The sequence below is a fragment of the Diorhabda sublineata genome, chromosome 3 (assembly GCF_026230105.1).
Source record: "Diorhabda sublineata isolate icDioSubl1.1 chromosome 3, icDioSubl1.1, whole genome shotgun sequence".
Lineage (NCBI taxonomy): Eukaryota > Metazoa > Arthropoda > Insecta > Coleoptera > Chrysomelidae > Diorhabda > Diorhabda sublineata.
In genome coordinates, this window is record NC_079476.1 from 8,627,573 (window position 1) to 8,768,860 (window position 141,288).

Genomic DNA, 141,288 nt, shown 5'->3' on the forward strand with positions numbered 1-141,288 from the left:
TGTCAAGAAGCTGTATGAATTATATCTAGAAAAATATGAAAAAGATATGTTTGATATATATGGCCTAAAAGATAAAAAACATCTTTTCCGTCCGAAAGTGACTTACGACTTCTACTTTAGATCTTTCAAGGCTAATTTTAATATTTCGTTTGGCAGCCCACGGTCCGACACTTGCAAGACTTGCGACGAATATGAAAATAAACTTAAGCTACCCTTATCCGATGAAGAATTAAACCAAATTAAAACTTCTAAACAGCTCCATGTAAGCAGAGCTCAAGTATTCTTTGATGCACTCAAAGAAAAAACAGAAAAAGCTAAAAATAATCCCGAGGTAGAATTACTTAATTGTATAACTTAATCTCGTGAAATAAAAAACTTGAACATAATTAATCTAAATAAATACTTTTTTCTAATTCTACTCCAAAATAAAAATTTTAAATTTACAGCTGTACAAGACAGGTGTCCAACAGCCTCTTTCTATTATAAATAAGATTTATTTTGATGTTTGCCGACAATTAAACCCCGGAAAAAGTGTCTGGCTTTTTGTAGATAATTTTTTTTATATTTAATTATGACGCTATCAAAATTGCAGTGTGAATCAAACACTTCAAATGGTTTTTTAAAAAATCAACTTTGGGGTGGATTTATTAAATATAAACCCCCTCAAAAGTGTCTGCCTAAATAGTTGTAAACTTTCAATTAATGGTTGTTGGCTGTTGAATCAAGCACTTTTTTTGGGTCATATTTTTTTACACCTTTTTAGGATGCGCACTACCTGGTGTCCCAAGGTGGGTCAAGCCAACGTAAGTATATCTGCTTTTCAATCCAATAGATTTTAAATGAAAAAATTTTAAGGTGCATCAAACACTTCATGAAACGTGTGTTACTAGCTCTCCGACTATTATATAAAGTACATCAATTATTGATTTCAGATAGCACTATAAGTTTTTATCTTCAGGATAATAAATATTTCATATATTTTTTATAGTAATATTGAATAAATCTGTTTATTAAAAACATCTTTTTCTCCTAATTTCGCTAGCCTGTATCACAAAGATTTTTTCCTACAGCCACATACGAACGAGAAGGATTTCATACGATGCATCATTAAAACAAAAAATTTGTAGAAATATTTCCACAACTGTGTAAACTGATAATCATTTCAAAATTAATTCGATTAAACTGAGATTTTTGATTTTGTTGAGTAGAGATGACGTTGGCTGTCATCTTACTTTTTCTCACATGTGTTACAAGTTCTCTAAAAAGTTTTCGACCTCAACTTAAAGATGTTACTAACAAGAAAAAAAGTCGTCGCACTCTCAGCGTGAGAGACTATAGCCCATTTTTTACCGTTAGCAATCAGTAAATATCATCAAAAATCTTAATTTGTACAAAGAAGTTTCCATGAAAATAAAAAATGAAAGAAGAGAAAAGAATTGTGTACTAGAAAAAAAATTTGGTTAGTTTCATTAATTTTTTCCTAATAATGCCCTAAATTTATCTCGTTTTGGCACATATGCAGCTATATAGGAATTAAATGCCAAAAACCGACAAAATGCTAATAATAGCGCATTTTTTGTAAAAAATGTGTTAATAATATAAATTGAGAAATGTATTTCCACAAACGTTGAGAGTATGGAGGGTAGAGGTAAGGAGTACCATCTCATATGGCAGTTTAGCTTAAAAACTGTTCGCTTGTAGACGGTAAATTATAATTCAAAATTTGACCAGAATGGCGCTCCCATCATATAATCGTTCAGTTCAATCTTCCGTCCGTCTTATTTGAATATGTAGTGTTAAAAAATTTTAAATAACTAGAGTCGTCGCTTTATTTAAAATTTACTCTCATGTGATAGTAGCGGCTCCCTAACGTAAAGAATTTGATGGGCACTTTCTGTAGCACAGAGATGGTTCTCCTTACCTCTACTCTCCATAGTTGAGAGATTCTCAATATTAATGTCCCGAGTGCATGTCAAATTGTCGATAATTTAATTTTCTCGAGTGCGCGAATGCGCACGAGAGGAAATTATGAGACAATTTTACATGCACGAGAGGGCATTTTGGCAGACTATTTCCTGAGAAAAATTTAATTTAAAATAAACAATAATTGTTCCTTTTCTTAAAATATAAAATTAAAACCAAATGATGTTTATTAATCCTAGACGAAAATTTGGCACTAGTGCAAATTATCGATAATTTGTACTAGTGCAGTATTATCGCTGAAATTTGATCGTTGCTAGGTAAACATAAAATATTACAGCTTTTTGGTTGGCTTAAATTTTTCTCAGGAAATAGTCACTGAAATTTCCGCCATTTTTGACGTTCACTATCTGAAAATAAAATTGTTATTTATTTGTTTTTAACAGACAATACGCCTACGCAAATAAATGAAGAGTTGAACAGTGCACAAAATACACCCCAAATTTAAAACTGCACAGAATGAACGCGAACATGACACTGGTTCGCTAGTAAAAATCTAGTAATTTATGTAAAGAAATTTTAACAGTGATAAACGATTTCGAATTATTTATAATGTATTATATATTAACTTTACTGTATGAAATGTGTAGAGAACTATATACAGAGCGACATTTGAGACGGCGTTGGTGGGTGAGACCCCTCAATTTGAATAAAAATATCGACAGTTGCCTTAATACGACATATTGTAAAATGAACGAAATTGATCCAGATGAATGTTTTAAACATAGATGAAGAATCGGGTCTTAACAATACATTCAATAAAAAAACCTGATTAACTATTAGATCAGTTAGATTAGATAAGTTAATCACCAGTTCTTGTCAAGATATTTTCAAATGGGAAAATGATTCCCTATAGTCTACCAAATTTTGGTTTTCTTGTACCAGCCAACTGTTTGTTATATAAACACTCATTAGAACCTACAAATTCTATCAGCTTTTCACTAAGAGAAGTCATTTTTCAAGGTATTTACAACTACAAACTACATTAGGAAAGTGAGGTTATGTTTTTGTGACGCTCAGCGCTTAAAAAGTAGAAAGTAGGTTAACTTGACGTCAAGATCGCGTACAAGCTATTAAAGTAATTTGATATTTTAGTGGAATAAAACGCGACGTGGTTTCCTTTCAGGTAATCAGAAAAGACTGCATCGTGGTTTAGGACCTTCAAACTTGGACATATCAACTTGATTGTCTACAAGCATTCGGGACGGTAAAAAACTGCGACCACCAGCGATATTAAAAAGTTTACCAAATGAAAAGGTTATAGGCATATCAAAATAACACATTTGCCATATACTGCTTGAAGAATTATGCATAAGTAAATTATCTGCGCATCACCAAATTCGCTCACTTTAGATCAAAAGCGCATTCGAATGAACATTTGCCAGGCCCTATAGATGAAACCTAGATCCACCATTTTACTCCTTTAACGAAAAAACAATCAAGACCATGGATTACAAAGGCTGAACTTGCATCGACTGGAAAAGTAATGGCGACCGTTTAATGGAATAGTCATAGAAGTGTGTTCATCTTAAGGGTTGAAAAGAGAAATTGCAAACAAGCGACAGCATTCAAAGAAAAAAAGAGCTTTTCCATTTGGATAACACACCTTCTCACAATTTTTTTTAGGTCTCATGTCCCAAATTTGACGACGGGAGAGGGGGGATTTGCGGCTTGATGAAAATGTTCGGCAAAAGATTTTAAATTTTGCCAAACTTCATTAACAGTTCTAGCTGGCTGGCTAGTTAACTAGCTATCCACCTTATTCCTAAAACACATCCTATTTTTTTAATTTCTTCTCCCAAATTTTCCGCGCATGATTTTAGTTCGCGTTGATTTTTAGGAGATTGATGATAAATGGTATATAATTTATCTATAAATATGTGAAAGTGGTTAATACCATTTACTTCGGCGACAGCATCGTTAACAGAGAGCTCCAGACGATGATTTAAACAGTGCCACGTGATTATTTTTGGAAATTTTATCATAAATTTTGTAGCCACTCCTGACCGTTTTCCTAACATTACACTTGCTCCATCACTGGTAAATGCAATTAAATTTTGTTTCACATAATTCTCGTCGAAACCATGTTTTTCCAAATTATTTAAAAGGTATTCTGTAATGGTGGATGCTGTTTGATCGGACAATTCTATTAAATCAAAAAAAAGGGATCGTGGTTCGCTGATTTTATTTATTTCGAATTTTGAAAATATAATTGGAGTAGATTTTTTACTTAATGATGTAGATTCATCAATAAGAATCGAAATCTTTCCATCTGTTTCTGAACAAATTCTTAATTTCATATTTTTGGATATGTGATTAATTATATTTGTGCAGGTATATCTGGCTGGACCGTAAACCAGGTGCCAAAATTGTTCCATTTAAACCTTGCTATTGCAATAAATTATAATAATCCGAATATGGTCGGTCGTGTTTGTCTAAATAAGAATCAGTTCTAAATACTAAAGACGTGCTCTTAATAGACGCCTTATTTAAATTGTCTATTACATTTTCTATTGGCTGATGCTGTTCGCTTTTTAAATTTTTTTCTGAATTAATAAGCACTGTTGTTTTCGCGTGCTCAAAAAATTTTTCTTAATGACGTTAACTGCGATTTTTTATTTTTACCGTAGTAAGAAACGGATGTGGAACTCCATTCCTTTGAAATATTTACACCACGGGTTTTAGATACCCCTAAGTGCTGTATTTTGTTACAAAAAGAGCAACCTAATTTCCCGGATTCGGAAAGTAACCAATAAAACTGTCTTTTCTTTTCTAACCACATTTCCGCACTCCAAATATCAGGCCGCGAGACTTCGTCAGAATCGTTATCATTATAAGTACTTGTTGACGTTGACTTTGATGCTATGTCTGCAAGTTCAACAGATCTCTGTTGATCAGCGTTTAAGTTGGTGTTGGATACTTGGCTCAATGTTACATTTTCCTGGGTCATTGACTCATCTTCGTTGCTAGTTTTTAATTTCCTTTTAAAAAAATCGGTGATGCTACTGTTTTTTCTTTTTTCACTCATCTTGAAATGAAACGAAAAAAAAAACGGAGATTTTTTTATTAATAATGAAAATGAAATATACTTACACTTTAAGTTTATTAGATTAAAGATTATAGAAAAATGCAACTACTGCATAAGTACATATATGTAGCGCGAACGTATTGACACTTTTTAATCGACACTTTGACTTAGGTAGTGTGCATAGAATATTTTGCTAACAGTAGTATTTATCAATCTTATTATTACATTGTATGTAATAAAGGTTTTAATGTATACAATAGTTTTGTGTGGCACTTATTCACTAATTAAAACTTCCACTTTCTATAAATGTGCTGTCGTAAAGATGGTTTGACACTGATTAAAAAAATTTTTTTAAATACTCAAATTCTTACACTAATGGTGGGAAATGTAAGAACTACAAAGATGGGAATTTCCCAGCAATTGGAACAACAACAACAGCAAAACATCTACCAATACTGGAAACCAGCATCTGGAAATTCTATTTCACAACAAATGTGTAATAAAAATTCTTAGCATTAGCCCGTTTGGGTATGGCAATAAACTATACCAGTGATGAGTAACGCACGGTCCCTGGGCCGCTTGCATTAAAATTTATGTATGAAATCTTTACTTTTTTAAAATTTTATATTTTTCCCGTTGAATCGGTTCACGTATTTGTTTCGGTTCGGTTCGAGTTCCTGTTCAGCAGAAAAAAACGTTCACGGTTCGGTAAAAGAAAGCCGGTTTGTTCCTGTTTTTGTTCCGGTTCGGGTTCGGTTCAAACCCTTGTTTATAATAATACATATAAAAATTCGTCAAAAATTAGAAAAAAAAATCAGCAATTCTTTTTAATTTTTTTTTTTCAATACGTCAGCTAATTCTCGTTATCAGAAATCATCTTTAGTTCCGTAACGCGTTCCTGTCCAAAAAAGAAGTACCGAAACCACGTTTTTTGAGCCAAGCTTCCAGATTTTCTGAAACTTCAATTGGATTTTTATTTGATGAAATCACTGCTGTATTATCAGTAAATGTTGCTCTGAGTATCCTAGGATTGGATGGTATATCTGTTGTAAAAGGTAGATACTAGAACGCCCCCAGAATCCTTGCTCTTGATTTTATTCGATGATAGTCCTAATTCGCAATTAGCTCTAAAGTGTCTATCTTCTAGGTATGATTTGAGGACAGGACCTGGTTAAAGTTACTCTAGTGAAAACCTCTATGTAAAAAATTGTAATAAGATTATTTGTTAATAGCCAACAACCAGGATGCAATTTTATCAAAATTTGTGGAATTTACTTGTTTTTGGGCTTAAAAAATGCTAGAAACACTTTTAGCAATTTTATGTATCAAATAAATAGTGAGATCACGTTCGTGAGTCTGAAACAAACCAATTCAACCCTTAACAATCTCAAACTCAACCGTGTGATAACTTTCGGGGAGTATTTGAGGTTCTTCAACATCAATATATACAATTTTTGGCCCGTAGACGGAACGTGAATCCACCACAACATATCATAGACCAAATAGCAGTTAAAACATTTGAGTTTCTTGGAATTAAACAGCACCAAAGTATATTTTTTAGGCATTAAAACATACATCCAAGGTATTTAAATTTATTGACTCTCTGTATGTTATTTGTTGTCGGCTAATATCGCAGTATCGTCGGTATATCTAATATTATTTATGAGAGTTCCATTTACTAAACACCCCACAAAAATTATCGCATCACTCATTATTTTTTAAATATTTTAAATGTGTGGCCTGTTTTTCGACTTTTATTATTATTACAAATTAAAACACCAATAGATACGCCTTTTGCAACATTTATTTTATATCAGTTTAATCTACAAAGGACAAAAAGTTTCATTTACCAAAACATAGAAAATATCAAAAAAATTGTACAAAACATCTATACAAAAAAATGAACTGCTTAAACTAAAACCAGCCAATGAATTTCTAATAGCGTGTGTTGCCGCCCCTCGCTTTAATTACAGCTTCCATTCGTCTTGAAAGGCTTCTAAACAGGTTCTGGACGTATCCTTTCCCAGAAGTTAAAAAGAACATTTTGAAGATCATCTAGTGTTCTTATTGGTGCCGGATGTTGCTGAATTTGTCATCCTAAATGGTCCCAGACATGCTCTATTGAGTTAAGGTGCGGGCTACATGCAGGCCAATTCAGGGTAGGTATCTCGACCTCTTCTAAGTACTGCCGAACCTCTCTAGCAGCGTGTGGACGAGCATTAGCATATAGTTGTCACCGATATGAGGCATATAGGGCATAACATGGGGTTCTAGGATATTGGTTATGTACCTGTCAGCATTTAGTCTTCTATCATTCACTGGTACTAACACCGTGCGACCCTCGAAAGAAATTCCTCCCCAAACCATGATAGAGCCACCACCAAAGCTTTCAGTTTGACAAAAATTAACCTAATCGTGCCATTCACCACGTCGTCTATATACTGGTACACGCCTATCTGATGAATACAGACAAAATCTTGAATATTCCAATTTGCATATTCTCGAGCAAACTTCAATCTTGCTACTCGATGTTCTCTGGTAAGAGGTGGACCTCTAGCAGACACTCTGGCTCGCATACCTGCTCCTCTCAGCCTATTTTGAACTGTTTGTAGGCTTATTCGGACACTACGAGCAGCCAACAGATCTATTTGCAGCCTTCGAGCGGTGGTATGCCTAATTCTTAACGCCGTTAACCTCAAATAACGATCATCTACTACCGAAGTTACCCTTCCGCGGCCTTGTCCGGGTCTTCTTATTGGCTGCCCTGTTTCTTGGTAGCGAATAACAACTCTGGGCATGGTGCTTTGTTGAACTCCAATTACCCCAGCGAGGTATCTTTGACTGCGGCCATCTTTTATGAGCGCGATGATTCTAGCGGCTTCTTCATTCGTCACATGTCTTGTTAAACGTTGAGGCATATCCATTATTAGCAAACTAAATTTTCACTATTCAATAACACAATTTGCTTAGAAGGTTCTCGATCTCAATGCATTCTCCTAGACAGAAATGATTTACTCGAGCATTTTTGCTTCCAAAAAAATTTGTAAGAAATTGTGATATTTTTTGTCCATGATAAGAAACCAGAAATATCTATTAAGTTGATACATATACAGATTATCCCAAAAAACTAAAATTAAATATTAAAAATATCCTAAAATACCAGTGAAGCGATAATTTTTGTGGGGTGTATATAATGCCTTTTTGATGGTCTTTTAATGCCAACTGAAAAATCTACGTATATGTTAAATAGCATGGGTGAGAGTATGTATCCCTGACAATCTCACCTAAGTATCTGAAGGTATTCCGTAGATAGAGAACCGCTAGTTCTCAGTTCCACTGTTTGATCTGCATACCGCTTTTGTATGATCCTGATGTCTTTACTATCAATATCAACATCCTTTAGAATGTCAAACAGTAAGTCATGCCGAATGGAGTCAAACGCTTTTTGGTAGTCTATAAAGCAAACGAAGACGTCTTTTCTTTGATTATAGCATTTTTGAATTAGTAACTGCATACAGAATAGTGCTTCCCTGGTACCTATCCCGTTTTTAAACACAAACTGCGTTTCACCACTAACCTCTTCGCACTTTTTAAATATTCGTTTGTGTATAATCTTCAAAAAAGCCTTAAGTGCGTGGTTTATCAAGCTTATCAGTTTGTAGTCTTCACAAGTTTTGACACTGAGCTTCTTCTGGATAGTTACAAATGTGGATTTTAGCCAGTCTAGGGGAATATTGCCACTATCATACTCGTATATTATGTTTGCATAGATGTTTAGTATCTATTAATTTTAGTGTTTCTGAGTAGATGTTATCATGTCCAGGACCATTTCCGTTCTTTAGATTTTTAATATTCTATTATTCTTGGGCCCGTTGGCCTCACGTTACTATTTACATCTATCCTTCTATTATCGTAAAATATATTCTGAATATATTCCTTCCAGATATTGCACAGCTCCTCTGGCTCAGTTATAATTCTGTTATTTACCCCAATCGAGTCGATGGTGTGTTTTCTAAAAGTTTCTGTTACCTCCTTTAGTTTTTTATGAAATTTGACAGAATCATCTTTCTTATGTAGATCTTCCACTTCCTCACACATGTCAGCTATCCAATTGTTTTTCGTCTCCTTTATTTTACTACGTATGGCCTAATGCATATTGTTATATTTTTGTTGGTCATGTTGTAGTTTAGCTATTCTTCGATCTTCCATTAAGGTGAGTATTTCTTATGTCATCCATTGCTTTTTAGCTTCCGTTTCCGTTTTATTGAATGCTAAAAACAAATTGCGAAATCATTAAAACAAACTGGAAACCGTGTGAAAAACATGGTGTGCTCAAATCTAAGTCACAGACATCGTTTGGCGTTGGTACTTGATAGTCATTGCAATGCCAATCTAATCGGAAACTGAATACGTTTAAATTGAATTGGCACATCTGTAGGTATAATAGGGATTCCTGGTATTAATATATTTTCACATCGGAACTTGCAATTTGAAATTCTGGCTTCGATAACGTTTTTCATTAATTTTTGAATGACTAATCGCGTACCGTTGCACAGCCGTGGCGGGTTCGAATTACGACACAAAATAATCAGAGATCCAACCTTCAATTGTAAATTATGCGGTGGCATGCGTGGCAAATCCAATGAGTTCAAAAACTCTGTTGGAAAATTTACAGCTTCGCTGGCATCGCAAACTATATCAACAGATTTGTATGATACCAAGTTCCCTGGCAACAACTGTTGTATCTTCAGATTTAAATCGTCAACGTCCACATTTTTTGCCGCTAAAATTGCTCTCTCTGCATGCAAAAGTGACCTCGAGAAAAACCTGGAAATTATTTACATAGTGTAGGTCCACCGCCAGAGGGCGTAATTAAATACCAAAAATTATAAAATGAATTATTTACAAATTTTGCCTAATTAAGATGCATTTAAACTATGATTATAGTATTCTTCAAGAAATTAAGCGTATATTTGGTTTTATAAGTTTTAGTCTATCTCTTCAAATAAGAGCTGGGGGGAAGCGGGAACTTTATTATGAGAAACGCCTGTAAGTCTAGTTCTACTTAACCTATCTATGCAAACTTAGTTTTTTTGAAGAAAACTCTTTTCTACCAATGTAAGAATTATAATTTCGAAGCAACCTAATGAGTAACGTATACGCTAGAGGGCGCTATTTATTTATTTTTTTAAATCTAGCTATCCTTGAAAAATGTTAAATAGAAACATGCCGTTTTAATTAAGGGATATAAAAGTAGATCAAATTAGCAACAGAATAGCGAAAACCGCATGTCGATATCTTTTTCGTATTACGAGATATCTAATTTTCTTTAAACATAAATTACTCCGATTTGACTGAACGGATTTTAACATTTCTCCTCAAAATTGTTTTTCCTTGTTCTATTAATAAGAATTCCAATTATTATGTCGATATTACTTACGCTGTCACCGAGAAACTGCGTTATGTAAGTTAAAATGGAAATATATAAAAACAAATAGTGGGCCATGAAAAAAACAAAACGAAAAGTTATAACTTTTGTCAAATTAATAAACCTAGTAAGCCAGGTCACCAGACTTAACTGCCTTATATTTTTATCTCTGGGGCCGGATTAAAGACCTTGTTTGTGCAATTAGAACCACTACTAGAGATAACATGATCGATAGAATACGAAACTCCATTCAGAGTATTTCAAGAGCAGCAATTGAGACTGCTGTTCAATCTACTCTTCAAAGAATAAACGCTTGTATCGAAAATGCTTAAAATTTACACATTTATTAGGATATCTCGTAATGCGAAAAATATATTTTATAATTTTTGGTATTTAATTACGCTCTCTAGCGGTGGACCTACAACTTTGTAAATAATTTCCAGGTTTTTCTCGAGGTCACTTTTGTTATAATTTTTTTTTCCCGAAGCTGTACTATAAACGGTTCCCGAGATATGGCCGAGAGCCATTCTAATTGGGACACCCGGTACATCGGGAAATATTTGTTCAATGAGGGCATCTTGTGAATCAGTGATTGTGCAAAAATGATGAAAAACATAGTAATAATGTATTTAATCTTTGATTGTACACACATACATATACATGTAAAAATTAGACTATTTTACGAAAGCGAGAAATTTTATTTTTCTTAATTATATCGATAATTTTATAATATATATAATAAGTTAGAGGATCTCATAAACGATAAGAAAGTAAAGTTCTCCAAGTTTGTATGCACGAAAAATGATAATGATAAAAGAAATTTTAAAGAAGCACAGACAAAAGTAAGAAAAGCTATAACAAAAAAGAAAAACGAGACATGGGAAAAGACCTGCACTCAAATAAACACCTACCTAGGAGGCAGCAGAAACACAGTTGGAAAACCTTAAAATCTCTTCGAGAAGATAGATCAAATAATCTTATATCGCCAATAACATTAGAAAAATGGGATGAGTACTTCTCTAAATTGTTTACAGAAACCAGACCAGAGTTCAAAAACCAAAAACAGGACAATGTAAACATCATCACATCTCCGCTTAGAATTACAATTAAAGAAGTAAAAGACGTTTGTCAGTCACTAAAGAATCGAAAATCTCCAGGCCCGGGTCAAATAGCACCAGAGTTAATTAAAAATGGCACTGAAAAACTTTTTTCTCATCTGCAAATGCTTTTCCAGAAGTGTATAAATGGTGAAGCGCTACCCCAAGAGTGGAAAACATCTTATATGACTACCGTATATAAAAAAGGGGACAGAGAAAATTGCGACAACTACCGGGGACTTACAGTGTGTACAATATCCAGATTTATGGAAAAATCATAAAAAATAAAATCGAACAGGAATATTGCAACATGGAGGCAGAAGAACAGGCAGGCTTTAGAGCGGGGATGTCGACTATTGATCATTTATTTACGATTTCGCAAATAATTGATAAGAAAACCGCCAAAAATCAAGAACTCCACCTTTTGTATGTTGACCTTAAAAAAGCATATGACAGCGTACCTCAAACAAAACTATGGGATGCCTTGGAAAGAACAAATATAAATGCGGCCCTAATAAAAGCAGTACAAAAGCTTTATGAAAACAGTAAATCACAAGTAAAAATAGGAAACAAGGTCTCAAAAGGATTCTCCATCAATAAGGGGTTAAAACAAGGATGCTGTCTGTCGCCCACACTCTTCAAGATATACCTGGAACACGCACTAGCACACTGGAAAAGGAAATGTAATCACATGGGCATTCCACTAATCGATTCCACACTATATACCCTGTGTTTTGCAGATGACCAAATCATCTTGGCACAGGACTACGAAGACTTAGAATATATGACAAGAAAGCTAGTAGAGGAATACAGGAAATGGGGTCTAGAAGTAAATTTTAGTAAAACGGAATATATGTGTATTGGAGGAGAATAACAAAATTTAATACTTGAAGAAACACAACAAAAAATAAGTCATTGTACAAAATACAAATACCTAGGCATGATCATCACTAATGATGGAAGATTAGATGAAGCAATAGCACAAAGAAATAACCAAGGAAGACAAGCAATAAGACAACTAAATATTGTATTGTGGGACAAACAAATATCCAAGGAAAACAAACATCGAATATACAATAACATAATAAAAAGTATAACAACATATAGTAGCGAAGTCTGGCCTCTAAAAGAAAAAACAGTCAAAATGCTTGAAGCCACAGAAATGGATTATTGGAGACGCGCGGCAGGAATATCAAGACTGGAAAAAATAAGAAACGACAGAATCAGGGAGATCATGAAGGTGCAACACACGATTACGGAAGACATTAGGGTGAATCAGTTAAGATGGTACGGACATGTCCAAAGAATGCCTGAAGACCGCATACCCAAACAAATTTTAAATTGGGCACCACAAGGAAGAAGAAAGAGAGGAAGACCAAGATTAAGTTGGAGAGAAGGTATCGAGAAGGATATTCGAGAGAGAGGATTGGAAGAAGATCTTTGGGAAGATCGAGAAAAATGGAAACTGGGAATCGGAAGACGGCGAAGAACGTTTTAACCCGATTAATAAAAAAAAAATAAGTTAGAGCTCTTACAAGTGAACACAAAAAAATTGCCCAATTGTAATAAAAATCTTTCACCGAATTTTGTTTTGACCATTTCCAACATTTTCGATATAAATAAAATAAAAAAAATATGGATAAATGAAAATAAAAAAAATTATGGATTTTATAATAAATGTATAAGAATAATTTATACTTACAACACAATAGCCGTTGTTGGCGGGAGCTCGTGACACGTGTTGAGTACTTTTGAGGTTATGTTAATCACTTATTAACTAATCGTGCGAACTACACTCAACATTAATAATTATTGATAAAATAGGAATAAATAATTATAGTCCAGAAAATTAATAACAAATTTACTTGAGAATATAGTTAATATGAGAGTTACATTGAGATAGCAAAATGATAATTTTAAATGTTACTACTACGCTTGATTAGGGGTGGGCAAAATAATCGATTAATCGGGTGATCGATTAATCGATATATATTTTTAAAAATTATCGGTAATCGATTAATCGGAAAATATAAAAATATCGATAAGATAATCTTGCGGTCGTTAAAAAATTTCGCCGCTATGGCATACACACTATTTTTCGTACAATCGTTAAAATAATCAAATAATATAATAATCAATTCAACGATTAAAAAATTTTCTGAATAATTATTTCAACATAATTCAATATCAGAATCTTACTTCCCAATACCAAATATCTTCTGTAGGTTCATTATTTGGTTTTTTTTTATTAGGAATCAAACCATAATGTCTTCTGTATGTTCCTAGTGGTATACTCGCTCTTTATCTTGTTTCTTATAGGAATCAAACCACAATCGTTCTTTTGAAGCTTTATTTCCGATTTTCGAATAATCGAAAATTGATTATTTTCGTTTAATCGAATATTTCCGATTTATCGATTATTTTGGATTGACCGATTATTTTTGATTAATAATCGAAAATAATCGATTATTTTATACAATCGATAATCGATTATATTTTTTGATAATAGCCCCCCCTCGCTTGATGCATGAATAATGGCCGAAAACTGTGGAGGGAGTGAGTTAGCAGGAATAAACTGTCTTGATACTAATACATATTACCATATAAAAGTTCCAATTAAATGTTAGGCTGTTGAGCGTCACATTTAATTGAGAGTAAGTTATCCACGCCAGTGATAATTGATCAGTTATCGAGCGGGATGAAAAATGATTAAATTAGTAAAATGACTATTAAAAAATAGAGGTTGGTGATAGAAGAGTGAAAATTTAGGGTTGTATGTATTTTTTAATGGCACATTATAAAATAATTTAAAATCAAAATTTTGTATGAAAAATAAAAATAAAATGCTAGGGGTGGACAACCCTTATCACTTAGGGGTATGAAAAATAGACAGTAGACGATTCTCAGACCTACTGAATATGCATATAAAATTTGATAAAAATCGGTCAAGCCTTTTGGGAGGAGTATGGTAACTAACATTGTGACACGAGAATTTTATATTCAGTTGATTAATTTCAGTAATGGAACGAAAAGTAAAGAACATCATTCGATAAAGACTTCAATTGATATTTTAAAAAATAAACATTTTATTCATATACTGTAAAATAAATAAAAAATTGAACCATTATATACTTTAGAAAAAATTCTTCACAAAAATTAAACTACATTCATTTTCAAAAAAGACTGTTTTTATTTTATTATATCTCTAAAATATTGTCATTTCATAAATTTTACCGCGTCTCAAATCATGCCGCCCTAGGCCGTGATTTGTCGTAAATCCATCACTGGGATTAGATATACTTGATCGTGTAAGTGTTTTAATATTTTGTTCCTTCATCCCATACTCTACCGAAGGCTAGTTTTATATTGAAGAAAACTGCAGGGTACAATTCCTTCTCTTCCAGGCTCTGCTTTATTGTGCTAACAATTCTGTGACACTGATGAGAATTTGAGGGTTTCTTTCCGAAACCAAATTGATAATCTGGAACAAGTTTTGTCAATAGGAGTCACTCCATTTATTCTGTTCATTAGTAACCGTTCGATATGGGTTTACCTGGTTTGTAAGAGCTCGCTTCCATTGGAAATTTTCCGGATTTAATTATCATTAATAAGCTTAACACGTTATTGAATATAATAGTTGATAACTCTATTATTTTTTTTTTTTGGAAGTGCAATCACTTATTTCGTTGCGGTTGGTATAAAAGCAATTAGTGGTGGTGATAACTGACATGAGTTTTCCAAGAATGCCCTTTTGGTATTATCTGCATGACTCATAATACTTACCAAATGGGTTTAGAAGAATTTTTCGTGTAAAAATGAAATAGAGAATCGTTAAGTCTTCCAGCTTACATTGGAAACACTCTCCTTTATTGATCACATGAATCTTAGGCTTCAAGTTAATGTTCTGCGCATTTATACTATTCCAAAAAAATCAATTATAAAGTAATAGTTTATTTCTTTTATTGTTAGTACATTTGAAGAAAAATTATGAAAGTCGTGTACTTTCTCTCTTTTTTGCTAGTTCTCCCACAACATTTTCTGGTACATCCGGAATAGCGTAAGCCAATATCCCTTTTACAAAAATCACTAAATGCTGAAAGTAGAAATAAAATTTCATTTACAATTCAATTTACAAAGCAATTAGGTAATTCGTTACCTAGTAAGTTAATCTGCAAATAGTGAAATAGTTTATAAATTTTTGAATAAATCCATATTGAGTATCTACATACTTTTTATAAATATAATACGAAAGATAAGGTATGAAGGAGGTATAGAGATGATGACTCAATTTCTTAGCATCCCTATTGATACGCAATAATCTAATCTAGTTCCAAGCTTTATAAGGTAACTGCACATTCAACGAAATTTTGAATATTTTAGTTTCTTTAAAATCTGTTAGAAATTCTACGTCCGAAAACAATCGAAATGTAATCTCAATAAATATGTATTAAATATACACCAACAGATTCTGAGTAGACTAATTGTTGATGAATGACATTGTTTTTTAAAATTCTAGCGAAGAATCAAAATTACATAGTTGCATATCGGGTGTAATGAATTTACTTCAAAATAATGAGAAATAACTAGAAACATTGTTTTATGAAATGATAATTACAAGCATTAAGTAGAAAAAAAAACAAGGCAACAGCATGCGGTGTTCCCAAGCGGTCACCCATCCAAGTACTAACCGCACCCGACACTGCTTGACTGCGGTGATCGGACGAGAACCGGTATATTCAGTGTGGTATGGCCGTTGCCGACAATGAATCTAGTTTAAAGCTTTATAAGGTAAGTGCACATTCAACGAAATTTTGAATATTTTAGTTTCTTTAAATATGTTAGAAATTCTACGTCCGAAAACAATCGAAATGTAATCTCAATAAGTATGTATAAATATACACCAAACAGATTTTAAGTACACTAATTATTGATGAATGACATAGTTTCTTAAAATTCTAGGGAAGAATCAAAATTACATAGTTGTATATCGGGTGTAATGAATTTGCTTCAAAATAATTTGAAATAACTAAAAACATTGTTTTACGAAACGATAATTACAAGCATTAAGTAGAAAAAAAAATAAGGCAACAGCATGCGGTGTTCCCAAGCGGTCACCCATCCAAGTACTAACCGCACCCGACACTGCTTGACTGCGGTGATCGGACGAGAACCGGTATATTCAGTGTGGTATGGCCGTTGCCAACAATCAATCTAGTTTCAAGCTTTATAAGGTAAGTGCACATTCAACGAAATTTTGAATATTTTAGTTTCTTTAAATCTGTTAGAAATTCTACGTCCGAAAACAATCGAAATGTAATCTCAATAAGTATGTATAAATATACACCAACAGATTCTGAGTAGACTAATTGTTGATGAATGACATTGTTTTTTAAAATTCTAGCGAAGAATCAAAATTACATAGTTGTATATCGGGTGTAATGAATTTACTTCAAAATAATGAGAAATAACTAGAAACATTGTTTTATGAAATGATAATTACAAGCATTAAGTAGAAAAAAAACAAGGCAACAGCATGCGGTGTTCCCAAGCGGTCACCCATCCAAGTACTAACCGCACCCGACACTGCTTGACTGCGGTGATCGGACGAGAACCGGTATATTCAGTGTGGTATGGCCGTTGCCGACAAAAAATCTAGTTTCAAGCTTTATAAGGTAAGTGCACATTCAACGAAATTTTGAATATTTTAGTTTCTTTAAATCTGTTAGAAATTCTACGTCCGAAAACAATCGAAATGTAATCTCAATAAGTATGTATAAATATACAACAAACAGATTTTAAGTACACTAATTATTGATGAATGACATAGTTTCTTAAAATTCTAGCGAAGAATCAAAATTACATAGTTGCATATCGGGTGTAATGAATTTACTTCAAAATAATGAGAAATAACTAGAAACATTGTTTTATGAAATGATAATTACAAGCATTAAGTAGAAAAAAAAACAAGGCAACAGCATGCGGTGTTCCCAAGCGGTCACCCATCCAAGTACTAACCGCACCCGACACTGCTTGACTGCGGTGATCGGACGAGAACCGGTATATTCAGTGTGGTATGGCCGTTGCCGACAATGAATCTAGTTTAAAGCTTTATAAGGTAAGTGCACATTCAACGAAATTTTGAATATTTTAGTTTCTTTAAATATGTTAGAAATTCTACGTCCGAAAACAATCGAAATGTAATCTCAATAAGTATGTATAAATATACACCAAACAGATTTTAAGTACACTAATTATTGATGAATGACATAGTTTCTTAAAATTCTAGGGAAGAATCAAAATTACATAGTTGTATATCGGGTGTAATGAATTTGCTTCAAAATAATTTGAAATAACTAAAAACATTGTTTTACGAAACGATAATTACAAGCATTAAGTAGAAAAAAAAATAAGGCAACAGCATGCGGTGTTCCCAAGCGGTCACCCATCCAAGTACTAACCGCACCCGACACTGCTTGACTGCGGTGATCGGACGAGAACCGGTATATTCAGTGTGGTATGGCCGTTGCCAACAATCAATCTAGTTTCAAGCTTTATAAGGTAAGTGCACATTCAACGAAATTTTGAATATTTTAGTTTCTTTAAATCTGTTAGAAATTCTACGTCCGAAAACAATCGAAATGTAATCTCAATAAGTATGTATAAATATACACCAACAGATTCTGAGTAGACTAATTGTTGATGAATGACATTGTTTTTTAAAATTCTAGCGAAGAATCAAAATTACATAGTTGTATATCGGGTGTAATGAATTTACTTCAAAATAATGAGAAATAACTAGAAACATTGTTTTATGAAATGATAATTACAAGCATTAAGTAGAAAAAAAACAAGGCAACAGCATGCGGTGTTCCCAAGCGGTCACCCATCCAAGTACTAACCGCACCCGACACTGCTTGACTGCGGTGATCGGACGAGAACCGGTATATTCAGTGTGGTATGGCCGTTGCCGACAAAAAATCTAGTTTCAAGCTTTATAAGGTAAGTGCACATTCAACGAAATTTTGAATATTTTAGTTTCTTTAAATCTGTTAGAAATTCTACGTCCGAAAACAATCGAAATGTAATCTCAATAAGTATGTATAAATATACAACAAACAGATTTTAAGTACACTAATTATTGATGAATGACATAGTTTCTTAAAATTCTAGGGAAGAATCAAAATTACATAGTTGTATATCGGGTGTAATGAATTTACTTCAAAATAATTTGAAATAACTAAAAACATTGTTTTACGAAACGATAATTACAAGCATTAAGTAGAAAAAAAATAAGGCAACAGCATGCGGTGTTCCCAAGCGGTCACCCATCCAAGTACTAACCGCACCCGACACTGCTTGACTGCGGTGATCGGACGAGAACCGGTATATTCAGTGTGGTATGGCCGTTGCCGACAATGAATCTAGTTTCAAGCTTTATAAGGTAACTGCACATTCAACGAAATTTTGAATATTTTAGTTTCTTTAAAATCTGTTAGAAATTCTACGTCCGAAAACAATCGAAATGTAATCTCCATAAATATGTATTAAATATACACCAAACAGATTTTGGGTACACTAATTATTGATGAATGACATAGTTTCTTAAAATTCTAGGGAAGAATCAAAATTACATAGTTGCATATCGGGTGTAATGAATTTACTTCAAAATAATGAGAAATAACTAGAAACATTGTTTTATGAAATGAAAATTACAAGCATTAAGTAGAAAAAAAAACAAGGCAACAGCATGCGGTGTTCCCAAGCGGTCACCCATCCAAGTACTAACCGCACCCGACACTGCTTGACTGCGGTGATCGGACGAGAACCGGTATATTCAGTGTGGTATGGCCGTTGCCGACAATGAATCTAGTTTCAAGCTTTATAAGGTAACTGCACATTCAACGAAATTTTGAATATTTTAGTTTCTTTAAAATCTGTTAGAAATTCTACGTCCGAAAACAATCGAAATGTAATCTCCATAAATATGTATAAATATACACCAACAGATTCTGAGTAGACTAATTGTTGATGAATGACATTGTTTTTTAAAATTCTAGCGAAGAATCAAAATTACATAGTTGCATATCGGGTGTAATGAATTTACTTCAAAATAATGAGAAATAACTAGAAACATTGTTTTATGAAATGAAAATTACAAGCATTAAGTAGAAAAAAAAACAAGGCAACAGCATGCGGTGTTCCCAAGCGGTCACCCATCCAAGTACTAACCGCACCCGACACTGCTTGACTGCGGTGATCGGACGAGAACCGGTATATTCAGTGTGGTATGGCCGTTGCCGACAATGAATCTAGTTTCAAGCTTTATAAGGTAACTGCACATTCAACGAAATTTTGAATATTTTAGTTTCTTTAAAATCTGTTAGAAATTCTACGTCCGAAAACAATCGAAATGTAATCTCCATAAATATGTATTAAATATACACCAAACAGATTTTGGGTACACTAATTATTGATGAATGACATAGTTTCTTAAAATTCTAGGGAAGAATCAAAATTACATAGTTGCATATCGGGTGTAATGAATTTACTTCAAAATAATGAGAAATAACTAGAAACATTGTTTTATGAAATGAAAATTACAAGCATTAAGTAGAAAAAAAAACAAGGCAACAGCATGCGGTGTTCCCAAGCGGTCACCCATCCAAGTACTAACCGCACCCGACACTGCTTGACTGCGGTGATCGGACGAGAACCGGTATATTCAGTGTGGTATGGCCGTTGCCGACAAAAAATCTAGTTTCAAGCTTTATAAGGTAAGTGCACATTCAACGAAATTTTGAATATTTTAGTTTCTTTAAATCTGTTAGAAATTCTACGTCCGAAAACAATCGAAATGTAATCTCAATAAGTATGTATAAATATACAACAAACAGATTTTAAGTACACTAATTATTGATGAATGACATAGTTTCTTAAAATTCTAGGGAAGAATCAAAATTACATAGTTGTATATCGGGTGTAATGAATTTACTTCAAAATAATTTGAAATAACTAAAAACATTGTTTTACGAAACGATAATTACAAGCATTAAGTAGAAAAAAAATAAGGCAACAGCATGCGGTGTTCCCAAGCGGTCACCCATCCAAGTACTAACCGCACCCGACACTGCTTGACTGCGGTGATCGGACGAGAACCGGTATATTCAGTGTGGTATGGCCGTTGCCGACAAAAAATCTAGTTTCAAGCTTTATAAGGTAAGTGCACATTCAACGAAATTTTGAATATTTTAGTTTCTTTAAATCTGTTAGAAATTCTACGTCCGAAAACAATCGAAATGTAATCTCAATAAGTATGTATAAATATACAACAAACAGATTTTAAGTACACTAATTATTGATGAATGACATAGTTTCTTAAAATTCTAGGGAAGAATCAAAATTACATAGTTGTATATCGGGTGTAATGAATTTACTTCAAAATAATTTGAAATAACTAAAAACATTGTTTTACGAAACGATAATTACAAGCATTAAGTAGAAAAAAAATAAGGCAACAGCATGCGGTGTTCCCAAGCGGTCACCCATCCAAGTACTAACCGCACCCGACACTGCTTGACTGCGGTGATCGGACGAGAACCGGTATATTCAGTGTGGTATGGCCGTTGCCGACAATGAATCTAGTTTCAAGCTTTATAAGGTAACTGCACATTCAACGAAATTTTGAATATTTTAGTTTCTTTAAAATCTGTTAGAAATTCTACGTCCGAAAACAATCGAAATGTAATCTCCATAAATATGTATTAAATATACACCAAACAGATTTTGGGTACACTAATTATTGATGAATGACATAGTTTCTTAAAATTCTAGGGAAGAATCAAAATTACATAGTTGCATATCGGGTGTAATGAATTTACTTCAAAATAATGAGAAATAACTAGAAACATTGTTTTATGAAATGAAAATTACAAGCATTAAGTAGAAAAAAAAACAAGGCAACAGCATGCGGTGTTCCCAAGCGGTCACCCATCCAAGTACTAACCGCACCCGACACTGCTTGACTGCGGTGATCGGACGAGAACCGGTATATTCAGTGTGGTATGGCCGTTGCCGACAATGAATCTAGTTTCAAGCTTTATAAGGTAACTGCACATTCAACGAAATTTTGAATATTTTAGTTTCTTTAAAATCTGTTAGAAATTCTACGTCCGAAAACAATCGAAATGTAATCTCCATAAATATGTATAAATATACACCAACAGATTCTGAGTAGACTAATTGTTGATGAATGACATTGTTTTTTAAAATTCTAGCGAAGAATCAAAATTACATAGTTGCATATCGGGTGTAATGAATTTACTTCAAAATAATGAGAAATAACTAGAAACATTGTTTTATGAAATGAAAATTACAAGCATTAAGTAGAAAAAAAAACAAGGCAACAGCATGCGGTGTTCCCAAGCGGTCACCCATCCAAGTACTAACCGCACCCGACACTGCTTGACTGCGGTGATCGGACGAGAACCGGTATATTCAGTGTGGTATGGCCGTTGCCGACAATGAATCTAGTTTCAAGCTTTATAAGGTAACTGCACATTCAACGAAATTTTGATTATTTTAGTTTCTTTAAAATCTGTTAGAAATTCTACGTCCGAAAACAATCGAAATGTAATCTCAATAAGTATGTATAAATATACACCAACAGATTCTGAGTAGACTAATTGTTGATGAATGACATTGTTTTTTAAAATTCTAGCGAAGAATCAAAATTACATAGTTGCATATCGGGTGTAATGAATTTACTTCAAAATAATGAGAAATAACTAGAAACATTGTTTTATGAAATGATAATTACAAGCATTAAGTAGAAAAAAAAACAAGGCAACAGCATGCGGTGTTCCCAAGCGGTCACCCATCCAAGTACTAACCGCACCCGACACTGCTTGACTGCGGTGATCGGACGAGAACCGGTATATTCAGTGTGGTATGGCCGTTGCCAACAATCAATCTAGTTTCAAGCTTTATAAGGTAAGTGCACATTCAACGAAATTTTGAATATTTTAGTTTCTTTAAATCTGTTAGAAATTCTACGTCCGAAAACAATCGAAATGTTATCTCAATAAGTATGTATAAATATACACCAAACAGATTTTAAGTACACTAATTATTGATGAATGACATAGTTTCTTAAAATTCTAGGGAAGAATCAAAATTACATAGTTGTATATCGGGTGTAATGAATTTACTTCAAAATAATTTGAAATAACTAAAAACATTGTTTTACGAAACGATAATTACAAGCATTAAGTAGAAAAAAAATAAGGCAACAGCATGCGGTGTTCCCAAGCGGACACCCATTATAAGGTAACTGCACATTCAACGAAATTTTGAATATTTTAGTTTCTTTAAAATCTGTTAGAAATTCTACGTCCGAAAACAATCGAAATGTAATCTCCATAAATATGTATAAATATACACCAACAGATTCTGAGTAGACTAATTGTTGATGAATGACATTGTTTTTTAAAATTCTAGCGAAGAATCAAAATTACATAGTTGCATATCGGGTGTAATGAATTTACTTCAAAATAATGAGAAATAACTAGAAACATTGTTTTATGAAATGAAAATTACAAGCATTAAGTAGAAAAAAAAACAAGGCAACAGCATGCGGTGTTCCCAAGCGGTCACCCATCCAAGTACTAACCGCACCCGACACTGCTTGACTGCGGTGATCGGACGAGAACCGGTATATTCAGTGTGGTATGGCCGTTGCCGACAATGAATCTAGTTTCAAGCTTTATAAGGTAACTGCACATTCAACGAAATTTTGAATATTTTAGTTTCTTTAAAATCTGTTAGAAATTCTACGTCCGAAAACAATCGAAATGTAATCTCCATAAATATGTATTAAATATACACCAAACAGATTTTGGGTACACTAATTATTGATGAATGACATAGTTTCTTAAAATTCTAGGGAAGAATCAAAATTACATAGTTGCATATCGGGTGTAATGAATTTACTTCAAAATAATGAGAAATAACTAGAAACATTGTTTTATGAAATGAAAATTACAAGCATTAAGTAGAAAAAAAAACAAGGCAACAGCATGCGGTGTTCCCAAGCGGTCACCCATCCAAGTACTAACCGCACCCGACACTGCTTGACTGCGGTGATCGGACGAGAACCGGTATATTCAGTGTGGTATGGCCGTTGCCAACAATAAATCTAGTTTCAAGCTTTATAAGGTAAGTGCACATTCAACGAAATTTTGAATATTTTAGTTTCTTTAAATCTGTTAGAAATTCTACGTCCGAAAACAATCGAAATGTAATCTCAATAAGTATGTATAAATATACACCAAACAGATTTTAAGTACACTAATTATTGATGAATGACATAGTTTCTTAAAATTCTAGGGAAGAATCAAAATTACATAGTTGTATATCGGGTGTAATGAATTTACTTCAAAATAATTTGAAATAACTAAAAACATTGTTTTACGAAACGATAATTACAAGCATTAAGTAGAAAAAAAATAAGGCAACAGCATGCGGTGTTCCCAAGCGGACACCCATTATAAGGTAACTGCACATTCAACGAAATTTTGAATATTTTAGTTTCTTTAAAATCTGTTAGAAATTCTACGTCCGAAAACAATCGAAATGTAATCTCCATAAATATGTATAAATATACACCAACAGATTCTGAGTAGACTAATTGTTGATGAATGACATTGTTTTTTAAAATTCTAGCGAAGAATCAAAATTACATAGTTGCATATCGGGTGTAATGAATTTACTTCAAAATAATGAGAAATAACTAGAAACATTGTTTTATGAAATGAAAATTACAAGCATTAAGTAGAAAAAAAAACAAGGCAACAGCATGCGGTGTTCCCAAGCGGTCACCCATCCAAGTACTAACCGCACCCGACACTGCTTGACTGCGGTGATCGGACGAGAACCGGTATATTCAGTGTGGTATGGCCGTTGCCGACAATGAATCTAGTTTCAAGCTTTATAAGGTAACTGCACATTCAACGAAATTTTGAATATTTTAGTTTCTTTAAAATCTGTTAGAAATTCTACGTCCGAAAACAATCGAAATGTAATCTCAATAAGTATGTATAAATATACACCAAACAGATTTTAAGTACACTAATTATTGATGAATGACATAGTTTCTTAAAATTCTAGGGAAGAATCAAAATTACATAGTTGTATATCGGGTGTAATGAATTTGCTTCAAAATAATTTGAAATAACTAAAAACATTGTTTTACGAAACGATAATTACAAGCATTAAGTAGAAAAAAAAATAAGGCAACAGCATGCGGTGTTCCCAAGCGGTCACCCATCCAAGTACTAACCGCACCCGACACTGCTTGACTGCGGTGATCGGACGAGAACCGGTATATTCAGTGTGGTATGGCCGTTGCCGACAAAAAATCTAGTTTCAAGCTTTATAAGGTAAGTGCACATTCAACGAAATTTTGAATATTTTAGTTTCTTTAAATCTGTTAGAAATTCTACGTCCGAAAACAATCGAAATGTAATCTCAATATGTATGTATAAATATACACCAAACAGATTTTAAGTACACTAATTATTGATGAATGACATAGTTTCTTAAAATTCTAGGGAAGAATCAAAATTACATAGTTGTATATCGGGTGTAATGAATTTACTTCAAAATAATTTGAAATAACTAAAAACATTGTTTTACGAAACGATAATTACAAGCATTAAGTAGAAAAAAAATAAGGCAACAGCATGCGGTGTTCCCAAGCGGTCACCCATCCAAGTACTAACCGCACCCGACACTGCTTGACTGCGGTGATCGGACGAGAACCGGTATATTCAGTGTGGTATGGCCGTTGCCGACAATGAATCTAGTTTCAAGCTTTATAAGGTAACTGCACATTCAACGAAATTTTGAATATTTTAGTTTCTTTAAAATCTGTTAGAAATTCTACGTCCGAAAACAATCGAAATGTAATCTCCATAAATATGTATTAAATATACACCAAACAGATTTTGGGTACACTAATTATTGATGAATGACATAGTTTCTTAAAATTCTAGGGAAGAATCAAAATTACATAGTTGCATATCGGGTGTAATGAATTTACTTCAAAATAATGAGAAATAACTAGAAACATTGTTTTATGAAATGAAAATTACAAGCATTAAGTAGAAAAAAAAACAAGGCAACAGCATGCGGTGTTCCCAAGCGGTCACCCATCCAAGTACTAACCGCACCCGACACTGCTTGACTGCGGTGATCGGACGAGAACCGGTATATTCAGTGTGGTATGGCCGTTGCCGACAATGAATCTAGTTTCAAGCTTTATAAGGTAACTGCACATTCAACGAAATTTTGAATATTTTAGTTTCTTTAAAATCTGTTAGAAATTCTACGTCCGAAAACAATCGAAATGTAATCTCCATAAATATGTATAAATATACACCAACAGATTCTGAGTAGACTAATTGTTGATGAATGACATTGTTTTTTAAAATTCTAGCGAAGAATCAAAATTACATAGTTGCATATCGGGTGTAATGAATTTACTTCAAAATAATGAGAAATAACTAGAAACATTGTTTTATGAAATGAAAATTACAAGCATTAAGTAGAAAAAAAAACAAGGCAACAGCATGCGGTGTTCCCAAGCGGTCACCCATCCAAGTACTAACCGCACCCGACACTGCTTGACTGCGGTGATCGGACGAGAACCGGTATATTCAGTGTGGTATGGCCGTTGCCGACAATGAATCTAGTTTCAAGCTTTATAAGGTAACTGCACATTCAACGAAATTTTGAATATTTTAGTTTCTTTAAATCTGTTAGAAATTCTACGTCCGAAAACAATCGAAATGTAATCTCAATAAGTATGTATAAATATACAACAAACAGATTTTAAGTACACTAATTATTGATGAATGACATAGTTTCTTAAAATTCTAGGGAAGAATCAAAATTACATAGTTGTATATCGGGTGTAATGAATTTACTTCAAAATAATTTGAAATAACTAAAAACATTGTTTTACGAAACGATAATTACAAGCATTAAGTAGAAAAAAAATAAGGCAACAGCATGCGGTGTTCCCAAGCGGTCACCCATCCAAGTACTAACCGCACCCGACACTGCTTGACTGCGGTGATCGGACGAGAACCGGTATATTCAGTGTGGTATGGCCGTTGCCGACAATGAATCTAGTTTCAAGCTTTATAAGGTAACTGCACATTCAACGAAATTTTGAATATTTTAGTTTCTTTAAAATCTGTTAGAAATTCTACGTCCGAAAACAATCGAAATGTAATCTCCATAAATATGTATTAAATATACACCAAACAGATTTTGGGTACACTAATTATTGATGAATGACATAGTTTCTTAAAATTCTAGGGAAGAATCAAAATTACATAGTTGCATATCGGGTGTAATGAATTTACTTCAAAATAATGAGAAATAACTAGAAACATTGTTTTATGAAATGAAAATTACAAGCATTAAGTAGAAAAAAAAACAAGGCAACAGCATGCGGTGTTCCCAAGCGGTCACCCATCCAAGTACTAACCGCACCCGACACTGCTTGACTGCGGTGATCGGACGAGAACCGGTATATTCAGTGTGGTATGGCCGTTGCCGACAATGAATCTAGTTTCAAGCTTTATAAGGTAACTGCACATTCAACGAAATTTTGAATATTTTAGTTTCTTTAAAATCTGTTAGAAATTCTACGTCCGAAAACAATCGAAATGTAATCTCCATAAATATGTATAAATATACACCAACAGATTCTGAGTAGACTAATTGTTGATGAATGACATTGTTTTTTAAAATTCTAGCGAAGAATCAAAATTACATAGTTGCATATCGGGTGTAATGAATTTACTTCAAAATAATGAGAAATAACCAGAAACATTGTTTTATGAAATGAAAATTACAAGCATTAAGTAGAAAAAAAAACAAGGCAACAGCATGCGGTGTTCCCAAGCGGTCACCCATCCAAGTACTAACCGCACCCGACACTGCTTGACTGCGGTGATCGGACGAGAACCGGTATATTCAGTGTGGTATGGCCGTTGCCGACAATGAATCTAGTTTCAAGCTTTATAAGGTAACTGCACATTCAACGAAATTTTGAATATTTTAGTTTCTTTAAAATCTGTTAGAAATTCTACGTCCGAAAACAATCGAAATGTAATCTCAGTAAGTATGTATAAATATACACCAAACAGATTTTAAGTACACTAATTATTGATGAATGACATAGTTTCTTAAAATTCTAGGGAAGAATCAAAATTACATAGTTGTATATCGGGTGTAATGAATTTGCTTCAAAATAATTTGAAATAACTAAAAACATTGTTTTACGAAACGATAATTACAAGCATTAAGTAGAAAAAAAAATAAGGCAACAGCATGCGGTGTTCCCAAGCGGTCACCCATCCAAGTACTAACCGCACCCGACACTGCTTGACTGCGGTGATCGGACGAGAACCGGTATATTCAGTGTGGTATGGCCGTTGCCGACAAAAAATCTAGTTTCAAGCTTTATAAGGTAAGTGCACATTCAACGAAATTTTGAATATTTTAGTTTCTTTAAATCTGTTAGAAATTCTACGTCCGAAAACAATCGAAATGTAATCTCAATATGTATGTATAAATATACACCAAACAGATTTTAAGTACACTAATTATTGATGAATGACATAGTTTCTTAAAATTCTAGGGAAGAATCAAAATTACATAGTTGTATATCGGGTGTAATGAATTTACTTCAAAATAATTTGAAATAACTAAAAACATTGTTTTACGAAACGATAATTACAAGCATTAAGTAGAAAAAAAATAAGGCAACAGCATGCGGTGTTCCCAAGCGGTCACCCATCCAAGTACTAACCGCACCCGACACTGCTTGACTGCGGTGATCGGACGAGAACCGGTATATTCAGTGTGGTATGGCCGTTGCCGACAAAAAATCTGGTTTCAAGCTTTATAAGGTAAGTGCACATTCAACGAAATTTTGAATATTTTAGTTTCTTTAAAATCTGTTAGAAATTCTACGTCCGAAAACAATCGAAATGTAATCTCAATAAGTATGTATAAATATACACCAAACAGATTTTAAGTACACTAATTATTGATGAATGACATAGTTTCTTAAAATTCTAGGGAAGAATCAAAATTACATAGTTGTATATCGGGTGTAATGAATTTGCTTCAAAATAATTTGAAATAACTAAAAACATTGTTTTACGAAACGATAATTACAAGCATTAAGTAGAAAAAAAAATAAGGCAACAGCATGCGGTGTTCCCAAGCGGTCACCCATCCAAGTACTAACCGCACCCGACACTGCTTGACTGCGGTGATCGGACGAGAACCGGTATATTCAGTGTGGTATGGCCGTTGCCGACAAAAAATCTAGTTTCAAGCTTTATAAGGTAAGTGCACATTCAACGAAATTTTGAATATTTTAGTTTCTTTAAAATCTGTTAGAAATTCTATGTCCGAAAACAATCGAAATGTAATCTCAATAAGTATGTATAAATATACACCAAACAGATTTTAAGTACACTAATTATTGATGAATGACATAGTTTCTTAAAATTCTAGGGAAGAATCAAAATTACATAGTTGTATATCGGGTGTAATGAATTTGCTTCAAAATAATTTGAAATAACTAAAAACATTGTTTTACGAAACGATAATTACAAGCATTAAGTAGAAAAAAGAATAAGGCAACAGCATGCGGTGTTCCCAAGCGGTCACCCATCCAAGTACTAACCGCACCCGACACTGCTTGACTGCGGTGATCGGACGAGAACCGGTATATTCAGTGTGGTATGGCCGTTGCCGACAAAAAATCTAGTTTCAAGCTTTATAAGGTAAGTGCACATTCAACGAAATTTTGAATATTTTAGTTTCTTTAAAATCTGTTAGAAATTCTATGTCCGAAAACAATCGAAATGTAATCTCAATAAGTATGTATAAATATACACCAAACAGATTTTAAGTACACTAATTATTGATGAATGACATAGTTTCTTAAAATTCTAGGGAAGAATCAAAATTACATAGTTGTATATCGGGTGTAATGAATTTGCTTCAAAATAATTTGAAATAACTAAAAACATTGTTTTACGAAACGATAATTACAAGCATTAAGTAGAAAAAAGAATAAGGCAACAGCATGCGGTGTTCCCAAGCGGTCACCCATCCAAGTACTAACCGCACCCGACACTGCTTGACTGCGGTGATCGGACGAGAACCGGTATATTCAGTGTGGTATGGCCGTTGCCGACAAAAAATCTAGTTTCAAGCTTTATAAGGTAAGTGCACATTCAACGAAATTTTGAATATTTTAGTTTCTTTAAATCTGTTAGAAATTCTACGTCCGAAAACAATCGAAATGTAATCTCAATATGTATGTATAAATATACACCAAACAGATTTTAAGTACACTAATTATTGATGAATGACATAGTTTCTTAAAATTCTAGGGAAGAATCAAAATTACATAGTTGTATATCGGGTGTAATGAATTTACTTCAAAATAATTTGAAATAACTAAAAACATTGTTTTACGAAACGATAATTACAAGCATTAAGTAGAAAAAAAATAAGGCAACAGCATGCGGTGTTCCCAAGCGGTCACCCATCCAAGTACTAACCGCACCCGACACTGCTTGACTGCGGTGATCGGACGAGAACCGGTATATTCAGTGTGGTATGGCCGTTGCCGACAAAAAGTCTAGTTTCAAGCTTTATAAGGTAAGTGCACATTCAACGAAATTTTGAATATTTTAGTTTCTTTAAATCTGTTAGAAATTCTACGTCCGAAAACAATCGAAATGTAATCTCAATAAGTATGTATAAATATACAACAAACAGATTTTAAGTACACTAATTATTGATGAATGACATAGTTTCTTAAAATTCTAGGGAAGAATCAAAATTACATAGTTGTATATCGGGTGTAATGAATTTACTTCAAAATAATTTGAAATAACTAAAAACATTGTTTTACGAAACGATAATTACAAGCATTAAGTAGAAAAAAAATAAGGCAACAGCATGCGGTGTTCCCAAGCGGTCACCCATCCAAGTACTAACCGCACCCGACACTGCTTGACTGCGGTGATCGGACGAGAACCGGTATATTCAGTGTGGTATGGCCGTTGCCGACAATGAATCTAGTTTCAAGCTTTATAAGGTAACTGCACATTCAACGAAATTTTGAATATTTTAGTTTCTTTAAAATCTGTTAGAAATTCTACGTCCGAAAACAATCGAAATGTAATCTCCATAAATATGTATTAAATATACACCAAACAGATTTTGGGTACACTAATTATTGATGAATGACATAGTTTCTTAAAATTCTAGGGAAGAATCAAAATTACATAGTTGCATATCGGGTGTAATGAATTTACTTCAAAATAATGAGAAATAACTAGAAACATTGTTTTATGAAATGAAAATTACAAGCATTAAGTAGAAAAAAAAACAAGGCAACAGCATGCGGTGTTCCCAAGCGGTCACCCATCCAAGTACTAACCGCACCCGACACTGCTTGACTGCGGTGATCGGACGAGAACCGGTATATTCAGTGTGGTATGGCCGTTGCCGACAAAAAATCTAGTTTCAAGCTTTATAAGGTAAGTGCACATTCAACGAAATTTTGAATATTTTAGTTTCTTTAAATCTGTTAGAAATTCTACGTCCGAAAACAATCGAAATGTAATCTCAATAAGTATGTATAAATATACAACAAACAGATTTTAAGTACACTAATTATTGATGAATGACATAGTTTCTTAAAATTCTAGGGAAGAATCAAAATTACATAGTTGTATATCGGGTGTAATGAATTTACTTCAAAATAATTTGAAATAACTAAAAACATTGTTTTACGAAACGATAATTACAAGCATTAAGTAGAAAAAAAATAAGGCAACAGCATGCGGTGTTCCCAAGCGGTCACCCATCCAAGTACTAACCGCACCCGACACTGCTTGACTGCGGTGATCGGACGAGAACCGGTATATTCAGTGTGGTATGGCCGTTGCCGACAAAAAATCTAGTTTCAAGCTTTATAAGGTAAGTGCACATTCAACGAAATTTTGAATATTTTAGTTTCTTTAAAATCTGTTAGAAATTCTATGTCCGAAAACAATCGAAATGTAATCTCAATAAGTATGTATAAATATACACCAAACAGATTTTAAGTACACTAATTATTGATGAATGACATAGTTTCTTAAAATTCTAGGGAAGAATCAAAATTACATAGTTGTATATCGGGTGTAATGAATTTGCTTCAAAATAATTTGAAATAACTAAAAACATTGTTTTACGAAACGATAATTACAAGCATTAAGTAGAAAAAAGAATAAGGCAACAGCATGCGGTGTTCCCAAGCGGTCACCCATCCAAGTACTAACCGCACCCGACACTGCTTGACTGCGGTGATCGGACGAGAACCGGTATATTCAGTGTGGTATGGCCGTTGCCGACAAAAAATCTAGTTTCAAGCTTTATAAGGTAAGTGCACATTCAACGAAATTTTGAATATTTTAGTTTCTTTAAAATCTGTTAGAAATTCTATGTCCGAAAACAATCGAAATGTAATCTCAATAAGTATGTATAAATATACACCAAACAGATTTTAAGTACACTAATTATTGATGAATGACATAGTTTCTTAAAATTCTAGGGAAGAATCAAAATTACATAGTTGTATATCGGGTGTAATGAATTTGCTTCAAAATAATTTGAAATAACTAAAAACATTGTTTTACGAAACGATAATTACAAGCATTAAGTAGAAAAAAGAATAAGGCAACAGCATGCGGTGTTCCCAAGCGGTCACCCATCCAAGTACTAACCGCACCCGACACTGCTTGACTGCGGTGATCGGACGAGAACCGGTATATTCAGTGTGGTATGGCCGTTGCCGACAAAAAATCTAGTTTCAAGCTTTATAAGGTAAGTGCACATTCAACGAAATTTTGAATATTTTAGTTTCTTTAAATCTGTTAGAAATTCTACGTCCGAAAACAATCGAAATGTAATCTCAATATGTATGTATAAATATACACCAAACAGATTTTAAGTACACTAATTATTGATGAATGACATAGTTTCTTAAAATTCTAGGGAAGAATCAAAATTACATAGTTGTATATCGGGTGTAATGAATTTACTTCAAAATAATTTGAAATAACTAAAAACATTGTTTTACGAAACGATAATTACAAGCATTAAGTAGAAAAAAGAATAAGGCAACAGCATGCGGTGTTCCCAAGCGGTCACCCATCCAAGTACTAACCGCACCCGACACTGCTTGACTGCGGTGATCGGACGAGAACCGGTATATTCAGTGTGGTATGGCCGTTGCCGACAAAAAATCTAGTTTCAAGCTTTATAAGGTAAGTGCACATTCAACGAAATTTTGAATATTTTAGTTTCTTTAAATCTGTTAGAAATTCTACGTCCGAAAACAATCGAAATGTAATCTCAATAAGTATGTATAAATATACAACAAACAGATTTTAAGTACACTAATTATTGATGAATGACATAGTTTCTTAAAATTCTAGGGAAGAATCAAAATTACATAGTTGTATATCGGGTGTAATGAATTTACTTCAAAATAATTTGAAATAACTAAAAACATTGTTTTACGAAACGATAATTACAAGCATTAAGTAGAAAAAAAATAAGGCAACAGCATGCGGTGTTCCCAAGCGGTCACCCATCCAAGTACTAACCGCACCCGACACTGCTTGACTGCGGTGATCGGACGAGAACCGGTATATTCAGTGTGGTATGGCCGTTGCCGACAAAAAATCTAGTTTCAAGCTTTATAAGGTAAGTGCACATTCAACGAAATTTTGAATATTTTAGTTTCTTTAAATCTGTTAGAAATTCTACGTCCGAAAACAATCGAAATGTAATCTCAATAAGTATGTATAAATATACAACAAACAGATTTTAAGTACACTAATTATTGATGAATGACATAGTTTCTTAAAATTCTAGGGAAGAATCAAAATTACATAGTTGTATATCGGGTGTAATGAATTTACTTCAAAATAATTTGAAATAACTAAAAACATTGTTTTACGAAACGATAATTACAAGCATTAAGTAGAAAAAAAATAAGGCAACAGCATGCGGTGTTCCCAAGCGGTCACCCATCCAAGTACTAACCGCACCCGACACTGCTTGACTGCGGTGATCGGACGAGAACCGGTATATTCAGTGTGGTATGGCCGTTGCCGACAAAAAATCTAGTTTCAAGCTTTATAAGGTAAGTGCACATTCAACGAAATTTTGAATATTTTAGTTTCTTTAAATCTGTTAGAAATTCTACGTCCGAAAACAATCGAAATGTAATCTCAATAAGTATGTATAAATATACAACAAACAGATTTTAAGTACACTAATTATTGATGAATGACATAGTTTCTTAAAATTCTAGGGAAGAATCAAAATTACATAGTTGTATATCGGGTGTAATGAATTTACTTCAAAATAATTTGAAATAACTAAAAACATTGTTTTACGAAACGATAATTACAAGCATTAAGTAGAAAAAAAATAAGGCAACAGCATGCGGTGTTCCCAAGCGGTCACCCATCCAAGTACTAACCGCACCCGACACTGCTTGACTGCGGTGATCGGACGAGAACCGGTATATTCAGTGTGGTATGGCCGTTGCCGACAATGAATCTAGTTTCAAGCTTTATAAGGTAACTGCACATTCAACGAAATTTTGAATATTTTAGTTTCTTTAAAATCTGTTAGAAATTCTACGTCCGAAAACAATCGAAATGTAATCTCCATAAATATGTATTAAATATACACCAAACAGATTTTGGGTACACTAATTATTGATGAATGACATAGTTTCTTAAAATTCTAGGGAAGAATCAAAATTACATAGTTGCATATCGGGTGTAATGAATTTACTTCAAAATAATGAGAAATAACTAGAAACATTGTTTTATGAAATGAAAATTACAAGCATTAAGTAGAAAAAAAAACAAGGCAACAGCATGCGGTGTTCCCAAGCGGTCACCCATCCAAGTACTAACCGCACCCGACACTGCTTGACTGCGGTGATCGGACGAGAACCGGTATATTCAGTGTGGTATGGCCGTTGCCGACAATGAATCTAGTTTCAAGCTTTATAAGGTAACTGCACATTCAACGAAATTTTGAATATTTTAGTTTCTTTAAAATCTGTTAGAAATTCTACGTCCGAAAACAATCGAAATGTAATCTCCATAAATATGTATAAATATACACCAACAGATTCTGAGTAGACTAATTGTTGATGAATGACATTGTTTTTTAAAATTCTAGCGAAGAATCAAAATTACATAGTTGCATATCGGGTGTAATGAATTTACTTCAAAATAATGAGAAATAACTAGAAACATTGTTTTATGAAATGAAAATTACAAGCATTAAGTAGAAAAAAAAACAAGGCAACAGCATGCGGTGTTCCCAAGCGGTCACCCATCCAAGTACTAACCGCACCCGACACTGCTTGACTGCGGTGATCGGACGAGAACCGGTATATTCAGTGTGGTATGGCCGTTGCCGACAATGAATCTAGTTTCAAGCTTTATAAGGTAACTGCACATTCAACGAAATTTTGATTATTTTAGTTTCTTTAAAATCTGTTAGAAATTCTACGTCCGAAAACAATCGAAATGTAATCTCAATAAGTATGTATAAATATACACCAACAGATTCTGAGTAGACTAATTGTTGATGAATGACATTGTTTTTTAAAATTCTAGCGAAGAATCAAAATTACATAGTTGCATATCGGGTGTAATGAATTTACTTCAAAATAATGAGAAATAACTAGAAACATTGTTTTATGAAATGATAATTACAAGCATTAAGTAGAAAAAAAAACAAGGCAACAGCATGCGGTGTTCCCAAGCGGTCACCCATCCAAGTACTAACCGCACCCGACACTGCTTGACTGCGGTGATCGGACGAGAACCGGTATATTCAGTGTGGTATGGCCGTTGCCAACAATCAATCTAGTTTCAAGCTTTATAAGGTAAGTGCACATTCAACGAAATTTTGAATATTTTAGTTTCTTTAAATCTGTTAGAAATTCTACGTCCGAAAACAATCGAAATGTTATCTCAATAAGTATGTATAAATATACACCAAACAGATTTTAAGTACACTAATTATTGATGAATGACATAGTTTCTTAAAATTCTAGGGAAGAATCAAAATTACATAGTTGTATATCGGGTGTAATGAATTTGCTTCAAAATAATTTGAAATAACTAAAAACATTGTTTTACGAAACGATAATTACAAGCATTAAGTAGAAAAAAAAATAAGGCAACAGCATGCGGTGTTCCCAAGCGGTCACCCATCCAAGTACTAACCGCACCCGACACTGCTTGACTGCGGTGATCGGACGAGAACCGGTATATTCAGTGTGGTATGGCCGTTGCCGACAATGAATCTAGTTTCAAGCTTTATAAGGTAACTGCACATTCAACGAAATTTTGAATATTTTAGTTTCTTTAAAATCTGTTAGAAATTCTACGTCCGAAAACAATCGAAATGTAATCTCCATAAATATGTATTAAATATACACCAAACAGATTTTGGGTACACTAATTATTGATGAATGACATAGTTTCTTAAAATTCTAGGGAAGAATCAAAATTACATAGTTGCATATCGGGTGTAATGAATTTACTTCAAAATAATGAGAAATAACTAGAAACATTGTTTTATGAAATGAAAATTACAAGCATTAAGTAGAAAAAAAAACAAGGCAACAGCATGCGGTGTTCCCAAGCGGTCACCCATCCAAGTACTAACCGCACCCGACACTGCTTGACTGCGGTGATCGGACGAGAACCGGTATATTCAGTGTGGTATGGCCGTTGCCAACAATAAATCTAGTTTCAAGCTTTATAAGGTAAGTGCACATTCAACGAAATTTTGAATATTTTAGTTTCTTTAAATCTGTTAGAAATTCTACGTCCGAAAACAATCGAAATGTAATCTCAATAAGTATGTATAAATATACACCAAACAGATTTTAGGTACACTAATTATTGATGAATGACATAGTTTCTTAAAATTCTAGGGAAGAATCAAAATTACATAGTTGTATATCGGGTGTAATGAATTTACTTCAAAATAATTTGAAATAACTAAAAACATTGTTTTACGAAACGATAATTACAAGCATTAAGTAGAAAAAAAATAAGGCAACAGCATGCGGTGTTCCCAAGCGGACACCCATTATAAGGTAACTGCACATTCAACGAAATTTTGAATATTTTAGTTTCTTTAAAATCTGTTAGAAATTCTACGTCCGAAAACAATCGAAATGTAATCTCCATAAATATGTATAAATATACACCAACAGATTCTGAGTAGACTAATTGTTGATGAATGACATTGTTTTTTAAAATTCTAGCGAAGAATCAAAATTACATAGTTGCATATCGGGTGTAATGAATTTACTTCAAAATAATGAGAAATAACTAGAAACATTGTTTTATGAAATGAAAATTACAAGCATTAAGTAGAAAAAAAAACAAGGCAACAGCATGCGGTGTTCCCAAGCGGTCACCCATCCAAGTACTAACCGCACCCGACACTGCTTGACTGCGGTGATCGGACGAGAACCGGTATATTCAGTGTGGTATGGCCGTTGCCGACAATGAATCTAGTTTCAAGCTTTATAAGGTAACTGCACATTCAACGAAATTTTGAATATTTTAGTTTCTTTAAAATCTGTTAGAAATTCTACGTCCGAAAACAATCGAAATGTAATCTCAATAAGTATGTATAAATATACACCAAACAGATTTTAAGTACACTAATTATTGATGAATGACATAGTTTCTTAAAATTCTAGGGAAGAATCAAAATTACATAGTTGTATATCGGGTGTAATGAATTTGCTTCAAAATAATTTGAAATAACTAAAAACATTGTTTTACGAAACGATAATTACAAGCATTAAGTAGAAAAAAAAATAAGGCAACAGCATGCGGTGTTCCCAAGCGGTCACCCATCCAAGTACTAACCGCACCCGACACTGCTTGACTGCGGTGATCGGACGAGAACCGGTATATTCAGTGTGGTATGGCCGTTGCCGACAAAAAATCTAGTTTCAAGCTTTATAAGGTAAGTGCACATTCAACGAAATTTTGAATATTTTAGTTTCTTTAAAATCTGTTAGAAATTCTACGTCCGAAAACAATCGAAATGTAATCTCCATAAATATGTATAAATATACACCAACAGATTCTGAGTAGACTAATTGTTGATGAATGACATTGTTTTTTAAAATTCTAGCGAAGAATCAAAATTACATAGTTGCATATCGGGTGTAATGAATTTACTTCAAAATAATGAGAAATAACTAGAAACATTGTTTTATGAAATGAAAATTACAAGCATTAAGTAGAAAAAAAAACAAGGCAACAGCATGCGGTGTTCCCAAGCGGTCACCCATCCAAGTACTAACCGCACCCGACACTGCTTGACTGCGGTGATCGGACGAGAACCGGTATATTCAGTGTGGTATGGCCGTTGCCGACAATGAATCTAGTTTCAAGCTTTATAAGGTAACTGCACATTCAACGAAATTTTGAATATTTTAGTTTCTTTAAAATCTGTTAGAAATTCTACGTCCGAAAACAATCGAAATGTAATCTCCATAAATATGTATAAATATACACCAACAGATTCTGAGTAGACTAATTGTTGATGAATGACATTGTTTTTTAAAATTCTAGCGAAGAATCAAAATTACATAGTTGCATATCGGGTGTAATGAATTTACTTCAAAATAATGAGAAATAACTAGAAACATTGTTTTATGAAATGAAAATTACAAGCATTAAGTAGAAAAAAAAACAAGGCAACAGCATGCGGTGTTCCCAAGCGGTCACCCATCCAAGTACTAACCGCACCCGACACTGCTTGACTGCGGTGATCGGACGAGAACCGGTATATTCAGTGTGGTATGGCCGTTGCCGACAATGAATCTAGTTTCAAGCTTTATAAGGTAACTGCACATTCAACGAAATTTTGAATATTTTAGTTTCTTTAAAATCTGTTAGAAATTCTACGTCCGAAAACAATCGAAATGTAATCTCCATAAATATGTATTAAATATACACCAAACAGATTTTGGGTACACTAATTATTGATGAATGACATAGTTTCTTAAAATTCTAGGGAAGAATCAAAATTACATAGTTGCATATCGGGTGTAATGAATTTACTTCAAAATAATGAGAAATAACTAGAAACATTGTTTTATGAAATGAAAATTACAAGCATTAAGTAGAAAAAAAAACAAGGCAACAGCATGCGGTGTTCCCAAGCGGTCACCCATCCAAGTACTAACCGCACCCGACACTGCTTGACTGCGGTGATCGGACGAGAACCGGTATATTCAGTGTGGTATGGCCGTTGCCGACAAAAAATCTAGTTTCAAGCTTTATAAGGTAAGTGCACATTCAACGAAATTTTGAATATTTTAGTTTCTTTAAATCTGTTAGAAATTCTACGTCCGAAAACAATCGAAATGTAATCTCAATAAGTATGTATAAATATACAACAAACAGATTTTAAGTACACTAATTATTGATGAATGACATAGTTTCTTAAAATTCTAGGGAAGAATCAAAATTACATAGTTGTATATCGGGTGTAATGAATTTACTTCAAAATAATTTGAAATAACTAAAAACATTGTTTTACGAAACGATAATTACAAGCATTAAGTAGAAAAAAAATAAGGCAACAGCATGCGGTGTTCCCAAGCGGTCACCCATCCAAGTACTAACCGCACCCGACACTGCTTGACTGCGGTGATCGGACGAGAACCGGTATATTCAGTGTGGTATGGCCGTTGCCGACAAAAAATCTAGTTTCAAGCTTTATAAGGTAAGTGCACATTCAACGAAATTTTGAATATTTTAGTTTCTTTAAATCTGTTAGAAATTCTACGTCCGAAAACAATCGAAATGTAATCTCCATAAATATGTATTAAATATACACCAAACAGATTTTGGGTACACTAATTATTGATGAATGACATAGTTTCTTAAAATTCTAGGGAAGAATCAAAATTACATAGTTGCATATCGGGTGTAATGAATTTACTTCAAAATAATGAGAAATAACTAGAAACATTGTTTTATGAAATGAAAATTACAAGCATTAAGTAGAAAAAAAAACAAGGCAACAGCATGCGGTGTTCCCAAGCGGTCACCCATCCAAGTACTAACCGCACCCGACACTGCTTGACTGCGGTGATCGGACGAGAACCGGTATATTCAGTGTGGTATGGCCGTTGCCGACAAAAAATCTAGTTTCAAGCTTTATAAGGTAAGTGCACATTCAACGAAATTTTGAATATTTTAGTTTCTTTAAATCTGTTAGAAATTCTACGTCCGAAAACAATCGAAATGTAATCTCAATAAGTATGTATAAATATACAACAAACAGATTTTAAGTACACTAATTATTGATGAATGACATAGTTTCTTAAAATTCTAGGGAAGAATCAAAATTACATAGTTGTATATCGGGTGTAATGAATTTACTTCAAAATAATTTGAAATAACTAAAAACATTGTTTTACGAAACGATAATTACAAGCATTAAGTAGAAAAAAAATAAGGCAACAGCATGCGGTGTTCCCAAGCGGTCACCCATCCAAGTACTAACCGCACCCGACACTGCTTGACTGCGGTGATCGGACGAGAACCGGTATATTCAGTGTGGTATGGCCGTTGCCGACAAAAAATCTAGTTTCAAGCTTTATAAGGTAAGTGCACATTCAACGAAATTTTGAATATTTTAGTTTCTTTAAATCTGTTAGAAATTCTACGTCCGAAAACAATCGAAATGTAATCTCCATAAATATGTATAAATATACACCAACAGATTCTGAGTAGACTAATTGTTGATGAATGACATTGTTTTTTAAAATTCTAGCGAAGAATCAAAATTACATAGTTGCATATCGGGTGTAATGAATTTACTTCAAAATAATGAGAAATAACTAGAAACATTGTTTTATGAAATGAAAATTACAAGCATTAAGTAGAAAAAAAAACAAGGCAACAGCATGCGGTGTTCCCAAGCGGTCACCCATCCAAGTACTAACCGCACCCGACACTGCTTGACTGCGGTGATCGGACGAGAACCGGTATATTCAGTGTGGTATGGCCGTTGCCGACAATGAATCTAGTTTCAAGCTTTATAAGGTAACTGCACATTCAACGAAATTTTGAATATTTTAGTTTCTTTAAATCTGTTAGAAATTCTACGTCCGAAAACAATCGAAATGTAATCTCAATAAGTATGTATAAATATACAACAAACAGATTTTAAGTACACTAATTATTGATGAATGACATAGTTTCTTAAAATTCTAGGGAAGAATCAAAATTACATAGTTGTATATCGGGTGTAATGAATTTACTTCAAAATAATTTGAAATAACTAAAAACATTGTTTTACGAAACGATAATTACAAGCATTAAGTAGAAAAAAAATAAGGCAACAGCATGCGGTGTTCCCAAGCGGTCACCCATCCAAGTACTAACCGCACCCGACACTGCTTGACTGCGGTGATCGGACGAGAACCGGTATATTCAGTGTGGTATGGCCGTTGCCGACAATGAATCTAGTTTCAAGCTTTATAAGGTAACTGCACATTCAACGAAATTTTGAATATTTTAGTTTCTTTAAAATCTGTTAGAAATTCTACGTCCGAAAACAATCGAAATGTAATCTCCATAAATATGTATTAAATATACACCAAACAGATTTTGGGTACACTAATTATTGATGAATGACATAGTTTCTTAAAATTCTAGGGAAGAATCAAAATTACATAGTTGCATATCGGGTGTAATGAATTTACTTCAAAATAATGAGAAATAACTAGAAACATTGTTTTATGAAATGAAAATTACAAGCATTAAGTAGAAAAAAAAACAAGGCAACAGCATGCGGTGTTCCCAAGCGGTCACCCATCCAAGTACTAACCGCACCCGACACTGCTTGACTGCGGTGATCGGACGAGAACCGGTATATTCAGTGTGGTATGGCCGTTGCCGACAATGAATCTAGTTTCAAGCTTTATAAGGTAACTGCACATTCAACGAAATTTTGAATATTTTAGTTTCTTTAAAATCTGTTAGAAATTCTACGTCCGAAAACAATCGAAATGTAATCTCCATAAATATGTATAAATATACACCAACAGATTCTGAGTAGACTAATTGTTGATGAATGACATTGTTTTTTAAAATTCTAGCGAAGAATCAAAATTACATAGTTGCATATCGGGTGTAATGAATTTACTTCAAAATAATGAGAAATAACTAGAAACATTGTTTTATGAAATGAAAATTACAAGCATTAAGTAGAAAAAAAAACAAGGCAACAGCATGCGGTGTTCCCAAGCGGTCACCCATCCAAGTACTAACCGCACCCGACACTGCTTGACTGCGGTGATCGGACGAGAACCGGTATATTCAGTGTGGTATGGCCGTTGCCGACAATGAATCTAGTTTCAAGCTTTATAAGGTAACTGCACATTCAACGAAATTTTGATTATTTTAGTTTCTTTAAAATCTGTTAGAAATTCTACGTCCGAAAACAATCGAAATGTAATCTCAATAAGTATGTATAAATATACACCAACAGATTCTGAGTAGACTAATTGTTGATGAATGACATTGTTTTTTAAAATTCTAGCGAAGAATCAAAATTACATAGTTGCATATCGGGTGTAATGAATTTACTTCAAAATAATGAGAAATAACTAGAAACATTGTTTTATGAAATGATAATTACAAGCATTAAGTAGAAAAAAAAACAAGGCAACAGCATGCGGTGTTCCCAAGCGGTCACCCATCCAAGTACTAACCGCACCCGACACTGCTTGACTGCGGTGATCGGACGAGAACCGGTATATTCAGTGTGGTATGGCCGTTGCCAACAATCAATCTAGTTTCAAGCTTTATAAGGTAAGTGCACATTCAACGAAATTTTGAATATTTTAGTTTCTTTAAATCTGTTAGAAATTCTACGTCCGAAAACAATCGAAATGTTATCTCAATAAGTATGTATAAATATACACCAAACAGATTTTAAGTACACTAATTATTGATGAATGACATAGTTTCTTAAAATTCTAGGGAAGAATCAAAATTACATAGTTGTATATCGGGTGTAATGAATTTGCTTCAAAATAATTTGAAATAACTAAAAACATTGTTTTACGAAACGATAATTACAAGCATTAAGTAGAAAAAAAAATAAGGCAACAGCATGCGGTGTTCCCAAGCGGTCACCCATCCAAGTACTAACCGCACCCGACACTGCTTGACTGCGGTGATCGGACGAGAACCGGTATATTCAGTGTGGTATGGCCGTTGCCGACAATGAATCTAGTTTCAAGCTTTATAAGGTAACTGCACATTCAACGAAATTTTGAATATTTTAGTTTCTTTAAAATCTGTTAGAAATTCTACGTCCGAAAACAATCGAAATGTAATCTCCATAAATATGTATTAAATATACACCAAACAGATTTTGGGTACACTAATTATTGATGAATGACATAGTTTCTTAAAATTCTAGGGAAGAATCAAAATTACATAGTTGCATATCGGGTGTAATGAATTTACTTCAAAATAATGAGAAATAACTAGAAACATTGTTTTATGAAATGAAAATTACAAGCATTAAGTAGAAAAAAAAACAAGGCAACAGCATGCGGTGTTCCCAAGCGGTCACCCATCCAAGTACTAACCGCACCCGACACTGCTTGACTGCGGTGATCGGACGAGAACCGGTATATTCAGTGTGGTATGGCCGTTGCCAACAATAAATCTAGTTTCAAGCTTTATAAGGTAAGTGCACATTCAACGAAATTTTGAATATTTTAGTTTCTTTAAATCTGTTAGAAATTCTACGTCCGAAAACAATCGAAATGTAATCTCAATAAGTATGTATAAATATACACCAAACAGATTTTAAGTACACTAATTATTGATGAATGACATAGTTTCTTAAAATTCTAGGGAAGAATCAAAATTACATAGTTGTATATCGGGTGTAATGAATTTACTTCAAAATAATTTGAAATAACTAAAAACATTGTTTTACGAAACGATAATTACAAGCATTAAGTAGAAAAAAAATAAGGCAACAGCATGCGGTGTTCCCAAGCGGACACCCATTATAAGGTAACTGCACATTCAACGAAATTTTGAATATTTTAGTTTCTTTAAAATCTGTTAGAAATTCTACGTCCGAAAACAATCGAAATGTAATCTCCATAAATATGTATAAATATACACCAACAGATTCTGAGTAGACTAATTGTTGATGAATGACATTGTTTTTTAAAATTCTAGCGAAGAATCAAAATTACATAGTTGCATATCGGGTGTAATGAATTTACTTCAAAATAATGAGAAATAACTAGAAACATTGTTTTATGAAATGAAAATTACAAGCATTAAGTAGAAAAAAAAACAAGGCAACAGCATGCGGTGTTCCCAAGCGGTCACCCATCCAAGTACTAACCGCACCCGACACTGCTTGACTGCGGTGATCGGACGAGAACCGGTATATTCAGTGTGGTATGGCCGTTGCCGACAATGAATCTAGTTTCAAGCTTTATAAGGTAACTGCACATTCAACGAAATTTTGAATATTTTAGTTTCTTTAAAATCTGTTAGAAATTCTACGTCCGAAAACAATCGAAATGTAATCTCAATAAGTATGTATAAATATACACCAAACAGATTTTAAGTACACTAATTATTGATGAATGACATAGTTTCTTAAAATTCTAGGGAAGAATCAAAATTACATAGTTGTATATCGGGTGTAATGAATTTGCTTCAAAATAATTTGAAATAACTAAAAACATTGTTTTACGAAACGATAATTACAAGCATTAAGTAGAAAAAAAAATAAGGCAACAGCATGCGGTGTTCCCAAGCGGTCACCCATCCAAGTACTAACCGCACCCGACACTGCTTGACTGCGGTGATCGGACGAGAACCGGTATATTCAGTGTGGTATGGCCGTTGCCGACAAAAAATCTAGTTTCAAGCTTTATAAGGTAAGTGCACATTCAACGAAATTTTGAATATTTTAGTTTCTTTAAATCTGTTAGAAATTCTACGTCCGAAAACAATCGAAATGTAATCTCAATATGTATGTATAAATATACACCAAACAGATTTTAAGTACACTAATTATTGATGAATGACATAGTTTCTTAAAATTCTAGGGAAGAATCAAAATTACATAGTTGTATATCGGGTGTAATGAATTTACTTCAAAATAATTTGAAATAACTAAAAACATTGTTTTACGAAACGATAATTACAAGCATTAAGTAGAAAAAAAATAAGGCAACAGCATGCGGTGTTCCCAAGCGGTCACCCATCCAAGTACTAACCGCACCCGACACTGCTTGACTGCGGTGATCGGACGAGAACCGGTATATTCAGTGTGGTATGGCCGTTGCCGACAATGAATCTAGTTTCAAGCTTTATAAGGTAACTGCACATTCAACGAAATTTTGAATATTTTAGTTTCTTTAAAATCTGTTAGAAATTCTACGTCCGAAAACAATCGAAATGTAATCTCCATAAATATGTATTAAATATACACCAAACAGATTTTGGGTACACTAATTATTGATGAATGACATAGTTTCTTAAAATTCTAGGGAAGAATCAAAATTACATAGTTGCATATCGGGTGTAATGAATTTACTTCAAAATAATGAGAAATAACTAGAAACATTGTTTTATGAAATGAAAATTACAAGCATTAAGTAGAAAAAAAAACAAGGCAACAGCATGCGGTGTTCCCAAGCGGTCACCCATCCAAGTACTAACCGCACCCGACACTGCTTGACTGCGGTGATCGAACGAGAACCGGTATATTCAGTGTGGTATGGCCGTTGCCGACAATGAATCTAGTTTCAAGCTTTATAAGGTAACTGCACATTCAACAAAATTTTGAATATTTTAGTTTCTTTAAAATCTGTTAGAAATTCTACGTCCGAAAACAATCGAAATGTAATCTCAATAAGTATGTATAAATATACAACAAACAGATTTTAAGTACACTAATTATTGATGAATGACATAGTTTCTTAAAATTCTAGGGAAGAATCAAAATTACATAGTTGTATATCGGGTGTAATGAATTTACTTCAAAATAATTTGAAATAACTAAAAACATTGTTTTACGAAACGATAATTACAAGCATTAAGTAGAAAAAAAATAAGGCAACAGCATGCGGTGTTCCCAAGCGGTCACCCATCCAAGTACTAACCGCACCCGACACTGCTTGACTGCGGTGATCGGACGAGAACCGGTATATTCAGTGTGGTATGGCCGTTGCCGACAATGAATCTAGTTTCAAGCTTTATAAGGTAACTGCACATTCAACGAAATTTTGAATATTTTAGTTTCTTTAAAATCTGTTAGAAATTCTACGTCCGAAAACAATCGAAATGTAATCTCCATAAATATGTATTAAATATACACCAAACAGATTTTGGGTACACTAATTATTGATGAATGACATAGTTTCTTAAAATTCTAGGGAAGAATCAAAATTACATAGTTGCATATCGGGTGTAATGAATTTACTTCAAAATAATGAGAAATAACTAGAAACATTGTTTTATGAAATGAAAATTACAAGCATTAAGTAGAAAAAAAAACAAGGCAACAGCATGCGGTGTTCCCAAGCGGTCACCCATCCAAGTACTAACCGCACCCGACACTGCTTGACTGCGGTGATCGAACGAGAACCGGTATATTCAGTGTGGTATGGCCGTTGCCGACAATGAATCTAGTTTCAAGCTTTATAAGGTAAGTGCACATTCAACGAAATTTTGAATATTTTAGTTTCTTTAAAATCTGTTAGAAATTCTACGTCCGAAAACAATCGAAATGTAATCTCCATAAATATGTATAAATATACACCAACAGATTCTGAGTAGACTAATTGTTGATGAATGACATTGTTTTTTAAAATTCTAGCGAAGAATCAAAATTACCTACATAGTTGCATATCGGGTGTAATGAATTTACTTCAAAATAATGAGAAATAACTAGAAACATTGTTTTATGAAATGAAAATTACAAGCATTAAGTAGAAAAAAAACAAGGCAACAGCATGCGGTGTTCCCAAGCGGTCACCCATCCAAGTACTAACCGCACCCGACACTGCTTGACTGCGGTGATCGGACGAGAACCGGTATATTCAGTGTGGTATGGCCGTTGCCAACAATCAATCTAGTTTCAAGCTTTATAAGGTAAGTGCACATTCAACGAAATTTTGAATATTTTAGTTTCTTTAAATCTGTTAGAAATTCTACGTCCGAAAACAATCGAAATGTAATCTCAATAAGTATGTATAAATATACACCAAACAGATTTCAAGTACACTAATTATTGATGAATGACATAGTTTCTTAAAATTCTAGGGAAGAATCAAAATTACATAGTTGTATATCGGGTGTAATGAATTTGCTTCAAAATAATTTGAAATAACTAAAAACATTGTTTTACGAAACGATAATTACAAGCATTAAGTAGAAAAAAAAATAAGGCAACAGCATGCGGTGTTCCCAAGCGGTCACCCATCCAAGTACTAACCGCACCCGACACTGCTTGACTGCGGTGATCGGACGAGAACCGGTATATTCAGTGTGGTATGGCCGTTGCCGACAAAAAATCTAGTTTCAAGCTTTATAAGGTAAGTGCACATTCAACGAAATTTTGAATATTTTAGTTTCTTTAAATCTGTTAGAAATTCTACGTCCGAAAACAATCGAAATGTAATCTCAATATGTATGTATAAATATACACCAAACAGATTTTAAGTACACTAATTATTGATGAATGACATAGTTTCTTAAAATTCTAGGGAAGAATCAAAATTACATAGTTGTATATCGGGTGTAATGAATTTACTTCAAAATAATTTGAAATAACTAAAAACATTGTTTTACGAAACGATAATTACAAGCATTAAGTAGAAAAAAAATAAGGCAACAGCATGCGGTGTTCCCAAGCGGTCACCCATCCAAGTACTAACCGCACCCGACACTGCTTGACTGCGGTGATCGGACGAGAACCGGTATATTCAGTGTGGTATGGCCGTTGCCGACAATGAATCTAGTTTCAAGCTTTATAAGGTAACTGCACATTCAACGAAATTTTGAATATTTTAGTTTCTTTAAAATCTGTTAGAAATTCTACGTCCGAAAACAATCGAAATGTAATCTCCATAAATATGTATTAAATATACACCAAACAGATTTTGGGTACACTAATTATTGATGAATGACATAGTTTCTTAAAATTCTAGGGAAGAATCAAAATTACATAGTTGCATATCGGGTGTAATGAATTTACTTCAAAATAATGAGAAATAACTAGAAACATTGTTTTATGAAATGAAAATTACAAGCATTAAGTAGAAAAAAAAACAAGGCAACAGCATGCGGTGTTCCCAAGCGGTCACCCATCCAAGTACTAACCGCACCCGACACTGCTTGACTGCGGTGATCGGACGAGAACCGGTATATTCAGTGTGGTATGGCCGTTGCCGACAATGAATCTAGTTTCAAGCTTTATAAGGTAACTGCACATTCAACGAAATTTTGAATATTTTAGTTTCTTTAAAATCTGTTAGAAATTCTACGTCCGAAAACAATCGAAATGTAATCTCCATAAATATGTATAAATATACACCAACAGATTCTGAGTAGACTAATTGTTGATGAATGACATTGTTTTTTAAAATTCTAGCGAAGAATCAAAATTACATAGTTGCATATCGGGTGTAATGAATTTACTTCAAAATAATGAGAAATAACTAGAAACATTGTTTTATGAAATGAAAATTACAAGCATTAAGTAGAAAAAAAAACAAGGCAACAGCATGCGGTGTTCCCAAGCGGTCACCCATCCAAGTACTAACCGCACCCGACACTGCTTGACTGCGGTGATCGGACGAGAACCGGTATATTCAGTGTGGTATGGCCGTTGCCGACAATGAATCTAGTTTCAAGCTTTATAAGGTAACTGCACATTCAACGAAATTTTGAATATTTTAGTTTCTTTAAAATCTGTTAGAAATTCTACGTCCGAAAACAATCGAAATGTAATCTCCATAAATATGTATTAAATATACACCAAACAGATTTTGGGTACACTAATTATTGATGAATGACATAGTTTCTTAAAATTCTAGGGAAGAATCAAAATTACATAGTTGCATATCGGGTGTAATGAATTTACTTCAAAATAATGAGAAATAACTAGAAACATTGTTTTATGAAATGAAAATTACAAGCATTAAGTAGAAAAAAAAACAAGGCAACAGCATGCGGTGTTCCCAAGCGGTCACCCATCCAAGTACTAACCGCACCCGACACTGCTTGACTGCGGTGATCGAACGAGAACCGGTATATTCAGTGTGGTATGGCCGTTGCCGACAATGAATCTAGTTTCAAGCTTTATAAGGTAACTGCACATTCAACAAAATTTTGAATATTTTAGTTTCTTTAAAATCTGTTAGAAATTCTACGTCCGAAAACAATCGAAATGTAATCTCAATAAGTATGTATAAATATACAACAAACAGATTTTAAGTACACTAATTATTGATGAATGACATAGTTTCTTAAAATTCTAGGGAAGAATCAAAATTACATAGTTGTATATCGGGTGTAATGAATTTACTTCAAAATAATTTGAAATAACTAAAAACATTGTTTTACGAAACGATAATTACAAGCATTAAGTAGAAAAAAAATAAGGCAACAGCATGCGGTGTTCCCAAGCGGTCACCCATCCAAGTACTAACCGCACCCGACACTGCTTGACTGCGGTGATCGGACGAGAACCGGTATATTCAGTGTGGTATGGCCGTTGCCGACAATGAATCTAGTTTCAAGCTTTATAACGGAACTGCACATTTAACAATATTGCCGATATTGAATGTACTTTAAGCTTTATCATGAAACTATACATTTAACTAAATCTTCAACAGTTAAGTTTAATCAAAATCTGTTCAATTTAATCATCTATACCTATTAGAAGCGACCCCCAGAGTATCCATTATTCAAGAAAAAAAAAATAACAATTCGCATAATAGTGTGCAAAGGCTGCTGGGTTTACTTTCGAGAATCTATTTCTTCTTTTTATTCTAAAATTCTTCTAATTTTGTTGCAATTATTGTAATTTTTTCAGCTCTTTTTCATTCAACATAATTTCAGTTATTGATTTGAAATTGTTGCTCGTTATTGTTATTAGCTACTGTTTTTTGTTGTTTGTATTTTCCGTTGTTGTTATTCGATACACATCATTTTGATAGAAAAACTTGAAATTTATAATTTTTGTTTAATATAGTACCTCATAATATGATACGTCATTAGGGTTGTTCTATTATAAAATTTGATCGTTCACTAAAAATTGAATAAAAATGAGATAACTTCGTCGCATATGCCTTTTTCATTGGTTATTTATGTATTTTTATAATTACTTATTTAAAAAAAATTATACAATATTCAATACGAATTCCTAAATTAATTTTTCCAAAGTCGGTCCTGAAATTTCTATGTTTAGCTAATACCAGTCCAATGCTTGTTATTAGTGTACTGCATCGTGAAGAAATTTAAAAAATCAAATGAGTTGTGTAAAAACTTTTGCAAATTATAATTTATTGTCAATTCTACATATCACCTTGTAAATTAAAAAAGAATTTGACACTATTCATAAGCCGAATGATATCATCCCTGAAGAACTCTTCATATGCTAAAAGTTTGTAATGTTTCCTCGTTTCCTGTATATGATTAGAGAAAAGTATGAAAAATTGGAATTATATTCAGTATGAAAGTTTCTCTGTCATTAATTGTGTATGATTTCATATATTATATCTCATTGTTTTTATTCTAAAGTGTTTGTTGGATCATGTACTTCTAAAATTTAACACTGCTTATCAAAGAGGAACAAAAAAACGATTCTTATATAGTTTTTCCAATATCAATTGGTCCCTGTAAGAGCGTTTGGTTTAAACAGGGGACCAGACGTGAACTGATACCCTTTTGTACCCCTAACTTTAGAACTTTAACAACAGTAAGCAATTCTTTGTTCAATGGGGCCTTTTTTACGATCGCTGTTAGGAATAGGAATATTTTTTTTCAGACATAAATGCTAAAATTTGAGATTTGTTACTGCTATTATTTGGTATCTTAAAGAGTTTAAAGAAATTAATGAATTAAATAAATCTCATCAAGAGAAGCCACTGCTCATCGCAGACTGTTTCTGGCAGGAATATTTCGAAGAAATTGTGTACATACAGCTTCGTCCAATAGAAATGCATATAGGTTTACGATTCCATGTTTGGTAACAGTAGAGATGATTGTCTCCGAGGGTTTGTGAGATGTTTACCGAATTTTACAGGGAAGTAAACATTATTTTTTATTTCTTAATTTGGTTTGAGTACCGTGCGTATTTATAAAATATTGATTGTTCCTCGCATAACTTTCTTCTTCAATTTATATTGGAAGAACTATAGTCTATTTGAGAAAGATATAGGTGTAGGTCTTGAAATATTGTATAGGGATTACTTAGGTAGTAGATTATACAGTTACGTTTTGCGTTGAACAGGTACCGTTTAACCTTCTATTAGTACCTCTACCTAATTCCAACCCTATTACAGTATATTTGTTTAGTTCAACGCATCAGTATTTGCTATGAAGGAGTAAATAGTGTTTACATTATTATAAGATTAGTAATTAAATGGCGAAATTTACACCAACGAAAAGATGTTCCAATAATTCTCCACTATCAGTGGATGAAAAACTTGCATAAATACGATTACCCGAAATTTACTGTACAAAAAACTGTCGATCGATGCTCCCGAATGACTGGAGTTGGAAAGTCCACCGTTTTTAAATTATTGCGGGGGAGAAAGATAACAGGCCAAGTGGAACCTCCCAAGAAAAGTCCAGACAGACCAGTAAAAGTTCTTGATAAAGAGACCAAAAGTGTAATTCTAGGAAAAGTTCACTCTTTTTTTTAAAAGAAATAACCACCCTATAAGATAAGATTTTAATGGAGCTTGGCCAGGATGACAGTATTCCGTTGAAAACTAAAAAACTTTTATGGACCACTTTGAGAAATATGTATGGATTTTGCCTGGGAAAAGCATAACCGTAAAGCACTGTAACTGGAAAGCGATGAAATTGTTTGCTGGTGACGAAAATACTTAAGAAGTAGCAGAAGAAAATATTTTATCTTGATGAGACGTGGTATTAAGGTGCCTTTAGGTAAAGGGAAAAGACTAATAATCGTCCATATTGGAAGCGAAGAGGAATTTTTAAAAGAAGGTTTGCTAACCTTTCAGTCGTGCCATACGGGAGATTACCACGAGAACATGGATTCGGATGTTTTTGAAGACTATTTTGGTGAAATGATAAAATATCTTCCGGCTGATTCAGTAGTAGTTATGGATAACGAAAGTTATCATACTTGACGCATAAAGAAGATTCAAACTTCATCTTGGAAAAAACAAGAAATTATTGACTGGTTAACGACTAAATCCTATAAAACTTCTATGGGCGTAAGTGAAAGGATTTGTAGCATTACACAACGCGACATTCAAAATGAAAGACGTTAAGCTACTGTTTGATCAAGCCATTAAGGAGAAGACATCAGAGAACTGGCTAAAAGCAGTCCAGCATGTCATTAAAGAAGAAAAGAAAATGTGGGATCTTGACTACTTGACCCTTTAATTATAATTCATGAGGAGGTGACAGTTCCTTAGATGACGAAGAATATTATGATTTTTTAAAATTTAATTTCTGTATAATGTATTTTTTGTATAATGTTGTATTCTACCGGTACGCCTTTGGCACAATATTTTCAGCGTTTATGAATGTATAACAATAGGCTAAACCCATATATTGAGGCTAAGCCGGGTGGTACTACTTGTACTTGATAAAACAAAAATTTTACAATGAAATCAATGCCAAACTATGAAAATGGCTTAAATATTCGTTGGGTCACTCTGTGGTCCCTTTGCATAACTAAAGAGATTTTATTACTCTATACCTTTCTGAAATAAACAATATACCAGATTCAAACCAAGCAAACATACAAAAGTCATTCATATACCTACAAAGTGGTGACTACACCGATACATTTCTACAACATGTTCGTCTTATTTGTTTCCAAATTCAGAGACTTTCGTAAGTCCCCTATGGAGCCGATAAAGATCAAAGAGTTCTTTCTGTACGCATAATTTACAAGTTTTCGCGCAACGCATATGATCTGTGCTGACATAAGTAGGAGACAAGTAAATCAGCGGAAAATCACAAAATTTAGTTCTATTATGTTGTTATATAATTGAGCTCTGATGTTGGAGGAGAAAAAGTGGAATACGAAAAATACATTATCATTAAATCATTAGTATTGTACATCTATTAAAATATGGAACCAGAAAAATTAAGACTATAAAAAACGTTACGAGAAAGCCGATCCATTGAAGGAGAATTGTTTACTATTAGATATAACCACAATGGATAATGTTTGAAAGAAAATTTTGCAAATAACTGCAAATAAATTTATACCAAATTTCGGAAAAAGTGAAGGGATCAAAAATGTAGATTGAGAAATTTTCTACAAAAAAGGTCTCTTGCGATTTTTCTCTAAGAGCTGACATTTCTTTGTAAAATGCGCGCATGTTACTAAAAAGTTTTCGTGCCACGTACTCGTAGAGTCTGAGGGAAATTACTTCCCCGGCTGAAGAAGAAACTGCTGTATATCCTCGAAAACTCAACATTAGAGTCTCTACTTTTCAGCTGTATCTGCAAAAAATTCCGAATTGTGAAATTTTCTTGGAAAACAACACGAACGGGGTTGTTTTTTGCTGGTTGCCTGGGTGAACTTAAAACACATGTGTCTGTGACTCTGTTACACCCAGCAGCGAACCCTTGCGTGAGGTCGTCAATTAGACGATTACCTTCAAAATGAGACAAATTATACCTTTGATCTCATTTTGTGATAGGAAAAAAACTACTTTTACTAATGTTAGATTTTTTCATAGTTGACAAGTTTGGTTACTTTTTTATAAGTTGTTGAATACCAGCCAAATAATGAGAAAACTAGAGCATACATTTTGTAGCTGAGTTGTCGAACTTCAATTTCCTCTCTAAATAACTTCGTGAAACCTTCGGTTTCCCTTCAAAAATTTCAAAAATCGCCAAGAGCTCCAAAATGACATTTTTTTCTTGAATCTTTTTGCGATTCTCGAGGATTTGGTTTTAACGTATCATACGGGGGGAAACGAAAGCTTACGTGATAGAGAATCGGATGAGCACAGTCACCCTCTATGTAGATATCCATTACAAAAAAGAAACCTCTTTCTACTGGGAGAGTTTCTTCAATACATCAGCCGAAGATTCTATGGATGTAGAGGGCGCCGTCGGAGCAAAACAGATAGATGACAAAAAACATCTTATTAGTGCACGTTTAAAGTTTTAACTTCAATTTTTGAATGAAAAAAAAATAGTGAAAATGGCAAATAAGAAACCTAATGGGAGTGCTTCAAGGTAAAAAATTAATTGGGTTTCTTTCTTAGTACGTAAAGTGTCGTAAATGCCAGCATCAAAATAGTCTTTGAGTAGTGAAATGTTGAATTGTTTTTATTGTTTTGATCGCGATATTCTTCGATAAATATGAGAATGGAGGAGACGAATCAGATGTAAATATTCATAGCCCAGAGTCTCAAGTCGTGAAATAAGGCTTTACTATAAAATGTGGTTAGGATAGAAGTATAGTTAAGTGGACAGGCATGCTGGAAAACAAGGAGCTGCTATATATTTATAATTTAATTATTATACAATGTTAAACCGTGATCTTGATAAGACTCTTGGAAGAAATGCTCGAGAGTGGTGATGAAATCGACTAGATTGCAATTGATTTCTTATATTGGATTTTTAAGATTTTTTCTATTTTTGATAAATGTTTAAATAAATTTCTCACTCTCTCTGGCGTTTTTAAGGATTATCCCTGTCCCACACTTAATTTTAGAGTACTTACAACAATCAAGATTGTAAAAAAGGATTTCTGGCATTCTAGAGTTTGTTGCAGGCTGGGAAAAATCATATTTGAGCTTCTTCGAAGGTAATTTCCTGCTCGGAATTTTTTTTAGAAATTTACCACTAAATTTCAAGTTTTTTTTGAATTTTTCGCAAAAAATCCAATAACACGAAATTCGCTTTTTGTAAGAATAATTTTGTGATTAGGAAAAAATCATAAGGAACCTTTTTTGTAAGAAACTTTTTGCATTAAATTTTAGATCCTTTCCCTTTTTTCGAAATTCGGCATAGATTCCGAGTTATTTGTAATATTCAAAAGTTAACTTTTACTGTATCGATAGAACACCCTCAGAACTACCTAAATCCAGAAAATCAGCGACATAACTAATTTTCGTGGGTTTTGGTTCTAATTGGGCTGTACTCACTGGAATAAGAGGTTTGGTGTATGAAACTGCGTTTCATGCGATACTGAACTAACAATTTGTTTATGGAATAGATTTTTTGCATTTAAAGCTTGGTCTCATTCAAGAAATTTTTGTTTCAACTTGCCCACATTGAATGAAATGGCCGCCACATGGTAAAACAGCTGATTCGCACAACAGAATTTTTTTATATTTCTTATTCTTGTGGTGTGGTGTAGACTATTCATTTCAATTTTATCTTATCTGATTGCCTAAAGTTTTGTCTCAAAATTTTGTTTACTTTTTGCGTGCTTGGTCTGGACTCGGTATTATAATGAGAGAGGTTATGATTTTTAATATGATTTTCAATTTTAAAAATATGAACGTTTAATGGGATTATAGGTTATTGATTTACCTACCTCAAATATTACAATAGCCACAAATCGCATGGTTAAAACAAACCAATAATCGGGAGTTAGCTGATACTTTTCCGGATGATTTGGTGGATACCTCATTCCCGGATAGAAACACAACTTGTGCCCTAATAAGTCTACGTGTTTTCTTGCAAAAACAAAGTCACTTATATTATATGCTAAAATTAAAATTAGAAGGAGTCATTATATTGAGCAATTTATTCCGACAAGGTTCAATGGACACGGAATTACGATACACAAACACCGCTATGCTGATTTGTCGACTCAAATTTGACACGCCACGTGCAAGACGTCAAGCTGGAATCAAAATATTCTCTTAGCTATTAAGACTATGTTAGACTTGTACGTATTTACCGGTTTTTTGTGTGTTTGTGATATTTGTTTGTACTTATCGGCTTACCAGTATTCAAGACTATTGTAGAGTTGACATAACTGTTTTAATTTCTTTAAAAAGATTGTACTTTCTATTATAAAATCATAATGCCGGGTTGTGGCGATGTAAAAACAATAATCGAAATACCAAAGAAACAGGTATAGTCCAGTCGAGATAGATAATTAAATAGAAAAAATTAATGGCACCGATTTTTTTTAACGTCGGGGGAGGGGGGTGGTTGGAAGTCTAAATATCAATTTTCGGGGCAATCCCGCCGCCGCCATCTTGATTTAAAGTTCAATTTTCGTTTCTCTCAAATAACTCCTTAATTTGCAACTTTAGGGCAAAAATGGTGTCATCACAAGATGGTCATTATCATGTTTACAAGTTTTAAAAAAAATCGTAATGGGTGGAGTTTTATTTTCTTCAACTCTGGTTCTCGCACTATTTTTACTCCACGATCAATATTTTTGGATTTATACTCAAATCGGAGGTGAAATGTTTTTAATTTTTCAAATATTTTTTTTACTATTTAGTTTATTTATTAGAAAAAATTGTAATTGAGAATTTTGAAGGGAGTTTTGTATCTTTTCATATTTTTTTATTTTTCAAATATCTCGTTTATTATCTAGTTCATTGTATTCTATTGTTCATGTATTGTTCATAAAAATTGTAATGGAGAATGTTAAGGGGAATTTCGTGTCTTTAATATCTGGTTGTGTCTTCTCGGCATTTCAGCAAGTAGAAACCTGTGGATTTAAACAACTGATTAGTTATCTGAACTTGACAATTATGTATAATTCATATTAATGTTGTTTCCCTCCATAAGATACGTACCTTTAATTTCAATCACGCGTAGTTATCTTTTCCTATGCCAATCGTAATCGTTTTGTCGAGGGCCCAGCTATATTTCCGTGATCTCTTCGGTCTCCTCGCTCTCGATCGGAGCATCAGGATCGTCGACGAAAGGTTCGGCCCCTTCTTCCGAACAGAGATTCTCGATATTGTCGTCAGCATCACCGTAGTCTTCCTCCAGCAGGAGATCCCTTATGTTCGTTACATTTTCACAAGTCTCTCCGCTGTAGTGCAGACATAAAACGGAGCACTTGAGGCCCGCTTTATGGCAGCCGCATATCTTTCCGCACTTGGACTTGCATTTGCAGGAAATTAATTTGATCAAAGACTCCGGTGCTGGGTCAGCGGTGATTGTGATGGGTTCCAACCCACAATTTGTTTTCTTCCAACCCCAATCCGTTGTGAGCATTTCGTAATCCAATCACATTTGGACTTAAAGGTATGCCCTATACTTGTGGTATTCCGCCCTGCGCTCGTTGGTGGAAGTGTAAATAAGTCGATTTTTTTAACAACCGATTTTGTGAATTTTTTGTTTCGGAGTGCGTCCAAAGATTTATCTCCTTCTCCGCCTCCGAACAAAGCGATCAAGAAGCATTCACCAGCATGAGCCAAGACTGCCTTACTAATATCGTGCTCCTTGAACAAGTTGAGAACTTTGGCGAATTGTGGATTTTTTTGAATCGTGCTGAGAAATTTTGTTTTTCCGACTTTGAATATCGAGGACGTAGTGTTACATCCGTTGAAGGCATGGAGAAATAAAATGTGCTGCGCAACATTTTCTCCATATTGAAAACTCTTCGGCGAGTACACGTGTTCATGATTGCGCCATCTGTCTGGTTTCTTGAAGAAAACGTTGTTCACATTACGTCCGATACGGATAATTCTTGACATCATAAAGTCTCGAGGGTATGTCCTCTAAAATTATAGCGGCAGCTTCGCGCACAACCCTCAGCCTTGTATTGTCCTTTATCCGCATTTCGATCCTCGTACCAGCGTTGTGCAAATATTTTGTGACCAGTATTTCGGAACAAAACGGTGGAACCGATGCCTGCCGTCTCGAATATCACAATTTCGTCTCCATAATGTTCCTTTAAACGTGCCTTTACGGTTTTCACATCAGGGACGTATTTTCCTTCGATTTTTCCCAAGAGATCGTTGACTGCAAATTGACATTCCTCATTATGCTGTTCGATGTAATTATAAATGTACTCCATAATACGATCGATGTTGCCAGATACTGGCCTCCCCGGTCGATTCTCAACCGTAACCGGATTATATACAAGTTTCCCACAATCTCTGTAATATCGCGCTCCAACAGCAGTTAGATCGGGAATATTTTCGATACGCGTTCTCACTTCCATCGCAAATTTATCGTTACGATTCTTGAGAAATTCGAGCAATGTATTCCTGAACGAGGTTTTGGTAACAGACATAATCTTTCTTCGCTTTTCGATCCGGAGCTTTGCTTGCGCTGGCTCGTCAAGTACTTCGCTACAAAATAAACAGCGGTTTCTAAAATCGAACGCCGTTGATACATTTGTTTGTACTGCTGTCGACGACGACAACGACGTCGATGACGATTTTCCAAGGCTTCTCCGACGTGATGCCTGCGCAGATCTCGAATCACTGTAATGTTTATAGCAAGCTGGGTGCGAGATAAAGTTATCCTTATTCCGCAGCATCCGCTCATATTGTAAATCACCTCTAGCAATACTAGCCGCCAAGAGTGTCTGAACACCACGTTTTTTCACAGTAACTTTATCGCCATCGGTTGTCTGCTTTCCACACACGAAACACTCCTCCATTTTAGAAACGTCTATCCACTACAACGTGCTGTACGCAATTAATTCAATAACCGACGCATTGCACGGCTGAACCGAAGGGAATCCTTCTTAGAAATGCTCCCCCTAGGTCCGCTAGTCCCCGGGGACAGCTGCTTAACGATCGGAATTTTTCGTCTAATATAATAAGCGTCAATAAAACTCCGAGAGATACATACCTGAAGGACCCTTCCCTGAGACAGTTATATATATATATATATATATATATATATATATATATATATATATATATATATATATGTATCCGAAAATATTGATCGTGGAATAAAAACGAGAACGAGAACCACAGTTGATGAAAATAAAATTCCACCCGATTTTTTTTTAAAACTTGTAAACATGATAATGACCATCTTGTGATGACACCATTTTTACCCTAAAGTTGCAAATTAAGGAGTTATTTGAGAAAAACGAAAATTGAACTTTAAAGCAAGATGGCGGCGGCGGGATTTCCCCGAAAATCGATATTTAGACTTTAAGACTTTTTAGATATTTAGACCCGACGTTTAAAAAAAAACGGTGCCATTAATTTTTTCTATTTCAGACTATTTTATGTCTGCCTCGACTGGACTAGTATTAAATACTTTGGATTTCCAAAAAATTTAAACTTGGCAAAACGGTGGATGTGGGCCTGTCATCGAGAGGATAAAATTAGTAAATTAAAATATGGTAAATAAATGCTGTAAATCACAGAATGATACACGGGTTTTTAAGATTAGATCATACAATTTCTATTTTTGCCCAATAATTATATCTATTTTATGTTGTCGATGTACTTGTAGAATTATAAACAAAAAAGGTTTCATTCTTTCCATACGCTCTTTTGTACATACCAATGAAGAATTATGGCAGGTAGCTCAGAGATAAAAATCAGAATTTTTTATGATGCATGGGGCCTCCTTGAGCAGGCCTTGAGCAGAATTTGTTATGGATTGGCTCAAAAAACTTTATAGCAAACAAATCAGTGCTATTTGAGGTGATTATTTGCCTAAGCAGAACACGGACATATAATGGGTGAGGCAAAAAGAACGCATGAATTTGAGTTGAGTAGTGAGAGGAGCGGAGCGGTTGTTTTGTAGGTTAGGGCGTCCAAAGCAAATTTTGGAAATTGTGGATTTTTTATCAAACTAGAAATCTAAGCTCTCGGGAAGTGCTCTTCCCATCATCAGGGAAAGTTTACTTTGAGGATGAATTCTTAGGTATTCTCATGACAAGTCTTGATAAAAGATTAAAAAGTTGAATTTCAAATTAACAATGCATGCTGTAATTCATATAATGTTAAAAATTCTCGTATATACGTGGAAATGTTTATGTAATTAAAGTTGATTGAATCATTAAATAATGAACATATTTTCACAAAATGTTATGTGTGGTCATCATCATTGGAACTGATATTTCAAGATATGAAAATCTAATGTTTACCGATCATCTTTGCCCGGGATGGAGAGCAAAACAAATCATTCATCCTCAAATTGAACTTTCCATGTTGATGGAAAGAACACCTTCTGATTTTTTCATTTAATAAAGAGTCCTCAATTACCAAAATTTGCATGCAAGCTCCAATATATTGGTTTTTGTCATTGATCCAGATATTACTTTTTAAATTAAAATAAAACTGTAACATGTATTCAGCATACATTACACATATAACGAATATTTACACGTTTCCTTTCGATTTGTTATATCGAGGATTTACATTTTGATTCCAACCTGACGTCACATTGTGGAAGAGGGATAGCGCGTATCTGCGCATACGCATACCGTTGGTGCATTTCAATAAGCGTTCACGGCGCCAGAAATATCCTTTCGGGCGTTCCGCATAGCAACTACGATCGTTGTGGTCGCGGCGAGAACGTCTCTCATGATTTCATGACTAACGTTCAGAACGACCCTTGTCATGAGGTGCGTCGAAGTGAGCGTTGAAAGAATTAGCGGAATTTTCAAAATTCATGCAACGCAGATTGCAACCATGAAAGTCTATCTCATTATTTGATGTTGTATAGGATATTACAAGTACTTTTGAAGCATTCTTGTGACGCACCACCCAATATTTCTCTATCGCAGCAAATGATATTTTTATTTTACTTCAATGTAAATTAATTAACCACTAAAAAATTCAATGATAAATTGTAACATAACTTCTTAAAGCTCTTGTTTTATTTTTTCTGTTTTCCCATTCGTTAATATTTATCTCAACACTCAAAACGCCTTGCAAGTCATTCCACTTGGGTTTACGGTTATAAAGCTCTGGACTGAGTGAAACGGGAAAGATCGTAGTCGTGAGTGCTTAATGGAATGCATCCTGTGTATATGTGTATCGTGCTCGGAACATAGATTCGAATTTTAATGAAATCGTGGATCGACAAAAATTTTTTTAGTTTAATTACCACTTTTTGGTACCTGTACCTGGTACCATACAAGAGATAACAAAATTTCTCGGCGGAAAAAGTAAATTTATAAAAAATGTTTTTTATCCAATTTCCTATTGACGTTATGTTTTTAAAAGATGATAGTTTAATTGATGGACTAGTAGATTGATGGATTGATAGATTATAGGTGTATATCATAACAGATAAATGGACTGGTAGGTTTATAGATCTATGAGTGATAGATGGATGATGTTAGATTCTTAAAATGATATATTAACAAATTATAGATTTATGGCTCGATAGATTGACACTGTGATTGATTGAAAGATAGATTAGAGTGATCACTAGATTAATGGATCAAAAAATTTCATGGATTAATTTCCTGATAGACTGATAAATTCACGGATTGATTGATAAATACATCAATGAGCGATCCAGAGATTAATGGGTTGACAATTTTATAGATTGATGTGCTGGTAAACTGACAAATTAATGGTTTGATAGATAGATTAATGACAGATTCATAGGTTACTATATTGTCAAATTTATGGATTGATGTTCTTATGTGACTCACACACTGATGGACTGATTGATAAATAGATCAATGAGTGATCCATGGGTTAATGGATTGCACAATGGATGTATTGATATGTCGAAAAACAGATAAATTGATGGATTGATTTCTAGATAGATTAATGAGTGGATCATAAATTAATGGATTCACAAATTTATAGAATATATAGATATTCACAAATATATAGGCTGATAAATTGATTGATAAGTATATTAATGACTGATTCATGGGTTACGAGATTGACAAATTTATAGATTGATGCTTGATGAATTGATTAATAGACAGATAGATTAATGAGTGATTGAAATATTAATCAACTGAAAAAATTGATAAAATGATGTACCAAAAGACTGATAAATTGATGGATTAATTGATAGGTAGCTTAATGAGTGATTCATAGATTGATGAATTGACGAATTTATAGATTAATTTCCACATAGACTTATAAATTGATTGATCAATAAATCAATGAGTGATCAATCCATTAAAAAATTGATGGATTGATGTCATGATAGATTCCTACATCAATTAGTGATTAATAGATGAGATTGACAAATTAATTGATTGATAGCTAAATATATTAATAATTGATTCATTGTTTAATGGATTGAAAAATTGATGGATTGTTGTCCTGATGGGCTGATACATTGATTGATAGATAAATTAAGGGAGTGGAATATTGGTAAATTGATACATTTATAGAAAAATAGATTGATGAATTGATATATTTATAGATTGATGGAATGATGGCCTAATAGATTGACGGATTAATTGATAGATTGAAGAATTTATAGATTTATGGATTAGAACATGGATAGATTTATGGGTATAGGCGATAATTGTATAATAGACTAATTGATAGTGTGATTATTCGAGAGATTTATAGATCGATGAATTTATAGATAGACTGGTGGATTCATAGTTTGATATATAGATTCATGGATCGAAATATTGACGAAATTATTATGGAGTGAAAAATGAATTCTTAGTTGGATCTCGTTTAATAAAAATAGATTGATGGCTTGATAGATTGACGAACTGATACATTTATAAATTGATGGATTTGAGAATTGATAGACTCATAAATTAATCAACTAAGATATTGATATACCAACAGATTAATTGACGTAATCATGAGGTTTGGGTTGAAAATGAATTGATGGATCAAATTATTATTATATTAACAGTTTGATGTATTCATTTATGATAGATTTGATAACTTGTTGGATTAAAAGATTGATGAATAACGTTATTGATGAATTGATGCACAACTAGAGTGATGCGAAAATTCTAAAGCGATACGTTTGCAATGCTATTCCAATAATTTAAAGTGCACCTTGAGGGCTGGATAAAACGAAAGACTTGTTTAACTGAGGCTAGAATCAATATTTTTAGTAAAACTAAAAAATCTTACCAGATATAGTGAAATTATAAAATCCAGTTTCTAGCCGATGCTTTGTATGTGTATATACTTCCAATTCGACGAACATGCTCGTAAAAGCTATTACAAATGCCTAAAACAATTTATTTATCAATTTGTTAATATCAAATAATATTTTGATAAAGTCAGTGTTCAAATTGTCCTCCACTGAGCAAAGAAATCGCAAAAAAAACTTTGAGAGTTATGGAGAGAAAATTCTAGAAGGTCATTTTATTAAAATGTAATAGTATCAAATATTGTAAACACATTGTCAGCAATAATTTTATTATATAAACGAAAGATTGTAAACACCTTTGTAATGTTTTATAGCTAGTTCGCTTGAGAGATTAATTATAATCATTCACCAATTGTAATTTTATATCGAATAAAATTTTTAAAAAACATATTGTCGGCAACGAAAATATAATTTGAGCGCATAAGCAGGTGAAATTGTTTATTATCTTGCAAAAACTTTTTTTGCGATCCTCTTCAAATTGTCCTTCTGATGATCTAAATGCATGTTGCCATGGGACAGCCCCGTACCATATTGTTTAAGCAATTGCAAGGAATTGTTATTTTCAGCCGGACTGTCTTTTTTATATTCTTTATTGAAATACAAATCAAAGTTCCTATGATTTTTCCCGATAAAGTTAATACGCATTTATAAAGGTTAGGTTATTTTTTTTTCAATTTTTCATACAATAGTTAATAATATTCCTAATAGAGATTCAAAAAAATTTCATTGTTTATACCTGCTTTTAATTGTTAATTTCGCGAGCTCGCCTTTTATTATTTATATATAATTGTGATTCCAAAAAATGTACAAATACCATTATATGTTATTATTGTCGATATAAAAGTATAAATTACTATGATAATTAGAAAAAATAATATAAACTGATGAAAAAGTAATTTTAATTACATGTTCCGATACGTACTTAAATAACTTTAGTAAAATTGATTCCAGAAAAAAGTTTGTTGAAAACAAATTGTAGACAATTTAATTATTAATAACATTGCTCTCGTCGGTTCTTCCAAAATTTTGGGACAATAAAAAAAATGGAGCGATATGTGCATTATGTTGAAAAAGCGTAGTAGGTACTTCGTACATGTAGTGTTTCAAACCTGACATGAATTGGAGTTTTGGGATAGAACCGAGACAATATGACGAGCAATTGTTCAATATGCAGTTTACAGAGCAGGCAATATTCTTTACAAAAATTTGGCGCGGAAATAATCGATCAACCTAAAGCAGTTTCAAAAGTGCACAATATCTGGCGGAAAGGAAAGACCTTTCACTTAATTTTTTGATGTTTATCGTATCAAGCAATACTGGTCAGGACTGAAGATATGAGTCAGATAATGATAATGATGATGATGTATAATGATGGTCTATATTTAACAACTTATTTATTGTATATTTCAATAAAGTAAAGACAAATTACTTTTGACTGAAGATTTTAGTATAGTTCACACTTTGAGGGTTCACTTTTAAAGAATAAATAACTGTGAGTAGGCTTCGTGTAGCCTATTCGAACCCTAGTTAATATAACTTAAAGTGAGAATACGCTGATTGACTTCGACCAGGATTCCACTTCTGGTTCTACATCGCGTATTTTCGATTTCGATGTTTGCCACTCGTTTTGCCACAGTTTTTGCACTTATGATTCAATTCACAAATTTACTGATTGTCGAGCGATTATTGTCAGCTTCTTCGTTCCCTTGTATACCAGAAACATCGAAAATAACTGCGATATTTCGATTTAAATTTGAAGTGATATTAGGATTTGGATTGAGTTATAGTCTGGTCAATTTAGACATTCGAAGTTATATAAATTTTTATCAAGCTGAAAATCAATAAAATATAATTAAAAATAAAATTTGAAAGTTCCCTTGTGTGGAAAAAATTTTAATCAAAGACAAAGGTAAAAAAATGAGTTTTTCGTGATTTTCAGCAAAACGGTAAGTTTCATCAAAAAATACTTGACATAAAAATTGTAGATAATAAAATTATCTACAAAAAAAGCATTGATACTTTTGATATGATGATTCAAAAAGTTGTAAAAGCTGTAATCATCATAATATGTACACGTTTCCACCCCACCTATGAGGTAGTGTAATTAGCGCGTTTTTTAAACGTGGTTTACCCATGAAGGCCTATTCCACGGATCTGTTGCGATCGTGTGTAATTTGAAATTATTGCAAAATAATTGAAATTAATTGATATTGAAAAGATAAAAGCGATTTAAATTAAAAAAAAAGTTGTGAAATTTAATCGTCCGAGTCGTTACTTTCAAATTGTTTTTTTCTTGTCACCACGTTGGAATCAAATGGATCCTCCACTGTTGGTGATTCAATATTAGAGCCTTGACATGGTGTACATACCAGAGAACAAAACAGTCCGAGTTTTTTGCAACCACATTTAGCACTACATCCCTTATGCAGCTGCAAAAAATTGTGTTCAGCAGTAGAAGTAAAGTTTGAACGGGTTCTAACGTATTGTTGACCAATTCCAACCCCAGTCTGTAAGGTCTAGCTGATTACCAAGCCACTTGTAAATATACTCGAAAAAAACATGCATATCTATACTTATCTAACTAGGTAGTTTTTTTAGGAGCTCCATACATAAAAAGAAGGAAGCGAATGCCGCTGGTAATAACTTCTTGTCGAGTTGAATTATTATTTTTTAAAATTTTAGCACATTGAACTAAATCTTGTTTTTTAAACATTTTGAATTTTGTTATTTTACCCTTCCTATAAAATACAGATTGTCACTTTCCAGAAGTAGATAAATTTTTTGATGAATAAATTTCAGTTTTTTTTTCGGTTAGAGATGCATTTTTTGACGATCACAATTTTTCGAATCGTTATATCTCAGAAGCGATGGCTCGTAGAAAAAAAAAGATTGATACGTTTTTTGTAGATAATTTTATGATCTATAATTTTTGTCTAAAGTATGTTTTGATAAAACTTACCCTTTTGCCGAAAATCGCGAATACCTAATTTTTTTGACCTTTGACCTCGAATAACATTTTTTCCTTAGACGGGAATGATGGGGTACTTTCAAATTTCACTTTTAATTATATTTTAAACAATTTTACCGATTTTCAGCTTGATGGGAATATATGTAGCTTCACTCTTATTTTTTGGTCTAATTTGACCGGACTATTACGAGAGTTTGTGGTTATAAGGTGTCTTTGAATATTTTTGTTTTCATGTAAATGAGTGCTTGCAAAACAGCCTATAGTTCTTCAGTGCTGCCGCTGCTTGTTTCTGGTAATTTAAATTGTAGTGTACGCTCACTGGTGCGTCTACGCCGCCGTCAATGGTTTTGAAAGCATTTGTATATGTGAAGAAGAATTCTGGAAACATATCAAGTCTAGAGGCAAATTCTTTCTTTATTGGGGTATTGAGAGTTTCTAATTTGTTGAATTTGCACAGTGAAGTATCGGTGGGAGGGATATTGATCGACCATAGAGGGAGAGTTTCAACTTTGTTGGACAGGATGCTGCAGCTTTCGATTTGGAGTTCTGCAAGAATTTGACTGGCTCTAACACAAAATGGCGGATCACAACAAGATAAATAAAACTTATGTTTTATAATTTCAACAAAATTTTGTGTGCATATCGGGTAGGTTTGAGATTCGAACAACATCTATTTTTCATTACCCTAAATGTTAAGGGTAGTCCACCCCTATTTTTTTTTATTTTTTGGATAAAATTTTTTATCAACCCCTTATTTTATTATTTATAAACTTTAATTTTTTTGGAAAGATTTTTATTTTTTGTCATGATTCATAATACTCTCAATTTTTCACCCTTCTACGATCAACCCCTATTTTTCCATCGCGATTTTTACTTTTTTTATTTTATCCACAGATCCGCAATAGGATTGCAAGATGGCGATCGAATAGATTAATTATAGTACGATGAATTCTTACATATAATTTCAATTTCCTTTTCGTATCGATCGAAATAAATACGTGTTGTGAGCTCCCGCTAACAACGGCCATTATCTTACCTGTACATATTGTACTTAACATTGTTCGAAAATACTTTTAAATCAAAACAGAAATGTGTACGTGTTTAATAAATATACGTGTTTTATTAATGTGAAAGGTAAGTCAAATAATAAGCAAACGAATACAATATTAAGTCACTGTTTTTCACAAATAAGTATTTTAACTTGACTTATTTATATGTTACATGTACAGTCAGCAATGCCAGCAAGACCTGAAGGGACCAATTTGAGTCGTCGAACAATCAAATCTAGAGTCATGCAAGACATAAAAGCACGAAGATCAGGCGAACAAAACAATGCAGATGTGCGTGTGAGCACGGCGCAGTTATGTCAATCACAGTCACAAGAGGCACGAGATGAACAAAATCAACAGAGATAATTAGAACGAAGAGAAACGCGCAGATTCATAGTAAACAGACGTAGATGAATTGTCCAACAAGTTCTTGGAGCATTTACATCAGATTTATTTCTTCGACTAGCATTCCAGTACGAGCCTGATGTAGAATATTAGGCTCATTTCAACATGGTTATTGGACAATTATGTGTGGCATATTCACGCCCAATTGATAGTAAAAATATGAATAATCATTTTTATTATTTATTTCAATTTGAAATATATTTGTTACTTTAATAAAGAATACTTTATTAACCTAAATAAAGCATACTTCGATTGTTTATACAACGTTTTCGTTTATAAGTACATCCCTATACACTTATAGTATGCTAGATATTTTTATTGGACTAGAAAAATATTTCGTAGATATACAGTGGAAACTCGATTAACCGGACTAATTGTTGTCGTTAGGGATTCGGATAATCGAAAGTATGACGGAAAGCCGGTTTTATGAATTAAAATAAGTTTAATAATAGTAATATTTACTAATAAATAATAATATTATTGATAAATAATAATACTAATTTAATAATAAGTATAATTTGGTTTAAAATATTTGGTAATTGGCATTTTACGTAAGCTACTTTTTGTCTTCATTGCTGCTGTATCACGAATTCGTTTCAATTGAAGTAAACTTTGTTTGTTTTTCAAAACATTTGAGAGCTGTTTACAGAGCCTGAATTGCTTCATCGTGAGATTGTTCTACATCATTTTCCACGTCTATATTTTCTTCTGTTTCATATTCTTGCATTTCCTGCTGTTTATTTATCTGCAATATGTTTGAATTGTAATGGTTTTTCAAAGAGTAAAGGGCCGGCCAGATATCGGTTGCCCAGTTGATTGTTTTTGTAAAATCTAACAATATAAAGCGTCTTCTAAAAGTTCGGTTTTCGGTTTTTTCATCATTTTTCAATGTTTACTCCGATCTTCACTATCTAATTTGCTGGTGTACAACAAAATTGAATCGGTATTCTTCCTAATCATCACTTATCGTGGATATACCTACACCATACTCATCAGCTAACTTACCACCGGTTTCTCCTTTTTTTAATGAATTGATAATATTTATTCTGTCTTTAAGCGATAACACGCTTTGACATTTTCAAATATTTAGACGCGACACGTACATCAGCGTGGGGCAGCGATCCCGAGGGGCGCTGACGGGGTAATGCCAGTTCCGACTTGTTCGTGCTTGCATAAATTCGACTTTTAGTACATATGTTAAACATTTTGTAACTTGTCTCAATATTACTTAATTATTTAATTGGTTGCAGTTGATAGTCCGGATAATCGCGAATCCGTATAACTGAGGGCCGGATAATCGAGGTTCTGCTGTAATTCATTTGGCAGAAGAACGTTTGCCTGGTTAGCTAGTATGTAATATTTTTAAATATATAATATATTTATTTAGAATAGATGAGAAAAATTTTAACGTTCATAATATTTTAGAGGACGGAAACTGAGGCCGGGAAATGATGGCAGTTAATAGAAGTGTGACACTTTCTAACCTTCTTCGCCGTTAGTAATGACAGTATTGCATATATGGTTGTAAATAAATTCTTTATTTGCTTATTCTTCTGTGTCTCATAAAGTTTAGTATTAGTAGCGATTATAATTATAAATTATTGAGGTTTGTGAGGTTTTTTATTAATAATACTAGCCCATGGTTTATGTTCTTCTGGTTTATTTTGTTTAGCTAATATTTCTTATGAGCGTATTCATAGGCGAAGTTTATGTTGAAATAAAAGTTTATTAAATATTATACCCAATTTAAGATTAATTTGATTTTCATTAATTTCTTCTAAAAACTGTTAAAACCTCGTTTTTATATCTTTGCATTTGTAAGATATCAGATGTTTCAATAATTTAAACTTACCCTGTGTATAAAATTGGGAAATAGAATGTGATAACTGTATTCGAAAATATTTCATACTTACATTAAATACCACTCCGACGTATGTAATAGCCTGCAGGATACCGAACCACGCACCAATTCCCGTCACTTTATTACATATCGGTCTTCGAAAGCTCTTCGTTATTTTGGATGCATCTGTTCTCACCTCAAAAATGTTGTTAATAAATGCGAGTAAGGGAGCCAGAGGAAAACCAGCCACAAAAAATACAACGAAGCCGTATTGGATCACTAGAAACAAGAAATTATTAATTATAGTAATAATAAACATTGAGTTATAACTTAAGCGAAATTGAAAAGGTCTTTTTGATTTGGGTTCCCATTACCTTTCACTGGACCAAAGCTATTCATATAGGAAAGTGCATCTACAAGTAATAGTATTAGCAGATTGACGAAAATATAAGATAATTACTCGGATGCTTCCAGGACTGGACTACTGCAACTTAGCAAAAATATGCTACACCTTCTCACTGAATTTCTTACAATACATTATACATTACAATACACCTTAGAAGGCATCAAGTATAAATCGACGAGTGCTGATTCTACAAGGAATGATCTTGCCATTACAAACAAACGTTTGTGACCTTTAAAATCAAAAAGCCATTCGCAACAGCTTTTATTCCTCTACAATGCTTAGATTCGTTCATCTTTGGAGTATTTTTCTTGCACATTTGGATTTCTGCTACCAAGCATACCCTGAGGATGCTCCACTCAATGCAAAAGAGAGCCGTTCGTCTTATAGGAGATCCGGAGTTGACCAGAAACTTGGACAGCTTAGAGCATAGAAGAAAAGTCGCCGACTTGTCTCTGTTTTACCGATACTACCACACCAAATGCTCTTCAGCTGTCCAACATAATCCCACCTCGAGCCAAGGTCTACTCGACAGGAAGACGTGACTGATGAACACCGAGTTTGCCTGCAGACACCCAGAACTCAACGGGGCTCCTTTCTTCGGATAAGTGCAGGCCTGTGGAATCAGCTACCAAGGTATAAGGTACGTCTTTTCCGAACACTCCAACCTACAGAAGTTCAAGATTAAAATCTAGAAACACTTCCAAACGGCAGGCGCCACTCGAGCTACTTGAAAGTAATGGGGCTTACCCTCTTATGCTTGGTTTTTACATAAAAAAAGTTACACTGGGGGCCCAGTATTGCACAATTCTTTCCTGATAGATACAAGAAAGAAGATTTTCGAATTTTAATAATTCATAGCAATCAAAGCAATAGTCGGGAAAATATTACACACAAAGAAAAAATCATGAAGGCAAAGCTCAGAAAGTTATAAATAACTAAAATCACTATGTCAATATAAAAAGACAGATATAATATTGCCTTCTGTGTGAAAACGGTGCAAATACTTTGGCAAACTACTGCAATTACTGAAAAATTATAAGAGCTTGAACACCTCACCCATTAGAATATTTGCAGGGAGTACAACACAAAAGCAAAGGCTAAAAGAATGAGAACGTGCAAGCCGGCTAATATACCGTCTAATCAGCAGAAACGACATCAATAGGCAGAAGTACTCAAAAACAGAAAACAACGAAGTTGAAGGACAAGCCGGATTTCAGGAACGAAGATTAACAGTGGACCAAATATTATGTATTACAAAAATTCTGTCGTAAGAGAGGAAGTCCACCTTTTATTTGTACACCTTAAAAAGCTTATGATAACGTACCACTGATCAAATTGTGAAAATTTCTGGAGACAACAAACATTAGTGTTAAGGAGATTTATAAGAACTACGGTATAAAAATGAAAATCGGAAATTAGCTTTCTGGCAATTTCTATATAAGTAATGGATGGAAACAAGGATGCTGCTTACTCCCCACACTTTTTAAAATATTCTAAAACTGTTAGATTGGAAATGCAGCGATTTAGATATTTTGCTCAATAACAACATTATTTACATCCAAAACTTGGCAGACGAAGCCGATGAAATGAATTGGCAATTTATAATTTATGACCAGAAAGCTCCTGCAAAATATGCCACTGAAAACGGCCTGATTATAAAATGCTTCAAAAAAGAAAATACAAAGATTGTACGGAATGTATGAAGCTATTTTACGAAGCTTGAATTCTTCGGAAAACGTTATTCGTCTTTTTCTGTGCAATTATTATTTATTGATCCACGTATATTCCAGATGAACTATAAACATATGGTAACAGTTAGATCGATGTAGCATTATAACACATCAAAATATTTTTATGTTTGAAGATCACTTTAAAGTAAGTGATATTACACTACACTACACACTACACCTTTAACTATGGACGTTCCATTTTTGAGACTTGATCTTAGACTGAGACTTGTGCGGTGCTACGTTTGGTCAGTGCTTCTTTACGGGATGGAGGGTTGGACCCTTAAGGTGAAAAACATCAACAAATTAGAGGCATTCGAAATGCGGGTATATCGTAGAATCCTGAAGATACCATAGACTGCCAAAGTGAGGAATGAGGATATTCTCAGGCGTATCAATAAAGACCGTGAACTCTTTAACATCGTGAAGAAACGATAGATTGCATATCTTGGCCATATAATGCGAGGCCATAAATATCAATTCCTTCAGCTGATAGTCGAGGGCAAGATTGAAGGTAAGAGAGGATTGGGACGGAAGAGGATGTCATGGTTACGGAACGTGAGGCAGTGGACGGGTATACAAGATATTCAGACATTGACCCATACCGCTAGAGATAGAGAAGCCATGAAAAATGTGGTCGCGAACATCCAATAATGGATAAGCATTAAAAGAAGAAGAAGTTCCATTTTTGTTATCGTTCTTCCAATATCAATTGCAGGAGACAGTTAAATTAAGAACTGAAAATTAATTATTACTCCCCGTATAAAATTGGGTAAACATCTAACAAACAGTCTATGTAGACTGTTTACCAATGAAAACATCAAATCGTAAACATAAATGCATTTCTTTTGGCCGAAGTTGTATGCACACAATTTCTTCGAAATATTATTTAATCCATAATTTTCTTTAAATAAATAGAAATATGAAGTTCTTTATTCCATGGGCGAACGAAGACAATTAAATTTCACAGTTTAGTGAGAATAAAGACAAGTATGAATTTAATAATAAAGATTTAGATAAACAAACACAGCAAATTATTTTAAATATATTCGAATGTTTCAAAAAGGAAAATATTCAGCAATCATAATTAACTAGAGTAAATGAATTTTCCTTTTATCGAGTAGTCACGAAAGGGGTTGCTGTGGATCATTTACAGAACCGAAAAACATGTAAAGAAAAACTGAAATTAGTTGACAAAGCTACTCAAGATTTTATACGTAGGAGAATTTATAGTTTATATAAGGACAAAAGGGTTGCAACATTAGAAGTAATACAGCAAAAGGTAGCAGATTATGCAGAATACAATTATACCAATTTAGAAACATCGCGTCAAATTTTGTCAGCATGTGGTTTTAAACACAAGAAACTGAATAGGCGGATGGCAATAACCGAATCGTCAAGGATAGTTCGATGGCGACAAGATTATTTGCGTTAGATAAAAGACTATCAAAGTTCTAATAGAGGAATGGGGTACAAAAAGAACTCAGTTCACGTCTGGTACCCTATTTAAACCAAACTCCCTCACAGGCGGGTACATTTTATTCGTCTATTTATGTTTTATAATTCAATATTTAGTTATAGCGAGTAAAATGCCGTCGAATTATAATGATTCGATTGCCTTTCTCGCATAAGATATACATATTTTTAAAAGTATTTATAGAAATAAGAAATTTATAAAATGAGGTATCTCGTCTATAGTAGATCTAACAAAATTGTCGGCAAGGGTTTTTATAATCTGCAATTGATATTGGAAGAACTATATACTACTATGGACGTGCGGCGTACAGACAGCTATCTTTACGGGTTGGGCTGGTGAGTAGTATTGTACCATTTTTTTATATCAGTTATAAGAGTTCCTAGATATCAATAAAAGATTTAATTTTAATGAAAAATTTATTTATTTTAAACTAAATCTACTAGAATCATAATTAAAGGCTCTTTTCAGCTCGAGATCACTTTATAATGATAGTTTAACTTTTTTTACAATAAAATATAAAGAACAAAGAACATACAAAACTGGCACATGAGATCATATAGTTTTGTGGTTCGTAAAACCGAATAAAGTTGAACCAATGTCTCTATCGTAGGTCAATAGACAAGTTGGGATTTTAGCTAATATCCCAGGACAATAGGCAGTTGGCTGTTGGCGCGCCACGCATGCCTATTCTCCGGGAATATTAGGTAAATGCCGGACAATAGATTATTCATCGAGAAATAACCAAGCGTTTGTATATTCTCCTGTGACTTTAGCTGAAATTCGGATAATAGAATATCTATTGAAAAAGGCCAAGCGTTTATCTGCTGTTCTATACTTCTAGCGAAACGGCCAATACCGAAGCCAATTTCAATGTTTGTTTTTATTTTTGAGTTCACACTGAGGTTCGCACTGGCATTTTTTTGACTTCCAGTATTTCCTCTTTTTTTCTTTCTCTCTCTCTCTCTCATTGTCTCCAGATTTATCAATCGTGCTGTCGCTTCTGTCGAACATACAGTGTCTTGTCCAGTTTTGTATATATTATTAGTCAGTTTAGTCAATGCGTGAACTTGAAAAGTCATTTGCAAAACTCTTTAGAATGGAGAAGATCATTGTTGATCGTGAAAATTTTTAAAAGTAGCTGAAAGAATTGTTTAATAGTCAGAAAGGTAATCGCGGTATATGGGATAAAGAACAGTTAGACAAAGTAAAGCAAATTTTATTTGCTGGTCCTCCATACAGAGAAGCTGGACTCAAAGCTTACAATATTTACTATCATCATGTGAATAGTTATGAACTATTGCAAATCGGAAATGAATTGCACGTAATCGTAAAAAGAAAAAAACAAACAGATGCTGTTATTTACTGTGTACCTGTAGAAGATTATTATGAAAAAAAATTTGGAACCTCATGCTCAGACTGATCATGGAGGACTAGATAAGATGGCGTACAATTTAAAAACTAAATATAGAATATCGATTGCTGCAATCAAAATTTTTCCTGGTTATTGTGAAATTTGTAATAGAAAGAAGTCAACGTTAAGGAAAGGTGTAGTGGTTCAGCCGATTTTATCGCAGGGATTCAATAGTCGAGGAAAAGTCGACCACATTGATTTTCAGTGCACTGATGATGACCAAGGTTTTAAATTATTGATGAATTATCAGGATCATGCGACAAAATTTTTGCAGTTAAGGCCACTCAAGTCAAGAATTTTTTTTTCGTCAGCTTATAGTCCGCCGCCATCGCTATCTTTTCCAGAATATAAATAACCATGATGAAAGTAAAAGGTCTTCGCATCACACAAGGTATGAATAAGTAGGCCATATTTACCGGGCTTCTGGGGCATGTACTAAATCATGTGGCTTCTTCCACGAAACTCCACTAGCATCTAGTCGATAGTAACATATTAACTGAGTTAATATAGTTTTTTAAAATTAGCTATAAATTTATCAAATATTCCAGAAACAGCTGCCAGTTTATCGGTCTTTATTCTCTCGATGCGATCTGTTGTGTTGTTATATCGTAGGCAGTTTAGAAGAACGAAAAATCTGGTTTCTGACATACAGCACCTGGAAATATCACAACCTGTTCCATGCGTAGCGAATATAAAACTAGTAGATTCGTGATTTGATTTCAGGCCGGCAGAATAGTATAATAATCCTAAAAGGCATTGAGTTCTTTCTTTTAATTCTGACCTGCCTTGCCGCTTACATATGGGTCTAAGCTCAGCGATGGAAGTTAGTTGGTTTGTCGCATTTCATCATAAAAAAAGTTTATTCCAAATACTGATAGGATCTCCCTTTTCGTCTTCAGTCACGTGCAGAATATACCCGTTTAACACCGTGGAGTGTGAACTCTTCTGTAAGGTGGTTCTGCAGCCCATTTGTAGCGATTTTTACCAGTTATACTTCGAGGTATATTGTCGTCATCTGAACATTCACTATCGGATCTCCTAATGTCACCGTCAACTCTGGTACTACTACCACTGTCTTTAATAATCTCTTGTTCACTTGAGTGATTTTCGCTGTCGCACTGATCCGATTCTCAAAGCAATCGTTGAATCTCGTCTTCAAAAGAAGGATCATCTAATCGCAATATTTTACTGGCTCTCTGAATCGACGAACTCGATGTTTGTTTGCTTGTAGTCGTTGGTTGATCGTATGTTGACATTTTAGTTTACAAAATATCACAAACATGGAGGCGAGGTCTTGCAAACCGCACTCAAAATATAAAGCGAAACTACTTATGCAACATTAGCCGGCGACGTAACCGGTTGGTTGTTTTGTGATCGTTTCACCACTAAAAGCTAAACTACTGAGGCCGGTATACGCGTGAAGTAAGTTGGAGGAGAGAAAACATAAGGCAGCGTTTCCCAACCGATGGGTCGCGGGCGGATTTTAGGTGGGTCGCTGCAAGGCTTTTGTAAAAAAATACAAAAATTTACTGATCCTTCGGCATCACATTTGATCATAACGAAGTAATTTTTGATGGGTTGTAACATAACAAATATTTAGTGCAATTTTTGCCAGTTCTTACTTGCCAATAATAAGTTGCAATTTATATGATGTATAAAAAACAGTAGCGCAAAGTTGCCATGCACGTTCTGGCAACAGGGGCAAGCCAGTCGGAGCGGTTTTCTCCCACCACAGACCTCGCTTTGTCACTCGTCTCGGTTATTTGTTCTGTTCACTCACACAGTGTGGTAATTGCATTTGCTCTAGTAAGAACACGCGGCAGTGGCTTGATAATTTATTTGTCTAGCTTTGTTTTGGTTTAAAAGTAGTGAAGTAGTGTTATGACTATTTACGACGATGTAGAATTGGCTGAAATCTGGGTCGTGTGTTAAGAGAAAACAGCTATCTATTAACGAAGGTGAGGTTAATCGTCCTTCTACTAGTAAAGGCGTTATAGTGCCTCAAACATCATCAAATGTAAAAAAAGTGAAAAAGATTTTTCGAAAATATTGTTCTGAATACCTCCAATATGGATTTACGTTCATTGGTACCGATGAAGAACCTCTACTTCAATGTGTAATTTGTTTTAAAACCTTGTCAAATGAAAGTCTGAAGCCCTCAAAACTTCAAAGGCACATTTCAGTAAAACATCCCGAATGCTCAAATAAACCTTCGATATATTTTCAAAAGAAGAAAACACAACTATTTTCGACTCGGTCGAATATGGAGAATGTGTTGGTGGGGCAAGGTAATAAAAAAATTACCATGGCCTCATACCAGCTGTCATTGCTAATAGCAAAAAATAGCGCTCCTCATACAGCAGGTGAAAACCTTATTTTGCCTGGGGCAAAAATAATTTCCTCACTTCTGCTTGACGAAAAAGCAGGTCAACAGATAGGTAAAATATCCCTATCAAACACTACAATGAAATGTAGAATCGAGGAAATGTCTATCAATGTAAAGGAGAGTTTAATATCGGCTTTGAAAGAAAGTGATTTTTATTCTTTACAATTGGGCGAAAGTACAGATATTGCTGACAATCTAATTTATTATGTTTTGTAAGGTTTACTTTCAATGGAGCAATTGAAGAAGAAATCTTATTTTGCCAGTCACTAAAGACCAGTGCAACAGGCCAAGACATTTTTGACTCATTGAATAGTTTTATCCACGAAAATGGAATAAATTGGTCCAAATGTGTCGGGCTTACAACCGATGGAGCTCGTGCTATGTCAGGAAAATATACAGGACTAGTAGCTAAAGTCAAGGAAGTAGCTCCGTTAGTTGAATGGACCAACTCTAGCATTCATAGGGAGGCATTAGCGGTCAAGGGAACGAACCCAGACCTCAAAAGCACACTTGAAGACGCCGTAAAAATTGTGAACTTAATCAAAGTACAATTGAAAAACTCGAGGCTGTTCACTGTAATGTGTGTTGAAATGGGAAGCGATCATAAACAGTTGCTTCTACATACTGAAGTGCTTTGGTTGTCAAGGGGAATGGTTCTTTGCAGATTGTTTGAGCTTCGAGATGAAGTTAGATTGTTTTTAGTTCAGTTGGATCACGATGGCAAAGAAAAGGACATACATTTTCTCTGTGATTGCCTCTATGATGAAACGTGGCTGATAAAACTGGCATATCTGGCTGACATTTTTAGCTTACTGAACATCCTTAATTTGTCATTACAATGAGAAGATGTACATAGATTCTTCGTTCAAGAAAAAGTTGATTCTACAATTAAAAAAAATGATAGATGGCATCAAAAGATCCAAGCAAATAAATTTGATTCATTCCTGTTATTGAATGAATTTTTAGATTTCCATGAGCTAACAGTCGATCCAGCAACTTTAGAAATTATACTTGAACACTTACGAGGCTTGTCATCTGAACTGAGGCGATACTTTCCACCAATATATACCACTAATAAGATACAAAATCCATTTAACGAGGACAATTCAAAGAATGTCAACTTAGCAGCAGCCCGGGTATATACTAATTTTTAGATTAACTTTTTTGTTAAAAGTTTTTAATTCTAATTTTTTTATAATTATAATTTATAGTCAGTTATTCCAGTTTGATACATATTTTTCTGAATTTCACGTTCTCAACGCCTAACTATTTACGTTCGTGAAAAAACAGTTCATTACTTTCAGAACAGCTGACAGCTGGTTGATATACTTACTGCAGCTTTTAGGCCCAGTACACACGTAACGATTTGGACTGAAGGTTTGGCCGTTCGAGCCAAATCGGTACGTTTGTAGCGGGCCTCTGAAAAGAAAAAAAAATATATTCTAATATCAATCTGTTTTTTTTTCAGGAAGATGCTTTAATTGAGTTATCATTTGACTCCATCAAGAAAACGATGTTCAAGGAGAAAAGTTTGACATCATTTTGGCTGAATGTTAAGCCAAGCTGTCCAGGTTTATTTGAAAAAGCAATGAGATTCTTAATAGTTTTTTCAACAACATATCTTTATGAGCGTGCCTTTTCAACTTTGGTGCATATCAAGAACAAGTATAGGAACAGACTGGATGTGGAAAGTGACTTAAGACTCAAAATATCAAATTTCAACCCTGACATTGAATCACTGGTGCAGTCAAAACAATGCCAGAAGTCACACTAGTCTTAGTGTCAAATTGTTTGCAATAATCAAAATAATGAGTACACTCTTATTTTTTTTATTACTAAGCTGTGTACTTATTTATTGACATTTTCCCAATACCACGATATAATATATACACGATATAAATCTTATATAAAAGGTGGGTCGCCAGATATAAAAGGTTGGGAACCACTGATATAAGGTATCACTTTGATATATCAGCCATGATATGGAACAGCAAAAGAGCTTTCACACATCGATTGTAGTACATTTCCAGCCAAAAGCAGTACTTTGAAGGATATTATCAAAAATTATTTGTGACTTATTAATTTTGTTTTCATTAAACTAATTCGACGTATTTTTATCACACCTCGTCCTAATATATACTTACCCATATCTTGATATTCTTCTATCAAAAAATAATGCCCCGTATTCGGTTTAAAAAATTCCTCCTCGTAAAAAGTTAAATTTGTTTCTCTATTGACCTTCAACTTATAATGGGAGAACTTCTTTCGTAGTACCCTGCAGAATAACATATAGTCAAAAACCGTTCCCTACAAATGTTCTAAAAATCTGGAATTATAGATACAGTAAACTCCCGGTTATCCTCCGAGTTAACCGAGTTTCTGGGTTCACCCAGCCTGTCATTCAAAAATAACGAACATACAGTAACAAGCGCGGTCAATCCGTAGACGCTTCTGCTGGCGTCTTCTGGCTGTTGCTAGGTGAAGCCGTCATGTCGTGGGAGGGGGAAGATGACACAATCTAGAGTCAGTTGGCACTGAACTCGCGTTGAACTCTGTTCGTGTTAGTTGCACTCGTGCTAATTGTGGTTGTGTGTATTTTTGCTATTTTTATTGATATCTTTGTTGATATTGTATGAGAGGGAAACGAAAGAGTTGTAGTTTCTTTTGAAACAAAACTGAATGCTATTCAACGATTGAACAATGGTGAATTGATTCAAAAGGTGGCTTCTGATTTGGAAGTTGGGGAAGTGACTGTTGGAGATTGAAGGCGAAAACGCGAAGAAATCGAAAAAATATGCTAACAAAAGTTTGAGTGGAGGTGGTTGTTCCTAGTCGAAAGACTTTGAGAAAAGTGCCTACGAACAGACGTTTCAAGCCCTTTTTGTGGTTTTTCCAGCTTCGAGGAATTAACAGTACACTGTGAGTGGGCCGATGCTACAGGCTAAGGCACTTCAATTTGTTAATAACTTTAAAGGCAGCGAGGAAAAATTTACCGCGAGTAAAGAGGTATGGAGTAGGGCAGCTAAATATTAGTGGTAAGAAGTCATCAACAGACTCATCTGAACTCGCGGAATTTCAAAAGAAAATGAAAGAATTTGTGTTTGAGGAAGGATTAACTTTGGATCAAATTTTTAATTCCGACGAAGCGGGTCTGAATTTTCGAATGCTATCTTCTAAAACCTTGCCAGCAAAATCCGAGATGACTGTTCCTGGATTTTAAAAAAGCAAAGAGAGGGTAACGATACTGGCTGCAGCCAGTGTGTCGCAATCAAAGGAGTGCATGGATGGACGGCCCGATATTTATTTTTACAAATTGTACCTGTCACTGGAGAGTTTTTGATAAAAAAGAAGCTTCCCAAGAAAGCGAAGCGGTTATCTCAGAAGACGATCAAAGACTTTTTTAAGAAATAATCTATGTTTCCACTTGCTTACAGGTCTGTAATTGTGATAATTATGTTTTTGGTTCCAATAAATCAGTTTTGTAACCTTTCACGGGGCTCTACGTCTTTTTTTACCATAATTGAACTTAACCTTCGTATTATCCGAGGTGGTCCCGGTTCCAATTACTCGTATCTCGGATAATCGGGAGTCTACTGTACTGCAAAACGTTCCGAACAGAATACACCAATAAGTTTTGTCGTTCCATAAGTCGAACACGATCTTATTATTCAATAAACTCTCTTTGATTTTCAATGCATTTGTTCCAGTGATATTTTAATTTATAAATTCCATTTCTTAAGTGTGAAAATGGGTTCCTGTCGAAATATGCTATCATGGGGTATCAGTGGCAAAGCTGTTTCTTCTATGATGGGTCAGTTGTATTTTAAAGATGCCCGCACGGAATTTAACAGAGGCTGATCTTGTTATTATGAACGTATCCGACTTAGATAAAATATGCCTCTCATTTTTACTTCTAAATAAAACTTTTGTGCTTCGTTTCTAATTCCTAATAAAATCAAATTTTGTACAGTCTAAAGCTCAAGGTGACATTATTTTATGGAAATAATTTGTACGATTAATGTCAAATAGTCAAAATGGAGGTAATGAATTTATATTTTTTATTTTCAGATGGTGTTTAATCATAAGCGGCATTGAAGCTGCCGTTAAAGCTGTAGTAAATCAAGGTGAAATGGTTTATTATCGAGCTTCCTTTCAGGTTAATGTTCCACAAACCATGCTGGAAAGGTATGTAATAAAACAAAGAAGCACCCCATTTATACCCTTTTCAAAAAATTTGGAAGTTATAAGACAGGTTTCACACAAGATCAAGAAAACGATCTTGTCAAGGAGCTCGTATTCCAGTTAGCAGTGTTAAATAATGTCGATTACCCGTTCAACAAAGTAACACGAAGTGCTACAAAGATTTCTTGGTGATAACAACGTTGTGCAAAAAAATATGGTTCAAGTGATAGTGACGATAGTCAGAGCAGCGACTCGAAATATCTTATTGTGGCTATTTTCTTTCTACGTTTTCTTAGGAATAAGCTGCCAGTGTTTTGTGTTTGCTATAGACACTTACTTCCTGTGGTGACGACAATGCTGATAAAGCCGTATTTGTTTGTGAAATACACTGGCGAGCAAAAAATTGAGGTCACCTTAAAATTTTCATGTTCTTTGAAATTTTACGTTTTCAGATAGTATTCGCTGTACTGTACTGTACATTATTCCATGTGCTTTTGTAAGCTGAATGTGATACCCTATACTAAAGAAAAATGCATTTTTTTCTTGGATTTAATGATTTATTCTGAAAAAGCAACAAATTAACATTTTGGGCAAAATTCAACATTATGTTGTTAGGGAAGTTATGGAACGAACAAAATAAAAAAACTTGACACTAATAACGTGTATTCCCTCCTTTTGCATTGATGACTGCTTGAAATCGGCGCGGCATACTTTGAATTAAGTTGCGGATCACATGCCGGTTTTATCCCATTCCTGCAAACTTCTCAGCTCCTGGGCAGTTCTTGGTGCTGGTGTGTGTTTGCGGATCAGTCATCCCAACTCGTCACAGACATGTTCTATGGAATTCATGTCTGGGCTGCGGGCTGGCCAGTCAAACCGCCTAATTTCTACCTCCCTGACAATTCTGGCTGTGTGTGGTCTCGCATTAACTTGCATAAAAATACCACGTTCCCCCATAGTCACCATGAAAGGCATAACATGGTTTTATAGCACCTCCGTAATGTACCTGTGATAGGTTAGAGAGCCATTTTCTATGAAGACCAACTCTGTACGAGCTTGTGCAGTGATTCCCGCCCAAACCATAACTGACCCACCGCCAAATGGAAGACGCTCGTCAATGCAAACTTCAGCATATCTTTCTCCAGGTCTTCTCCACACTTGTCGACATCCATCTGACGCGACTCATCTGAGAATAATACCCAGCTCCAGTCATCATCATTGCAACGAACGTGATCTCTGGTAAATGTCAATCTTGCAGTCCGATGCTGGAATTGCAACGTGGGACCTGTAGCCATTCTTCTGCATGACAGTCCAGCAGCATGAAGTCTTCTTCTAACGGTCCATTGCATACCACAAAGACTAGCACCAATAAATCTTACAGTTTTACGTTGCCCCTGATCATCTTGTAACAGCGCAACAATTCTTGCCACAACAATCGGATCTAAAGGCAATATGGACCTATTAAATCACTACACTTTGCAATCGTTAGGTTTTACACAAAGAATCAACAGTAAACTGGAAAAGAGGCAAGGGAAATGTGAATGTGCAATTAGTGTAAAAACACATTTTTCATCAAAGTCGTACTCTAAAACATCCAATGACAGCTGTCAAGTCTCGGAAAAAATTTGCTTTAACGCCTACTAATCCTTATCAATAATAACGCTAAAATTATTCGCAATTTCTGGAGTGACCTCAACTTTTTGCTCGCCAGTGAATGTGATTAAGTGTAAGTTTTTTTACGTGCTGTTGTTCTGGCATTCAGTACCCCATTTAACCCTACCTAATGGGCAAAGCGGGGCAGTTCGCTCTATTTCACTTTTTTATTTAAATCTTATATTTATGATCTGTAGAAAAATTATTTGTATTCTATTACTTTGCTCTAACATGAGGTTAATAAAATATACTTCTCGTTTTCGTATTTATGTACCGGGTGTCCCAATAAGAATGGCTCTCGGCCATATCTCGGGAAACGTTTATAGTACAGCTTCGAGAAAAAAAAATTATAACGAAATCTTAATTAGGCAAAATTTGTAAATTATTCATTTTATAATTTTTGGTATTTAATTACGCCCTCTGGCGGTAGACCTAAAACTCTGTAAATAATTTCCATGTTTTCCTCGAGGCCACTTCCGTTATAAAGTTTTTTTTCCCGAAGCTGTACTATAAACGGTTCTCGAGATATGCCGAGAGCTATTCTTATTGGGACACCCGGTACATGTGTCTATGCTAAATGCCTTAGAACCTTAAGTACCCCATTTTACCTGCCTATGCCTTATACATTTTTTGAAATATGAGACCCACTAGAAATCAAAGTGAGCCAAGTATAACGAATAAAGTGGATGTTGCAGCATTTCGTATTTTGATTGATTTTCGCAATAGTTTTTGGAGCTGTATCAGAGGGTCGTTATCTTCATGAGAAATGATTACTTTTTTGTCCAGGTCAGGTCTCTTGATATTTCTGTATTCACACCTTCTTGTTCGATTTCTGAGCCCTCGCTTTCTTTGGACACGAAGTACTATACGGATTCGCGCCACTCCTTTACCTCTTATTTTATTTAAGGATCATGGTGTTAGACAAAATTCTTCCTATCCTTTCTGAGATGTCCCAAGTATTATTTAAAGTCACAACACACTGTATTTTACAATGTTAGCGAATATCGCACCCATTTTGTACAGATCTTTCTGTATCATAGACTTGGGGGTTTCTACTCAATCTCTTTTAGTAAAATAGGCCAGGTACCAGCCGATTTGACGTGGATTTTTGATAATCAAGGTCGATTTTCTTGAAAATTTGTTTAAAGGTAGTATTTATGATCTTCTTCGAAATCTACCCTGTACCGAAGGGGATTCACTTATTTTAAGCAACTTCTATTCTACAAAGTTTTTGTCTAACGTTAGTATTTTTAGAGTTATTAACGATTGAAACTGCTCATTTTTCATCGAAAAAACGCATATTTTTTAGTGTTTTTCGTGAATAACTCAAAAATTTTCCACTCTATCAGCAAAGTCATTACGAACAAAAATATAGCTAATAAAAAAGCATCGAGAGTCGTTCCTCAAGAACCTCTGGAAATTTAATATTAACTGAGTTATGGCTCGTTGAAAGATGGCTATTTTTGGAGAACCCCATAATTGAAAAACTGACCTCAAATCACTTGAAATTGATGAAATTTTTAGAAAAAAACTCTAGAGATATTTTTCATAGCACATAGAAATATGAAAATGAGCACTGTTGAAAGTCTTTTGCATAAGAGTTGACTGATTTATAAGTTTTCGTCTTTTGTCTTTATTGAAAAAATGTAATAATTATACCTTCGATATCATCACCCTAATTGAAATTATTCGTAATGCACTTGCAATTAACTTCTATATATTATTGATATGATCTACGTTATTCAACCGATTTCGAAAGCTCATTTTAGAAAAAATAATTGATTAGATTGAGCTCTGCATTTCCGTAATCTTGAAAAAAAAAAGAATTTTTCTTAAATAAACCAAAAACTATTCATGCTATGAAGAAATGTTTCAACATATTAATTGTAGGGCTTTTTTTACCAAAAATTTGGAGCTTTTATAAATCTATGTATCATAAAAATTGAAGGAGATACATTAGTTCCAAGTTTGCATTTGCATTTGCATTTGCGTACCAAATGTAGCTTATGCAACCCCTTTGAGATAAACACTTTTCGAAATCGGGGGTTGAAAACAGTTTTAATTAATATGAGGTTGAAGTACTTAAAATCCCCTACAAAATGTTTTCTTAAAAAAGTGTCTAGCCTGAAAATTGAGCGAGTTATTGTCGAAAAATCAACTGCTTTTTGTAGTACGAATTTTGGAACATTGGAAAAAGAGAAACGTGGAGCGTACAATCGAGAACGAGTACGAACGAGAAGCGGAAGATGATATTAGTGATGATGAAATATAATAATTCCAAATTATTTTCTAAATAAGAAATTTTATTGATTTTAAAAATATTTTTATCATTTCTGTAAACAAATTTTAATTGCAATTTTGAAATTTTTGTTATTGATGACGGGTTTCATAAGGGTTGAAATATTTAAAAAGTAACACTTTTAAAAAAAACTGACGAGATATTCTCAATTCAATATAAATACACTTTTGATAATTTTTGATAATAAAAGTATCGTTTAGATTATTTTACAACTTTTAATATGATTAGTAGGTGATTTGGAGAGGTTGCATGAATCTGATCGATCATAAACGTGTTTGACAATGTCAATAGATCTACGAATAATACATTTAAGCTTCATTTTACCCAAAACATGGATAAAATCTGAGATTTTGAATATTTTTACAATATATACCCCCCAAAATAGAAAAAGCTCGATTCGGTACCGGGAAGATTTCGTAAAAGAGGGTATGTAGAGCTTGAAATCAAATTTTCATGTAAATCGAGATCATGATAAATGTCTTTAAAAAAAGCTTTCAATATTACTACCCTCAGAGGAGGGTAGTAATATTGAGTCCGATTAATCATTAACTTGTTTTAGAATATCAACAGTTCTACGAATAATTCATTTAAACTGTATTTTAATCAAATACATGCTAAAATCGCAGATTTTTACTTTTTTACGATAAGGGGCAGTTTTCACTCCTAAAAAATAAAAAGCACCCTTTGGCAAAGGTAGACTTTGAATAAATGAGCTTAAATCTAAATTTTCATAAAAATCGACGTTGATTAACCAAATTCCACAGTTTTAATGTTTTTTACTGCTGGTAAATTTTGCAAATTCGTATCCTGTAATGTTTTTAGCGTTAATGTTATCGAAGTCCTCCATGTGGATCGCCTTTAAGAAGGAACGACATAACTCATTGGATAGCAGGTTATTGAAATGAACAATAATTATTGTAAATATCAAATAATTAAATGAAATTTTGCAAACTATTGTTAATAGTATTAATAGTCATGAACTTACGGAATGAAATTTTGTAAACCATGACTCATAAAAGCTTTAAAAAACATTATTGTGATCAACTGAATGCTGAGATCGACGATGCAACCATTTGCGTCACAAATATCCGAACCCAAACCACCAAATTCTTCCCATTTTCCCATATCGCCTGGATGTGTAAAAAACTTTCCCTGTAATAATAATATCAAATATCAATTAATTGAATTGGAATTCCAACGAATTATTTTGTTCTGTTGCAGTGACGGTTTTACCACCACCAGCGCCCCTTACTGCTATTTAAATCTACACAAAAAAAGTCGACGGATTTAATGAACCATTTTTTTATATAACCATTTATTTACAAAAAACAATAATAAAATTTTAGTTTTCTTGCCAATCTATCGGTGAACATCTTTTATTAAGTTCATCGTCGATGTAGATGGGTTTTAATCAGCCTAAGCTCCTCTCACCATTAACAATCGTTACAACTATAGTCAACAATATTCATAATGCTTTTTCTACATTTGGGTATAGTTCTTGATGCGATCTTTGATAAAATTTAGAACAAAAACAGGAGTAACCTCATTCTGATCATACAAAATAGATTTTATACTTATAAGCTCATCAAATAGCATACAACCATCTGCAGGTTGTTTCAAAAAAAGGTGATCCCATCTCTAGGATAGATTGAAAACTAAAAAATATTTGGGGTTTGTTTTTTCGTACACATTTTTTATGATTTTGCCGCAAATTAATTAATACGAGTACATTTGTCATTACTTCCAGCATCGGTTATTACTTCATAATATTCAAATCAAAATATTCCGAAAACGGTACACAGTATCGAGTTTTATCAAGAGTACCTTTTTGGTGTAAAATTAAATGATGTTTAAATACACTTGAAATTTTACTTAATAAATCTGGCTGGTCGGTAGTGAGAGCGATAAAAACGCGTGATCGGCTCATGGGATGCTAGTGGTACCTTTTATAACGATTCGTATTGGCTGAAGCAATGTCTGAGAAAGTCAAGTTCACACAGCTGCACGTTACATTAATTTATTATTATATTCTAAAAATTTCATATTAATAATTATTTTAAGCTTTTGTTTCATTATGTTATTTACTTGCACTTTTACAGTAAGAATTATGTGACTGTATAATAGCGCATGTTAAACTTGTACTTTAATTTTTATTATTCTTTAATATGTGGTATTATAGTTATGTTATACATTGACTATACTCTATTTTAAAATAAATTTTATTGTTAAAAGTGTCTGTGATATTCATAGAACTAAATTTAAACTGTCTATTTACGTTATTCAATCTGAAGAACAATCATTTCTAAACGCGTCATTGCTTTAATACTTTTAGAATTTTGACAAAATACATCTGAGCCACCTTACCATTGTGAATTCAACCCAATTGAACTCAAATGGAACAAATCAATGGTGAGGTGGCAAGGAAAAACACAACATTTAAAATTAGTGATGTCCAAACTTTATTTACTAAAACTTTAAATAATGTTACCCAAACCAATTGGAGTAAGGCAAGCAAACATGTCCGCTTTTTTCGAAATAAAATGTGAAACATTGATAATTTAATGAAAAAACAAGTGGAACCTCTAATAATAAATTTAAGAGCTGGTTCGTCCTCGTCGGAATCAGATTCCGATTTAGATTAAAATAAAAATTCATCCGCCCTTATATCCCTCCCAACCACCTTTTTTGAAAACAAAGAATTTATTCAGGAAAGGACCTTGTGTTGTTTATAAAGATTATTATTATTATTATTATTATTACTATTTCACGCACTATGCACGTGATTACTCTCTGTAATGAGCGGCCAGATTATAATATTGAAAAAGTTATGTTCAATACTACTTGGTAGTAACCGCGTAACTAGCGGCCTCTATGAAAGTCAGACATAAAAACAAATTCATTCGATGTATCAGCTTCCATTACATATTCGTATAAAATTTCAAAACAATGTTGCCAGTAGTTGTGGCAAAATCGTAAAAAATGTGTAAGTTTTTTCTTCAACGCTTTTTATCTTGAATACGGATAGCGTTACGAAAATTTTTTTACTGAGCAAACCCCAAATATTTTTCAGTTTTCTATCTATCCTAAAGTCGAGATTGCCTTTTTTTGAAACAACTTTTATATCTTTAGATTTAGAATCACTACTTTTAAAAGGAGTTTGACAAGGTCAGGTTTTTCCGGCATCTTTTTTATATTGTATTAAGAAAAACTAACAAGTTATAGGTTCATCGCCGGTATTTTTCTCAGCCTAACGCTTAACATGTCACGTCGTTGTTGCTCTGAACTCAGGCCCAATTTCGTGTTCTGCAGCCAATTTCTTTGTAGTTAAAATTGAACTTTGGGAGCCCGTTTTTCGTATATCATATCGAAATTTGAACAATTGATGATATTAAACGGGCTCAATTTATTTGAATTTTTGGTGGTATATTCAAATGCTTGTTGTTACAACATGAAGGTGAAGTATCCGAATCATTTTGGTTGTTTTACATGAGAGAAATTTTTTATGGTGTTACTAATTTGAATTTTACTTGGAAGTGAACTGTCTGTATATCCTTAAGCGACAATGGTAGTCTTCCAGCTGATATGTCTCTTTAAATTTGTGATATTTCCACCATTATCAGCAAATAACTTCGCGGAATCGAGGAAGGCAATGACATGTGTAATCCTTGAGATTTGGTATCCTTAAAAATTCTGCAATCTTTATCCCAAAATTTCCAAAACTGTGAATACTAACTTCCCTTTTTTATAATTCATGTTATTAATCTGTTCATTAATCTGTTAGGTGGAGTATGGAATGGCCCTAATGACAAATATCGCTTGTATAATAATTTTCTTGCCCAATTACAAGAAATGCTCTTTCTAAGTGTGTTTTCGAATACTGGTATTTTTTTGAGCAGCATATTTATGTCGGGTATATGATCAATTGTCATCATATACCCGTCATCATCATCAATTGTCATTAGGTCATTCATCCGCACCCGCTAACCCAATAATTGTTGCTACCTGAAAATAAAAACAAATTATGTTTAAACTTTTTTCTCACAATTGTGATTTTTCATTAAATTACCTTTAGGTACGTTTCATTGTTGAATTCGCTAATAAAGTTGATAATTTTTTTTCAGCTGAAGACTGTTTTGTTTTCTTTTTTTTTATATTCAACGTCCTTCCGTCCAAAAGAATTTGCTGTATTTTATCAACTTTCCTGTGCATTTACTGTCCACAAATGTTGATTGTAGAGATTTACTAACTACATTTATTTGAAAAAATGTGTCAAGCAATCAACGAAACCATAAAGTTGAAATCCGGCTAGAGTATTAGTCTCATAGGAGAGCTGAACATTAGTTTTCTCTTTCCAATAGTTTCCACAGTTTTTTCGACAGTTCCAATAACATTGCCGATATAATGAAGAAAAAAAAAATTAATCGATGTTTTTAAACAGGCATATCTGTAATCGCGTATTCCCGTCCTTCTTGTCCAGCTTCTTAAACCTTTGTAATGCTTTTTGATTTATTTTAGTAATGAGTCGATTCTCGATATCGATTCTCAATACCACCAATTCTTGGATATTGGTATCGGAATCGAGAATCGATGCATAAAGTCGATACCGATACCAGTAATTGGATGGAAAAATTGTTTTTTAATCCAATTTATATTGTTATCAAAATGATACTATCATATTTTGGAAAATCATTTGTTAAAATATTTGTCTTGGTTTATACAACAAACTGTCTCGGTACATTAATTGCGCCGAGAAAGTAGTTCCATATCGTCTTTGATATATTAGGTGTAGAGTGTAGAAAAATCCTACTTTTAAAATATCTTGGATAATGATTTTTATTTTTGATACAATAACCAAAAAACCAAAGAGCTAACATTTTAATTGATGGTATAGTTAAGTAATCCAAAACAACCCTTTTCACAGCGGCGCATCATCATCAATTACTTATTTATTATTATGAACTCTAACCTCATTAAGTTATCGTTACTATAAATTGTCTGTGTTTACTATTTCTGTCAGTTTTATAGATTCAGCTTCAAGCCCATTAAGGTATCGTCTTGAATTATTTATTTATTATTTATGTGACTATAATGAACCATGAATACATTCATCTAATTTTATAATTATTATTGGATAAGATAAGAACTAATTTATAAAGAAGCCTGTAAAACTAATGCTGGGTTCATTCAATTTGATATTCGTCTAGTATGCCAGTCAAATTAATGTAAATTATTAAACCATCAGTTTCTTAAATAAATAGCTTTTAAATAGCAATTAGTTTGAAGTTTGTTTGAACAAATTATAAATATGTTTGTAGTAAGCGAATTTTTTTTAAAAGAGGCTATTATACATCGATGGTGTAGGTATCGGTATCGAGAATCAAGAATCGATTTTTAAGGTATCGGTATCGAGAATCGAAAAATTTTGGTATCGACACATTCTTAATTTATTTACACACTATACAATACACTTAACTTTTAATAATTCAATATCATTAAATAATTTCTGCGATTACTTTCACTAATTCGTTCTTTTCACTATTTATATAAAACTAACTAACTGCGCTTACACAACTCCTTATATATCCTAAATAGAATTCTACAAACTTCTAGAACATAAAAAAACAATAAATAAATAGACTTTACTAGTAATTATTTAAAAGAAATACTGTAAATAAACCGCCTGCTATAACAAAAAGTTCGAAAATCAAATTTTAAAGGCGCGTGTACCATTTATAAAAAGTAGAAGAAAGGCGCCGTACGAATTCGTCGTTTTTAAAATTCCATTGTAGCTGGGTAGGGGCCTAAGTACCCATTTCGCGAATTTGGTCGTAGTAATATTCACATTCCTAACTTATAATTTGGGAGAAATTTTGTGAAATTTTACATTATACGAGGTTATAGATAACTGCTAGGATATAAGCCAGGATTTGTAATTCGAAGCAAAATATTTCCAACAATTGCGGTAGAATAATATAAAAGACGTAAATGTTCGAGAGTTGTCTGAAATATTTCCAATCTAATAAGGAAACAAGACATTTTTCCCATAATAATACTTTGAACAGTTGCTAGGACCCAGGTCTGGTGTGAATGCGGAGGGTGGTTAACCATTTCTTAGTGCAATTTGTGAATTTTAGCTATAGCAGTAATCGAAGTTTGAGAATGTGCTTTGTTCTGATGGGAAAGTACCTCCTATTTGCAATTTTTCTCATTATCAAGTTATGATAATGATAAATAAAGTTATAACACTTTATAGTAGCACTTTTTGAACATAGCTCATAAACATAATACCATGAGTATCTAAATCTGTCTCCATAGCTATTCTAGCCGATGGAACCGGAGCTGGGTCGCCATTTACAATCCACTGTCTTGACTATTTTTTCTTTATAGGAGTGTAGTGGATTCAGGTTACTCCACAATGATGAATCTACTATCTATTTTTTAGCTATTCTGAAGACCTTTTTTGAAATACCCTTTATAAATACAGAAAATCTCCCAAGAAAAAGATATTACTGTAAGTTCAGTTTTACAAGTAGCTAAATTTGGAATTTCCATCACAAACAGAACGCGATGTTCAGAAACGTCGATAAAAATCTCGTTCTAGGCTAGGTAATATTTTATTGATGATTGATTTTTCCTTGGACATAATCGGGACATCTTCTTCTACTATTGGAATGGAATTTTCCATTTTCAATGCCTTTGGAACTTTTCAAAATTATCTAATTTATTACAATTTCAACACTCACCTTAAAGAAAGCAATGTATATGACTGCTGCATAGTTATTAACAAATGCTAGTCCATATCCTTTCAAAATATAAGCGTTATCAAATTCATATTGTGTTCTATGGTTTTCAATCTCGGTTAACCAAAATGATAGCTTATCGAACAACTAAAAATAAAAAAAATTCATTCTTTCTCAATTTCAATGAAACTCTATCCCTACAACGTTCCGCGCGAACCTTTGTTTAAAATAACGCTCATCTAGCCACTCCTAATGGGAACCATATATTGGGCTATACAATATGTCTCTTATTTTATGCTCCATTGACGTATCGTCTCGGATTACCTAATTTCTGTCTTAAATTAATATGACCGAGAAGAATCATAAATTTATCTATTTAACTTCTACTTACTATTGTATATACTATGATTTATTGTAAACTGACCGTCCTCAACGTCTTACTTAAGCGGTTCTATATGTCCCTTAGTTCCGTTAACTTATCAAATTACTTACCCTTATTTTTGTATTGATGTGTCTCTAAAGATCATAAATATAATTAATTATAGCTTTTCTAAGCAATAGGATTAGTATTTAAGGCAGCATAAACACGCATAGATTGTTCTATAAAGTCTTGACAACCAACGATAACAGTAGTCCGAATATTGAAACTAATTTATTTATTTATTTTTTATGTTAATAAATAGTTTTTTCAAAGTTGTGAATTAAGTTATTCTTTCTTACATGGCTAACTCTGCTTTCTCTTCCACAGATTCGACGAGCTCAAATCTTGTTTTCTTAATGTTCATTTCAGTTTAGGAAACAGTCGCAACAGAACCTTTCCCATTTACGGCTTCACATGTGTTTACCAACTCCTACAGTTTCAGCGACAGTGGAAATGTTTAAACAAAGAATACAACCATGGAAGTATGAAAGGAGGGAACAAACACTTGAAATGTAGAGAGAAGTCTGAAGTATGGTTATCTTATGGTAAGATACAACAAAGCGTATTAGTCTTGATCACGTGTTCGTATATATAACATCTTGTAAAAGATATTTAACATTCAGTTTTGTACTTAAAATGGTTGAGTGTTTAGTTTTGATGTGTTTTTGTTACATTGCAACAATAAAGCTTCTTCTTATGCTAAATTGGAAAGTTATTAAGAAATTGCGCGATTTTTCGTTTAAATTCTGGACCTGCGAAAGTTACTGAATAGTATATTGTTTTAAATCAAGAATATGCAGGTGATTATTTTGCTAATATACTATCAAAATTAGTTATATGTTAATCCCAAATATTGTTCGAGAAAAAGTCAAGGGCGATTTTTGTGTCTTTGAGAGTCGTCGTCAAAGAAACCATAATAATCCAAAATACCTAAGAAAATTGTTAGTTTGAAATACTCGTAAGAGTCTCTTAATTAACACGCTTATATTAGCTTCCCTGTATGTGGGTGTCTGAAATTGTTTGTTTATTATTTAATGTAAATATTTAATGTAAATTTCCTTCGACAAAAGATTCGAACCTCCGATCTCCGTGTTGGAACTCAAACACTTCGACAACTAACTATACCGTTACGTTTCGACGAGATTTAAGTATATGAGTCGGTATAAATTAAAAAACTAACAAGTGAAAAATAAATGTAGTTCTAATAAACTCAAAAACACGCTTTTAAAGCAAATCAAACTAAAATTAGCTCAAAAAAATAAAGAATTGAAAATACTAGTAATATTGTGAAAAAACCGTCAGGGGCTTTGTTTCATATTTCTCATACAACGAGCGCCACGGACGTTTTTCAAAATATTCCTCATTAAGATCGATACACTTTTGCATGCCTTTAACCCAATTGTCGAAGCATTTTTTACATTGTAATTGAGGTACCTCCAAAACATGTGATGTGAACAATTCTTCGGGAGTAGAAAAACATTGACCTCATAATTTATTTTTGACCTGCGAGCAAAAGAAAGAGTCATTGGATACCAAACAAGGACTGTACGGCGAATGAACGATCAATTCGATGTTTTGACTGTTCAAAAACGTTTTTGTTTGAACTGATGTGTGAGAGCTTGCAATGTCGTGGTGGAAAATGATTCGTCTTCTGCGATGGGTTTCTCTGATTTTTCGAAGACTTTTGGCAAACAAATGCTGGTGCACCAGTCAGAATTGATCCGTTTTACGTTGCTCTTATGAAACGGTGGCGATATATCTAGTTATTTCGAAAAAGCAGGCGACCATCTGCTTCAAACTGCTTCGTGCGCTACAACAACTTTTGTTTGATTTAGATCGTCTTGAAGGACTCATAGAGAGAGAGAGAGAGAGAAATGCTTTATCGTCAAAAAATTGTTACAATTTGTAGACAAAAGCTTGTAAAAACTGAAAAACGAACATAAAAATAACTAAATAAAGATACAAATAAAATAAAATTTCAATATTATTAGAATTGAAGTCGTTTACAGATTAGAAGGCACTTTCCAGTAAATATGCTCTCAAATTATTGCGGAATGCGGGAAAAGATGATTCGATTTGATTTCAATTGGCAATTGATTGTGCATTTTTTTGCATTCTAAAATATTGAGCCTTTAACTAATTCTCAACGTGGAGTTAGTAGTAAGTGGATAACCGTGCAACGATCTTTCTGAAACTGGAGAAGCGTGATTACGAATTAGGTTAACGGATTGAAAGATGAATAAGGAAGGAAGAGTCAGAATTTTTAATCTTTTAAAGAAGTCCCTACAGTAAGCCCTGCTGTTTTCTCCGAGTAAATGTCCAACAGCTCTCTTTTGTAGTTTGAGGATTCGCTCAAATTGAGTCACACCACACTTACCCCAGAAGGGAAGGGGATATCGGAGATGCGACTCAATAAGGGCATAATAAACTGTTAATAATGTGGATAAGTTCAGTTCTTTGGATCTCAGCGCAAAGCAGGAGGAACTTAATTTTTTAGATAAGCCAGCAATATGTATCTTCCATTTCAAGGAATTGTTCACAACAAGCCCTAAAAATTTTACAGATTCAAAGACGTCAATGGTGGTTTTATTCAATAAAAAAGGCTGCAATTTATTTTTATATGATAAAACTTTGGTTCTAGAAATGTTGAGACAGACAAGATTAGAACCGCACCATGATTTAAGGGTGATTAGGTCACTAGATAGGGTCCTTTGAAGTGCCGTGAGATCAGGGTTGCTCCAAGAGAAACTAGTGTCGTCTACAAATGAACATATTTTACCACTGATTTCTAGATAGGCGATTTCGTTTATAAACAGAAGAAAGAAAACTAGACCTAGTACTGAACCTTGGGGCACTCCACATTCTATTAGCTTGCAAGATGCCATCGTTGTATCAACCCTTACAAGCTGACTTCTGTTGGTAGTTATGACACACAGTCGATTGTTGTACGGGATCATGCATAGATTCAGGATTCGTCGCCCGTTACTATTTTATTAAACTTGCTTTAAACCTTTTTGAGCGATTGTCATATTATGCGGTATCCAACGAGAATAAATCTTTTTGACAACCAAATGTTCATGCAATATTGGATGTATACGAGTGGAACTAATGCCCAAGTATGTCTCACTATCATGATATGGCTCGAAGCTATATTTAATTTATATTTATGGTCGTTAGAGGCACATCAATACAAAAATAAGGGTTAGTAATTTGATGAGTTAATGGAACTTCAAGTGTCTAATGGACATACGGAATCGCTTAAATTACAACGTTGCTTCCCGTCAGGGGACGGTCAGTTTACAATAAATCTTAATGAATATAATAAAATGAAAATTTAAACAGATCTTAAATGGTTCCCATCGGGAGTCATCATTTTATCATTCTCCCATACATAAAAATTGTCTATACCTTGTGATCTTGATTATAACTATTTGACAATTTAAAGTGCTTAACAGGAATTTTTGAAAAACTATCTATATTTACGTTTTTTAAATGAATAAAATTATTTTCTTATTTACTTAGTGTCAAGTAAAACCCCAATCCATAAGAATTACTGAAACCCCCAAAAATGACATTTTATGCATAATTACCTTTTTAAATATGATAATAAAGGTGGCAGATATGCACGCACCGGTTACTGAAGCTATAATATGTCTGTTATTAACAACGATCTTATCTTCGCTTCGTCTTAGTAAAATCACGTTCACAGTAATCCTATAAATCATAACACCTAGAACTGCAGCTAGTACCAATGTCAGCTAAAAATTATTATATTATATATTAAATGACAAGATATTTTGATGAATTATATGTTACAAAATCCAGGTAATTAGATTTTCATTTTCGATTTATTGATAATGTGTTGAATAATGTGATAGCTGTAATGAGTTGATGAGGAAAATGGTAAAATGCGCCTATACCTGGCCCAACAAAGAAAACGTGAAAATTATGGAAAAAAATATATTTATTTTTCAACGTTATCTTATTTTAGCTCCATAAACTTTTCCCGGCGATGTTCAATAAGTGCGATACCCTTTTTATAATAAGAATCGTCAAGCTCCTCAAAATAGACATTAACTGCCGACATCACTCATCTTTGTTGGAAAATACTCGACCACCGAAACATTTTCTCAATCTGGAAAACGGTGCATGAGGTAGCAATTCAAACTTAAATTAATTAATTTTCATGAAACAACACTTTCTACTTAGCCAAATACGGCCACGAATGAAACATTATATGAGGGTTGTCCGAAAAGTTTCCGACTTAATAACGAAACAGAACACTACACTACACTCTCAGTCCAGCGATGTATAAACATATTTAACCCTTCCAAATAATGGTTACCTTCTTTCTCCTCAAACTAGGCGTTTATGTAAGCGATCAATTGATATCTCTCCTGCAAGTGGAGCTTTGAGGTTAGGAAACAAATGGGAAAGCACTTCGTTTAGATACGGTCGTTTTTCGTAATTTCTGCCCTCACTTTATTGAGCAATGATTTATAATACTCTCCAGGTAATGTTTTACCGACACCCGGAACGCCAATAACTTAAATTAAATATGCATAATTCCTCAGTCAGTATGTGGAAGTGCGTTGTTCTTTTGATATGCCGATAGCCTCTTATCTCTTTAATTTTAAATTTAATGTGACGATGATCCAGTAGATACTATTAGGAGAATTTTGGCATAAATCTCTTAACAGTCGGAAATAAATACCAAATACTATTATAAAATAAATTTCTGATGTCTGAAATATCAAAAATTCAATTGTCATTGAATAATCACATCCAAGCAGCAGCCTAGCGGTGGATAGATCTATTAATGTTCAATCAATTTTGAGAAATTATTTTTAAGATAGTGAAAATTATTACTTTCGCGGTTAAGAGATTTATTCTTAATTTTAGATGCAAAGGTGGAACCTCAATGCTCCGTTATTGAAATAATGGTGATTAGAGTACATTTACTGATCCTGGAGTAAAACTTTTTCTAGATGGTCTTTCTGGACTTTTCTGACGTGATGATTTCCTTTAACTCGATTATTCCAAAGGCACAAGCACAAGTCTCAGATTTTTATAGCTTTCTTGCAAAGAAAATGCACGACCTATAGGAATAAACGGGTATTTATGACCATTGTGTAGTAATATTACTGCTTTAAAACTACTTTTTGATGAATCTATGAATAATTTCCAAGTTTGTGGGTCGTGATTAAAACTGAAACTGCACAAGATCACTGTGGAGGTTTCAAAAAACGGTGACCTACGTGCCTTTTGCTAAGAGATTTCATTACTTGAGACGCGAGCCAAGAAGTTCTGCTTGTGCTTTCAATAGATCTATGTCTCTAACTAAATCGTTTAATTAAGGCTAAGTGATTAATGAAGTTCAGATGAATTGGGAAAAACAAAATTCGAATCTGAGGGGTCATGGTTTTCCGTATCATCTTCAGTTTCTTCGTCTAAACGCGCTGTAGGAATTGGTTGGTTTTCTTCATGTAATTGAGGTCTTTGTGCTGATCTCGTTCCAATATAACGATAGTAACGACTGTTGAGCCCTGCAGTTTTCTTCACACAAAAATAATAATGTTCAAGAAGATTTTTCTGTTCTTTCCATATTATTGGTGTCGCAAAAGATAAACTTGATCGGGGGCCAGATAAACAATACCTCAAATTTTTACAACTCGAACATATCTACTACGTCCGTAATCCACGGTTTATCTTGATTTCTAACTAAGTGGTCAAAATATAGTCCGTACGCTTATAAATTCGCGGAGTTGATTGTGGGGAGAATGTTCTTTTTCAAACATTGTAATAGGAAGCATCTTATGTTATATTCTTTGGCCATTTTTCTTTTAATTTTGGACCATGGTGTTAAATTTTTAACAGCTAATTATCCATAAACTCTTGAGATGATTTGGAAGTATCCCATATTTGTATGTAAATTGGAACGAAATCTTTACCAGCTAGATTATGAGCGTTTTCGTATTAGGAATGTGGAAAAATTAAACATCAAATTGTACTCACTTTAATATATTTCGAGCTTTCGAATACTTATGTAATCATCGTCTGGGAAATAATCTTAAGTAATTATTTCCCAGACGATGATTCGAAAGCTCGAAATATATATTAAAGTTAGTCTACTTTGGTGTTTCATTGCTACGTTCCCAATACGGAAACCTTCATAATCTACTTCGTAATCTCAGAACTTCCATCACCTCTGCGTACCATATTTTCTTGGTCTTCCTTTTTTTTGTTCCTTCTCTTTCTATATCCATAATTTTTTCTTGTTACTCTAAAATCTGGTATTCTCTGTATGTGACTCAGCCACTCTATTATTAGTTTGGTTAATTTTACTTCTCCAAATAAATTCCGTATTTCATTATTTGTTCTTCCCAGTCATAATTCTCCCTTATTCTTACCCCTAGTATCCCCCTAAGTATTTTTTCCAATATATCTAATTTCTCTTCATCTGTTTCGTTAAGAATCCACGTTTCGGTTCCGTAGAGTACTGTTGGTCAGATGCACTGCCAATTTCAGAATTTCCTTGCTTCTGATTTTCTCCTTCGTCATCATCGTTTCTGATAACCACCACAAGATATACATTACTTTGCGAAGCATAATCATTATAAAACACTTAAATGTAAATCGAATAAAATTTACGACCTTTTAAACTTTTTTTCTGTTGAGGAAAGAGGTGATAGACGAACGGAGCCATATCTGATGATTAAGGGGGGTGTTCTAGTAATTCAAACCTTAAATCACGAATTTTTTGCATGACAACATGAGATTTGTGTGCAGGGGCGTTGTCCTGCAAAAACAAAACACCTTTGGATAGCTTTCCGCGTCTTTTTTCTTTAATTTTTTCCCGTAGAGTGGTCAGTAATGTCGAATAGTAATCTCCAGTTATTGTTCTACCCTTATCCAAACAATCAATCATGATTACTCCATGGCAATCCCAAAAAACCGAAGCAAGAACTTTTCCAGCAGATTTTTGGACACGAAACTTCTTAGGTCTTGAAGAACTAGAGTGTCCCCATTCCATCGATTGTTGCTTTGTTTCTGGATCGTAGAAATGTACCCAAGTCTCATTCATAGTAACAAATCAGTTTAAGAAGTCTACATCGTTTTCAAATCGAGCATAGATCGAACGCGATGCTTCTACCCTTGCACGCTTTTGGTCAACATTCAAACATTTGGGGTTCCATTTTGCAGCAATTTTTCTTATGTCCAAATTGACGTGAACTATATGATGAACGCATTCTTATGAAATATTCAGCGCTTCAAATATCCGTTTTAGCACAATTCGACGCTCTGGTAAAATCATGTCATGAACTGCATCGATATTTTCGGGGACTGGCACAGAAACTGGCCTACCCGACAGGTCATCATCTTCAATGGAAAATTTACCTCTTTTAAAGCTTGCACTCCAATTTTTCACAGTCGCATACGAAGGACATTGATCACCAAGGGTATTAAGCATATCTTCGTAAATCTGCTTACCTCTTAACCCTTTTAAATACAGGTACTTGATGATGGCTCGATACTCCAATTTTTCCATTTTCATAATTTCGGTAGACATATTTTTTCTTTTAATTTATTGCGTAACTCCGATTTACTTTCTTGACGTCAAACTTTACACTGACACTTCTAATAAGTTATTGTGCGTTGCTATGGTAACGTAATATTTTGTTTATCCATATAACTGGTCTAGGCTAACTAGATATCAATACATCCTCGTATAAGTACACCATAAGCAGAAAATCGAACTAAGCCAGCTGTGAACGTCTATGGTTGATGAGTCACCGCGCACTTCTTGATTTTATGACCCATTATCAGTGAGCAAAACCTTACTAATGTTATTAGAAAGAATAGTTCCTATATTAGCAACTTTCTTTCTGCATCATGTTCACAATATATTTTTCCAACTCATCATTTGTTATTTAAATCATTTGTATAGACAGTTTTTTCATATTAACCCATTAAGTACCAAGAGTCCCATTTGGGGATTGCGCTGATTTGCTTTACAGTAGTTTCATTTTGTCGATTTGTCATGTGTGAGTTGTATCGTTCGCACTGTTAATTTGTTCCTCAATTGTAGAAATAGGAATCTGAACTCGTGAATTCTGTGTTTTAAAACAAAAAGAGTAAGTACAGTGCACTAAAATCAGCCTGAGTCACTAAATGTTTAGTTGTTATATATTTTTGAGGTTATGTTCGAACATAATTCTGATTTTAACATGATAGGGTGAAAATTTGTTATGTTATTGTTGTTCTGAACCTGATGTGTCATCCAAATGTCTCTTCGTATACTTTTACGAATTATATATAATATACGGCAATTTCTTTCTCTTCATAGTTGAACACGTTTTTCACAGGAAGGCCTATCGTGAATGTATGTCTGTAGGAGACCTTGAACAGATATTAAATAATCCTAACTTTTGAGATAATGATGACAACAATACCATTGATAGTGTTGAATTACCACCAGAAGATGTAGATGAAGTCACAGATTGTGAAGATTTTGACGAAAATCTAGTGGAAGATGAATCCCCCATAGAAGTTCCTGGGACACTGGAAGTTCACAGTATTCATGCAGAAGATACTATCGCTGATGGTCCGAGTCCTTCGGGTTACCAGCCAAATAGAAAAACAACGTTTCTAGGACAAAAAAATCTCGTAATCCTGAAATACATAATGTCCATTCAGAACATGATTCTGGTGAGAATTCGAATACATCCACAACTCATCAAAGTAGGAAATACAAAAAAGAATAAAGAAAAGGTAGTTTCTAATTGGGAAAAAATAGAGCCATAGTTTTCTCTATAAAAGAAAAGTACTAGCACAGGATGGATTGAAAAACACAATAATATAAAAGTGGAATTGAAGGGAGAAAGTACTCATGAAATTTTTAAATTATTTTTTGACGACGTAATTTTTCATCGTCAGTGAAAGCTTAAAGTTTGTTACTCAAAATAGCAACCATCAATGTTTTTGTCTACCAAGTGTTTGAAAAAATTCTTGGGTATTCTTTTGTTGTCTGGCTATCACAGCTTACCACAGGAAGAAATATACAGGAGAGAAGATGAAGATATTTTTATACCAGCCGTTAGAAAATGAATGTCTAGAAATCGCTACCTTAAAATAAAAAAAATCTCCATTTCGCAAATAATGCAGAAATAAAGGATATTTCTAAGGGCCAGCCAAAGAGACAAATTGTTCAAGATTCGTACGTTAATTGAGCATCTAAATAAGAAATTCATGACCTTTGGAGTGTTCAAGCAGGACCTAAGTATTAATGAGCAAATGGTAAGATACTTCGAACACCTCTACCTCAAACAATTCATCAGAGGAAAACCTATAAGATTCGGGTTCAAAATGTGGGCTTTATGTTGTTCGGTTAGTGGTTATTGTTACCATTTTGACGTTTATGAAGGAACAAGAACGGAAGAACCTGAAGTATCATATAGACTAAGAGGAGAAGTCGTAATGAGGTTGATATCAAAAGTTAAAAATCCTCAACTGAATAGTTTTTACTTTGACAACTTCTTTACAAGTTTTCGTTGGTCCAAAAACTTCTAGATATGAACATATGCGCAAGAGGCAGATTTGATAGGATGAATAGTTGCCCAATAAAGTCTGAGAAAGATATGAAAAAAGAAGATCGAGGCGTATACCACTGTAGATTTGACACCAAAAATAAAGTCTTAGGGGTAATATGGAAAGATAATAATTGTGTAAAAATGCTTACCAACCATGAAAGCATATTACCTCTGTCAAAAACTTATAGATGGTACAGATCAGAAAAAGTGAAAAAAAGTATTCCTTAACTATATTTGATTTCAGAATATAATAAGTTTATGGGGGAAGGGGATTTGCTGAACTGCAACGTCCAAAGTATGGAACCAAAAACGAAAAAATGGTACTTTCCTATATTTACTCAAATGTTAGATACTTCAGTTATCAATACGTATGTGCTTTTTAGACGGAAAGTCTCTTCTACGTCAGATCCGAAAAATGCGGGTAGACAACAGGCGAAGAATGTTTGCTTCCACATACGGACCAGCAACAGCGAAAATCATTATTTGACAAGAACTTTTGAAGGAGAGCAAAAAAATGTGGAGTATGCAAGAAAAACGTGGGAAAACAATGTGCCAAATGTGATATAAGTTTGCATGCACAATGTTTTCCCATATTCCATTCAAAATAATATGTCAACATAATATGTAACGAATAAATTTTTCTTGAATTCATTTAAAATATTTACTATATTTCCCATGATCCCCAAATGGTTTTAAAATTTAAACAAAAAAATTTAAAATAACTAACATATTTTCGGAGTTATAATGTTAGAATACAAAATCAATCGTAAAAATTCAGGTAATTAGAAAAAATCAGAACTAAAAAAAATTTGGTACTTAAGGTTTAATGCCAAAAAATGTCTTTTTTATTATTTAGTATATTTGATAAAATAATTTTCAACGTTTTTGAGGAACTATTGATATTTGGAATATTAATTTGGATGTTTCCATGCCATTAAGATACATCAAACAATATGTAACAAAAAAAATTAAAATAAATATTATAATGGACACAAATTGCTTCGTTATATAGTAGTAATAAATTTATTTGAAACGAAGGTGGAAATTTAAATTTGAAAAAAATGCATTTTCACTTACCATCAATAATATAGTCGTTGTAGTTACTGTGTACGAAACGCATTTGTCAACCAAAGGTACATAGTGGTATTCGATATTACTATTTTTCAAATATCTCACTTTTCGAGCCTTAGTAACATATTCTGGTCTAAAAAGAATGTTAATTGTTTCACAATTTATAATCATAGGCCCTCATCACATTTGCATATAGACCGGCGCTTTTAAGTATAAGTGTCGCTTCAATAAAAAAAATACTAAAGTGATAAAAATAAATATTATTTTTCAAAATAATCTTTTTCTGATGAAACGAATTTAATCCAGATAGTTTCAAATTTTTTCAAATCATCCAAATATAATCTTCTAGATCCGTGGTTCTCAAAGTGATCCTGATGATGCAGGGCTCTACAGGGGAATCGACAGGAGTCAATGTTGGGTGTGACAAAAAATGGGAGTCCAAAATGGTAGGCAGGGGTCCATAAAAATTTATTTTGGTTTCGATAGTGAAGAACTAAAATGTTGACGTGAATCATCCTATCAATATAGGCAGATCATACATTTAGAAGCTCAGCGACTGTTAATTGTAAAAACTTGCATATTCTATATACAGCACAATGCGTCAAGACTTGCCATTGCCGCGCTGGCTGCCGTCCCGTCCGCAACGTTCAGGCGACTTGTAGTGTATGTATAGCAATCTTGGATGAACTTGTCTGATTCTCGACCAATATAAATACAAATGTATTTGTATTGTATTGAATGTACAAAAATTCACAGTTTTCAAACTTGTCGCAGATAGAATCCCTTGATGAAGATACTCAGACATACGTTCAACATTCGATTGCCCTGCGTGATGATTTTAAAATCAGCTTTAGAGATAATTCGTCGATAGTAATACCACCATGGATCATAAATCCATTTGATAAAAAAGAAGTGGAGAATGTGATATTAAAAGAGAAGCAACTCGAGCTTAGCACTAATGAGGAGCGGAAACTGACATTTGAAAGAGGGCAATATGGGGAATTCTGTAAAAGCTTCTAATCGCGTTTCTCTCGTCATATCTTTTGGATAAAAATTGTAACGCCGTTACAAATCTTTTTAACTAAAAAAAAAAAAAAGAGCAGATTCAATATAGAAACGGGAGATTTGCGATTATTCCTCACAAAACTCAAGCCAAATATTGATAATTTGCTGTCAATCCATCACGTACATCCCTCTCATAAAAATGATATTTTTTGTAATTACCATTTTAGAAGTTACATTACATTATTCTTATACTTATATTATATAAGTGCTCAGTTTTGATTATATTAAGACTGTTATAACAATAAAAATTGATAGTGTAATAATTTAGATATTTGAATAAATACCTACAACACAAGAAAATATACTATACCATTCCGAATGGGAAGATTTCTAAATAAAATATGTGAGAATTGATTGGTTCTTCTGCTGTGAGTCACTGTAGATTTCAAAAAAGTGAAGTTGCTTTTTTGATATCCACCCACAGCACAATCAATTAATATTTGATTGAAAATTTGATTGGTTGATTCTATCATTAAATAATTAACCATATGAAGCAATCAATTCTAACCTCTTTTTTTTCAAAAACTGTCAATTCGTTGTCGAAACTTAGCCATAACGCAAGTTTTCACAGATAGATCTAATCTTCATTTTTTTTAAAGATTTGGGCATTGTTAGTAATGTAGCTGCAGGGGATCCAACAAATATTTGAAAGTGGTCTATGAAATAAAAAGATTTTGGAACCAATGTTTTGGATGTAAAATAGGCGTTTATCTCTGCCTTAACCTCCTCATTTGTCTAAAATCGCTCTACACCGAATTTTTACGTTTGGGATCAGAAAGATGGATATTTCGGTACCTAAATTTAAGAATGTAACGTTTCTCGGGTAAAGGTTCGTGGATAAAATTTTACTGCACTTAAAACATTATTACATCGCTTATTACACTAATTATAACACCTCAAACATTATAACACTACAAACACTCTATGACCAACATTTCATTTTATATATCATTCCTTTGCCGTCCGAATTGCTTGGATCGTTCGCCACTTACTCACTACTGTGGTTTTCTATCTTACGTATACATTTGTAATAACAGTTACAGTTTACTTATTTGTCCAGAAATTTCTAAATAATTTCTAGATCATGGTTAGGTTAGATGAAAGCCACGCATCATCTTTTCCATTATATTTGATTATGACCGGTGCAATAAGATGGCGTGCGGCTATGTACCAGTCACACTGTACCCTTCTTTAAATTAGTAACTGACTATTTCATCTGACATACAAAGGGGAGTAATCGGTCTAAATGAACGATCTGTTTCTTCTCTTTGTTGCTTTACTGTTTCTGGTAGACCAAGCCATTGAACTGTGTAATTACCGTAAAAAGCTGTCCCAGTCATTTTGGAGCTTGACGGACCTCCCCTTTTTACTCATTTTCTGCAGCATTTTTCGCGTTTCTGACATAAAATAGTCGAAGGGATCCAAATCAGATGAATATGACATATGGGTAATAAATCTTTTTCCAGTATTTTTGAGCGAAAATGAGAAACAAATGAACAGGCGCATTTTCGTGATGGAACAAAAACTATTAATGTCGTTTTCTCTTGTTTGGTTTCATAACATGTCAGCAAATACGTTTTTTGAAGATATACAGACTATTAAAAAAAACCATACGAATTATTACCTGCACATCTTCTCAAGAAAGACCAAGAGCAGAAACGCTCGAAATATTTTCCAGATGTACTGCAAAAAAATTGAAGAAGACCCTCTTTCAATTTTACATGAGTATAATAAAATATAGACCCATTTAAGATTGAAATCTCCTATAAGTTTAGTATAGGTCGTATTTAAAACAAAACTAGTGGCACACGTTATGCTAAAGCGCGCACATCTATGATCACTATATTCCAGAAGACTCTACCCAAATATTCAAACCAAAAATGGGCGAACACCCAAAAAATTCGAACGGAAAATCTTTATAGGCAGTGTACAGGTTGTCAAACATAAAGTGGCCCATATACTTTTCTCCAAACTTTAGTTATCAGGAAACTTTAATCACAAAAGTTCTTTGTATTTAAAGAAATTTTTAGATCATAGACTTTTGGATTAAACAGGGTATGTATTTCCCAGTTCCTGCAATGCAGGTAGTACACCTTGCCTCTATGCTTCGGATTGTCTCTCGTACTGTAACAGTTTGATTGAGATAATTAATTTCCTCTCGAATTTTTTCTTTCAATTATACCACTATATAATTATTTCTATTTTTGTATAGCCCCCCAATAAAAGTCCATTGCTTTTAAATCAGGACTCCTAGGAGGCCACGCTTATATCCCATTACTACAAATAGTTATATTGTAATGCTGCCGTAGATAATTTACTATAGGCTGAACACAATGACAAGGAGCACTGTCTTACTATAAAACCATGTTTTCTCGATAATTTTGCGGCAATCTGTTTATTTCATCTTCTATTTGATTTCTGATCTAATTAAAATACCTTCATCATAAAAAATAGTACCTATTACTAGGTTACTTATTATTGCATAACAAACTTTGACGCCACGATGCCCTTGCCTCTCAATTTTTCTTATGATATGATTGTTTGTTCGAGACCAGCTAAGGCAATTTTTTCTGTTGTGCATTCCAGTACTTGTGAAAATAGCTTTGTCCATTATTGTTTCACAAAACTCCAGACTTTCTTGATAATCACTATTCAATAGAAGCTACGTTGGGAGAAACTTAAAGGACTTATTCATTTTTAATGTACTACCTCTATTTAACCCTAGGTCACCTTTAGCATCTCTTAAAGAATTTTTGGGATTTTCTTGGAAATATAACAAAATATTCAATTGTTAATTTCCCGTTAATTAAATATTTGGTCTGTTGCGTTTGTTATTTTTCAAAACTCCATATTCAGTCGTCTTTCATAATGCGTGTAAATATTTTTTTTGTCTGGAATTTTGCTGTTGGGAAAACGTCTTCCATATTTTCTTAGGGCAATGGCTGAACTTTTATTACTCTCTATGTCTATGTAAACTATTTTATCTTGTATTTCAATTTAATGTTTTTACTTTACTTTTCAAACAAAAATTAAAACTACGACTAGTTACATGATTTACACGGCCGCCTCAACTGTCATCTAAAACAGCCATTTTTTTGAGCAAACGTCATATTTTTTGTTTTTGTATTAAGGCGTTTTGAGCCTTCTTGATTTCAAACCGTATATTACCAAAACAATAGAAATCCCTTAGATACTGTTGGGATTATGGGTAAGGTAACGGTGCATTTAAGGAAAAAAATAACTAAATACGTTATCAATTGAAAGATTATTTTATTTCACTTAGAGTTTCGGAGGTATGATTTTATTATCAATTCTATACATAAACCTATACCTGGTTTTATGACTGGTAACTCGAAAACTTTTTAGTCGAATTTTCCAAGGAAAAATTAGACTATTACGGTAGGCATGACTAGGAGAAAAATGGGGGGCACATCATTTTTCCCATATTTTGAGACCTCCTGAACACGATTATGATGGTTTTTCGAATGTCTGTAGTTCCCTCTCCATTTTATGGTCATTTTTGTAATATTTTCTTATTTTTTGGCCAGAAAAAGTTTAACTAGACGGTTCGAACTTCGCATGCAAATAGGGGTGATGTTGAAGAATTGTCTTTCTCAAGTTCAAAGTTTTCTTCTTCAGTTCTTCTAGCACAAAACGCCCGAAATCATTTTGATCTTTGTAATTGTTAAACTGGACCGCCTCCTATTTAATGCATAATACGAGTATAATCGTTGCTAGGGTGATTTTTTTTATTTCCCATTTTCGAAATTTCATTGTTATTATGACAGTTTTTTCTTTGTTGTCAATTGGAATTGAACAAGAGGGTTCGAGACCACCGGGTCTATTGAAATTATGAATTTTCATTCGAGAGAGAGAGTTAACTTGTGAAATGAAAAGTTATTGAGGAATAGCAAATTTTCCATATAAAGAAATAAGATTGAGAATTGATATCATTTCCAAGAAATTCATTTTATGGAAAGATTTGTTTGTGTATTAGTTAAATTCTTCATTCGACGAAAAATTCGACTTTTTTTTCCCTATTTTAGGAAATACCAAAATATATTCCTTAAACTGTGTTTAACAGATGTTTTGAAGTAGAAAACTTTATTTCCAAAATCATATTGAAATCAATATTCAATCAGTATCAATATACTCGATCCATTGATCGAAGCAGTACTGGAAGTCTTCTTCCATCGACTCAAGTCGGGTTTCTTTCAATGCAGATCTTTTTCTAGCCTTTTAAGGAAATTTGAGCAGACCCGTTAACGCGAGAACTTTTGGTCAGGAGTCAGATTTTTTATTACCAACTTCACACAGACTTTTGTCATGTGTGATTCCAAGTGTAAAATTTCTCTAACCGTTTCTTTATCGACGTTTACAGGGCGTCACAGGGCGCCCTGAGCGCTGGTCATCTTCAGTACTCTCTCAGCCATCACTAAAGCGCTCATACCACTCAAAAACATGCTCAAGAGATAGAGAAACCCCAATAGGTCCCTTGCAACAATTTATAACACTCAGTCGGAGCTTTTTTTCAATTTAACGAGAAATTTAAGTTTGATACGTTGCTCCTGTTTTTCGTCACACATGGTTTTCGGCACGAGAAAAAAATTTTGTTTAGTTTTTTTGCAAAAATGCAAAAACGAAATGATTTTATGTTTTCTGTTAAAGGTATAATATACAGGGAGTGCCATTAAAAAAAGAGATTATTCATTAACAAAATTCGAAGCTCATACAGTAAAAAAGATACCCAGTATGATTCTAGATTAGAAAATCACGAAAATTCAATAAACCCAAGTTTTGTGTTTAAAAATTCATTTTGCAAATGATGCCAATTAACCTCATTTTTATTTTGAGGAATTTTCAAATATAAATATAACCACTAAATCAAAAAACGCAATAAAATATAGGGTGTTCCATTTAAAATTCCAAAGTTTATATAGATACTGAAGAATTGGGACACACTGTATAATCTGAAAAATCCTTTGAATACAAAGAACTTTTGTGATTAAAGTTTTTTGATAACTCATACAGGTTTTGAGAAAAGTATATGAGTCACCTTATGTTTGACACCCTGTTTAATATTTATTCAGAAGCTTACCTACCCCAATTCAGAAAAACTGCACTTGAGGAATACCTGACTGAATTATGGTCAGTAAACTGCGAGGATCAAATACCAAATCTTCTTTCCTCATAAGGCTTTCATTTATCAAGTGAAAGTATTTAAGAAAATAGTTGATCAATATATAAAATTGGGTTAACTAACATGGTTCTCTTTACAGAAAGTATATACATATATAGCACGATGGACATCATCTTTGCATTCTGAACTAATATAAAGAGCTCATCTCTGTGGTCCCTGAAAGTGTAACTATATAAACTATAACGCGATCAAAAGGCTAACAAGGAAAATGCTTCTTCCTGCAAAATTCACAGACCGTTGGCTTAAAAACTGAAAATTGACACGTCAAATTCGGTGAATAAGGTTTCTCACTTCAACTAGATTTCCCAATGGGCTTCCTAAATAATTAGGTTAACCTTGTCTCTCTAAATGGTCATTTTGAAATACGAGGCAACGAATTGGCAGATAAGCTAGCAAAAAAACGAGGATTACCCCATTTAATAGAGCAGACCAGACCATTCTGCGGTTCACGGCCAACCACCAAATGATGGCAGTTGAAAACAAAAGAGAAAGATTAGATCATGGCAAAATAATTTTTCTTCAACTCGTTGAAATAGTACTTTTAACTATGGAGTAAATGTTTCCAATTTATTGGATTATTTGTTTATAGGTACATTTAAATATATTAAAATTTAGTCTCTTTATTACATGTATGAGCGGTCTTTACCTTGTCACTGTATCATACGGAAGGTCCCTTACGTTCCATTGAAGTTGTAGTTCAGCTTGTCTTCTTTGCCAGTATTCCATGAAAACTGTAGCTGTAAAAATGTGACAATTAAATCGCAATAGTGTATTTTAACAAATACTTACACCACAATGAAACGAAAACCGAAAACATGATCGACATTCGATTGTCAAAAAGACTGGTTATGTAAGCCATCATACACGTGCTTTTTAATCTTTCAAATTTACATTTGAGATAATGGCATTTTGGGCACATAATCTGCTCACTTTGGCATATTTCTTTACTGAAAATACAATTTGAAGTAAATTAATATCGTAATTTTCCTGCTGGTGGGCTTAGCTCGTTTGGGCGGCCTAACTCAATCCGCCGCGGTACTCTTGACTGAGTATCGAGCATGGACCGGCACGTTTACTTTGAACAAATTAGAGTGCTTAAAGCAGGCCAAAGTTTTGCCTGAATACTGTGTGCATGGAATAATGGAATAGGACCTCTGTTCTATTTTGTTGGTTTTCGGAACCCCGAAGTAATAATTAATACGAACGGATGAGGGCATTTGTATTGCGACGTTAGGGGTGGAATTCTTGGATCGTCGCAATACGGACAGAAGCGAAAGCATTTGCCAAAAACGCTTTCATTGATCAAGAACTAAAGTTAGAGGTTCGAAGGCGATCAGATACCGCCCTATTAAATTAAATTAAAGCTTTTGGGATCCGTGATAAGTATGGTTACAAAGCTGAAACTTAAAGGAATTTACGGAAGAGCACCACTAGAAGTGGAGCCTGCGGCCTAATTTTTAAATATCGTAATTTAGAGAAATAGAATATCTTTACTAAATATTTGTAACATGAAGTTACGTAAAAGCAACGATATTACAGATTTTGAATGTAAATTTATATTCTTAACGCAAACATTTTATTCTTATTCTAGTATTAATATAAAATAATCCAGATCAATTGTGATATGTAGTTTTTTACGAAAATATTATTTAAAACGCTTGTATTTCCCCCGCGCTTCGAATCTCAGGTTCCCTTAGATAAGGCGACCACACCTTTCGCATCGTTAGGAAAAGGTAAACGCCAACAGCAATAAAAGAAATGGTACCTAGTCTTGAAATAATGTTAGGTTAGTAAAAATATTTACAAAAACACAAAAAACAAAAAAAATGTTTTTATGATCCTAGGTATACAAGGGGACACCCCCAGACAAGGTAATTCCGTACTTCATCAACAAGTGCCGATTTATACATCGGGGACAGCTATGAAGAAGGCGAAAGACCACTCGGATTAGATCTTTTCTTGTAGAAGACAGCTGGAAACGGTTTATCTGAAGCAGCGAAAACACACACACACACACACACACACACACACATACACATACACACACATTAAGACATCCAAGATAAGAAGACAAGAGTGTATAGCCAACAGGCAACAGGCCATCTCTTAACAAAAGACTTCTCAAATCTCCAAAACTCAGGGGAGAGTTTTGGAGATTTGCGCGCAAGACTGCAACGCTCAAAAAGATGAGGACTTGTCGAAATGACAGGGGGTTGGGAATGTTCTTCTCCGCATCCATCCGCAGATTTATCCGAGTGTGGAAGCTTAGAGGGACGGGACTTCTCGCGTATGTGTGTGTGAAAGGAAGTCGAACCGGCGTTCTCTTCGAAGCAAGAAGCTAACCCAGGAACAAATAATACTGTTGTAAGTAGATTTATTTTCTCCAAACCTCAATCTCGCAGGTTCAGCGAATTGGTAGAAGGTTAATACCGATGGCAGCCTCAATATTTCGTAGAACCGAGGCAGCTCTCGAGGAGCCTCCGCAGAGTGAGTTGTAAAAAGTTTTATCGTTGAACTACCTAAACTTAGATAAAAGAAACTGATTTAAGAAGGTAGGACAGTAGTTGTGTCTACAGCTACAACCGAAGACCGCATCACACCGCTTGATTGAGAATACGAGGTGGGTTTATACTTTTTATATATGAGGTTACTGTTCTCAACCGCAGAACTTGTAAATAGGATAAGGAGAACGCCATTGACAGAGCTAAGGTTTCACGTCTCGGTGGGGGTCGTGTTTGTGCCTTCAGCAAATTGATTACTGGGGGAACTGAGATTTTCTCGCTCCAGTGAGAGTCGCGGAACTGCCATAGAGGATACTGAGTTTTCACGTATTAGTGGCGGTCGTGTTTAGACCTTCAACCAACCGATTATGGTAAGGAAATTTTATTAAAGGAGCTGAGACTTTCTCGTTTCAGTAGGAGTCATAATACTGCCATAGAGAGAGCTGAGTTTTCACGTGACAGTGGTGGTGGTGTTTAGACCTTCAGCTAACCGATTATGGTAAGGAACTGTTATTAAAGGAGCTAAAACTTTCTCGATTCAGAAGGAGTCACAATACTGCCATAGAGAGAGCTGAGTTTCCACTTGTCAGTGGCGGTCGTGTTTAGACTTTCAGCCAAATGAATATGAAAAGAAACTGTTATTAAAGGAGCTGGGACTTTCTAGCTTCAGTAGGAGTCACAATACTACCACAGGGGAATTGAGTTTTGACGTGATAGTGGGGGTTGTGTTAAGACCTTCAGCCAACCGATTATGGTAAGGAGCTGTTATTAAAGGAGCTGAGACTTTCTCGCTTCAGTAAGAGTCACAATACTGCCATAGAGAGAGCTAAGTTTTCACGTGTCAGTGGCGGTCGTGTTTAGACTTTCAGCCAACCGATTATAAAAAGAAACTGTTATTAAAGGAGCCAAGACTTTCTCGCTTCAGTAGGAGTAATAATACTGCCATAGAGAGAGCTGAGTTTTGATATGATAGTGGCGGTCGTGTTTAGAGTTTCAGCCAACCGATTATGGTAAGGAACTGTTATTAAAGGAGCTGAGCTTTTACGTCGCACTGGTAGTCGTGTTAGTGCCTTCAGCCAAACAAGTAGGGAAACGAGTTGGAAAATTGTTACAGAGGACATAGGGTCAATAAACGAATAAACGCGCATGTGGTAATTTGGTATCGCGAGATTTGCAAACCGCAGTCCTTATTGTAAAGCTTTGATCGACCGAGAGCTTAGTTTCTGTACGCCGCTTAATTCCGCTTTTTGCACGCATCCGCTTTTATTTTGCGTATCACTTAGCATGCGTTTCTTAGTAGTTACTAGGTACTGCCCTTAAAATTCCAATGCTTGAATATTATTTTTTTACAGTTTGTAATGGAGAGCGTTGTGTTAAACCGGAGCTTCACTTCTCTACAACTCCATATTTGGAAAGCTTCATAAGAAACTTCACTAGATAAAAGCTGTTCTACTGGCCTCAGCGTTTTCGTCATCAGCATAGTGACGGCTAGAGTATTTTATTTTTTCATTGATGCAAGTGGAGAATACCCCGAAAAGAAACTGGCGCCCACGGGAATCCGTTAACGTCAAACCGGCGTGTAAACTTGAGAACATTACTCAATAAAAGCAATACTCAGTATATCACATTACAAGGGAAGAAAGTTGGTTTTCGGCCCTTTAGTGTAATGCGCCCACGTACTTCTCACAGAAAATAAATGTTAAATTTTGGTCCCTGCTAATAGGTACATAAGAACGTACTTTCGACTAAGATATGATGAAAATACAGTTTTTTCTCTTTTTGGATCGTTTGGTATATGTTGATAGAGGGTTAAGAAGAAATACACGTTAGTTATGTTTTCGAGGGAAATATATACAAATTTAATTTTTTCATTATATTAGTTAAAAAGCAACTACAAACTACATACAACACATTTTTATTCAATTCATACGATTCCCGTATTAATATTATAAATTTCTTTCCCAAAAATTAGATTTTGAGAAATCGGAGGATTAGCAAATTTAAACATTTTAAATGTTTTATTAGACATAAGCGGCTTCCAGACTTTCCCAATTATGCAATTTAATAACCTTGTTTCTCTTTGGAATTGGAACATAATTATTTTAAACAAATTCTAATGTAAAGGTGTATCTAATTTCAATACGAAGACATCAATAAAGCAACGGTTCATATATATTTTCTAAATTTGTGAAGCTCAGTGTATAATTGTTCTTCCGTATTCAGTTGGTTATTTATTACTCGAAAAAGAATTCATTGAAACAACTTTTAGTAGATTTATCAGTACGAGTATACTCGATACAATGTTTTAGAACCAACAACATGCTCGCAGTCACAAATTGGGTTTGATACTTAAGTTTTGAGATATCTAAAATTTTACATTGTCACCAGAAAGTTCAACTTTTTTAATTGTTAACGTTTTCAAAAAGTGTCATACGATTGCTATTTGAGTTGTTTATTATAATTAAATTATTATAATTAAATCGCGAAGATTATCGTACGATGATTTTCGAGTGAGTATCAACTCGCTTCGACTTTTGATGATGAAGTACCATTTCGAGTAATTCGCTAAAGGATGAATTTGATAAGGGTAGTCCAAACTCAACTGTTATATCTGAAAAAATCGGTATTGATACTGCAAGTTCGTCCTGTAACATACCGTGAGATTGAGGCATATATGGACGTTAGTTCTATTCGTATAAATTCAATATTACATGAACATTTTACTGTTAAAAATATTTGTTCATGTTGGATACCTCATAAATTGATAATCTCTTTAAAAAGCTCGGGTCGATTGGTGTTATAAAATGCTTAAAAAATTCAATCGTGATGCTCAAAATACGTCTATTGTGACATGTGACGAATCATGGATCTAAGCATACGAACTCGAAATTGAACAATAATTGACTGAACCATGACGAACCAAATCCAACAAAAGTTGTTCGCGCACGAAGCACTTCCAAGCAAATGGTCGCCTATTTTTCCGAAATAACTGAACCACCGTTTCATTAGAGCAACTTAGAACGGCAATTCTGAATGATACACCAGCATTTGTTTGCCAGAAGTGTTCGAAAAAATCAGGAAACCAATCGCAGAAGACGAATTATTCTTCACCACGACAATACGAGTTCTCAGACATCAGTTTAAACAATAACGAATTGATAGGTCATCCGCCGTACACTTCTTGTTTAGCACCCAATGATGTCTTATTTCCGCAGATCAAAAATAAATTGCGAGGACGTTTTTCTACACCTAAAGACGCGGTTGATAAGTACAAATTATATGCTTTGGAGAAGATACCTCGATCAGAATGGATAATTGGTTCAAAATATTTGTTTTTATTTGTCTCAAAATTCAAGTAGCAGCCCTCCTATCAAGTCGTCTAGTTACTGCGGCCCAATGTATAGGTGAAAGTAATTTTACTGCTAGCTAAAGAGAAGAGGGTCAGTTTTGGTTAATGATAAGATCCATGCAAAATGCAGTATATCGAAGGCAAAATGTTGATCAACGTGCAAACTTCATCATATGCAATATGTTGGCATTGTTTAATGTTAATATGTCTTTAGTAACGTAAATTTCCTCACCTCCTAACATTCCAATCCGAAAACGTCACTGATATTCCATAAATTAATATAAAAATACTCAAAATTGCCGGAATTATTAACATCTTAATATAATGTTCCATCCAAGCGAAATAGAACGCGTATTCAGGTCCATAATATTTTTCTATGAGAAACATTGGCTGCGCCTTATACCAACATTTGAAGTTACCCCAATATTTTGCTAATAGCTGAAAAATGGAAATAAATAGTTCAAGATATTGTTTCGAATAAGTTGTAATACGAAAAATTGAGCCTACAACTGTCAATATGTATTTTTTGTTATTAATAAAGAATGTAACACACATTTATTTTTAGAACTGCACAAATGATAAGGAAAAAAAAAAGTTAAAAAAAAATAAAGTTAAGGCAAATGAAAATTTTTTGTCTTATGCGGTAAGATCTACGCCATGAGATGAACATGCTCTCAGATCAGCTACGTATCATCTTTGTTAATTGAATACACCTATACTTCACTACATTACCACTCATCCTGTCAGATCAATAGAGCTACTGACCCCGAAAGAATACCACCAATCGTATTGAAAAGATATGCAACTGAAATAACAAGTCCGCCATGTAAACTTTTACCTATCATACAAAAAAGGTTTCTTTCCTGCAGATTGGAAACATGCTCGAGTTCAATCCATAACAAAAAGGGAAAAAGAATCTCAACAAGTATATAGTATATAGTAGTGACCAAGCATACTGACTTTTTTCTATAAATTTTTCAAATAAATATGTTTATTATCTATGTAATTTAAATATGTATGTGTATGTATTTGAGTTTTCTCCTTTCTGCTCGCTCCCTCCCAAACTCGAAGCCAGTTGTCACCTAACTCGAAATGCTCTATAACTTGAAAGCTCCGTAACTCGAATTTTTTTATCTCTCCCTTGGAATTCGAGTTAGAGGTTCTACTGTAATATAAAATTCTGATGATTATATCAGCGTTTCTTAATCTGTAGGTCGAGACACTTATACAGAGGCTTCGTAGCTTTACTTGCGGAAGCGCCAGGATATCCAAATAAAAAAAACGATAATAGTTACAATTGAAAAACTTCATTCACAAAAAAAATATCATTATGATTCTATATAGGCTATACAGAGTGCAGCAATCGTACGACAAACTTCCGTATAAAGATTATTTTAAGTACTGCTAAGTATTGCATTGATCGTAGGCAAACCCTAAAAAACGCTTTGAAACACGAAAAAGTGACCAGATTCGTACGTATGACTAAAAGTGTTATATCTATATGTTTTCGAGATCGCTGATTCCGAATATGACGTTTGTTTTTAAATTTGCGAATACCTTGTCAAAGCCAAAATTTTTGAAAAAAATTGAGTAATCATTTTTTGCGTTCAATTCGCGACAAGTCAATGCAATCATAATGCTATTTTTCCTGTGAATGGAGTTTTTCAATTGTAATTATTATCGTTTTTTTTTATTTGGATACCCTGGCGCTTCTGTAAGTAAAGCTACGAAGACTCTGTATAAGGGTCTCTCTCGACCTACATATTCAGAAACGCTGATATAATCATCAGAATTTTATAGTACAGCAGAACCTCTAACTCGAATTCCAAGGGAGAAGTCAAAAAATTCGAGTTACGGAGCTTTTGAGTTATAGAGAATTTCGAGTTTGGTGATAATTGGTTTCGAGTTAAACATAAACATATTTATTCCAAAAACTGTTTTGCTTTAAATAAGGTTGTTCTTTATCTAAAACATTGTCAAGAGTAAGAAAAGCAGCAAATTCTTTTCTCTTCTGAGTTACTAGTTTGTTCTATAATATCACGTAAAGTATTTAGTACTTAGGAATCGAGATTTCAGGATTTGAAGACGTAGAGAACGGAGTAAGAGAGAAAACAACTGAAGCCTTAAGAATAACAGCATGTTTGAACGAAACCATATTGCGAAATAAACATATCGGAATAGAGGCAAATCGAGAATATAAAAGGCCACGGTTAGACCCATAATGACCTACACCGCAGAGATACGGCCAGAAACGGCGAAAACCAAAAGAATGATGGAAACAGCAGAGATGAAAGTGCTACGCAGGATAGCCGGAATAATCCTACTGGACAGAAAAAGAAGTGAGAACATCAGAAGATCGTGCAAAATAGATGATGTCAACGAATAGGTTCCATCAAGAAAGAAAGAAAGGAATGAGCACATAAGTCGTATGGACAACAACAGACTGGTCAAGATAGCGCGCGATAAATCCCCATTCGGCCGAAGGAGTACCGGCCGAAGGAGTACCGGCCGACCCAGAAAAAGGTTGAGCAACAACCTTGAAGCAGGATAGGAGGCAAGGATGTCCAAAATAAAACAGGTGACTACTCCTAATACAAGCGAGGTTTTTTCGATTTTCCGATAAGCAAAGGTGGGAGTTTTTCTGCACCTGTCATGTTTGCTGCAAGTAAAATTATTAAAAGTTCCTTGCTATACTTTCCACCATGGTATCTATAATCTCTGAAAGTTAGAGTTTTACCAGGAAGACGTTTAAAAATAGACTCGTTTCATCTCCATTGAAGATGTTTTCAGACACGTAATTTCGCTTGTCCAATTGTTACAAGTTGCAAATTTCAAACTTGCACTTTCCTCACAAACTTTTCTGAAAACAAGGTTACGATTAAACTTTTCCAAACATCCATTGCTTGCTCTGAAATCATAAAATCCTGAGGACTTCGAATACATTTCAGCTTTTTATTATAACAATGCACGACAAGCTTTGGCCACTCTCAACTTTTTTTATTATATTCTATGTATTCTATAGAAATAATGATATTCAAATATCCCGCATTAGTTTTAATATAGATATATGTCATTTATGTCAATTTAGTTTATTACTACTTCCGGTACATGCAATCGCAAGTAAGCAAATGTACCACGTTGTAATTCATTCCTTCTCTGTATGTCGAATAAACGAGTTGACTTATTGGACTTTTATTCGGAACCAGTAAAATTGAAATCACGTGATCGAAAACATTACATATATCTTCTTCATTCTTTATGATCTTTAGTACTCAATGGTATTTCAAATTGTTCCGCAACATATTTCTTTTTTTTGGCCAATCTTCACTGCTTCGAGCACTTGTAATTTTTCAGCAAGACTCAAGATTTTTAATTTACGTTTCCCACTTATTTCTTATCAATTTCTTCACGTGGATGTCAAACTTGATGTGAATTGCCTTAAATCTCCACTAAGTCTAAATTTTACAATCGCCAACAAAAAACCTGACGTCAGCTATAAATTCCATTACCATTTCATAGAATTCATAATCCAAATGACATACTTACGTACGGTAATAATTTTATGGAGGGAAAAACTCCAACTTATAGAGAATTAAAATTTTGAGCATCGGAGTTTTTGGTACTTGAAAGGTAAAGGGAAGAAATATTGCTTTGAGTTTTTCGGCTAATCGAGGTTCGACTTACGGAGGCTCTAGTATATTCCAATATATAGTTTATATTTCGAAAGTTTATTTGAACAAAATATTGATATTAAGTTTATGAACAGTAAAATAAACTCGTCGCCATAAATAACGTACCACACTTTATTTCAATATCAAAACCTAAAATGATAATCCTTTTGGGTTTCTTTTTTTTTTTTTCTTTCACAAATAGTTAAAGTATTTTAAATGTAACAACATTTCTTAATGGCAGTTAGTTGGACAGGGACAAAGTTATCGTGAAGTGGCAAATCTGTTTGGTGTACAACAACACAACCATTGGCAGATAGATGCAAATATTTTTTTTTGCTATTGCTTTCATTAAGAAATCGGTCAACGACAAGTGTCGAGCTCAACAGCCTTTTACCAGAAGTCCGAAATGTAAATATCTCTGATAGATCAATATGACGAAACCTTCAGAATGTTGGTCTACACAGCTTTCCAAGCACCTTTGCTAACGAGGCATCATCATGTTGCTAGACTAAGATTTGCAAGGCAACATTTAGATTGGAACTTACAAAATTAGTGCCAATTGGTTATTTACTGATGAAACAAAAATCAGTCTAAGAGGTCCAGATGGACTTAATCAAATTCGAAGACGACGAAGAGAAAGATATGCGCAGTCTTGTATCATTCCTAGGAAGTCGTTCGAAGGAGGGTCTATCATGTTTTGGGGAGGAATTCGTTTTGATGCCCGTACAGAATTAGTGTCTCTTCCTAGACCCGCCCTTAACGCAGCAAGATACTTAACTGACATTATTGAAAATCACGTGGTTCCGTTTGGGCCATTTATTGGTGAGGATTTTCGTTTAATGCATGATAATAATAGACCACACGTTGCAGTAGATTTTCTGAATTACCTAAACGAAGTAGACATTCATACCCTGGACGGTCCACCAAGATGTCCAGATATTATATGGGCATTTTAAAACGCCGCATTCGTCGTCGAAATCCATCTCCTCGAAATTTAAATGAACTTGAGCATGAACATACCTCAAAAAGTGATACAGCACCTAATTGAAAGTATGCCCAGGACAATGTTAGCAAGAATTACATCCAGAGGCGGAATTACACGCTACTAGCGTTTTAAAAAAAGGAACATTATTGTTTAGGATGCATGTTTATTTTTAAGAAAATTTGGCTTTATTGTTTTTATTTTTATTTTTTTGCTCATTAAAAATCACTCAAAAGTACTACACATTTCTCATTATTGCGTCAAAATAATTGAAAAGAAGTTAATCATAGCAATACTAATTTAAATTTAATAACTAAAAAAATTTTTTTTCAGAAATCGGGGTGGTGCGTTATTTTTAATCACGAGTGTAGAATACCTGACGATCAGTGAGACTGCCGCTCTCCGTCCACTCATAACTTCCTTCATGTAAAATGAAATAATCGCAAATAATTTTTTCTTTGCATAATCTCGTAAGACCATATTCCTTGAGATTAGACCCATATTTCATTCTAGTTAATATTTTATAAATTATTAAGCCCTTTTCAGCAGAAGTAATCGTTGTTGGAGCTTGACCTGATATGGATTCTCTGAAAAATAAATGTAGGAGTTACATTTTGTTCTTAGCGATACTATAACTTGAAGCTCACTAAAATTTTCATATTTACATTTTGAATGGGATTGAATATGATTCAAACTTATTAGAAAAGATAATAACGTGTGACAAATCTTGGTTTTCCACCTATAACCTAGAAAGAAAGCACCAATCCATGCATGAAAAAGTCCAACTTCGCCAAGATCCAGAAAAGCGATAATGGGCAATCAAAATTCTAAGCAATGATGATTGTTTTTTTCGATATTCATGCAATTATATACCTTTACTGAATTCCTGAAGGTGAAACTATTGACCATCATTATCTTCACGTAAAATAATAAGAAAAAGACGACCAGAATAGTGGAACGATTATGGCTTCTTCATCAAGACAATGCGCTGGCTCATTCCGCACTGTCGGTCATACAATTGAATTTTTCTAAGAATAGGTATCTTATTTCTCTACATAAAAGGTGTCTCTGATGCTGTCGACCTAAACATTTTTAACCTATTTTCAAATCGAATGATATATCTTTCAGATCACGTAAACAATGATTTACAAGTTCCAAGATTATGTCACAAGGTCTTCCTCAAGGTTCTGTGTTAAGTCTATTTCAATTTAATTTATTTACAGCAGAATTGCATAACATCGGAGGCAATAAATGTCACACATTTCAATACGCAGATGATTTTGGATTTTACACAATTCAAGATTCATATGAGAAGTGTCTTTATGTTCTGTAAGATATTATGCATTCTATAAAAGGCTCGATGAATATGACCTGGGTTTCACCTTGTGTCCTTAAAAATTGCGCTGCTATTTTCTTCACCAGACATCGCTTAAAAACACTAGAAATAATTTTGTTATCAGAGTTCGTTATAACAGTGGTCAAAAATTGTAAATACTTAGGTTATATCTAGATATCAAATTGAGATGGACAAAACACATCGACTATGTAAAAGGCAGATGCGAGAAAGGAATCAAAATGCTGAGGTGTATATCTAAGACAAAAATTAGAGTCGATCCGAAAGTATCATTATCAGGGCATATATTTGCTCCATCTTGGATTATTGGTTGATATTATATGGTTCGGCGTGCAATACAAATTTGAACAAAATTAAGGGAAAGAAATTTCTTCACTCAATACATAGTATCTAACAAATATTGGAATTTAAAAAATATTCCTCCACTGGCTTTTGTATATACCAATAAATTTATTGACATAATTAATGTAATAACTGTATATCCACAAATTTAATTTTGAAACAATTATGGTGAGGTCCAACGTCCTATTCTCCTTATAGTCGAAGAGCTGGCTACATAAAACAGCATCGATAAGGTACACGACGTTTGAGCTTGGAAACGGGGAGCCCGTAATTAGTATATCACCAAACGGCATTTGTGGCACTCTGTACAGGTCGGATATGAAAATGCCGCCGGTTTTCCCGGGCGAAAAAATGGGCAGGAAAACCTCATATGGTATACGAGTGAAAACTCTGGGATCGTGGGGTCCGAACATCAAATAAGAACGCTGAAACAACGTCAGAAGTTTTGGAGGTCGGAAAAGCCCATTTTCTCGCCCGGGAATATCGGCTGGCATTTTCATATCCGACCTGTTCAGAGTGCCAGAAATACCGTTTGGTGATATACTAATTACGGGCCCCCGTTTCCAAGCTCAAACGTCGTGTACCTTATCGATGCTGTTTTTTGTAGCCAGCTCTGGGACTATTATATTCAAGCTCACACGTAATCAATAAAAATATTATGATATCCATATTGTCTAACTACATTAACTATTCAAAAATTTTTACTGACGGGTCAAAAGATCAAAATGGGACACGATGTGCCTTTTATCAGTTAGACAAAAAGGTGAAGGTAAAATTTAGGTTAGGTTCAATTTATACAACAGAAATGTTTTCCATTTGGCAAGCACTTCTCTATATATTAGAAAAGAAAATGTTGGTGACAACGTAATAATAAGGGATTCGATATCATCCATATAATCCCTTTCAAGAAAAAGCATAAAAAACTTTAAAAACACACTATTGTGAAACATTAAAAGCTGCTTGGGGATATTAAATCAATTAAATATAAAAATTACTTTTGGACGGATTAAAGGGTATGCTGGTATTAAAGGGAATGAAATTGCTGATTAACTCGCAAAAGAAGCAATTGGAAAAAATAATATAGAAAAATTTTACAACACCCAAGACATACTATCAGTTCTTAAAATAGAGTTGAATAATAACAATGGAAAAAATATATCCAGAGCTCAACTAATCACTACACTTTGTTAAATAAAGAACTACCTCAAAATATCTCCCATATATTCAAATATAGTGTCAGTAAAAAATATTCTACCACAATTACCAGAATGAGGCTCAATCACGGTATATTTTCAGCGCATTTGAATAAAATAGATTTACTGAACAGTGCTTAATGCTCATGGGATAATACGTCTACTGCTGATCTAAATCACCTAAAATTTTCTTGTAAAAACCATGCCACACAAATAAGACAATTCATAGATAGTTCTTCTCATAACAATATTAATTTAACGTATTTATTAAGCTTAGAAAACAAAGTAATTTAAGAATCATTAATTCAATTACGAGTATTTGGTAATATTCCAATATGAAATTATAAGGTTCTTATTATTGATTTTCTTTTCAAACAAATTTTATGACTGCGGACTATGATTCCTGAAGCCAAATATCAACTTACACACATACAGATAAAAAAATCCTATAAATGCATATAAATAGGATATGAGCCAAACAGATATAAATTGTGGAACAGAGACTGAAATATTTATTATCAGCCACGATATAGTAGTTGATAAACTTTGAAGTTTCAATACCTAAGAAACTAAAGAAGACAAACGAAAACTCAATAAAAATATCAAAATCGGATATCGGAAAAATATCAATCAAGAGCAAACCAAAACTATTATCCTACAAAAAATATAAATCACACATTAAATATAATAAATGTTATAAAATTTTTTCAACAGAATTATAACTTTCTATTTCTTACCATCATATTAAAACCGTGAAAACAGACCATCAAAAAGGTTCAACCAAAAATATTCATTCAACTTTTTTTGTAAACGAATATTTATTTATTTCTTTGAATGGAGGTGTTAATATCAAGATTCCTTTCAAGCTTATTGCTTGTAATTTGTTCTCATCTGGTTGTATTTTTGAAATTGCCACATGCTCAAGATGGCTAATGTGGATAGAGGCGCGTACGAGACCTTGTATCCTAAATTGTTTCTAACATATGAAATATTCAACAACAAGAAAAGTATTTAATTTCGCGATCAAAACGATTCGAAATTCCAAAAAGTAACCAACTGGGTTTGAGTGGTCTGTTTCCGGCTCCAGTTCGCGAAATATACACTTAACGCCGATGTCTCTAAGTAGTACAGGGAAAAAAGGCAAAAGATCCAGTTGCACACGACAAAGTTCTCCAATGCTCATTGATTTATACCAGTTTGAAAAACATTATTTTTGTAGCAACTAACCCAAAAGTTATGATAGCCACAAATGATAATGATCCAACGTGGGGGGTGGGCATTCAAATAAGATTTTGAATTTTCAATCTTTCCAATTATTAATTTTTATGGATATTAAAATAAATTATGTTACCTACTTACGGAGCACGTGCATATATTCCGCCGTGTTCATCTGGATCCGTTAGAGGGGTTGCCATAAAATGCGGAGGAGGTTTAACAATAGGTCGATAAGCCATACTTCTACTTGCCAGATCAACATCACATAAATTAGCGTATATAACAATAAGATCGTCGGGAGCATGGATCTTGATAAACACAAAATCTGGATCTACCTAATATTAAGAAAATTCCGCTTAATATTACATTTATTCCTATATACAAGGTGAGACTATTAAGTAACGAGCCTAGCGCTGCTACAAAAAAAGTACGTATACGCTAAAGGTTAAAGTCTATCAGCTGTGTAGCCTTAAGCCTTTTTTTTCGAATGCAAATACGTGTCTGAAGACGAACCAATACAGCCATGGCCTTCTTTACTTTTTTTGTTCCGATGTGAAAATAGAGCCACGGATTTTTGTGGAATTTCATAGAAAGCTTGGAAAAACTGCAACTGAAGCTTATATTATTGAATCAAGTGTATGGCAATGAATTTTTGTCGCATCCATGTGTTTTTGAGTGGTTTAAGCGTTTGTACGATGGTCCAGAAGATGTTGAGGATGATTCACGTTCCGGTCGCCGTTCCAAGTCACAAACGGATGTTAACAACGAAAAAGTCGGTAATATTGTTCGATCTAACCGTCGGCGTCGCACACTGGGGCAAAAAGGTCCTATACCTGGCAATAAATCTCTATAAATATATGCCAAAGTTGATTATTATTAATAGAATGTGTTATTACTACAAATAAAGCACATAGTTAACATTTTGAGTTTTATTTGTTTTCTTCTAGTTATTTATTTACCTGATTACATATCCATACAAAAAAGATACAGTTATTACATTTCATCATCTTCAGAATCAAAAGAGCTATTCTTGTCATCCGCTTTCACTACCATCGTTGGCGTCATTAATGTTGTCAAAGCCACAATGTTGCTGAAGTCCCGTTTTCAATAAATCCCTTGTTTCTTTAGGAAGGCACTCAACTTTTGAAATTTTCTTTTACTAGTTATTACGGTATGGGAACTCAGTAAAAATAAATTAAAAATATTCTCGTTTGTTTTTTCACGACTAAAATCTTTGTTTCCGGCTTCTTGAGCTTCTTCTGTTGATTGGCCCATTAACAACAAAGCAGGACCATGTATAAAATATTTATTTGAAGTAGGAGACATATTATACCAGGCATATTTATCAACGCGGTTTTTTGTGTGTAATCTCTGAATTTTTCTTCATCAATTTCATGCCCACTTAAAACTACTATCATTATAATATGCATGTTTTTAATTAAATTAATGTTAATATGAGTAATTTCAGCTGATAGTTCTGCGTCCTTAAAAAACCGTCTAGCGGTATTTCCATCATTTGAATTACCAAATCCGGGTTTAGGTTTATCTCTGATTAAACCAGTTTGTTCCCTAAATTCTCTCTGAATACGGGCTTTGTTTTCCTGAACAATTTCTTTATCTGTTCCTCGATCTTGCCACTTTTTAATTGGTAATTTGTATGACAGATGTAAAAGACATTCAAACATTCGTATCCATCCATGCAACACCGATAATCCAAATTCCAAATTTTCTGTTTTTATTTCTCAATTAATCATTTCGTCAATACAATTAAAATCCTTGGATGTTGCGCCACAAATAAAGCATTTTTGTGTGAAGGGTGTGTCAGTAAGCGCATTACATATTTTGCCGTCAATCATTGAAAATATTAAATTATGAGATAGATTTACCTTTAATTATGCAATGCTTTATATGTTCGTCTATTTTATTTTTTTTTTCTCTAACTGAAACATCAGATGATTCTGTAATGAAGTCAATTTTTATTGGGCGACAGTATCGAATGGACGTAGAATGAGGATTTTGCCACACGATTTTCTCATCACATCATCACATCACATTGTGATTCATCACAAACGAGGCGTATTGGAACAACGCATGTTATAAACACAGCTGAATCACTAGCATCGGAACCATAAAAAGCCTGTTTGTATGAACTATTTTTTTTGCAGCTTGAACTACTTTATAAGAAGGAAATTTTTCTGGAGCACACATACTGGTATGGAGATAACTTCGCATCCACTAAAACCGCTAGAGCGACTTTCACCTGACATAATTTGTTTCTCAAGCGTCTTCTCAAATGTTTTTCTGTATCGACTCGTACGTTTCGGAAATGTGCTGGTAATATCATGCAACACTTTTGAAGCTTGCGCTTGTCAAGTATCGCTTAAGCTCATTTGAGTGGCATAATTTAATAGATTTATTGATGTAGACTCTCTCAACTGTTCTGTTTTTAATCGTTTCGTTCGCTCGGAACTAGATTTAAATGGAATTTCTGGACGACCTTTTTTCTTTTTAAAAATCTCTGCATTTTCTCTTATTCTAAATGAAATTGATGTATCAAGTCACTCAGACATATTTTTGAGAAACCTTTTTTCTATCCTGAGCTCTTTCATGCAGCGCGATTTAAGCTGTGATTTGAAATATGACAAAGTTTTATTTAAGCGCTTTAAAAGCTCTTCACTTTCACATTTCGTTTGCTTCATTATGTCATCTTTTAAATAATGAAATTATTCATCAATTTAATTTTTATTTGAAATTCTGAGAATATTAAAAAGTTCTCTCCTTGAAATAAACATGGTGTTTGATTTCGTTCCTGAAATAAAATCATGATAAAATTAAAACATTATTTTTACACTTTCTCATTTCATAAGTACACAGACAGTGCATAAAACTAAACAATTTTGAAAAGCTAAAACAATACCAATTGTAAAAAAAATATTTTAAAACTAATACTGGAACCCAACTAAAATCTTACATATATTTTGAAATAAAATGTTAAAATAATATTGTTTTATTTTGTTTTTTGATTTAAATATTATTAATTAAATATATAAACTTGTTGTTAATTACCTGAAGTCGAAGGTTTTATGTTGAAATTCAAACAGAAATTATGAAAATATTGCTTTAAATCCACACAAATCTACAACAGTACACGTACACTATCCGTAGAAAACTGATTTTAGTACAGGGATGGGTAGTAAACGCTTGGGATTAATGATAACATTTACATGTGTTATAATGAAGGGGATATTGGTTTTTCTAAAAATTATGAAAAGTAGGCTTTCTTTGCTAATTACTTTTTCGATTTATTGCCATTTATAGGACCTTTCTGCCCGAGTGTGCGTCGGCTAAATATTCGTGTGATTGCAGTGTGCGGCAAATTTTACATGAAAATATTAACATGCGTAAATTGTGTACAAAACTGGTGCCTAAAAGGTGATAATTTGTGATGAATCAAATCTGCATTAACACGATCGAGATTTGAGTATGTTGAAACTGTGAAAGAATAAGCGGTTAACGTCCTGAAGGAAAGAAGAAAGACTTCCTATACTGTTTAGGTATAGAGATGGGGTATGTATTGAAAGTAATAATAAATAACTAATCAAATATCAAAATAAAATGATATCACAAATGATTTAATAGTCACACATCGTACATCTACGTCTACTTCTGTTATAGTTTTTCAAACAAGATTCACAAAATTGCATAACACCGACTAACGAGAAAATAAAAATTTATTACGTATGGGATGTGCTCAATATATTTTTAAAATAAAAACAAAAACATTAGAAATATTTGCTCAAGCGATTTGACAATATTTTATTTTGGCGCCAAATTAATGTTGATAATTTCGTACTGTTGTAAATACCTCGCATCATTATTATGTCTACATCTCTAGATTCATTTTGTTTCTGAGCTTTGAATACGTATTCCAAAAGCATAACGTGTTTGACATCTTTCTTACCTCTATCAACCTGCGCAACACGGCTAATATCTAATATACAGGGTCAAAAAAATAGGCAGAAACCGAATTTGTGTCTTAATTAGAACTTTGATGAAAATTATCTCAAAAAACCAACAACTAACAACCCTAATCAAAAAAATATTTACCCAACACAGAATACCAGATGAGTGGAAAAATAGCATTACGATTCCACTATTTAAAAAGGGAGATAAAAAAATGCCCGAGAACTATAGAGGAATAAATCTACTATGCACAACGCTGAAATAAACCACAAAGATAATAACAAATAAAATAAATGAATGTATCTCACTAGCAGATGAACAACAGGGTTTCAGATCGGGAAGATCCTGCACGGACGCAATCTTTGTCATAAGACAAATAACGGAAAAATCGATCGAATACAATCGACCAGCCTTCATGTGTTTCATTGACTTGCAGAAGGCCTTCGATTCAATATGATAATATCAGCGGCAAAGACAAAATCAATGGTTACTTCCAAGACACCGATCAGATGTAAGCTTGTGGTGGATAACAAAATCATACACCAGGAAATGAAATTTAAATATCTGGGAATCGAAATATCTGGACACGGGGACGTGGAGACGGAAGTAAGAAACCAAGCTACAAGAGCCTCAAGAGCAGCAGCATACCTAAATGACACAATCTGACGAAATAAATACATTCGAACTGAAGCAAAAGCCCGCATTTACAAGACCGCAATCAGACCTGTATTATCCTATGCAGCAGAGACCCGACCTGAGACCTCTAAAACGAAACGGATATTGGAGACTACAGAAATGAAAATAGTTCGAAGAATAGCGGGAAGAACACTAATGGATAGAGAAAGGAGTGAAAACATAAGACGAACATGCGGAATAGATAACATCAATGACTGGGTACTGGATAGAAAGATAAAATGGAATGAGCACATTGACCGCATGACGGAAGACAAATCACCAACAGGACAATGAAGCATTGGAAGACCTAGGAAAAGATAGAGTGACAACCTCCCAGGTGACTGAGCAGAGGCAATGACGTGAAGAAAAACAGGCAATGATGCCTATACACAGCAGGAAGAAGAAGAAAAAATTTCGTATACTATGTAAGGGTGCTTCCAGATATTCTGTTTGCCACATTATTTGAGATATGACATCATCGTGTAATATTTTAAATGCATTATCCAGTATTTATAATTTTTTCACATATTATTTTGCTGAATTTTCTGATACCTGATTTAGTGGGACTCAGACTTACGGATTACGGCTTTATAACATCTGATTCAATGCTAAGGTGAAATATATTTTATTTAGTAGAAAAGTATCGTAAGAGAAATTTGCGAGCATCGTTTTTACTGATTAGCGTAGACAATTGTTTCGGAGACATAAACGTCGATTATTTAAGATATTCTATATATCTGAGAGATTCAAAGCTCCCAGAAAAGACATATTTAGCATATAGAAATCTAGATGTGTGGATAAACCATTAATTCATTTGATTTTATTCTTACTTACCTTAGACAATACGAATTAACTTAGAACCCTACAATAATAATAATTAAAAAGTCGACATTCATATACAATAGTTGTTCGAAGTGAAAACTTTAGGCTGCCTGATAATATCCAAATCTGTGAATAAAAGATCTTAGGAAAGTTTGAATCATTCCAGACATTATATTTTGAAAGTAAATGAAGACTAAAAACATAAAATGGAATTTGATGTATGTGTAAGTGTTCAAAATATCTTCTGTTTTCACGAATATAAATACGTAGAATCCATTAATTTTGAAAATGGTTGGACATAAGTTATGGGGTCATTAAATTGACGTGACGTAAAATGACTTCAGACTCTTTCCTTGAGATATATCCAAACTGTGTAGTTGAAACTATTAAAATCACATGAACGATGAATCGGAGCTTCTGCACCTCAACGTATCCATCAGTTCGGAAAATGTTTACCCGACCAATTACAACACCTTCTATTGAAGTAGGATGGACCTTTATCATAAAAAATATATCTAAAAAAATTTAGAGAGCGGACTGTCATTTCTTGTAATTGACCAAAATCCACTAATAGGTAGATCGTCTGGCAAGAACTCTTGGACTATTTCTAATGATAACGATGTAGCTGCTGCTCTTTAAGTATCCCTCAAGTACTTGAAGAAAATGTATAATTATTTATTTAGCCATATTCTTCAAAAGAAGTGCTGGATTTTGATAGACTTGAAACCGTAGAATAATTATTTATTCTATCCAATTAGCAACTGCCCCAATTTTTTTTAATTTGTGTTTGTAACTATAGACGCAAAGCATAAACTATAAATTCATATTATTTTCATTTATACCTTCTAAATAATGGCCAGACAAAACATGGTTGCAATTTTTTTATGTAAGAAGCCAACACAACAAGAAGGTAAACCGTATTAGACTCAAGTAGTTCGAGTATCGACTGCCGTTTCGAGATGCCTTTGATTTCATTCATCTTTAACTGCTGTAGTTTGAGGTGTTCGAAAATAACGTGCCTTGATAGCTGATTCCACAAGTTTGCACTTTTCCAAAGAGTCCCTATTAATTGAAGTTCTGGGCGTCTGCAGGCAAACTCGGCAGCCTCGTCTACCTTTAGAGTAGGACTTGGCTCTAAGTGGGGTTATGTTTGATAGCACGGAAGAGCATCTACCGTATTAGTATTAGTAAAACGGAATCAGATCGGCGACATTTCTTCTTTGCTCTAAGTTGTCGAATTTTCTTGTAAACTCTGGATACTTTGGAGCTCCAAATTGGCGAGCCGTACTCCTAAGATTGACGAATCTGGGCCTAATAGGGATTAGAAGCTGTTGCTGGGTATATAATCTTTTAGTTTTAAAGAAAGTTCCAAATTTTTATGCAGCTGCCTTGGGTAATTCGACCATATGACTATTGCTCCCAACTTCAACACCCCTAACAAATGAATTTGAGGTGATGGTGATATTTTATGTCCAGATAGAACCAAATTCTGAGCCGCAGAGCTAGTCTGCGTCTTTGCTGCATTAAACTCAATCAGATTGCTTCTAGAATGTTTTCAAGATCGATGTTGATGGTGGTAATCTGTTGCTGGCTACGGATTTGGGTGTTAGCCGAGTTTATTGGGGCTGTTGATTTGAACTACAACAGTGTGTCATTAATGCATTCTCCCCTCATCGCACTCTACTCTTTACTCCATGTTTTCTGTATTTTTCATGATCATTAGCCCTAACCTGATTGTTTTTGCTGAAATTCCAAATAATTTTATGTCACCTCGATTGATTATGTGTAAAAACTATAATGAAAGTATATAAATCATGCTAATACTCAATTGTATTTGTTCAATAGTTCAAAAGTCATTGTTAAAACAACATTTCAATTGAAAGGTGATGTTTTGATGCTCGTACGTATTTAAATATCTACTTGAATTCAATCATTCTTAAAATATTCCAACATAACTTAACTAAAAACTTTGGATATAACACGTAATTGAATAAATACACCATTACAAAATGTACTTACAGTAAAGTGTCCACTTTCAAGAACAAATCCTCCTATTTTTAGATTGTCTACAAATTTTTCAAATTTGGAAATCTTATCAGGATTAACTAACCAGCTTTTTCTATAAACCAAAATAAAGTCTACGGTTCTTTTACCATCGGCAAAATATAACGTTGAATGTCTTTCCATTATAAATACTATATCAAAAAGGAAATGTCAGGATGACATTTTTTTAACATTACTAATATATTTTTATTGGTTACTTATTGTACTTGTTTAAAGTACGCCGCATTGGACGTAAATCCAGATATCAATAATCGCGTGTTCTAGAGTTGCTATGACAATATCAACAACCCGAGAACAAGCTTTGTTCGGGAGTCAATTTATAATCAATTCAGAATCAGATGATAACCAATGTAGGATCCCTGTAAGTGCATGCTTGATTACGAAATAATTCAGTCTGTTGATTCAGCACGAACGCGACTGATTAACAGAATCGATGAGACCCGCGAATATGGATCTGAAAATTCAAAACTGCGATCCGTGAACGACCATATTCGAAATACGCTTACGATCGGTTCCTAAACTGATTAGGAATCAGAACCGTGAACTTGGCTAGAGACTGTTTCAAACAGGGTTGTCAGATCTACCCCCTCCCCTCCCGAAAAGCAAGGGCGGGAAAATCTTCATAGAAATAAAGAAACATAAGGTTGAAAAAATAACCTTTAAAACGTATTTTTTCTAAAATGTATTATGTGGATCTTAGTATTAATATGATTAATATCAATTTTTTAACCACATTTTAATCAAGTTATTCATTATTGTATACAGTTAAACCTGGATAAGTGAGACAACTCTATAAGTGAGAGTAATAGCTAGGACCCGTCATTTTAAGCTCCCAAAACCTCTATTAGCGAGAAACAGAAACCTCTGTGAGAGAGAGTCGTTTTTCCCTCATAGAACTCCGTTAGTGAGACTGCTACTTATCTTACTTATTATAAATTTAACATGTGCTATTTTATGACTCATTCTTAACTTTCCTGGAACTTTCTACCATTTTTTTTGTATTCTCGTCAATATTGTATCTATTCTATTTCGTGGAACTAAATAATGTTGTTATTTTATCGCATTCTTTTCAAATGGACACGTGTGCCTGTATACCGTCCTGTTTGTCGGATTTACTCAGTTTATAGTTATCAATTGCGAAGGAAAGTTATGTTCTGCATCATGTCAAAACGGAAAATTAAAGTACTGTCATTAAGTGATAAACTTAAAATAGTGAATGCGTTTGTATCCGGAAAATCGCGAAATAAAATTCAGAAGGAGTTTAATTTACCAGAATCCACCTATTATAAAATTATAAAATCAAAAGACTCTATAGAGTCTAAGTGCCCTGATGGACATGGAAGTATCAAGATGGCTAGAGTTTCTGAATTTCCCAATATCGAAAAGTGCCTTTTGAAATGGATAAAACGAACTCTCGATAAGAATATTCCCACCTTTGTTGAAAGAAAAATCAAAAGAGTTTGCTACAAAACTGGGAATCCAGAACTTTTCAGCTAGCAACGGCTGGTAAGAGGGTTTTAAAAGGCGTCATGACATAGCTTTCAAAAAAGCAGCTGTGGAAAGTAAATCTGTGGACCAAGGTGTGTGCAACCACTGGACTGAAGATCTGCCAAATCTTTTAGAAGGGTACAAACCAGACGATATTTACTTTGTTTTTTAAGTGCCTTCCGGATAAAAAATTTACGTTTAAAGGCGAAAAATGCCACTAAGGGAAACAAAGCCAGGAATGCCTTACACTTCTCCAGTGTGTAAACATGAGTGGTAGGACAAACTCCCACTTACCAACATAAAAGTAATGTTTTTACCTGCTAATATCACTAGTAAACTTCAACCATTAGATCAAGGCATCATTCACACTTTTAAACGCTTTTATCGCAGAGAAGTCGTTAAACATACTCTTACGAGTCTGGAAGAAAATAGAAGCCCTGAAATTAACGTACTTCTAGCTATGAAATTTGCTAGAAAAAAATGGTACTTAGTCAGCGACGTTACTGTCAAAAACTGCTTCAAAAAAGCTGGGTTTTGGAAAAGTATAGATGAGCAAGACCTGCCAGGGGAAAATGATGTTGAAGTTGGACCTAGCAACGAGGAATGGACTAAGCTTGTGTCTCACGAATCCAATATGTTAATGCCAAGCTTCGAAGATTTCGTTCAAATTGACGACGACGTAACTACCACTGGAGAACAAACCAACGACGATATCGCTAAGAATTGTGTGAGCACCTGTATTGCTGGAAATGACAGTGAAGACGAGGCACATATTCCGGAAACAGAAATAAAGATCATTCCACTCAAGCTAGCTTTAAATGCGTTGGAGACGGTGCGTCAATACTTTGATTATGCGGCGGTTATTGATCAAGCAATATTCGACAAAATTTATGAGCTAGAGAAAAGCATTGAAAATACAAAAATAGAAAGCCAAACGAAATTGACGGTGTTTTTTGAGTGCAAATAAGTTCTAAATAAAATAAAATTACATAGTACATGAATTTTTATTTTGTTTTCGTAAGCACTTAAGAATATATACATATGTACATAATAAAATTGTGCATATCATGCACATAATTTTATCATATATAGCATATCATGCACATATTTACTACATTTGTACTTGCTGTGACTTGTTATTGCTGCGTACCTATAAGAGAGAAACGCTACCCGTGTACCTGCATTAGCGAGACTCAGGTTAGTGAGAAACCTCTATAAGCGAGAATTAGATTGTGCTCGCTTGAACTCTCACTTATCCAGGTTTGACTGTATAATATAATAATAAATAAACGAAAGTTTAGTTGGAATCAACTTGATTATTTTAAATAATGATTTGTTTTAAGTTCGTTTTACTTTGATTAAAATAGTATTTTAACTAGATATTCAATACTTTTCCTTTTTTTATTTTTAAGCAAAAGCTTTCTTTTACAACGCAAATACTAGTACGGTAGTATGTAAAGCCCTTACTCATTTTCTTTTCTTTAATTTAATCTTATTAAAAATAACAAAATAATAGTATCATAGCAATAGAACTTTACACTGTGGTATACATTTAATTAATATTTGTTGTTAGATTTCACTGCTTCAATAATGTTTTTGACGTTCTTGTTAACTCTAATATTTTTTTAAAAGATTCAAACAGCTCTCATCAGATGAATTAATTGCTAGAATTAACTCCGCCTTGTTAAGTTCATCAAAATTTGAATCATGGTTTCAACTCATTGATCTTATGATGTAGAATTGATTCTCTTCAGAAAAATCAAACCATTTTTACCCGACTGCCAGGAAGGGTTATGTTTTTAACGCGTCTCTTGTATGTATGTATGGTAATATTCTTTATTACCTTGTATTTCCAGAACTGCTAAGCGGATTTTCACATTTGAGGTATCGTTAAATTAGTTTCATTAGCCCAAGTGTTCTTATATAGGAGACATTAAAAAAAACCAAAATGGCGGATTTTGGACGCCATGTTGTGAGGTAAAAAAATTTTTTTTACTACCAAGCATATCGAGTTGGGTATCAAAATGAAGGATTTTAAACACTGATTGTAAATATGTATATAACTTGCAGTTTTAATATTAAATGGAACGATAAAAAATAGCTAATTAAAATAATTCAGACCTGTGCGGATAGATGGCACCACTAGGTTTTTAAAACGCGGTATCGTTGTGACTTCTTGTTATCTAAGACTAATATATTTACTATGAGGACGGACCTACGTTGTTACTATAATTATAATTGTCTTGTGCGATTTAAATATCTTCATTATTTGGTAGTAAGTTATAATATCGTAATAAATTATTATAGGTTCACTAAGACCTTGTACTTAGTTTTATATTTTATTCGCATCCGTTTCGTTCAATTGAATTAGTTTAAGTTGTAAAATGTAAATACTTATCGAGTTAGGCTAGGTTTAGTTTTGAATTTTACTTCCCGAAGGAGCGTTATACAAATTCTAGTTAGATACTGGTCCTGGATAGGGCCATTTGACGATGGAGAAGCTGTCAGAATTTTCCCAACAACTAGACTGGTTGATGCATATAACGCGACTATGACAGAAAAGTTAGAAAAGCTCACAAAAGTATACACCGTTAGTGCTGTAGACATCTCATTGGATCCTAAAACATATTGTTAAAAACCACGAGAGGAATACTTACCTGAAGATCCCAATAAAACAGGTGGTATACCAAACCAACTCAAATTAGGTGTAGGCTCTCGAGCCATGCTAAGACGGAACTTCAATGTTAACCATGGGCTGGTTAACGGTGCTATGGGTGTTATCCGACGAATAGATTGGCCAGCACAACGCATAGAGCAGTTGGAGCCGGGAGAACTGCCACAAGCAGTATTTGTGGAGTTCGATGACCCAAATATAACAGGGATTCGACCTGGTATTGGAGTCCGGATAGAGCCTTGTGCTACAGAATTTGATTCTTTACGTGGTAAAGGCAAGATCGCGCTACGAATGCTTCCCTTAATTCTATGCTGGGCAGTGACGGTGCATAAATTACAGGGCACAACTTTAGACCGAGCAGTTGTAAATTTCAGTAGAAACTTATTTGCAAAAGGTCAAGCTTACGTTGCTTTGAGCAGAGTGAAAACTCTCTCCAGACTTGCTATTAGTTCTCTTTAATAAAAAACAAAAAACCCACCTGCATGGTTAACTACAATAAAAAATCAACTGAAAAGACTGAAACAATATGAATATTCAATGATAAGGTATTTTAAAAAAATAATGATTAGGTACTTAAAACCAGAAACATAAATTGAAACAGTACCAAACCAATGTCCCCGCATATTGTACACTTAGAAATATCAGCACGGTAGATTTTTCACTTTTTTGCAACATTATAAACAGGAATGCAGTCGGAGGCATGAAATTGAATGATATTATATAAATTATTATCTCTTTGTGCATGCCTCCGAATGTAATTCTGTTTATAATGTTGCAAAAAAGTGAAAAAACTACCGTGCAGATATTTTTAAGTGTACAATATGCGGGGACATTGGTTTGGTACTGTTTCAATTTATGTTTCTGGTTTTAAGTCCTAATCATTATTTTTTTAAAATACCTTATCATTGAATTTTCATCTTGTTTCAGTCTTTTCAGTTGATTTTTAATTGTAGTTATCCATGCAGGCGGGTTTTTTGTTTTAATTATTATTTTATTTAAAATAATTAATAGCTGTTTAATGTAATTCATTCAGCTCATCTGTCATGGCTAGCCGCTTGCTATCACTGAGCTTCCTTAAAGCTTTTAATACAACGGACCCATAAAACTTATCATTTACCCTACTTACAAGCTGCTTGACCAATTTAACCATTAAATAATAAATTTCACCCGCTGTTGTTCCTTTATTTTGTAGTTTTTTGCTGGCAGTTTCAAAAACACGGACAGATTACTGATAAAGTGTAGAACTATTGTTTATTTACTTCAATAATTTCAATAGAGTTGACGAAAATAAAACATTTCTCAATGTCTTTGGAAGATTGTTCTTTTCTGAAAGGAAATAGGCCATCAAAGCTGGCCAGTTTCTAATAATTCTGTCAACAGCAGGTACCAAACTTGTAGTAACATGCCTAAGCTGTACTCTTCATCAATATATTCAAATATGTCTCTCAAAGAATCTCGCCTAACAACATATAAAGAAAAACAGGATTACATATTTAGGACTACTGCTTCAACATCAACTTTTGTGTCAATAACTTGGCGGAAAGCATTATGAATAACATGGTATAAACAGCCTGCTTTTAACAAAGTGAATGCTGACCGGTTCTTACCCATGTTTGCATTTGTATTATCAGCAGAATAAGCTGTAACTTGGCTTAAACTTAGATTATGTTTTGTGAATCAAGACGTACCACAATTAACAATGGTGTCAGAGGTTTCCTGAGGTACAAGTCAAGCAGTTTGGTGGTGGTTTATTCGATGAGTCTGTTAAAATAGGAGAGAAACTATCCCTTATTTCATTAATTACAGATTTTGTATACATTGGGCACAGTACATTTTTTACAATAGCTTCAGCTATAGTTCTTCAACAAGAAAATTTTGTAGCCACTTTTGAGTCAACATATAGTTTAGGTAAAAGCTTGTGACTCCAATCCATTCACATATAAGATAAATTATGTTTAACTGTATGAAATACAGAGGTTAAATCTGCCAAAGACAGCCTGTCACTTTCAAGAAAAGTTTTAGTTGCAAAGAAATTTCTTATCGAAGAACTGGAAGCAACAGTCACTTTATTTCTTTTGTGTTTTCTACTTTGTTAATGTTGAGTAACATCACTACACCCACATGAGAAACATCTTTACCTGTACATGGCTTAAGCCACTCTTATTCTTTCATTCACTCCTCTCTGAATACGCACAACCTTTTCTTTGGTATATCTTCAGTGCTACAACTTTTCCTTTTTCATGATTGATTGTATGTACGAAGAGTCTAGCAGTACCGATAGCCTAAATTTACTATTATAAAAGAAAAAGCTTTTTAAAACACATGTCGAACCTAATCAAACAGTATATAAATTACCAACCTCATTCGGATAGAGCTTATCCGACTGCTGTGAACTGAACTGAGTAACGATTGGTGTAACATGGCGTAGTGGGGTTGTGGCGCGAATATTAATGTTCTTTGTTACGAGATAATACGATGTTTACTAAAACATTTCATGTAGTTTTTTTAATTTTGTCACTCGTGAAAGTAAAATACGGGACAAACAACGTCCGTTTCAGTTTGTTCCGGGACGGGAAATACGGGACTGTCCTTTGAAATCTGGGACGTCTGGTGGTTCCAAATGTCAAATCGTTCATCATTCAATCAGAGCATTTTTCGATTTTCGGGTTATTGAGCTAGAAAATTTTTTGCTAATTATAGAGAAAGTACAGAGCAAAAACAATTAGAAAAATTAAGACGTGTAGAAGATCCAGACGTGTTGGTTACTATAACTGATGAAGATGTATCTTCAATACGCATGTTGTCAATAATTTGATTATATATATATATATATATATATATATATATATATATATATATATATATATATATATATATATATATATATATATATTCTTAGGAATAATTTGGGGATTTCAATATTTGAGCCCCCAGTTTTTCCAATAAACTAACAGAACAAATGTTGCTGTCGTTGTTTTCTAATAAAATTTGTTTTCAGTACACATTCTTGAACCACCTTGGCAAATCTTGCTGATTACAGGGTTATATTTAACTAGATTTTTTACAGAACCATCGTTGTTTGATTCGGTAGAAAAAAATCTGTCAAGCAAGCAGCAGCTTCCCCACGTTTCCGAGCTAATTCTATCTCGGCTATGTGATATAATTTCCGTTACAGCCCTTCAGGAGTATTTTCATTCCATAAATTCATCATTTTCGTTACTTCTACGGAACTTAATGGTGTCGAACTTTGTTTCTTTTTACTGGGATCTGATTGCAGTTTCGTCGTATAGAACCGCGGGCAGCTCAAGCTTGTTAAAATACAACACTTTTGAATGAGTCAATAATAACTTTCATTTCTTTTGTTTTAGTCGTAGTTTCTTTGAACTCTACCATCTTTTCTTCTCATATTCGTTGGCCAATTCTTTAAAATCATACAAATATCTTACTGTATACGGTAGTTTTTGGTATGTTTGATTCTATAATTTCATTGATATTCTCGTCAGTATTACATCCAAACCGTGACATTAGAGTAGTTCTCTTGAAATCTTGAATCTACTGTCCTGGCAGTTTTTAGAAAAAACCTAACCTACTTAGTATTTTTTTTGATTTTCTAAAGAATATCATCAACGCTAAAAATGTTGGGTATAACTTTGGCTTTGAAAGGAATAAAAAATTTAAAATTTATAGTACTCTGGAAATCATTCCCTCACTAGGTCCCAAGATCCAGATTGTCCAGATTGTCTAATATTTTTAAAAAATCCGTTTGGAACTTGGACTTGTGTATTGAAAGTATAACAAACTTTCAAAATTTCTCTGAATTTACGATCATAAGCCATTAAATACTAGTCTAATGTTAACTCAATATTCATCCCATGAAAAATAATCATTCCCTCACAGCATTACCAACAGTCGATAGTAAGTATATTTTTGAGAACTTTGATAATGCTCGCAATAGTTTTTGACAGTTGGTAGTACGGTTAGGTACTCGTTCCGAATGGAGAATTGACTTCAAGTTTGTTAGAATAATTGTTGGAAGAAGATTTACTGTTAATTTTTTGAAGATTACGTTTTATTCAATCATTCCATCACAGTGAAGAATATTAGAGGTGATTATAATATTTCAATTTAATAAGTGTATTTTTAAAGGTAGAAAGCGTAGCGAAAAGCTATCCGATAACGAAAGGTTATGTTGCGAGATTTTTTTAGGTTATGATTTGTTTTGTCATTTCCTCATTTTGAATAAAATTGAGGGGATGATGAGTTGTGAGTTAATGATTTTCAGACTAGATCGACTCGGTTTCGTACATTTTTGCTTATTGAAACTTTTTAAGTACCATTTTGCCTTATTACATAATTTGTTACTTCATATAACCTAGTCGGATTTCAAATATATTCAAAAAATAAATGATACGATTACATAAACAATGAATATCATCATCATTTCCTCACCTCACTCATCATTCCTTCACATTTAAATAGTCGAAATTCATTTATTCTGGGGGCCATGATTTTTTCAATTCTACTAAGGAAAAAAGTATAAATTTCAGAGCAAATAAAGATAAATTAATTTTTTTATATTCTAATCATTTAATGATTGGAATTGTATTTCGAGATTTCATAAGAATTAAATATTTGAAGCGTCAAAATCGAAATAAATCAATATGTATCAAAGGCAAAGTGATAAAGTGAAAACAGCCCATGGGATATATTTTCAGTATAATGTTGTACTGATTTGTTTTCTTCAGATGACTTCAAATTAATTAGATTTATAGTGGAGGAAAAAAATTTCAACAATTTTAATCAATATTAATATCAATCTAAAATTCACGGTATTGTTTGAAATAATTATCCTTATAGTCTAATATTCCACTTCTCGATTTAGCAGGTATCTATTTTTTTGATTGTACTAAGATTGAATGAAGGTTTACGAGGTATCACAGATCAACTATACAAATAATAATAATAATAATAATAATAATAATAATAACAGATACATCAACTGTACCATCTCCCATATTCTTTACATGGCTGATATGAAGCTATATGCAGCAAATAAGCGTAAAATCAATCACCTTCTTAATAGAACACATCGATTCTCCACCGATATACATATGGAGTTTGAACTGTCTAAGTGCAAGACTCTGCATATCGAGAAAAGCATTGTCATGAACGTGCAACTTCCCAACGATGATATACAGGCGCTGGAAAACGAAGAAACTTACAAATACCTAGGATTTCAACAGGTTGAGCTGCAGGACCACAAGCAGGCAAAAGCTAGAATCAAGGATCAATACACCAAGAGTGAAGTTACTTATGAAGTCCGAATTAAATGGAAGCAACTTAGTCCAGGCAACTATGCCACGCCTGTTTTAACGTACTCTTTTGGAATCCCGAAGTGAACGAAGACAGAGCTAGAGGGTATTCAGAGGTTGACATGAACAATGATGACGAAGAACAACAACCACCACCCGACGTTATCCACTATTAGAACAACGTTACCCCGACAAGAGGGTGGGAGAGGCTTGATCGATCTTCTCAACCTCCACTCTTGACAGGAGATGAAGCTACGTGAATTCTTTCATAAGAAATCAGAAACCCTACACAGCATTATATCCAAGGCGCTCACCCCTCAATCTCGCATCACCAGAATCTGGATTGAATATAATATTGAACACCGAGAAGCTGGTCACGAAAGGCACTACGCGGTAGACATCATCACGACCTCAACCAGCCGCGTGTTGACAAGGAAACTTCAAACAGATAGCTTATTAGCGGCAATCTCTTTCCACAGATCGAAGGCTTTATGATGGCTATCCAGAATCAAGTTATTAACACAAATAACTACAAGAAAAATGTTATCAAGGATCCGAACTCTCAATCTGACAAATGCAGAAAGTGCCAATAAACATCAGAGACCATCCAACATATAACATCTGCTTGTAGTGTGTTAGCTAATACCGACTATCTACACCGGCATAACCAAGTGTGCAACATCATTAATCAGAAACTGGCTAACACATTCGATCTTCTCAATACGTATTACAAGTACCGACCGCGGAAGGTACTCGAAAATGACAATTTTAGACTCTACTATGATAGATC

General features: G+C 33.8%; 1 protein-coding gene and 73 non-coding genes across 74 annotated transcripts; 1 reads left to right on the forward strand and 73 right to left on the reverse strand.

Moving 5' to 3' along the window:
* Positions 1-16,172: 16,172 nt before the first annotated feature.
* LOC130442208 (5S ribosomal RNA) lies at positions 16,173-16,291 on the reverse strand. Its single transcript, XR_008909679.1, has one exon. It is a non-coding gene; the product is annotated as a 5S ribosomal RNA (ribosomal RNA).
* Positions 16,292-16,615: 324 nt separating this feature from the next.
* LOC130442252 (5S ribosomal RNA) lies at positions 16,616-16,734 on the reverse strand. The gene has a single exon (XR_008909721.1). It is a non-coding gene; the product is annotated as a 5S ribosomal RNA (ribosomal RNA).
* Positions 16,735-17,056: 322 nt separating this feature from the next.
* On the reverse strand, positions 17,057-17,175 carry LOC130442264 (5S ribosomal RNA). The gene has a single exon (XR_008909732.1). It is a non-coding gene; the product is annotated as a 5S ribosomal RNA (ribosomal RNA).
* A 324-nt stretch (positions 17,176-17,499) lies between these two features.
* Positions 17,500-17,618, reverse strand: LOC130442277 (5S ribosomal RNA). Its single transcript, XR_008909743.1, has one exon. It is a non-coding gene; the product is annotated as a 5S ribosomal RNA (ribosomal RNA).
* A 324-nt stretch (positions 17,619-17,942) lies between these two features.
* LOC130442288 (5S ribosomal RNA) lies at positions 17,943-18,061 on the reverse strand. Its single transcript, XR_008909754.1, has one exon. It is a non-coding gene; the product is annotated as a 5S ribosomal RNA (ribosomal RNA).
* Positions 18,062-18,383: 322 nt separating this feature from the next.
* Positions 18,384-18,502, reverse strand: LOC130442214 (5S ribosomal RNA). The gene has a single exon (XR_008909685.1). It is a non-coding gene; the product is annotated as a 5S ribosomal RNA (ribosomal RNA).
* Positions 18,503-18,825: 323 nt separating this feature from the next.
* Positions 18,826-18,944, reverse strand: LOC130442225 (5S ribosomal RNA). The gene has a single exon (XR_008909696.1). It is a non-coding gene; the product is annotated as a 5S ribosomal RNA (ribosomal RNA).
* Positions 18,945-19,270: 326 nt separating this feature from the next.
* LOC130442237 (5S ribosomal RNA) lies at positions 19,271-19,389 on the reverse strand. The gene has a single exon (XR_008909707.1). It is a non-coding gene; the product is annotated as a 5S ribosomal RNA (ribosomal RNA).
* Positions 19,390-19,713: 324 nt separating this feature from the next.
* On the reverse strand, positions 19,714-19,832 carry LOC130442245 (5S ribosomal RNA). Its single transcript, XR_008909714.1, has one exon. It is a non-coding gene; the product is annotated as a 5S ribosomal RNA (ribosomal RNA).
* A 326-nt stretch (positions 19,833-20,158) lies between these two features.
* On the reverse strand, positions 20,159-20,277 carry LOC130442246 (5S ribosomal RNA). Its single transcript, XR_008909715.1, has one exon. It is a non-coding gene; the product is annotated as a 5S ribosomal RNA (ribosomal RNA).
* Positions 20,278-20,600: 323 nt separating this feature from the next.
* On the reverse strand, positions 20,601-20,719 carry LOC130442247 (5S ribosomal RNA). The gene has a single exon (XR_008909716.1). It is a non-coding gene; the product is annotated as a 5S ribosomal RNA (ribosomal RNA).
* A 323-nt stretch (positions 20,720-21,042) lies between these two features.
* Positions 21,043-21,161, reverse strand: LOC130442248 (5S ribosomal RNA). The gene has a single exon (XR_008909717.1). It is a non-coding gene; the product is annotated as a 5S ribosomal RNA (ribosomal RNA).
* A 326-nt stretch (positions 21,162-21,487) lies between these two features.
* On the reverse strand, positions 21,488-21,606 carry LOC130442249 (5S ribosomal RNA). The gene has a single exon (XR_008909718.1). It is a non-coding gene; the product is annotated as a 5S ribosomal RNA (ribosomal RNA).
* Positions 21,607-21,930: 324 nt separating this feature from the next.
* Positions 21,931-22,049, reverse strand: LOC130442250 (5S ribosomal RNA). The gene has a single exon (XR_008909719.1). It is a non-coding gene; the product is annotated as a 5S ribosomal RNA (ribosomal RNA).
* A 324-nt stretch (positions 22,050-22,373) lies between these two features.
* On the reverse strand, positions 22,374-22,492 carry LOC130442251 (5S ribosomal RNA). Its single transcript, XR_008909720.1, has one exon. It is a non-coding gene; the product is annotated as a 5S ribosomal RNA (ribosomal RNA).
* A 660-nt stretch (positions 22,493-23,152) lies between these two features.
* On the reverse strand, positions 23,153-23,271 carry LOC130442253 (5S ribosomal RNA). Its single transcript, XR_008909722.1, has one exon. It is a non-coding gene; the product is annotated as a 5S ribosomal RNA (ribosomal RNA).
* A 326-nt stretch (positions 23,272-23,597) lies between these two features.
* LOC130442254 (5S ribosomal RNA) lies at positions 23,598-23,716 on the reverse strand. The gene has a single exon (XR_008909723.1). It is a non-coding gene; the product is annotated as a 5S ribosomal RNA (ribosomal RNA).
* A 660-nt stretch (positions 23,717-24,376) lies between these two features.
* LOC130442255 (5S ribosomal RNA) lies at positions 24,377-24,495 on the reverse strand. Its single transcript, XR_008909724.1, has one exon. It is a non-coding gene; the product is annotated as a 5S ribosomal RNA (ribosomal RNA).
* Positions 24,496-24,820: 325 nt separating this feature from the next.
* LOC130442256 (5S ribosomal RNA) lies at positions 24,821-24,939 on the reverse strand. Its single transcript, XR_008909725.1, has one exon. It is a non-coding gene; the product is annotated as a 5S ribosomal RNA (ribosomal RNA).
* A 323-nt stretch (positions 24,940-25,262) lies between these two features.
* Positions 25,263-25,381, reverse strand: LOC130442257 (5S ribosomal RNA). Its single transcript, XR_008909726.1, has one exon. It is a non-coding gene; the product is annotated as a 5S ribosomal RNA (ribosomal RNA).
* A 326-nt stretch (positions 25,382-25,707) lies between these two features.
* LOC130442259 (5S ribosomal RNA) lies at positions 25,708-25,826 on the reverse strand. The gene has a single exon (XR_008909727.1). It is a non-coding gene; the product is annotated as a 5S ribosomal RNA (ribosomal RNA).
* A 324-nt stretch (positions 25,827-26,150) lies between these two features.
* LOC130442260 (5S ribosomal RNA) lies at positions 26,151-26,269 on the reverse strand. The gene has a single exon (XR_008909728.1). It is a non-coding gene; the product is annotated as a 5S ribosomal RNA (ribosomal RNA).
* A 323-nt stretch (positions 26,270-26,592) lies between these two features.
* LOC130442261 (5S ribosomal RNA) lies at positions 26,593-26,711 on the reverse strand. Its single transcript, XR_008909729.1, has one exon. It is a non-coding gene; the product is annotated as a 5S ribosomal RNA (ribosomal RNA).
* Positions 26,712-27,037: 326 nt separating this feature from the next.
* On the reverse strand, positions 27,038-27,156 carry LOC130442262 (5S ribosomal RNA). The gene has a single exon (XR_008909730.1). It is a non-coding gene; the product is annotated as a 5S ribosomal RNA (ribosomal RNA).
* Positions 27,157-27,480: 324 nt separating this feature from the next.
* On the reverse strand, positions 27,481-27,599 carry LOC130442263 (5S ribosomal RNA). The gene has a single exon (XR_008909731.1). It is a non-coding gene; the product is annotated as a 5S ribosomal RNA (ribosomal RNA).
* A 325-nt stretch (positions 27,600-27,924) lies between these two features.
* LOC130442265 (5S ribosomal RNA) lies at positions 27,925-28,043 on the reverse strand. Its single transcript, XR_008909733.1, has one exon. It is a non-coding gene; the product is annotated as a 5S ribosomal RNA (ribosomal RNA).
* A 323-nt stretch (positions 28,044-28,366) lies between these two features.
* Positions 28,367-28,485, reverse strand: LOC130442266 (5S ribosomal RNA). Its single transcript, XR_008909734.1, has one exon. It is a non-coding gene; the product is annotated as a 5S ribosomal RNA (ribosomal RNA).
* A 325-nt stretch (positions 28,486-28,810) lies between these two features.
* Positions 28,811-28,929, reverse strand: LOC130442267 (5S ribosomal RNA). Its single transcript, XR_008909735.1, has one exon. It is a non-coding gene; the product is annotated as a 5S ribosomal RNA (ribosomal RNA).
* Positions 28,930-29,254: 325 nt separating this feature from the next.
* LOC130442268 (5S ribosomal RNA) lies at positions 29,255-29,373 on the reverse strand. Its single transcript, XR_008909736.1, has one exon. It is a non-coding gene; the product is annotated as a 5S ribosomal RNA (ribosomal RNA).
* Positions 29,374-29,698: 325 nt separating this feature from the next.
* On the reverse strand, positions 29,699-29,817 carry LOC130442269 (5S ribosomal RNA). Its single transcript, XR_008909737.1, has one exon. It is a non-coding gene; the product is annotated as a 5S ribosomal RNA (ribosomal RNA).
* Positions 29,818-30,140: 323 nt separating this feature from the next.
* On the reverse strand, positions 30,141-30,259 carry LOC130442270 (5S ribosomal RNA). Its single transcript, XR_008909738.1, has one exon. It is a non-coding gene; the product is annotated as a 5S ribosomal RNA (ribosomal RNA).
* Positions 30,260-30,582: 323 nt separating this feature from the next.
* On the reverse strand, positions 30,583-30,701 carry LOC130442271 (5S ribosomal RNA). Its single transcript, XR_008909739.1, has one exon. It is a non-coding gene; the product is annotated as a 5S ribosomal RNA (ribosomal RNA).
* Positions 30,702-31,027: 326 nt separating this feature from the next.
* LOC130442272 (5S ribosomal RNA) lies at positions 31,028-31,146 on the reverse strand. Its single transcript, XR_008909740.1, has one exon. It is a non-coding gene; the product is annotated as a 5S ribosomal RNA (ribosomal RNA).
* Positions 31,147-31,469: 323 nt separating this feature from the next.
* LOC130442273 (5S ribosomal RNA) lies at positions 31,470-31,588 on the reverse strand. Its single transcript, XR_008909741.1, has one exon. It is a non-coding gene; the product is annotated as a 5S ribosomal RNA (ribosomal RNA).
* A 325-nt stretch (positions 31,589-31,913) lies between these two features.
* LOC130442276 (5S ribosomal RNA) lies at positions 31,914-32,032 on the reverse strand. Its single transcript, XR_008909742.1, has one exon. It is a non-coding gene; the product is annotated as a 5S ribosomal RNA (ribosomal RNA).
* Positions 32,033-32,357: 325 nt separating this feature from the next.
* Positions 32,358-32,476, reverse strand: LOC130442278 (5S ribosomal RNA). The gene has a single exon (XR_008909744.1). It is a non-coding gene; the product is annotated as a 5S ribosomal RNA (ribosomal RNA).
* A 324-nt stretch (positions 32,477-32,800) lies between these two features.
* Positions 32,801-32,919, reverse strand: LOC130442279 (5S ribosomal RNA). The gene has a single exon (XR_008909745.1). It is a non-coding gene; the product is annotated as a 5S ribosomal RNA (ribosomal RNA).
* A 323-nt stretch (positions 32,920-33,242) lies between these two features.
* Positions 33,243-33,361, reverse strand: LOC130442280 (5S ribosomal RNA). The gene has a single exon (XR_008909746.1). It is a non-coding gene; the product is annotated as a 5S ribosomal RNA (ribosomal RNA).
* Positions 33,362-33,684: 323 nt separating this feature from the next.
* Positions 33,685-33,803, reverse strand: LOC130442281 (5S ribosomal RNA). Its single transcript, XR_008909747.1, has one exon. It is a non-coding gene; the product is annotated as a 5S ribosomal RNA (ribosomal RNA).
* A 323-nt stretch (positions 33,804-34,126) lies between these two features.
* LOC130442282 (5S ribosomal RNA) lies at positions 34,127-34,245 on the reverse strand. Its single transcript, XR_008909748.1, has one exon. It is a non-coding gene; the product is annotated as a 5S ribosomal RNA (ribosomal RNA).
* Positions 34,246-34,571: 326 nt separating this feature from the next.
* On the reverse strand, positions 34,572-34,690 carry LOC130442283 (5S ribosomal RNA). Its single transcript, XR_008909749.1, has one exon. It is a non-coding gene; the product is annotated as a 5S ribosomal RNA (ribosomal RNA).
* A 324-nt stretch (positions 34,691-35,014) lies between these two features.
* On the reverse strand, positions 35,015-35,133 carry LOC130442284 (5S ribosomal RNA). Its single transcript, XR_008909750.1, has one exon. It is a non-coding gene; the product is annotated as a 5S ribosomal RNA (ribosomal RNA).
* Positions 35,134-35,457: 324 nt separating this feature from the next.
* Positions 35,458-35,576, reverse strand: LOC130442285 (5S ribosomal RNA). The gene has a single exon (XR_008909751.1). It is a non-coding gene; the product is annotated as a 5S ribosomal RNA (ribosomal RNA).
* A 324-nt stretch (positions 35,577-35,900) lies between these two features.
* On the reverse strand, positions 35,901-36,019 carry LOC130442286 (5S ribosomal RNA). Its single transcript, XR_008909752.1, has one exon. It is a non-coding gene; the product is annotated as a 5S ribosomal RNA (ribosomal RNA).
* Positions 36,020-36,345: 326 nt separating this feature from the next.
* LOC130442287 (5S ribosomal RNA) lies at positions 36,346-36,464 on the reverse strand. Its single transcript, XR_008909753.1, has one exon. It is a non-coding gene; the product is annotated as a 5S ribosomal RNA (ribosomal RNA).
* Positions 36,465-37,124: 660 nt separating this feature from the next.
* LOC130442289 (5S ribosomal RNA) lies at positions 37,125-37,243 on the reverse strand. Its single transcript, XR_008909755.1, has one exon. It is a non-coding gene; the product is annotated as a 5S ribosomal RNA (ribosomal RNA).
* Positions 37,244-37,568: 325 nt separating this feature from the next.
* Positions 37,569-37,687, reverse strand: LOC130442290 (5S ribosomal RNA). The gene has a single exon (XR_008909756.1). It is a non-coding gene; the product is annotated as a 5S ribosomal RNA (ribosomal RNA).
* A 324-nt stretch (positions 37,688-38,011) lies between these two features.
* Positions 38,012-38,130, reverse strand: LOC130442292 (5S ribosomal RNA). The gene has a single exon (XR_008909757.1). It is a non-coding gene; the product is annotated as a 5S ribosomal RNA (ribosomal RNA).
* Positions 38,131-38,454: 324 nt separating this feature from the next.
* Positions 38,455-38,573, reverse strand: LOC130442293 (5S ribosomal RNA). The gene has a single exon (XR_008909758.1). It is a non-coding gene; the product is annotated as a 5S ribosomal RNA (ribosomal RNA).
* Positions 38,574-38,899: 326 nt separating this feature from the next.
* LOC130442294 (5S ribosomal RNA) lies at positions 38,900-39,018 on the reverse strand. Its single transcript, XR_008909759.1, has one exon. It is a non-coding gene; the product is annotated as a 5S ribosomal RNA (ribosomal RNA).
* Positions 39,019-39,341: 323 nt separating this feature from the next.
* Positions 39,342-39,460, reverse strand: LOC130442209 (5S ribosomal RNA). The gene has a single exon (XR_008909680.1). It is a non-coding gene; the product is annotated as a 5S ribosomal RNA (ribosomal RNA).
* Positions 39,461-39,785: 325 nt separating this feature from the next.
* LOC130442210 (5S ribosomal RNA) lies at positions 39,786-39,904 on the reverse strand. Its single transcript, XR_008909681.1, has one exon. It is a non-coding gene; the product is annotated as a 5S ribosomal RNA (ribosomal RNA).
* Positions 39,905-40,227: 323 nt separating this feature from the next.
* Positions 40,228-40,346, reverse strand: LOC130442211 (5S ribosomal RNA). The gene has a single exon (XR_008909682.1). It is a non-coding gene; the product is annotated as a 5S ribosomal RNA (ribosomal RNA).
* A 323-nt stretch (positions 40,347-40,669) lies between these two features.
* Positions 40,670-40,788, reverse strand: LOC130442212 (5S ribosomal RNA). The gene has a single exon (XR_008909683.1). It is a non-coding gene; the product is annotated as a 5S ribosomal RNA (ribosomal RNA).
* A 323-nt stretch (positions 40,789-41,111) lies between these two features.
* LOC130442213 (5S ribosomal RNA) lies at positions 41,112-41,230 on the reverse strand. Its single transcript, XR_008909684.1, has one exon. It is a non-coding gene; the product is annotated as a 5S ribosomal RNA (ribosomal RNA).
* Positions 41,231-41,556: 326 nt separating this feature from the next.
* Positions 41,557-41,675, reverse strand: LOC130442215 (5S ribosomal RNA). The gene has a single exon (XR_008909686.1). It is a non-coding gene; the product is annotated as a 5S ribosomal RNA (ribosomal RNA).
* Positions 41,676-41,999: 324 nt separating this feature from the next.
* Positions 42,000-42,118, reverse strand: LOC130442216 (5S ribosomal RNA). Its single transcript, XR_008909687.1, has one exon. It is a non-coding gene; the product is annotated as a 5S ribosomal RNA (ribosomal RNA).
* Positions 42,119-42,442: 324 nt separating this feature from the next.
* LOC130442217 (5S ribosomal RNA) lies at positions 42,443-42,561 on the reverse strand. Its single transcript, XR_008909688.1, has one exon. It is a non-coding gene; the product is annotated as a 5S ribosomal RNA (ribosomal RNA).
* Positions 42,562-42,885: 324 nt separating this feature from the next.
* Positions 42,886-43,004, reverse strand: LOC130442218 (5S ribosomal RNA). Its single transcript, XR_008909689.1, has one exon. It is a non-coding gene; the product is annotated as a 5S ribosomal RNA (ribosomal RNA).
* Positions 43,005-43,330: 326 nt separating this feature from the next.
* On the reverse strand, positions 43,331-43,449 carry LOC130442219 (5S ribosomal RNA). Its single transcript, XR_008909690.1, has one exon. It is a non-coding gene; the product is annotated as a 5S ribosomal RNA (ribosomal RNA).
* A 660-nt stretch (positions 43,450-44,109) lies between these two features.
* On the reverse strand, positions 44,110-44,228 carry LOC130442220 (5S ribosomal RNA). Its single transcript, XR_008909691.1, has one exon. It is a non-coding gene; the product is annotated as a 5S ribosomal RNA (ribosomal RNA).
* Positions 44,229-44,553: 325 nt separating this feature from the next.
* LOC130442221 (5S ribosomal RNA) lies at positions 44,554-44,672 on the reverse strand. The gene has a single exon (XR_008909692.1). It is a non-coding gene; the product is annotated as a 5S ribosomal RNA (ribosomal RNA).
* Positions 44,673-44,995: 323 nt separating this feature from the next.
* On the reverse strand, positions 44,996-45,114 carry LOC130442222 (5S ribosomal RNA). The gene has a single exon (XR_008909693.1). It is a non-coding gene; the product is annotated as a 5S ribosomal RNA (ribosomal RNA).
* A 326-nt stretch (positions 45,115-45,440) lies between these two features.
* On the reverse strand, positions 45,441-45,559 carry LOC130442233 (5S ribosomal RNA). The gene has a single exon (XR_008909703.1). It is a non-coding gene; the product is annotated as a 5S ribosomal RNA (ribosomal RNA).
* Positions 45,560-45,883: 324 nt separating this feature from the next.
* LOC130442223 (5S ribosomal RNA) lies at positions 45,884-46,002 on the reverse strand. Its single transcript, XR_008909694.1, has one exon. It is a non-coding gene; the product is annotated as a 5S ribosomal RNA (ribosomal RNA).
* A 326-nt stretch (positions 46,003-46,328) lies between these two features.
* On the reverse strand, positions 46,329-46,447 carry LOC130442234 (5S ribosomal RNA). The gene has a single exon (XR_008909704.1). It is a non-coding gene; the product is annotated as a 5S ribosomal RNA (ribosomal RNA).
* A 327-nt stretch (positions 46,448-46,774) lies between these two features.
* On the reverse strand, positions 46,775-46,893 carry LOC130442224 (5S ribosomal RNA). Its single transcript, XR_008909695.1, has one exon. It is a non-coding gene; the product is annotated as a 5S ribosomal RNA (ribosomal RNA).
* Positions 46,894-47,217: 324 nt separating this feature from the next.
* LOC130442227 (5S ribosomal RNA) lies at positions 47,218-47,336 on the reverse strand. The gene has a single exon (XR_008909697.1). It is a non-coding gene; the product is annotated as a 5S ribosomal RNA (ribosomal RNA).
* A 323-nt stretch (positions 47,337-47,659) lies between these two features.
* On the reverse strand, positions 47,660-47,778 carry LOC130442228 (5S ribosomal RNA). The gene has a single exon (XR_008909698.1). It is a non-coding gene; the product is annotated as a 5S ribosomal RNA (ribosomal RNA).
* A 326-nt stretch (positions 47,779-48,104) lies between these two features.
* LOC130442229 (5S ribosomal RNA) lies at positions 48,105-48,223 on the reverse strand. The gene has a single exon (XR_008909699.1). It is a non-coding gene; the product is annotated as a 5S ribosomal RNA (ribosomal RNA).
* A 324-nt stretch (positions 48,224-48,547) lies between these two features.
* LOC130442230 (5S ribosomal RNA) lies at positions 48,548-48,666 on the reverse strand. Its single transcript, XR_008909700.1, has one exon. It is a non-coding gene; the product is annotated as a 5S ribosomal RNA (ribosomal RNA).
* A 326-nt stretch (positions 48,667-48,992) lies between these two features.
* On the reverse strand, positions 48,993-49,111 carry LOC130442235 (5S ribosomal RNA). The gene has a single exon (XR_008909705.1). It is a non-coding gene; the product is annotated as a 5S ribosomal RNA (ribosomal RNA).
* Positions 49,112-49,435: 324 nt separating this feature from the next.
* Positions 49,436-49,554, reverse strand: LOC130442231 (5S ribosomal RNA). Its single transcript, XR_008909701.1, has one exon. It is a non-coding gene; the product is annotated as a 5S ribosomal RNA (ribosomal RNA).
* Positions 49,555-132,819: 83,265 nt separating this feature from the next.
* On the forward strand, positions 132,820-133,479 carry LOC130441216 (tigger transposable element-derived protein 6-like). The gene has a single exon (XM_056774791.1). The coding sequence runs from the start codon at positions 132,820-132,822 to the stop codon at positions 133,477-133,479; it is 660 nt and encodes a 219-aa protein (XP_056630769.1).
* The last annotated feature ends 7,809 nt before the right edge of the window (positions 133,480-141,288 follow it).

Excerpts from the sequence above, each read along its gene's own strand:
- LOC130441216 (XM_056774791.1), top strand. The coding sequence starts at position 132,820 with ATGTTTTTACCTGCTAATATCACTAGTAAACTTCAACCATTAGATCAA.